The 144,179-nt window shown below is 43.1% G+C and overlaps 3 protein-coding genes across 5 annotated transcripts in view; 1 reads left to right on the top strand and 2 right to left on the bottom strand.

Moving 5' to 3' along the window:
- ankfn1a (ankyrin repeat and fibronectin type III domain containing 1a) overlaps positions 1 to 51,951 on the bottom strand; it is a gene marked incomplete in the record, with an annotated part of 232,233 nt that extends 180,282 nt beyond the window's left edge. The window contains 5 exon segments of the mRNA XM_029697427.1: positions 12,782 to 13,053; positions 46,205 to 46,389; positions 49,263 to 49,442; positions 49,706 to 49,830; positions 51,654 to 51,951. Coding sequence (XP_029553287.1) covers positions 12,782 to 13,053; positions 46,205 to 46,389; positions 49,263 to 49,442; positions 49,706 to 49,830; positions 51,654 to 51,713 — 822 coding nt within the window.
- Positions 51,952 to 69,508: 17,557 nt separating this feature from the next.
- On the top strand, positions 69,509 to 84,137 carry LOC115153495 (transmembrane protein 100-like). 2 transcript variants are annotated; one of them, XM_029698990.1, is made up of 2 exons: positions 69,509 to 69,925; positions 82,477 to 84,137. In XM_029698990.1, exon 2 carries the CDS (start codon positions 82,506 to 82,508, stop codon positions 82,977 to 82,979), a length of 474 nt encoding a protein of 157 aa, XP_029554850.1. In that variant the 5' UTR covers positions 69,509 to 69,925; positions 82,477 to 82,505; the 3' UTR covers positions 82,980 to 84,137. The 2 variants fall into 2 exon arrangements, with proteins under 2 accessions (XP_029554850.1, XP_029554849.1); XM_029698989.1 differs by having other exon boundaries at positions 69,511 to 70,056.
- Positions 84,138 to 106,735: 22,598 nt separating this feature from the next.
- hlfb (HLF transcription factor, PAR bZIP family member b) lies at positions 106,736 to 119,085 on the bottom strand. Of its 2 annotated transcripts, none has more exons than XM_029698987.1 (4): positions 118,522 to 119,085; positions 115,826 to 116,059; positions 111,279 to 111,490; positions 106,736 to 107,563 (listed from the first exon to the last, which is right to left on the bottom strand). In XM_029698987.1, exons 1-4 carry the CDS (start codon positions 118,652 to 118,654, stop codon positions 107,348 to 107,350), a joined length of 795 nt encoding a protein of 264 aa, XP_029554847.1. In that variant the 5' UTR covers positions 118,655 to 119,085; the 3' UTR covers positions 106,736 to 107,347. The 2 variants fall into 2 exon arrangements, with proteins under 2 accessions (XP_029554847.1, XP_029554846.1); XM_029698986.1 differs by having other exon boundaries at positions 115,700 to 116,059; positions 118,522 to 119,075.
- Positions 119,086 to 144,179: the final 25,094 nt, after the last annotated feature.

Below are 144,179 nucleotides of genomic sequence, written 5' to 3'. Positions count from 1 at the left end.
GACTAATGACATAAATAAGCTAAACATGAATGAGTAACACACATCTCCGTGTATGTGATGTGTAGTTACACTATCCACAGTTTTCTAATGTATTAGGACTGATGAAGATTACATCAATTACAAAGGGTAATTTTCCTGAGAAAATATAGTGTGCTTACTTCAGCTGTCCAAAATCATGTTGTATTTACAAGGGACATGCAGCAGCAGTGATGGAAAAAGTACCCAATTGTCAAAAGTAAAGATACTGTAACGGTTGTCGTCGGGAATAGAGGACCAAAACGCAGCAGGAATGTGGATGCTCATCTTGATATTTATTTTAAATAAACAAACAAAACAACAAAACAAAGAACGCACGACCAACAAAACAGTCTTGTCAGGCTCACACAGGCAAAACAAGAAACAATCTCCCACAAACACATAACCAAACACATACCCATATATAGGACTCTCAATCAGAGGCAACTATAGAAAACACCTGCCTCCAATTGAGAGTCCAACCCCAATAAACTAGACATAGAAATACAAAAGTAGAGACCACATAGAAATACAAACCTAGAACATAACCCCAAAACCCCAGAAATAATACATCAAACACCCTACTACATAAATCACCACCCCGAACCACATGAACAAAATACCCTCTTCCACATCCTGACCAAACTACAATAACAAATAACCCTTATACTGGTCAGGACGTGACAGATACCTTAATAGATAATGACTCAAGTAAAAGTGAAAGTCACCCAGTAAAATACTACTTCAGTACAAGTCTAAAAGTATTTGATTTAAAATATGCTTAAGTATCAAAAGTAAATGTAATTGCTAAAATATACTTAAGTATCAAAAGTAAAAGTATAAATCATCATAAATCCTTATATGACGCAAACCAGATGGCACCATTATTTTACGAATAGCCAGGGGCACACACCAACACTCAGACATCATTTACAAACTAAGCATGTGTGTTTAGTGAGTATGCCAGATCAGAGGCAGTAAGGATGACCAGGGATGTACTCTTGATAAGTGTATGAATTGGACCATTTTCCTGTCCTGCTAAGCATTCAAAATGTAACGTACTTTTGGGTGTCAGGGAAAATATATGTAATGAGTAAAAAGTACATTACTTTCTTTAGGAATGTAGTGGAGTAAAAGTAAAAGTTATCCCCAAAAAACGTATAGTAAAGTAAAGTACAGATACCCAAACAATCTACTTAAGTAGTACTTTAAAGTAATTTTACTTAAGTACTTTACAACACTGCTATACAGTAAGTTGGGCACCAGGGTTTTTGACATAAACCTGCAAGTGGCCATCTGTTTTCATATCATGAGTAGGACCCTGAGTTTTCCTGACCAAGTGAGAAGACTGTAGCTAGGACCCCAAGTTAATCCTGGCTGGGTCAAGAAAAACTCCTGTCCCTAGCCAACGGCTACGCACAATGTAACTCCTGCACCAGTAAGTTACTGTATACAGTGCTTTTTTCCCCTTTTTTTACATTACAGCCTTATTCTAAAATGTATCAAATATTTTTTCCCCTCATCAATCTACACACAACACCCCATAATAACAAAGCGAAAACAGGTTATTTGAAATGTTTTTTTTTAATTCAGACCCCCTTCACTATGAGACTCGAAATTGAGCTCAGGTGCATCCTGTTTCCATTGATTGGAGTCTACCTGTGGTAAATTAAATTGATTGGACATGACACACCTGTCTACATAAGGTCCCACTGTTGACAGTGCATGTCAGAGCAAAAACCAAGCCATGAGGTCGACGGAATTGTCTGCAGAGCTCCGAGACAGGATTATGTCGAGGCACAGATCTGAGGAAGGGTACCAAAACATTTATGCAGCATTGATGGCCAAGAACACAGTGGCCTCCATCATTCTTAAGTGGAAGATGTTTGGAACCAACAAGACTCTTCCTAGAGCTGGCCACCTTGCCAAACTGAGCAATCGGGGGAGAAGGGCCTTGGTCAAGGAGGTGACCAAGAACCAGATGGTCACTCGGTGGTAACGATGGTCACTCTGACAGAGCAACACAGGAGTGGCTTCGGGACAAGTCTCTGAATGTCCTTGAGTGGCCCAGCTAGAGCTCGGACTTGAACCCGATCGAATATCTCTGGAGAGACCTGAAAATAGCTATGCAGCAACACTCCCCATCCAACCAGACAGATCTTGAGAGGATTTGGGAGAAACTGATTGGACATGGTTCGCGCTTTCAGTTTTCGAGCAAAACACTGAATTTAACCATGGCAAGGAGAATATGGCAGAATACAAACAGAGTGGTCATTCCATCCGCGAGGCAATCAAACAGGCAAAACGTCAGCATAGAGACAGAGTGGAGTCGCAATTCAACGGCTCAGACACAAGATGTACGTGGCAGGGTCTACAGACAATCACGGACTACAAAAGGAAAACCAGCCACGTCGCAGACACTGACGTCTTGCTTCCGGACAAGCTGAACACTTTCTTTGCCCGCTTTGGAGGATAACACAGTGCCACCAACGCGGCCAGCTACCAAGGACTGTGGGCTTTCCTTCTCTGTGGCCGACGTGAGTAAAACATTTAAACGTGTTAACCCTCGCAAGGCTGCAGGCCAAGACGAATCCCTAGCCGCGTCCTCAGAGCATGCGCAGACAAGCTGGCTGGTGTGTTTACGGACATATTCAATCTCTCCCTATCCCAGTCTGCTGTCCCCACATGCTTCAAGGTGGTCACCATTGTTCCTGTACCCAAGAAAGCAAAGGTAACGGAACTAAATGACTATCGCCCCGTAAGACTCACTTCTGTCATCATAAAGTGCTTTGAGAGACTTGTCAAGAATCATATCACCTCCACCTTACCTGTCACCCGAGACACACTTCAATTTGCTTACCGCCCCAATAGGTCCATAGACGATGCAATCGCCATCACACTGCCCTATTCCATTTCGACAAGAGGAATACCTATGTAAGAATTCTGTTAATTGACTATAGCTCAGCATTCAACAACATAGTACATAGTATAGTAACATAGGAAGCTCATCATTAAGTGAGGCCCTGGGTCTGAACCCCGCCCTGTGCAATTGGGTCATGGACTTCCTGACAGGCCGCCCCCAGGTGGTGAAGGTAGGAAACAACACCTCCACTTCTCTGATCCTCAACACTGGGGTACCACAAGGGTGCATGCTCAGCCCCCTCCTGTACTCCCTGTTCACCCATGACTGCGTGGCCATGCACGCCTCCAAGTCAAGAGGCTGAAGAAATTTGGCTTGTCACATAAAACCCTCACAAACTTTTACAGACGCACAATTGAGAGCATCCTGTCGGGCTGTATCAACGCCTGGTATGGCAACTGCACCGCCAATAACCACAGGACTTTAATAATGTCACTTTAATCATGTTTACATATCTTGCATTACTCATCTCATACTGTATGTATATACTGTATTCTATACTATCTACTGTATCTTAGTCTATGCCACTCTGACATTGCTCGTCCATATATTTATACATTCTTAATTCCTTTACTTAGATTTGTGTTTATTAGGTATTTGCTGTGGAATTGTTATATAATACATGTTAGATATTGCTACACTGTCAGAACTAGAAGCACAAGCATTTCGCTACACCCACAATAACATCTGCTAAACACGTGTATGTGACCAATAAAATACAGGTGTGCCAAGCCTGTAGCGTCATACCCAAGAAGACTTGGGTAATCGCTGCCAAAGGTGCTTCAACAAAGTACTGAGTAAAGGGTCTGAATACTAATGTAAATGTGATATTTCCGGTTTCATGTTTAATAAATGTGCAAACATTTCCAAAAACCTGTTTTTGCTTTGTCATTATGGGGTATTGTGTGTAGATTGAAGAGACATTTTCTTTATATACATTTTAGAATAAGGCTATAAGGGATTTGAATACTTTCCGAATGCACTGTATATAATTCATACAGTAGCATAATTAACAGGTGAAGATTACAGCTGTAAGCAGGTGGCAAGGAGACACAGGAAAGACGTGTGTTTGCTGATTATTGTAGGCTTAACTCATTATACCAGTAGCGTGTGTACGTGCATGAAATTATACTGTAAGTACACCTGCTGTTATATCAACAGGACAATTGGGGTCGAACGTAACATCAGCATTCTACAACTCCCTCTTGACTTCATCAGCACACAAACACACACAAGATGATGTAGTTAGAGACATGTGCACCGGTACCTGTACCTGATAGTGTTTACAACAACATGTCTCTCTTGCAATACTACATGGATTGTACAGAAAAGCCCCAAACAAGCAATTTGATCAGTTACGTTTTGGGATGCTCCTGGATAAAAGCAGAGAGGCACTGAGAGTCTGGAAATGTACTCTGTTATATAGGAACTCAATGGCAGTCAGTCAAAGTGACACTGACAGAGACGAAAATAAACATTTGTTTATTGTTGTGCTAAACAGGGATCATCTGGAAAAGAAACCTCAGCATTGACTTGACTCTCTGTCATAATAAAGGGGGGGAAAACAGGGTGATTGGAAATATGGAGTTGGAGACTAAGGTAAATAGATAACCCCGTCACCTCAAAAGTAGTAGCAGAAGAAGAGGTCCAGAGTCAGAGAGGACAAGCTTGAGGACAAGTTGTCTTTGTCATAGCTTGATAATTGTGTAGTTTAGTAATTACCGAGGTTAGCTAGCCAGCTATTGCCGTCCCCCGCGACGCCATTTTTTCCAAACCCAGCCAACTAGTAACACTGTAGAAACTAAATACATTACAAAGGAACGTCTTGATTAGTGTTATGTTAGCTAGCTACAAAGTTGCTTTTGTATCATGACAAGGTGTAGTACTGAAACTATCGAGGTCACCTAGCCAGCTACACCTAGCCAGCTACACGGTCAAACAAAGTCAACAACGCAGCCACTGCTAGCTAGCCTACTCCACCAGCCAGCAGTACTGTATCATTTTCGTCATTTTAGTCAATAAGATTTTTTGCAACGTAAGCTTAACTTTCTGAACATTCGAGACGTGTAGTCCACTTGTCATTCCAATCTCCTTTGCATTAGCGTAGCCTCTTCTGTAGCTTGTCAACTATGTGTCTGTCTATCCCTGTTCTCTCCCCTCTGCACAGGCCATACAAACGCTTCACACCGCGTGGCCGCTGCCACTCTAACCTGGTGGTCCCAGCGCGCACGACCCACGTGGAGTTCCAGGTCTCCGGCAGCCTCTGGAACTGCCGGTCTGCGGCCAACAAGGCTGAGTTCATCTCAGCCTATGCTACCCTCCAGTCCCTAGACTTCCTGGCGCTGACGGAAACATGGATCACCACAGATAACACTGCTACTCCTACTGCTCTCTCCTCGTCTGCCCACGTGTTCTCGCATACCCCTAGAGCATCGAGCCAGCGGGGTGGTGGCACTGGAATCCTCATCTCTCCCAAGTGGACATTCTCTCTTTCTCCCCTGACCCATCTGTCTATCTCCTCATTTGAATTCCATGCTGTCACAGTTACCAGCCCTTTCAAGCTTAACATCCTCATAATTTATCGCCCTCCAGGTTCCCTTGGAGAGTTCATCAATGAGCTTGACGCCTTGATAAGTTCCTTCCCTGAGTTCCTTGATAAGTTCCTTCACCTCTCACAGTTCTGGGTGACTTTAACCTCCCCACGTCTACCTTCGACTCATTCCTCTCTGCCTCCTTCTTTCCACTCCTCTCCTCTTTTGACCTCACCCTCTCACCTTCCCCCCCTACTCACAAGGCAGGCAATACGCTTGACCTCATCTTTACTAGATACTGTTCTTCCACTAATCTCATTGCAACTCCTCTCCAAGTCTCCGACCACTACCTTGTATCCTTTTCCCTCTCGCTCTCATCAAAAACTTCTCACTCTGCCCCTACTCGGATGGTATTGCGCCGTCCCAACCTTCGCTCTCTCTCTCCTGCTACTCTCTCCTCTTCCATCCTATCATCTCTTCCCTCTGCTCAAACCTTCTCCAACCTATCTCCTGATTTTGCCTCCTCAACCCTCCTCTCCTCCCTCTCTGCATCCTTTGATTTTCTCTGTCCCCTATCCTCCAGGCCGGCTCGGTCCTCCCCTCCTGCTCCGTGGCTCGACGACTCACTGCGAGCTCACAGAACAGGGCTCCGGGCAGCCGAGCGGAAATGGAGGAAAACTCGCCTCCCTGCGGACCTCGCATCCTTTCACTCCCTCCTCTCTACATTTTCCTCTTCTGTATCTGCTGCTAAAGCCACTTTCTACCACTCTAAATTCCAAGCATTTGCCTCTAACCCTAGGAAGCTTTTTGCTACCTTCTCCTCCCTCCTGAATCCTCCTCCCCCTCCCCCCCTCCTCCCTCACTACGGATGACTTCGTCAACCATTTTGAAAAGAAGGTTGACGACATCCGATCCTCGTTTGCTAAGTCAAGCGACACCGCTGGTCCTGCTCACACTGCCCTACCCTGTGCTTTGACCTCTTTCTCCCCTCTCTCTCCAGATGAAATCTCGCGTCTTGTGACGGCCGGCCGCCCAACAACCTGCCCACTTGACCCTATCCCCTCCTCTCTTCTCCAGACCATTTCCGGAGACCTTCTCCCCTACCTCACCTCGCTCATCAACTCATCCTTGACCGCTGGCTACGTCCCTTCCGTCTTCAAGAGAGCGAGAGTTGCACCCCTTCTGAAAAAACCTACACTCGATCCCTCCGATGTCAACAACTACAGACCAGTATCCCTTCTTTCTTTTCTCTCCAAAACTCTTGAACGTGCCGTCCTTGGCCAGCTCTCCTGCTATCTCTCTCAGAACGACCTTCTTGATCCTTATCAGTCAGGTTTCAAGACTGGGCATTCAACTGAGACTGCTCTTCTCTGTGTCACGGAGGCTCTCCGCACTGCTAAAGCTAACTCTCTCTCCTCTGCTCTCATCCTTCTAGACCTATCTGCTGCCTTTGATACTGTGAACCATCAGATCCTCCTCTCCACCCTCTCCGAGCTGGGCATCTCCGGCGCGGCCCACGCTTGGATTGCGTCCTACCTGACAGGTCGCTCCTACCAGGTGGCGTGGCGAGAATCTGTCTCCGCACCACGTGCTCTCACCACTGGTGTCCCCCAGGGCTCTGTTCTAGGCCCTCTCCTATTCTCGCTATACACCAAGTCACTTGGCTCTGTCATATCCTCACACGGTCTCTCCTATCATTGCTATGCAGACGACAGACAATTAATCTTCTCCTTTCCCCCTTCTGACAACCAGGTGGCGAATCGCATCTCTGCATGTCTGGCAGACATATCAGTGTGGATGACGGATCACCACCTCAAGCTGAACCTCGGCAAGACGGAGCTGCTCTTCCTCTCGGGGAAGGACTGCCCGTTCCATGATCTCGCCATCACGGTTGACAACTCCCTTGTGTCCTCCTCCCAGAGTGCTAAGAACCTTGGCGTGATCCTGGACAACACCCTGTCGTTCTCCACTAACATCAAGGCGGTGACCCGATCCTGTAGGTTCATGCTCTACAACATTCGCAGAGTACGACCCTGCCTCACACAGGAAGCGGCGCAGGTCCTAATCCAGGCACTTGTCATCTCCCGTCTGGATTACTGCAACTCGCTGTTGGCTGGGCTCCCTGCCTGTGCCATCAAACCCCTACAACTCATCCAGAACGCCGCAGCCCGTCTGGTGTTCAACCTTCCCAAGTTCTCTCACATCACCCCGCTCCTCCGCTCTCTCCACTGGCTTCCAGTTGAAGCTCGCATCCGCTACAAGACCATGGTGCTTGCCTACGGAGCTGTGAGGGGAACGGCACCTCCGTACCTTCAGGCTCTGATCAGGCCCTACACCCAAACAAGGGCACTGCGTTCATCCACCTCTGGCCTGCTCGCCTCCCTACCTCTGAGGAAGCACAGTTCCCGCTCAGCCCAGTCAAAACTGTTCGCCGCTCTGGCACCCCAATGGTGGAACAAGCTCCCTCACGATGCCAGGACAGCGGAGTCAATCACCACCTTCCGGAGACACCTGAAACCCCACCTCTTTAAGGAATACCTGGGATAGGATAAAGTAATCCTTCTAACCCCCCCCCCCCCTTTAAAAGATTTAGATGCGCTATTGTAAAGTGGTTGTTCTACTGGATATTATAGGTGAATGCACCAATTTGTAAGTCGCTCTGGATAAGAGCGTCTGCTAAATGACTTAAATGTAAATGTAAGCTTGACCCCATTTTAGTCTTTAGGGGAAACACCCCCACTACACTACATTGAAAAAAAATCAACAGCTCAAACAAGGACCATTCCACATGGCAGCCTAATGAAAATATGTGCGTAGAATTAGTGAGATGTGTGTCTAGAGAAAATGAGTGTGAAAGTGTGTGTAGACTGTGTGTACAGTGTGTGGGGATTATTTGCCACTGAGCTGTGGGGACTGCGTTTCTGCGGTGTATAATGTGTGTGTGTGTGTGTTTTATGCTGTGGTGTTTGACTAATAGACAGGCTGAAGGTGGGTCTGGACTCCTGATGGCTGTGGCAGACACCGGGGAATACAGCCTGAGCATGAAAACAGGAGAGAAGGACAGGAGACGAGAAGAGGAGAGGAGAAGGAGAGGAGACGAGGAGAGGAGAAGGAGAGGAGACGAGAAAAAAAGGGGAATGGGGGGGTGCAGTTAATAACATTACAGAACAACAGTGTTACAAAAGAAACTACCCCTGCAGCTCCACGCTCAAATGATTATATTTACAAAGTAGAAAGACAGATCTTTTCCTCTTCACAACAGGCTTCAGTCAGACAGCATCAAGGCCATTTCAGCAGCCCGCCTGCCACCTGTCGTGCTGTGCTGTGCTGTGCTGCGCTGCGCTGCGCTGCACTGCGCTCCCCTCTCAGAACCGAGACAAACTTTCCACAAAAACAAAAGGCCGTTCCCGCTCGTCTTTTATGACACCCAAGGCAAATAGAGCTGTGGATTTTCCAACGGGAGCCTAAGTGACGGGCCTGGGAGAAAAACACTGGAATAGTTGTGTCACTAAGCGGTCTGTCTCTCTCCGTCTCTCTCTCCTACTTTAGAGACATTGGTTACATTTTTACCTGACTAACTCATCCGGAATGACAATTCTGCTGTGGCTAGAGGTCAAATACATTGGCCGTACCTCAAATAACACCATTCGTTTGGGATAGAGCCATTATTTCTTTGTATCTGGCTCTGGCTAAAAGTAGTGCACTACATAGGTAATAACTAGATGCCCTTATTCTAAGAATGAGTAAGGAGAAAGAGAAAAGGCCAAAAAAGGAAGTAGATGTGTTTTTATGACATCCTCTGTGAGTCAGCAGTCCCATAGCTCTACCCAGGATTCATAGGGACACTTGGACCTGATATTGACAGTTAGGGGTAACAATGGCTGACTTACTGGAAGATGATCCAGAAACAGAGGGGCTTATCAGCCAGTACATATGGAGATAATATCCAACTGACATGAGTGAAATTCAACTGTAATGAGACAAAGAGAAAATGCAGTAGAATGTTTGGCTAAAACATAGAATGAACATGCTTAGTGGGCTTGGAAGTGATCAGGCCTACTTATTACCTAACCATCAATGGTGGCAAAAACAAATGCCCCTAAAATTCGATCTCTCAAGGACATCCACTAGAGTTTCAATGTTACATCAGAGACGCTGGGACTTTCCTCCCACACACATTAGACCTGTTTCCTAATCAGCCACACAGTCAGTCAGGGACAACTTTGGGCCATAGTAATGTCAGAGGAGGATATTAGATCTGGCTATGATACAGTTGCTTAGCGACTGCTTCACACCGTTTCAGACTGACGTATGACTCTATATGTATTGCGATTCAATACTGTGATTTTATTAAGGTTCCATGGTCCAAACATATTGCTCACCATATGTCTGCTGTAGAGGGACAAGAGAGAGCCATGAGCAAATGATTTTGCTGAAAACAAATTGGCTCCTTATTTAAAAAGAAGACGGAGAACAAGAAATGAAGGAAAAACACTGGAGTTTTGGTGGAGGTAGAGCAAACTAAAGCAAAAATATTATTGCGATACTGTCAAAACGATACGACAGAGTATTTATTGTCAAAAATAATATTCAGTTATGTAACTGCATCGATTTTTTTCCCCCCAACACTAGGATTATTGTGGTATGTCAATACTGTAGCTGTTGATCAGTCTGAAAACCCAGCACCGAGCTTCTGCTTCACGGCAACCAAAAACACTTCATTGCACCAAAGCGATACATTGCTCTGTATAGCTCTTGCTCCATTAATCTTTCCTCGATTCCTCCCATCCTCTCTCCTCGCCTCCTTCTCAAAACTGAAGAAAGTCAGAGTGGAGGGACTTTGGTCCTTCTAATCAAATATGATTGAGAAGGAAGCAAAGAGAGAGGACGCAATGAAGTCCATAACCCCTCATCTTGAAGTGCAGAGACAATTCAGCAACTCTTGGAGGACAATGGAAGTGAATAAAAAAAGCTTATTTATTGGTCAAAGTTTCAGCTTTTCGCCACCTTCAGAGTTTTTTCTACAACTGCCATTGTCCTCCAAGAGTTGCTGAATCTCCTTTTTACTTCAGGTTGCTCCTCAATTCATGCACCTTGGTTGGAGAGGGTTACGCCAGTGCTCCCTTCCCATAACCACTCATCTTCACAGGGTCAGAAGGGGTCAACTCAAGAATACCTCCTCTAACCCCTCATCTTTAGGTCCTGTTGTCGACCAGGACAAAATCAAGGCCGTTCTCACTGCAATAAAGGTCGAGCTGTTTGAAAACCCACCACAGAGCAACTGCGCAGCAACCAAAAACACTTCAACGTGCCAAAGCACATTACTCTGTATGGCTCCTTCACAAGTTATCTTTACTTGATTCCTCCACTCTCCTTGCCTCCTTTTCAAAACCCATTGTAGAAGAAGGTAAAAGAGTGAAAGGCCCTTGAGTGAAGGGCTCTGGACCTTCTACTCCAAACTATGATTCAGAAGGATGCGAGGTGAGAGGATGCAATGATTCACAGAAAGACAACTCGAGAAAGAATCCTGTTCAATCTATTAATAAACATAATCTCCATGCAGAACACAGGAAACCAGCACAACCGGTCTCAGTCATTAATGTAACATAACGTCAACCTACATCCCGTTCACCGACTGACCTTTTAACCCCCTGGATTGCTTTTCAAAATATTTTCAATACTTCTGTGTACCCCATGTCCCACCAATACGTATGTATTTTGAGGAGGGCCCTCAAGATATTCCTACATTCTGACGACACAACGTACTCAGTGGCCTACCGAACCCTACAGATAAAACTGTTGCAGCAGAGACCTTAAATGTGCAGAGTTCAAGCGAATTCTCCAGCTGGCTGCCACCCTACAAGGGATCAGTGATGTGGAATATGGACAAGGCAGGGCAAGCAACTACGGGAGATCAGATGTAACACTGGATTCCAATACCGTCATTAGTTAGGTTTTTAAACAGACACTAAATATAGTTTTTGTTAATGTGTTTCTCATTTAATCATGTTCATGTATCTTATGTGAGCAGGACATTTTCTTCGTCGCAAACTCCCAAAGTGCTCCATTGGAATATGTATTTGTGTAAATAAAACCCACCGACTCTAATTTGGGTAAATGTTTTCAGATAGTCGTCCTCTCTTCCAGTGCCTCGTCAGAGGAAGGTTAAGAGGCAGGTCTGCTCTGCTCAGTGCTGTGCCAAGCCCAGACTGACTGAATGACTCACAGCAGTGTGGGAAGGCTACAGAATGTACTACTCAGGAAACAGTCATAACTAACATTTGAGGAGGTTTAGGTGAGGTTTTCAAGAGAAGTGTTTTGTACCGTGTTATATAAAAACACTTACCCTATAGGTATCTAAGTAATGCAGAAGAGGCATGGCATATTGTTTGATTGGCAGACGCCAAAAGGAATGGAGAAACTCTACAGACGTTATAAAATAGACTTGCATACGCCCTTACACTCTCTTTCTCTCTGACAGACACACTTACCCTGCTGCACAAAAAGTCTAAAACATGCCTTGGGGCTATAAGATTCTATCTGCACAAAGCATAGTTCTGAGATATTGAGCATCGAAGTTTTCACATCCCAGATCTCAGAACTGTTTTGTAGTGAATTCTTATTTCATAACCCATAAAGGTCCTCGTCTTAAAGGTACCTAACATGCAGAGTATCAAAATCTTGTGTATTTGTAAATCCGTTTTATTAGGTCTTATGGCTCTGAAATATCAATCTGGACCTGGCACTTCTGAATTAGACATGTTCAGTTTTTATGAAAACTGTAGCTATTTGAATACACAAATGATAGAATAACACTATTTTACCAAGATAGAGTCAGAACACATCATCAAATACTAAGATCAACAGACGAATTACTGTCATGACTGAACAACGACATGACATCATTTACTTTCAGATTTCTGACAGTGTTGTTGTTGTTTTCTTGCGTGACATTATTGCTGGCTAGATGAACCTAGACCATACTTCGAGGGAGATGGCAGAGACATGTGTTCCGAATGGTCCGTTTGTATTTGCTCAGGCTTGTGACTGGCTTGCAGATAGAACCTTATAGCGGCAAATTCAAATGGGTTTATGCAGAGAGAACTTTCTAAAATCTAACTTCATAGACATACGAAGAACCATCTAAAAATCATGTATATATGACTAACTTGTTTATGACAAAAATGTCAGATAGAACCTTATAGTCCAAAGGTCTCAAAACTCTTAGTCACACAACCACCACGACACACACACACACACACACACACACACACACACACACACACACTATATTTCTGCACAGTCCTGTACTCACATGTATGTTCCTGAGTTTCTTCTTGCCTCTCTCCAGCCTGCTGAGGAGTCTGTGGTGCTGCTGCTCTCTGGGCGCCGACTGCATCAGACGGTCGTCAACGGATACAGTCTTCCTCAGAGCCGCCCGCTCACCCGCTGTCTCTCCCTCACCCGCTGCTGTTGCTGTCTCACCCAGGGGGAGGCTTCTCACACCCGGGGCCGGTGCTGGGGTTGGGGCCTGGGCTGATGATATGGGAGATGGCTCTGTTCTGTCGAAGTCCCGCTGCACTGAGCCTGGACAACAGAAACCAGAGATGCACCACTGATAACCTACACCAGCATAGACAAAGAGAGAGATAGTATACAACGCCACACACACACACGCGTACACACACATGCATAAGCCTGCACACACACACACACATTCAGAAAGCAATGGCACACAAAAAGAAAATATATAGAGATCAATAGACAATTAGAGAGAAAGAGAAAAGGAGAGAACTAAAGGAATACAAGTGAACATATTGTGTGGGAGTGAATTGCTCCTTTGGCACCGTCTTAGATAGAACACCAGGATTAATAGTCTCACTTTGTCTGCAAACAAACAAAACTTAACTGGTCTCTGGTCACCTCAAAGATATGTGCAATCACAAGCAAACACCTCAAACACACACACACACATTTAATCTGCTGTCTTCCTCTCTTCCCAGCTGTCAGGTGAGGCGGTTTCATCTTTCTCTCTGCTCAGTGTCTCTGTCTGCTGTTGTGTGTGTGTGTGTGTGTGTGTGTGTGTGTGTGTGTGTGTGTGTGTGACACAAACAAGCACGCACACCTATACACACACACAGGAACAATATCAATTGCATACTCCTTGCGTCCTCTCTCCTTGTCTCCTCCTCAAAACCCATTGGATGAGAATGCCAGAGGTCCCTCCCCTCTGACCTTCTCCTCAAATATGGTATGAGGAGGCGGCGAGATGAGAGGATGCGAGGAGTACGCAAGTGAGGTCATCCCATACACACATATATGCTCAAAAACTCAGCAGACACTAGCACACTTTTAAGCTGGTGTACTCAGACAGAAAACATGATCAAAGTCAAGAGACTTCATACCAGACTAATAGAAAAATAATTATACTTTAGACATTATGAAGAGATGTCTAATCAGCACAAATCTGCTGTCCTTCTCTCTTCCCTCCTTCAACTTTCTCAGGTGAGGCGGTTTCATGTTTCACTCTGCTCACTGTGTTTGTCTGTCGGCTGTTGCGAGTGTGTGAGTATGTTTATGTGATAAATATGATAAACATACAGATACGGTTGTGTGTGTATGTATGTGTGTCTGTGTGCACGCGAGTGTGGGTGTGTGTGTGCACGTGAGCGTAAGCGTGTGTGTGTGTGTCTATGTGCACACGAGCGTGTGTGTGTCTGCAGTAGAATGTATCAGGCTCGTCTCATGGGCTAGCTCAACACCTGAGAGCAGCTCTGTACTGGCAGAATGACAGAAGCCCTAACCAGCCCATTAAATCTGCATGAAGGCCTCATTCAGCCTACACACCACCCTTTTATTATTAGAACTACCATTCAAAGCCAATATTAGCTCAGACTTAAGGATATCCCACATACGTCTGGCCAATATGTACAAAATATCATATCACAGTATTTTTCTCATTTTTGAAGGTAGGACGGTATTTGGCGTTTCTGAATAATAAAAGTTCTAAATATGCTTTATTGGTAGTTCATGGCAACAAATGAAAATCTAAGTGGTTTTAGTGGGCTTTCTCCATTCTGATTGCTTTATACTGTTCAACCAAACTTCAACCCAAAATAATAGGAGCACAAAACTGACAGTGAACTAGTCCTATTTGTAGAACATTACGTAGGCATCCAAATCCTATTTTGTAGCCTCAAACTCCGGTACTCGAGCAATGGTGTCCATTTGCATAGTTATTTGTTCACTTCAAGCATTCAATTGCAGCATTTTCAAACATTTCTTTATTTCCTGCACTAATTTGTTATTGTTTACCCACTGTCACGTTTCTTTTGTCTTTGTATGCCTCTATTTTGTAAAAATAATTGTACAAAATATATTTTATTAGAATAATTATCCTGACTGTTAATTTTTCGGCTTCAATTGCAGATCTTACATTCGCCACTAGGAGTAGTCGGCCGATTTCCAGGGGTCTATTTGGCAAGCTTGCCCTCCCGAAGTTGTTGACTTGTCATCCTAGAAAATGTCCAGCTGCAGATTATGCACGCTGAGGCTGGCTGTTCTGCAAACCTCAAAGCGCATGCGTATCAGATGGTACAGTATGTGCGCACATTTGTTGGTGGCCTGAGTCAGTAGCTTTGTTCCAGGGCATCAGCGTACTACGCACATACCAGTCGGCGCACTAGCTCTTGCCCAGGCCGTTATGTTAACCACTGTTGCCTGTGCAGCTAGCAAAGATTTTTATAAGTAAACCAAGATAGACCACAGCCTGTCGTTTCCAATGGGAACAAATTAGTCATAATGGGCAGAACAAGCAAGGAGGTGGGCAGAGCCAAGCACAAGCTAGCGAGATCCTATTTGCCTGTTATGACATGCATCTGCATATTTCCGTTCCCTATATTTCCATTGGGGAACGCCTACTCTGTGAAGTGCGCGTGTGCAATAACTCAATTCGCAATCCTTCTAAACAGTGCAATTTCTTACAACTTTGGCAAATGGGCAAAGTCTACAAAACTTAGTCCACTCTGCTCAAAACAGATTCTAGTTTTGGGAACAGAAAACTGTATTGAGATCAAAAGTTTCCTCGATGAGAAAAATTTGCTACCATATTTGGTAGTGAGTGGAAACGCTAAGCGGATGCTTCACATTTATACATCCGGTGAAATATCGGTCTCATTGTTCTATCTGTGTAGCTATTACACACTAGCTAGCTAGCACATTTACACTAGCTAGCTAGTACCCAAGCTAGTGCACATTAGCTATCTAGCAGCCTGGTACACACTAGCTGTAGTACACACTAACTGTAGTACACACTAGCTGTAGTACACACTAGCTAGTACCTAGCTTCTAATTCTAAATGTAATTTCAACACCAGTGCTGTTGGTGGTGGTAAGGCACCATTTGACCTGTCTGAGCTTTTATGTCTCACAGTGTCTGTATCCTGAGAATGTATCTGCTGGATCAATACTCAGCTGTTAGCAACTTCTTATTGGTGATAAAAATGGATTGATTGCTATAATTGTTTTAGTCATTAGTGAATTATTTAATGTAAAACATATATTAAATCATGAAAATACCGTTAAAGAATGTCAAGTAAAAACCCAAACCAGAGCTTGAATGAATACCGATATCTTTTTTTTAACGGTTTACCGCCCAACCAAATCCCACAGACACTCTGTTCATTGCAATATAGTGGGTATTACACACAATAATTCATATTTTATAGTAGTAAGATACAAAATAAAAATAAAACCCTATACAATTCCTATACTTAATAAATATACTTTGCTTAACTTTAAAATGGACACTTAACACCCAGTTTAGTCACACTTTATTTGGATAGTCTGGATTTTTCATCTGTATTTGCTCTACATATGGTCATAAAATCAACAAACTATTTCTTGATAAGCAACTGCTTGCTAACGTTACGGTAAGGTTTAGAATTACGGTTATAGGGTATGGGTCATGTTTAGGGCTAGGGTAAGGGTTAAGTTTAGGGTTAGGATAAGGGTTAAGGTTAGGGTTAGTGGAAATGTTACTGAGAGTCTACAGATGGACTATCCAAATAAAGTATCATCTGGCACTTGCAACGCCAGGGTTGTGGGATCAATTCCCGGGGGACCAGTACCAGAATGTATGCATTCACTCCTGTAAGTCGCTCTGGATAAGAGTGTCTGCTAAATTAGTGAAATGTAATGTAAACTCATTGTATATACTCAAGTGACTATCATGTGCTTTACACTAAAGTACAATAGAGGCTGTGAGAACTATAGTTAAAAGCAGTGGGTGGCGTTGACACCCCGCAGGTGATCGCTGACAGATTGCGGCCAACATCTCAAATCAAATCAAATTTTATTTGTCACATACACATGGTTAGCAGATGTTAATGCAAGTGTAGCGAAATGCTTGTGCTTCTAGTTCCGACCATGCAGTAATATCTAACAAGTAATCTAACCTAACAATTTCACAATAACTACCTTATACACACAAGTGTAAAGGAATGAATAACAATATGTACATAAAAATATATGAATGAGTGATGGCCGAACGACATAGGCAAGATGCAGTAGATGGTATAGAGTATAGCATATACATGAGATGAGAAGAGTAATGTAGGGTATGTAAACATTATATAAAGTGGCATTGTTTAAAGTGGCTAGTGATACATCTGCTTTTAGTCGTTAGTCTTTGCTGTGTGTTTTTTCCTATACATCTCTGGTTGGTATGTATACTGCTCTAGAGAGCTCTCCAGACAAATGTGTATGTGTGTGTGTGTGTGTGTGTGTGTGCGCTGTTGATGCAGAGAGCTCTCCAGAAGAGTGTGTGTGTGTGTGTGTATGTGTTTGTGTGTGTTGTTGCTATAGAGAGCTCTCCAGACGTGTGTGTGTGTGTGTGTGTGTGTGTTGTTGTTGCAGTAGAGAGTTCTACAGACCACACTGGTAGGCAACACTACTCATCAGAAGGCCCCTGTAATTCAAGACCATCCGTCATCATATGACAGTTAACAGGTGCTCTAGTCTTACATAAGGCTAGGTAGTTTCTAAAGTACAGTCTGGAGGGGCTGGGGGAACCAATACCTCATGACCAGTATCTTCTTCAGGGGTGCAGGCTTTTGTTCCAGCACAGCATTAACACAACTGATTTCACTAAATGAAATGCTTTTCAAGTCATTGGTTAGTTAATTGAATACCAGTCTGTAGCTTTTCAGAGGGGTATGGGAGAGTGGGGTATGTTGAGCAAAAGGGTAAATTGAGCTACCCTTTCTAGGAAACCATACACAAAATGTATAATTTGACCATATATTTAGGAAGAGGTCATCATTTAACCTGTTTGGGATAGGGGGCAGTATTTTCACGTTCGGATGAAAAGCATGCCCAGAGTAAACCGCCTGCTACTCAGGCCCAGAAGCTAAGATATGCATATTATTAGATTTGTATAGAAACCACTCTGACGTTTCTAAAACTGTTTGAATGGTGTCTGTGAGTATAACAGAACTCATATGGCAGGCGAAAACCTGAGAAAAATCCAAGCAGGAATTGAAAAGTCTGAGAATTGTAGTTCTTCTTTTGATTCTCTATCGAAACTACAGTGTCTGTGGGGTGACGTTGCACTTCCTAAGGCTTCCATTGGCTGTCTAAAGCCTTCAGAAAGTGGTTTGAGCCTTCCCCTGTCACTGGGCAGAGTATAGGAGCTCAGTTACTGAGTGGTCTGCCTGGCAACAAAGGGATTGGATATGCGCGGTCACGCGAGCACGCCGTTCCTTCTTTTTCTTCTTGAATGAATATGCTATTGTCCAGTTGGAATATTAGCGCAATTCTACGTTAAAAATACCATAAAGATTGATTTTAAACAGCGTTTGACATGCTTCTAAGTACGGTAATGGAACATTTTGACTTTTAGTCTCTCGTTCCGCGCTCGCGTGTTATGCCTTTGGATAAGTGATCTGTACGCACGAACAAAACGGAGGTATTTGTACATAAATATGGATTATTTCGAACAAAAACAACATTTCTTGTGGAAGCAGCAGTCCAGGGAGTGCATTCTGACAAAGATCAGCAAAGGTAAGAGAATTTTTCTAATACTAATTCTGAGTTTAGGTGGCCCCGAACTTGGCGGGTGTCTAAATAGCTCACCGTGATGGCTGAAGCTATTTTAAAATCTGACACAGCGGTTGCATCCAGGGGTAGTCTATCTATAATTCTTTAAATAATTGTTATATATTTTGTCAACGTTTATGATGAGTATTTTTGTAAATTGATGTGCACATTCACCGGACGTTTTGGTGGGAACACATTTTCTGAACATCACGCACCAATGTAAAATGCTGTTTTTGGATATAAATATGAATTTTATCGAACAAAACATAATGTCCAAGGAATGTCATCTGATGAAGATCGTCAAAGGTTAGTGCTTCATTTAGCTGTGTTTTGGGCTTTATTGACACATGTCCTTGCTTGGAAAATGGCTGTGTGATTATTTTTGTCTATGTACTCTCCTAACATAATCTAATGTTTTGCTTTCACTGTAAAGCCTTTTTGAAATCGGATAATGTGGTTACATCAAGGAGAAGTGTATTTTTAAAATGGTGTAAAATAGTTGTATGTTTGAGAAAGTTGAATTATGACATTTTGTTGTTTTTGAATTTGCCGCCCTGATATTTCACTGGCTGTGTCCCGCAGGTGGGACGCTAGCGTCCCACCTAGCCCATAGACGTTAACCAGCATGGCTACCACAGCATTCTGCAGCGATACGCCAGCCCATGTGGTTTGCGCTTAGTGGGACTATGATTTGTTTTTCAACAGTATCCAATGATCCAAAACACACCTCCAAGCTGTGTAAGGGCTATTTGACCAAGGAGAGTGATGGAGTGCTGTATCAGATGACCTCAACCCAATTGAGATGGTTTGGGATGATTTGGACAACAGAGTAAAGGAAAAGCAGCCAACAAGGGCTCAGCATATGTGGGAACTCCTTCAAGACTGTTAGAAAAGCATTCCTCATGAAGCTAGTTGAGAGAATGCCAAGAGTGTGCAAAGCTGTCATCAAGGCAAATGGTGGCTACTTTGAAGAATCTCAAATATAAAATATATTTGATTTGTTTAACACTTTTTTGGTTACTACATGATTCCATATGTGTTATTTCATAGTTTTGATGTCTTCACTATTATTCTAAAATGTAGAAAATAGTAAAAATAAAGAAAAACCATTGAATGAGTGGGTGTGTCCAAACATTTGACTGGTACTGTATTATTCTCACCCCTTTACTATGACACTCCAAACTGAGCTCAGGTGCATCCAATAGTACCTGTGGCTAGGGCGGTCACAATATTTAGTCAGCCAGTGATTGTCGAGCAAATAACTGTCGATCTTACTGTAATTTACCATTAATTAACAAACACATTCAGCATCTCTTGACTTTCACACATACTACAAGCCACTGATGCAGACCTTTGGAACATCTACATTTGAAAAAGTCGAATAAATCCATGTATTATTGCCTATACCTTCACAATAAATCCATTATTTATTTTAGACAGGTCTAAAGAAGCATGGTATGAAGAAAATGTAGTCTATTTCAGAAGCACAGAATAGCATACTGAGTTTTCCTCATGTTAGGTCCTAATGCGGCTATGCCAAATGGCTGTGGGCTACACTAGCTCATTTAGCAGGCAAGATTTGCTTAGAATTCCATGGCATTATTTTATAGTATGAAGAATACAATTGAACCAAGCTGAATAAAATATTAATATTTTCTTCAAATGATCTGAGGGAGTGAGCACATGCGGCTATTCTGTGATGAGCGGTTAACAAAGAAATAGTTATTCCTATATGCTTAATTTAGAGTTATTGATGTAACTTTAGTTGTTCTACAAACATTGGGCTATATGTTTAGATTTTTTATAGATTTTAAGGCTGCGTGATGCAACCAATGATGATTTGAAAAAAGTCACTTGAAAGGCATGAGCTCTGCTTTGTTTTTTTGCGCAGGCTGTACACACTTCATTAGTCTCTCATTCACAATTTGACAAGCACTTGATAATGCTTTGAATTTCAAGGCGGTATCCCCTTTTCGGCTGTAATGCACCCTAAAAAAAATCCATGCGTTTGTTGTGCCCTTCTCCCTGAGTGCTGCGCGCTCTCCATCATGTGATCGTTTTTTTCTCACAGGCTACAAGTAAAGACAGACACATCGGGGACGCAACTGCAACTTAATTCACAAGTGATAAGCTAATATTGTCACCCATCAGATTATTCTTGCTTTAATCTTGTCTTTACATGTACTAAATAATATATGTGTGACATTTGTATTGATTCATAATGGACCATTATCATGCACCTGTCTCGAAACAGGGGCAGTGGAAAAAAATACATGTCATCTATGCATTTAAATAGCGAATGGAGGGCGCTTTCTCGTGATTCCTTTTCGTGCTTAATATTAGGAAAGTTGAGAAATATATATAGTAGGCCTAGCCTATAGAAAGCTTATGGGATCCTACTCTTTTAATAGAGGCCATCACTCTGTTTTCTCCTGCAATTGCATAACCTATAGAAATGTTGCACAATATGAGCTCATGAGCTCTCATGAAGTGTTGGATTCGATTTTTGATTACATTTGCATTGATGTCAGAGTGATTAGAGGGACAGTAGGGTGCTGAGTACCAGGTAGTTAGCAAGTTTAGTAGGCATCTAATGACCAGTAGCAGCATCAGAGTTTGGAGAAGCCTAATTACCATAACTAAACGGTCACGTGGAATTTGACTGCCTTCATGACACATGACAGCAGGTGTGGCGGTAATACGGTAACCGCAACAGCCCTACCTGTGGCCAATTAAATCATTTGGAAATGATTTAAAAAGAAGCACACCTGTCTATATAAGTTCCCACAGTTGACAGTGCATGTCAGAGAGAAAACAACTAATCCAATTGAACATGCTTCAAACTAATGATGAGTGTTTGAAGTGGAGGGAGTACAGGGCTTAGCATGTCTCTCGAGGAGGCTAAAAATAGATTGTGGCATGGAAAAATGTAATATTTTTCAGAAGGAATCGGGTAATTGGTTAAGGGAGGAGGCTTGGAAGGAAAGAGAGAGGAGGTTGAAAAGAATGAGGGAGGCAGAAGATAGGTTTGAATCTGTTGAAGCTAGGAATAACAAGGGAGAGGGTATGTCGAGGAAGATTGGTGTCAAGTTCAAAAAGAGTGAGCCAGATGCCAGTTCGAATTCTGGAGGTGAAATGAAAGGGGTAGAAGGTGTTGTGAGGGGCTCGGAGCCCAAGCCTTGCATTGATGGACATGATTATGATAAAGATATGTTTGGCCCAGTAGGAATGAGAATTTTGAAGAGGGTGGAAGCAGGCCTTTTGGCTGATTCATGGGTATTTTCAAGTTGGGTGGAAAGGATGGTGGGTGCTGTTGAGTCGGTGAAGGTAACCCGAAGTGGACTTGTGAGGTTTGTTTGTTTCTTCAGATGAGAGCGAGCAGATGCTCTGTGCGACGCAACTTTGGTCAAGATCTGTTTCTTAGGAACTAGGCACCACTGAAAGGAGTGATTTCTGAGGTAGCATTAGGTGTGGAAGTGGAGCAATTGAAGTTGAAGATTCCTGGTGTTTGTGACACCAGCCGTTTGGTGCAACGCAGACCCGGTGGTGAGCGTGGTGAAACAGTCACTGTCAGTCCTTTTGCGCTTTGAGTCAGAGTCTCTACCTGACAAATTCATGGTAAGATATATGAGTTATCCTGTTAGAGCTTTTGTGCTGAACCCACTGCTGTATTTCAGGTGTCACGTTTATGGTCATGTTGTAGCAGTATGTAGGAGGGAGATTCCAAGATGTGGGAAGTGTGCAGAAAGGCATGGGATAGAGGATTGTGTCGTTTCTGTGGATAAGGTTGCTTGTGTCAACTGTAGGGGTACACATGTTGGTGGGGATCGGAAGTGTCTGGTGCGAGAGAGACAGGTTGAGGTGGCTAGAGTCAGAGTAGTGCGGAAGGTGTCGTATGCTGAGGCTGGTGAAGAAAGTAGAGGAGGATGGGTCAAGGGTCAGGGATTCTGAAAGGATCCCTGTGAATAGTAGATCAAGCACAGAGGAATAGGCCAATGAGTGATACATGCTTCAGTAAGGTTGGATTCTTAGCATTCATAGCAATGGTTATCAACTGTACAGCAGAAATGAAATGTAAATGACAGAAAATAGATGTGGTGGCAGCTGCAGAGAAGTACTTGGGTGTACAATAGCTGACTTCAGAAGGGTTACAGGGTTTGTGGAGTGGTAGTGTCCCGTCGTCTCAGGCCGTTGGCCTGGGGTAGGATCAGATAGGGCTAAAGTAGTGGAATAAGGTGCTGGGTTTTAATGAGTATAGGTTTAATTGGTAGGGTAATTAAAATATGTTTATTATTTTCAGTTCCCCTTTCCCATTTTGTATCACAAAGTGTAATGGATCTATACAATAGTTCAGTTGGAGGCGGTAATGCAACATATTGGATGCAAACCACCACTAAACCTCACTGAAGAAGAAGAAGAAGCATGCATGTCAGAAGTGCATGTCAGAGCAGAAACTATACCATGACGTCCCAGCTATCTGTCGATCTCCGAGATTGAATTGTGATGAGGCATATTTCTGGGGAAGTGCATAAAACAATTTATAGAGTGTTGAAAGCAACAGCACAGAGGTCTCCATCATTGGGAAGTGGAAAAATATGGAACTACCCAGAGCTGGCCGTCCAACCAAACTGAGCAACCGGGCAAGAAAGACCTTGGTCCGGGTCCAGCCAAAGCCCAGACTTGAATCCCATTGGAAATCTGTGGAAAGACTTGAAGATTGCTGTTCACTGCCACTCCACATGTAATTTAACAGAGCGAAAAAATCTGCAAGGAAAAATGGGAGAAAATCCCCAAATCCAGATGTCCAAAGCCGATACAGACATACCCAAGACGACTCAAATTTCAATCACTTTGCAAAATTGTTTTCATTTGTCATTTTGGGGTATTGTGTGTAGATGGATGATAGAAAAAAAAATATTTAATCCATTTGGAATTCAGGCTGTTACACAACAAAATGTGGAATTAGTCAAGGGGTATGAATACTTTCTGAAGGCACTGTAACTACATATTTACAAATGTCTTCACATTGTGATGTTCCTATTAGTTCAAAACACAAACAGTTTGTTCTTAACATTTGAAAAGGGCTTTCTTAAATTCATTGTCTGATTTTAATGCACTTATTTCTATAGGTAAATTATTCCAGTCATTTGGGCCTTTGTATCTGAAAGATCTTACTGATACAGTTGAAGTCGGAAGTTAACATACACCTTAGCTAAATACATGTAAACTCAGTTTTTCACAATTCCTGACATTATATCCAAGTAAAGAATTCCCTGTCTTAGGTCAGTTAGGTTCACCACTTCATTTTAAGAATGTGAAATGTCAGAATAATAGTAGAGAGAATATTTTATTTCAGATTTTATTTCTTTCATCACATTCCCAGTGGGTCAGAAGTTTACATGCACTCAATTAGTATTTGGTAGCATTACCTTTAAATTGTTTAACTTGGGTCAAACGTTTCGGGTAGCCTTCCACAAGCTTCCCACAATAAGTTGGGTGAATTTTGGCCCATTCCTCCTGACAGAGCTGGTGTAACTGAGTCAGGTTTGTAGGCTTCCTTGCCCGCACCCGCTTTTTCAGTTCTGCCCATACATTTTCTATACGATTGAGGTCAGGGCTCTGTGATGGCCACTCCAATACCTTGACTTTGTTGTCCTTAAGCCATTTTGCCAGAACTTTGGAAGTATGCTTGGGGGGTCATTGTCCATTTGGAAGACCCATTTGCGACCAAGCTTTAACTTCCTGACAGATGTCTTGAGATGTTGCTTCAATATATCTACTTAATTTTCCTCCCTCATGATGTCATCTATTTTGTGAAGTGCACGAGTCCCTCCTGCAGCAAAGTACCCCCACAACATGATGCTACCACCCCCGTGCTTCACGGTTGGGATGGTGTTCTTCGGCTTGCAAGCCTCCCCCTTTTCCCTCCAAACATAACAATGGTCATTATGGCCAAACAGTTCTATTTTTGTTTGATCAGACCAGTGGACATTTCTCCAAAAAGTATGATCTTTGTCCCAATGTGCAGTTGCAAACTGTAGTCTGGCTTTTTTATGGCGGTTTTGGAGCAGTGGCTTCTTCCTTGCTGAGCGGCCTTTCAGGTTGTGTCGAAATAGGACTCATTTTACTGTGGATACAGATCCTTTGTACTGGTTCCCTCCAGCATTTTCACAAGGTCCTTTGCTGTTGTTCTGGGATTGATTTGCACTTTTCGCACCGAAGTATGTTCATCTCTAGGAGACAGAACACGTCTCCTTCCTGAGCAGTATGACGGCTGTGAGGTCCCATGGTGTTTATACTTGCGTACTATTGTTTGTACAGAGGAACGTGGTACCTTCAGGCATTTGGAAATTGCTCCCAAGGATGAACCAGACTTGTGGAGGGCTACAGTTTTTCTCTGAGGTCTTGGTTGATTTCTTTTGATTTTCCCTGATATCAAGCAAAGAGGCACTGAGTTTGAAGGTAGGCCTTGAAATACATCCACAGATACACCTCCAATTGACTCAAATTATGTCAATTAGCATACCAGAAGCTTCTAAAGCCATGACATCATTTTCTGGAATTTTCCAAGCTGTTTAAAGGCACAGTCAACTTAGTGTATGTAAACTTCTGACCCACTGGAATTGTGACACAGTGAATTATAAGTGAAATAATCTGTCTGTAAACAATTGTTGGAAAAATTACTCGTGTCATGCACAAAGTAGATGTCCTAACCTACTTGCCAAAACTATAGTTTGTTAACAAGAAATTTGTGGAGTGGTTGAAAAAACAAGTTTTAATGACTCCAACATAAGTGTATGTAAACTTCCGACTTTAACTGTATGTGTGATGTGATATGTGGTTGTCTTACCTAGCTACCTTAAAGGACAATCCCACAAATTTTCAACCTCATGTTCATTATGTCCAGCAGAATACCAGTTTATACATGTGACAACGGCACATTTTTAAATCACAGTTTTTCTTACTTTTAATTCTACCCTGTGATGTCACAGAAGCCTTTTTTTTAGAACCTTCTTATCTTTTTAACCACAGATCATGGAAACGGGCCATTTTCACAAATGTAGACACCGGTATACTGAATGTGAGGTTGAAAAGTGGCAGAATTGCCCTTTAAGATGAATTCACTAAGTAAGTCACTCTGGATAAGATCATCTGCTTAATGACTAAAATTATTCTGAAAGTTCTGAAATGTAATTCATCCTTGAAATTATTCATAAATCATTCAGAACGTTCTGAAATTATTTCAATGCTTTCAAATCATGTATTAGCAAACAAAAACATTAAATACCAAATGTGTTCCTGGCAGTGGAACACTGAGGACAGCTCCAGAACACTAGAACACTTCATATGCTGCCGTATGATTAGGGGAAAACAGGAAGTAAAAACAATCAAACAAAACCTGACGCATGGTAATGAGCTAAGAGGATGGTTTCCATGACAACTGTTGCTACTCCAGAGCCATCACAGCTGGGGGTCTAGCAGGGGAGAGAGGGATGTGACCGACAAAGAAGAAAGGGAGCGAGGGGCGAAATTATCGAGGAAAGGGAGAAAAAAAGTAGAGGCAGCAAGGGGGAGAGAAAGAGAGGAAGAGATGCTGACAGAGACAAAGAGAATGAAAGATGTGGGTATAGAGTGAAGAGAGAGAGGGGAAAGGAAGATATTAACAAAAAAGAGCAAGAGAGAAGAGAGCAAATTAGAGATTCTGGAAGTGAAGAGAAACCGACAGGAAAGAGGAGATTCTGACAGGGAAGAAAAACCGACAGGAAAGAGGAGATTCTGACAGAGAAGAGAAACTGACAGGAAAGAAGAGATTCTGACAGAAGAGAAAGATAATGACAAAGTGTAACATGAGAGAATAGGAGCGCTAACTGAAAAGAGAGATGGGAAAAGCGAGATTGTCTGCGTAAAAAAAGTGACTCTCCAGTCTCCATCCATTTAGTTCTCCCCTCTCCCTACATCTCTTCTTCCTCGCCTCTCCCTCCATCTTTCTTCCTCTCCCTCCATGTCTGCCTCCTCTCTTCTCCCACCATCTCTTAGCATTCTCTACTCCCTCAATCCCTGCTATTCTCCCCCATCCTTCCTCTTCTCCTGCCATGCAGAGAGACAGACTGTAAAGTGCCAAAGCAGTCGCATCTAATGGGACTCAGGCTGTGCTTCAGCCATCAGCAGGGGAAGGATGGGAAGGAAGCTAACAGTCTAATCACTTGTTAATAGTGCAGAGCTTTTAGCTGGAACACTCACAGACATACAGCATGAAAAATAAAAGTGACAACATTAGCAAACTCCCTCACTCTCATACGTATAGTACACACAAAGTTGATACTGAAAAATAAGTAGAGTGACGATAAAGTGTCCACAGTATCTGAGCTACAGAACTCAACATCCACTTATATATTTACTTCATGGAATACAACAATTATCCACACAGTCTAAGTTCTGTTAAGTTGATATAAACATTCGTAAATTGCCGCTAGTGTGTGAGAATGCGTTGGGTCATTTGTAAATTCAAAAGCGTTATTAGACTGTCTGTGCGTAAATTAATGTGGTGTACACATCACCAACAAACTAGAATTGTCAAACACACCAAGACAGTCGTGAAGAGGGCACGACAAAACCTATTCCCCTTCAGGAAACTAAAAAGTTTTGGCATGGGTCCTGAGATCCTCAAAAGGTTCTACAGCTGCAACATCGAGAGCATCCTGACTGGTTGCATCACTGCCTGGTACGGCAACTGCTTGGCCTCCGACCGCAAGGCACTACAGACGGTAGTGCGTACGGCCCAGTACGTCACTGGGGCTAAGCTGCCTGCCTTCCAGGACCTCTACACCAGCCGGTGTCAGAGGAAGGCCCTAAAAATTGTTAAAGATCCCAGCCACCCCAGTCATAGACTGTTCTCCCTGCTACCGCATGGCAAGTGGTACCGGAGCACCAAGTCTAGGACCAAAAGGCTTATCAACAGTTTTATCCCCAAGCCAAAAGACTCCTGAACAGGTAATCAAATGGCTACCCGGACCATTTGCATTGTCCCCCCCAACCCCACTTTTACGCTGCTGCTACTCTCTGTTTATCATATATGCATAGTCACTTTAACTATACATTCACGCACATATTACCTCAATTAGCCTGACTAACCGGTGCCTGTCTGTTGTCAATTTGTTTACTGTAAAATAGCATTGTATCTGGTCAAACACAATTTTTTCCAAAGTTTACTAATGGTTGGTAACAGGCTGATTTGTCAGCTACTTGAGCCAGTTATCATGATCAAGCATTGTACACATATTATCCAAATACTGACTGCCTATAGCAGTACCCCAAAAGAAGAGGCTTTAGATGAGGCAGGTGAACTTGCAACCACAACACTTCAACAACATTTGACATGACATCCTCTCTAAGCTTTACAGGAAAATGGCTCTGAACATATACAGCAACACCTCCCCCATTGCATTCCTGTCTTTTCTGTAGATGTTATATCCCTGTATTGCTACTACTGTATCATCAAAGGAAATATCTAAGTGAGTTTCAGAGATGGCCAGTATATAAATGTTAGCAAGTTATTGATTTCATTAAGCTTATTTCTAAGGCTGCATATATTAATATGTGCAATTCTTAGCCCTTTCCTTGGTAGTTAATCAGCGATAGACAAAATATGGAGACAAAATAAATATGTGTATGTATATGTGTGTGTGATGTTGGGCTCAAGGTCCCAGACCTCTCTGGTCAGATCGTCCATTCTTTTGTTAGTTGAGTCCATCAGTATTTGGACAAAGTTCTTGAAGCTATTTTCCTGTTGTTGTAAAAACTGATTGTAGAACAATTTTGGTTTGTTTAAAAGATCCTCCACCTGTGATAGAGAAACACTGTCCTCTCCATGACTCCCAACTTAAGCTAACGCTGGTACTCCATACAGTTCCAGAGAGGGCAGGTCGCAGGGCAGATTTAAACAGCAACAAAGAGCAAGGAGTTAGACAGCCACAAGCCCGGGACAATCCGCAGTCACAGCTACAAGGGCGTTGTGAGCTGTGTTAAAAAAAAAAAAATTAAATTGACGTCCGAATTCGCTCCATTCATTAAAATCACAATTTAACCAACACCCATCTATTTTTGTGACTACCTGGACCTACCACTTGGTTTTGAAGTATTGAAACCAAACCATATGACTTGAATGAAAAGTATTTGAATAAACATGAAAAGAATGTAAGACGCAAACATAATTTCAACAAGGAACACAGACTGAGACCAAGGTCTCTTTTACAGCTGGGCCTTGCGTATACATGTTTACACATTAGAGGTCGCCCGATTAATCGTAATGGCCGATTTAATTAGGGCCGATTTCAAGATTTCGTAACAATCGGTAATCAGTATTTTTGGCCACCGATTTGCCGATTATTATTATTATTTTTTTTTAAACCTTTATTTAACTAGGCAAGTCAGATTAAGAACATATTCTTATTTTCAATGACGGCCTAGGAACGGGGGTTAACTGCCTTGTTCAGGGGGGATTCATTTTTGCAACCTTCCGGTTACTAGTCCAACGCTCTAACCACCTGCCTTACATTGCACTCCACGAGGAGCCTGCATGGCAGGCTGATTACCTGTTACGCGAGGGCAGCAAGAAGCCAAGGTAAGTTGCTAGCTAGCATTAAACTTATCTTATAAAAAACTATCAATCTTAACATAATCACTAGTTAACTACACATGGTTAATGATATTAGTAGTTTATCTAACGTGTCCTGCGTTGCATATAATCGATGCAGTGCCTGTTAATTTCTCATCAAATCACAGCCTACTTTGACAAATGGGTGATGATTTAACAAGCGCATTTGCAAAAAAAGCACTGTCATTGCACCAATGTACCTAACCATAAACATCAATGCCTTTCTTTAAAATCAATACACAAGTATATATTTTTAAACCTGCATATTTAGTTAATATTGCCTGCTAACATGTAATTGTGTCACATCTCTAGCGTTCATTGCATGCAGAATCAGGGTATATGCAACAGTTTGGGCCGCCTGGCTCGTTGAACTAATTTGCCAGAATTTTACGTAATTATGACAAAACATTGAAGGTTGTGCAATGTAACAGGAATATTTAGACTTAGGGATGCCACCCGTTAGATAAAAGACAGAAAGGTTCCGTATTTCACTGAAAGGAAAAAACGTTTTGTTTTCGAGATGATAGTTTCCGGATTCGACCATATTAATGACCTAAGGCTCGTATTTCTGTGTGTTTACCATAATTAAGTCTATGATTTGATAGAGCAGTCTGACTGAGCGGTGGTAGGCACCAGTAGGTTCATAAGCATTCATTCAAACAGCTCTTTGCGCTGTTTATGACTTCAAGCCTGTCAACTCCCAAGATGAGGCTGGTGTAACTATTGTGAAATGGCTAGCTAGTTAGCGGGTGCGTGCTAATAGCGTTTCAAACGTCACTCGCTCTGAGACTTGGAGTAGTTGTTCTTCCCCTTGCTCTGCATGGGTAACGCTGCTTCAAGGGTGGCTGTTGTCGATGTGTTCCTGGTTTGAGCCCAGGTAGGAGCGAGGAGAGGGACGGAAGCTATACTGTTACACTGGCAATACTAAAGTGCCTATAAGAACATCCAATAGTCAAAGGTATATGAAATACAAATCGTATAGAGAGAAATAGTCCTATAATTCCTATAATAACTACAACCTAAAACATCTTACCTGGGAATATTGAAGACTCATGTTAAAAGGAACCACCAGCTTTCATATGTTCCCATGTTCTGAGCAAGGTACTTAAACGTTAGCTTTCTTACATGGCACATATTGCACTTTTACTTTCTTCTCCAACACTTTGTTTTTGCATTATTTAAACCAAATTGAACATGTTTCATTATTTATTTGAGGCTAAATTGATTTTATTGATGTATTATATTAAGTTAAAATAAGTGTTCATTCAGTATTGTTGTAATTGTCATTATTACAAAAAATAATAATCGGCAGAGGCTTTTTTGGTCCTCCAATAATCGGTATCGGTGTTGAAAAATCATAATCGGTCGACCTCTATTACACATACAGTTTAGGTACAATGATTAAGAAACTACACAAGACAAACAAAACAATCACAGATAACAGATAAAAAAATATAGCAAAGAATTACATTTACACATAAGTTATTCTCCTAACAGCACAAGACATTGTATTACCCGAAACAGATACAAGCAATACAAAAATAAAAATCCTCCAATAAATATTTAAAATGGGCAAGGGGGACAAGAGTCTCAAGTTTAAGTTTAGTCTGCAGGCTATTCCATAGGCAAGGAGCGTAACAGGAAAAGGCAACCATACCCAACTCTGGAAATCGCATGGACCTCAAGTGTAATCCATGCATGAGACCTGGTTTTAGGAATTCTAATTCTAATATTGATGAGTGATGATAAATAAGAAGGTAGCTTATTCAGAAGTGCTTTATAGACAAACACGAGAGCATGTTGTTCTCGTCTCACGGACAGCGAAGTCCACTACACTCCCTCTCTTGCTCTTGGTCCTCATCTTTGTAAGTCACCTTGATTTTGCACCTGTGTGTTTTATCAGTTTCTTTAAGAAAATATTTAGCGAACTCCATGACAGTAGCTAAAGCAAGGGGCTATAGCAGCACACAAGTAGACTACAAATGCTTGCTGGGCCAGGCATGCGCTGAGCTCGTGAAGTGAGCGCTACTGGAGTGAAATTGGGGCGGGCGAGAAGGCCGACTTCCAGCCTTTGGGAATCTTGCTCCGTGCTCCAGTCAAATTGGGCACGCTCTGCTCCTTGCTCCACTCCAGCTCCTTTCACATACTCTGCCATGCACGCACACACGTAGCCACAAAGCTCCACACAGTCAAGTTCACTTTACAATAACCTCTGAACTGAAAAGTTGAGAGCCCTAGTTTCAGACACTTACAATAGTGAAAACATTCCATCTACGCAAAGCAAATATACAGGTAACTGCCAAAATAAAGGAAACACCAACACAAAGTGTCTTAGTAGGATGTTGGGCCACCATGAGCCAGAACAGCTTCAATGCACCTTGGCATAGATTCTACAAGAGTCTGGAACTCTATTGGAGGGATGTGACACCATTCTTCCACGAGAAATAATATCATTTGGTGTTTTGATGATGGGGGTGGAAAACACTGTCTCAGGCGCCGCTCCAGAATCTTCCATAAGGGTTCAATTGGGTTGAGATCTGGTGACTGAGACGGCCATGGCATATGGTTTACATCGTTTCCATGCTCATCAAACCATTCAGTGACCACCCCTTGCCCTCTGGATGGGGGCATTGTCATCCTATTGGGGCTTAGCTATGGAAGTCAAAATAATGGCCCAATATTTGCCTGCTCAGAATGTTTATACTTGACCTGATACATGATGGGATGTTAATTGCTTTATTAACTCAGGACCTACACCTGTGTGGAAGCACCTGCTTTATATATATTTTTTTTTTTTTCATCCCTCATTTACTGAAGAGTTTCCTTTATTCTGGCAGTTAATGTAGCTGCTGATATTAAGCATCCATTTTATCTTCTGGATAGTTCAAATTCTACTCAATAGCTTAGACAATGTATGCCAACAGAGCATAATAAGACGCTGACTGGTTATACACTGAGTGTACAAAACATTAAGGATACCTCCTCTTTCCATGACATAGACCGATCAGGTGAATCCAGGTGAAAGCTATGATCCCTTATTGATGTCTATTGTTAAATCCACTTCAAATAAGTGTAGATGAAGAGGAGGAGACAGGTTATAGAAGGATTTTCAAGCCTTGAGACATGGATTGTGTGTGTGCCATTCAGAGGGTGAATGGACAAGACAAAAGATTTAAGTGCCTTTGAACGGGGTATGGAAGTAGGTGCCAGGTGCAGCAGTTTGTGTCAGGAACTGCAACGCTGCTGGGTTTTTCACGCTCAACAGTTTCCTGTGTGTATCAAGAATGGGTGATGGACCAAAGGACATCCAGCCAACTTGACACAACTGTGGGAAGCATTAGAGTCAACATGGGCCAGCAACCCTGTGGAACGCTTTCGACACCTTGTAGAGTCCATGTCCTGATGAACTGAGGCTGTTCTGAGGGCAAAAGTAGGGGGTGCAACTCAATATTAGGAAGGGTTCAAATCAAATTTGATTTGTCACATGCGCTGAATACAACAGGTGAAATGCTTACTTACAAGCCCTTAACCAACAGTGCAGATTTAAGAAGTTGGCTACAAAAAAAGTAAGAGATAAGAATAACAAATAATTAAACAGCAGCAGTAAATAACAATAGCGGGGCTAAATACAGGGGGTACCGGTACAGAGTCAATGTCAATGTGCGGGGGCACCAATGTCGAGGTAATTGAGGTACTATGTACATGTAGGTAGAGTTATTAAAGTGAATATGCATAGATAATAACAAAGAGTAGCATCAGCGCTCCGGGGGGGCAATGCAAATAGCCCGGTTAGCCATTTGATTAGCTGTTCATGAGTCTTATGGCTTGGAGGTAGAAGCTTTTTAGGAGCCTCTTGGACCTAGACTTGGCGCTCCGGTAACGCTTGCTGAGTGGTAGCAGAGAGAACAGTCTATGACTAGGGTGGCTGGAGTCTGACAATTTTTAGGGCCATCCTCTGACACCGCCGGGTATTGAGGTCCTGGATGGCAGGAAGCTTGGCCCCAGTGATGTACTGGGCCGTGTGCACTACCCTCTGTAGTGCCTTGCGGTCGGAGGCCGAGCAGTTACCATACGAGGCAGTAATGCAACCCGTTAATGTTTTGTACACTCAGTGCAAATAACTTGCTATGACATTCATGCCAATGCCATTGTAAGCTATATCGACTAATCGACCTCAAAGTCAATATCATAATTCACATCTCCACATTAGCAAGGGAATCCAACTTGTCCAATTCTCTGGATCGCAACAGAATGAGAAGATTCATTCATTAATAATGTCACAAAGTAAATTTCAGAAGCAAAAATGACACTGAATGACATTTGACTATGTCATGATTCGAAGTACATGTTGTCATTGAACAGTGACTTCTGTCATCATGACACAGGAGGAGGAAAACCAGAGCATCGCGATTGCAGCACCAGGACAGTGGGTTCAATTCCTGAGACCGCCCATACGTACAAAATGTATGCATGCATGACTAAGTTGCTTTCGATAAAATCGTCTGCATACTGGCATATACTATTATTAACCAAGGAATATCAATATCTCATTTCCATATCTATTTCTATCATTTGCATTTCTTGAACTTCAAATATAGGCGTGGGATGAAGTTGCCCCTGATCTAAGGTCAGTTTGGTGTTTTTGCTCATAAAGGAAGTCTGAGAGATTCAAATAGATATTGACGTTCAAGTGTTGTGTTCGAGTCCACCTAAAGCAAGACCGATTCAAGGCCAAGACCAGAGCAAATCAAGTCAGAGTCAAGACCAAGACCGGAGTAGGGCGTGAGACTGAGTCAAGACCAAGACCGGAGTAGGGCGTGAGACTGAGTCAAGACCAAGACCGGAGTAGGGCGTGAGACTGAGTCAAGACCAAGACCGGAGTAGGGCGTGAGACTGAGTCAAGACCAAGACCGGAGTAGGGCGTGAGACTGAGTCAAGACCAAGACCGGAGTAGGGCGTGAGACTGAGTCAAGACCAAGACCGGAGTAGGGCGTGAGACTGAGTCAAGACCAAGACCGGAGTAGGGCGTGAGACTGAGTCAAGACCAAGACCGGAGTAGGGCGTGAGACTGAGTCAAGACCAAGACCGGAGTAGGGCGTGAGACTGAGTCAAGACCAAGACCGGAGTAGGGCGTGAGACTGAGTCAAGACCAAGACCGGAGTAGGGCGTGAGACTGAGTCAAGACCAAGACCGGAGTAGGGCGTGAGACAGAGTCAAGACCAAGACCGGAGTAGGGCGTGAGACAGAGTCAAGACCAAGACCGGAGTAGGGCGTGAGACAGAGTCAAGACCAAGACCGGAGTAGGGCGTGAGACAGAGTCAAGACCAAGACCGGAGTAGGGCGTGAGACTGAGTCAAGACCAAGACCGGAGTAGGGCGTGAGACTGAGTCAAGACCAAGACCGGAGTAGGGCGTGAGACTGAGTCAAGACCGAACAAGAAAAATGCATGTCCAATTCAAGACGATGACTGTAATTTTGTCAAATTGCCACCAAATAAGAGTTCCAAATGTTCAGTATTCTGTGTTCATTTTTCAGAAGTATATAGATTCTTTAGACATTCAAAATGGTGAAAAAAATACATGCTGAGGGCAAATAGAGAACCACTCCACAAATTATCACTAAAGCAAGTTTGCTGCAACTGTACACATTTTGCCATGGGCCAGAGCGAAGATTGAGCAATTTAAAACAAATACTTCATGCAATTCTACTCATTTTGCCATGGGAGGGAAATGTTTGCAGTTTTTAATATGATATATGAGCGAATGACTAACAAAATCAATGGGGCCCCCGAATGGTAATTCAACCATGATTACTACAAGTTGGCCGCTAAACTAACTTACTAGTAATCAAAAAAACATTTTCGCTGACATGGGCTAATTGAGTGACTGTCAGTGACTGACATAACAAGAGAAAAACTGCTGATGCATAAACACATTTCGAAATTACACCTTGTGTATTCTACTTTTCTAAATCTCAACAGTGAATTGAGACGCCAACAGAGTTCCTAAAATATATACTGTATACACACACACACACAGGGTTCCGAAATTACTGACACCATTGATAAAGATAAGCAATCATGTATATTGCTGTATAAAATACATCATTTAAATACTGAGCTATATTGCATGCTCAAACAAATGGATGCTACCATGACTACGCATAATCCTGAATAAATCGTGAAATAATGAGTGAGAAAGTTACAGAGGGTCAAAGAATATGCTAACCTCCCGTTATTTGGAATGGTGAGAAGTTAACATGTCTTGGGGGTATGATCTTTGACCCTCTGTAACTTTCTCACTCATAATTACAGCCATGTATGGGCCTGGGTGTTTTTCCCCACAAAAGGGCTTTATTACAGACAGAAATAAGCCTCATCATTGTCACTGACAGGGATGTACACACATTTGGGTACAACATTTGAGAGAAATAAGCTTTTTGTGTATATGGAAAACTTCTGGAATCTTTTATTTCAGCTTATGAAACATGGGATCAACACTTTACATGTTGGGTTTATAGTTTTGTTCGGTATAGTATAAAATAATATAATTTCCTCCTTTTTTTATTAACATAGCTCAGTATTTGAATTATTTATTTTATACTGTTATTAACGCTCATCTTTATCAAGCATGTCAAGAATTTCAGACCCCGCTGTGTGTGTGTGAGCGTGTATATATGGAATCATGTAGTAACCAAGAAAAGTGTTAAACAAATCAAAATAGATTTTATATTTGAGATTCTTCAAAGTAGCCACCCTTTGCCTTGATGGCAGCTTTGCACACTCTTGGCATTCTCTAACCAGCTTCACCTGGAATGCTTTTCCAACAGTCTTGAAGGAGTTCCCACATATGCTGAGCACTTGTTGGCTGCTTTTCCTTCACTCTGTGGTCCAACTCATCCCAAACCATCTCAATTGGGTTAAGGTTGGGTGATTGTGGAGGCCAGGTCATCTGATGCAGCACTCCATCACTACTCTGCTTGGTCAAATAGCCCTTACACAGCCTGGAGGTGTGTTTTGGGTCATTGTCCTGTTGAAATACAAATGATAATCCCACTAAGCGCAAACCAGATGGGATGGCGTATTGCTGCAGAATGCTGTGATAGTCATGCTGGTTAAGTGTGCCTTGAATTCTAAATAAATCACTGACATTGTCACTAGCAAAGCACCCCCACACCATCACACCTCCTCCTCCATGCTTCACAGTGGGAACCACACATGCGGAGATCCTCCGTTCACCTACTCGAGTAAATTTTGACTCAGACCACAAGGACAGATTTCCACCGGTCTAATGTCCATTGCTCGTGTTTCTTGGCCCAAGCAAGTCCCTTCTTCTTATTGGTGTCGTTTAGTAGTGGTTTCTTTGCAGAAATTTGACCATGAAGGCTTAATTCACACAGTCTCCTCTGAACAGTTGATGATGTGTCTGTTGAACTATGAAGCATTTATTTGGGCTGCAATTTGAGGTGCACTAAACTCTAATGAACTTGTCCTCTGCAGCAGAGGTAGCTCTGGGTCTTCCTTTCCTGTAGTGGTTCTCATGAGAGCCAGTTTCATCATAGCGCTTCATGGTTTTTGCGACTGCACCTGAAGAAACTTTCAAAGTTCTTGACAGCTTCTGGATTAACTGACCTTCATGTCTTAAAGTAATGATGGACTGTTGTTTCTCTTTGCTTATTTGAGCTGTTCTTACCATAATATGGACTTGGTCTTTTACCAAATAGGGCTATCTTCTGTATACAACCCCTGCCTTGTCACAACACAACTGATTGGCTCAAATTCATTAAGGAAGAAAATTCCATAAATTAACTTTTAACAAGGCACACCTGTTAATTAAAATGCATTCCAGGTGACTACCTCACGAAGCTGGTTGAGAGAATGCCAAGAATGTGCCGAGCTGTCATCAAGGCTACTTTGAAGAATCTCAAAAATATACATTTTGGGGGGGATTGATCCACAGACCTACATCCGCTGCCCCTCCCTGATGGAGGCTAATCTTTGTAGTTGCTGATATATGATAGAGTTGCTGAAAAAGAACACTACTACTTTGAATGCCTGTCTGCCTCCTGCTTAGCCAATGTTTGCAATGATGATGAAAAAAAATACATACAATTGCTAATTAGACTGTGTCTGTGTCTTGCTTGTGTTCGATATGCTGCCTAGATGGCTGCATGTAACTCCCCACTTGAGTTTTGCATTGGGAAAAAAAAATCTATCTGCAAGTTTGTCTTTTGTGTACAATATACTGTAAATAACTGCATGTAGCCTAACTCCCCTCCTGAAAAAGAACATGAAATCATGCTTGTGCTGAATAGGCATGGAATGCAACAGTTTAAACATGTACTTTGTGTACAACATGAAGTTTGTAGGCTACACATCAACAAAGGCTTTCATCGCTGATCAAGGAGGGGAAAGCAGCAGCGGAGCACTGTGCAGCAGCTACAGAAAGAAAAAATCCTTCACATGCGCAGAATTCTCTATCACTGCAAATCAGGTTTCCAGAAAATCCGGAACCGCAGCCAATCTTTTGATAAAAATACTAAATATGATACAACTTTCCCCGGTCTCCCCTTACTAATGGTGAGCGTGCAACTTTCAAACAATTTCCCCCACTCTTCCATACCAGCGTATGAAGGAAATTCTGATGAGCGCGACAAAGTTTGAGGATATTTTTCAACAAGAGTAAAGGACAGTAGGTAACTAATGTTATGAGAAAAGTAAGAAGCCCATGTTTCAATAGGCGATAAGATAGTAAAGTTTCATGAAAGGAGTGTGGAAATTGTGGCCTGGCGAAGCAGTTTTATTTTTATATTTCTTATTTACCCTTTATTTTTATTTCACCTTTATTTAACCAGGTAGGCAGTTGAGAACAAGTTCTCATTGAGAACTGCGAACTGGCCAAGATAAAGCAAAGCAGTGCGACAAAAACAACAACACAGAGTTACACATGGGATAAACAAACGTACAGTCAATAACACAATAGAAAAATATGTATACAGTGTGGCAAATTAAGTAAGGAGGTAAGGCAACAGAAGCTAGCCAGCTCAATAGCTACTAGCTAGTAGTCAGCTAACCACTGCTAGCGGTCATCAGCTAACCTTTAGCTCGGAAAGCTCTCGCCAGCTTGTACAACACGACTCAAACCAGAGCATACCGGACCTATTTTCTCTCCATATCCCCGGATTCCTACCGCAAGCTCTGAACCTTTTCACCTGAATCATCGCAGCTAGCTAGCTGCAATCCAAGTGATCTGAATAGATCTCCGGCGCGGCTCACTCTTGGATTGCGTCCTACCTGACAGGTCGCTCCTACCAGGTGGCGTGGCGAGAATCCGTCTCCGCACCACGTGCTCTCACCACTGGTGTCCCCCAGGGCTCAGTTCTAGGCCCTCTCCTATTCTCGCTATACACCAAGTCACTTGGCTCTGTCATATCCTCACATGGTCTCTCCTATCATTGCTATGCAGGCGACACACAATTAATCTTCTCCTTTCCCCCTTCTGATAACCAGGTGGCGAATCGCATCTCTGCATGTCTGGCAGACATATCAGTGTGGATGACGGATCACCACCTCAAGCTGAACCTCGGCAAGACGGAGCTGCTCTTCCTCCCGGGGAAGGACTGCCCTTTCCATGATCTCGCCATCACGGTGGACAACTCCATTGTGTCCTCCTCCCAGAGTGCTAAGAGCCTCGGCGTGACCCTGGACAACACCCTGACGTTCTCCGCTAACATCAAGGCGGTGACCCGATCCTGTAGGTTCATGCTATACAACATTCGCAGAGTACGACCCTGCCTTATACAGGAAGCGGCGCAGGTCCTAATCCAGGCACTTGTCATCTCCCGTCTGGATTACTGCAACTCCCTGTTGGCGGGGCTCCCTGCCTGTGCCATTAAACCCCTACAACTCATCCAGAACGCCGCAGCCCGTCTGATGTTCAACCTTCCCAAGTTCTCTCACGTCACCCCGCTCCTCCGCACACTCCACTGGCTTCCAGTTGAAGCTCGCATCTGCTACAAGACCATGGTGCTTGCCTACGGAGCTGTGAGGGGAACAGCACCTCCGTACCTTCAGGCTCTGATCAGGCCCTACACCCAAACAAGGGCACTGGGTTCATCCACCTCTGGCCTGTTGGCCCCCCTACCTCTGCGGAAGCACAGTTCCCGCTCAGCCCAGTCAAAACTGTTCGCTGCTCTGGCACCCCAATGGTGGAACAAGCTCCCTCACGACGCCAGGACAGCGGAGTCAATCACCACCTTCCGTAGACACCTGAAACCCCACCTCTTTAAGGAATACCTGGGATAGGATAAAGCAATCCTTCTAACCCCCCCCCAAAAAAAGATATAGATGCACTATTGTAAGTGGTTGTTACACTGGATATCATAAGGTGAATCCACCAATTTGTAAGTCGCTCTGGATAAGAGCGTCTGCTAAATGACGTAAATGTAAATGTAAAATGACCAATTAGCCTGGAGCTAGCCCATGCTAGGCCCATTCTCCCGGCAAGCTGAAGAGGCCCATCAGCCACTCCTGGGTTACAATACACGGACCCCTTCTACTGCCGGTACGGGGCACGGAACCCCGCTGATCCTTCACAACTGGACTACCGACGTAATCTGCTCGAGGGGGTACTCAACTGGCCCCTACGTCGCGACGTCCCCTGAATGCCCATCTGCTAGCCGCGGCCCGCTAGCTGTGGCCCGCTAGCTGTCTGTAGCATATTGGACACTTAGCTGAATAGATACATCAGCCAATTTCTTGGACCACTATACCTATTTTGCCAATTGGACTTGGACCCCACTGCTACTCGGAACCCTACTAATCCATCACGACTGGTCTATCGACGTCACCGCATGCGCCGGCTAAAAGAGACTTTCCTCCGACTTTCCTAAGGCCTTTCTGCTAGCTTGCTAGCCACGGCCTGCTAGTTGTCTGAATCGCTGTGTCTCCAGCCAGCCCAACCACTCACTGGACCCCTATGATCCCTCAGCTACGCATGCCTCTCCCTAATATTAATATGCCTTGTCCATTACTGTCCTGGTTAGTGAATATTGTCTTATTTCACTGTAGAGCCTCTAGCCCTGCTCAAAATGCCTTAACCAACCATTTAGTTCCACCTCCCACATACGCGGTGACATCACCTGGTTTAAACGTCTCTAGAGACAATATCTCTCTCATCATTACTCAATGCCTAGGTTTACCTCCAATGTACTCACGTCCTACCATACCTTATGCCTCGACGCCCAGAAATCTGCTCCTTTTACTCTCTGTTCCGAACGTACTAGACGACCAGTTCTGACAGCCTTTAGCCATACCCTTATCCTACTCCTCCTCTGGTGATGTAGAGGTTAATCCAGGCCCTGCAGTGCCTAGCTCCACTCCTACGCCCCAGGTGCTCTCATTTGTTGACTTCTGTAACCATAAAAGCCTTGGTATGATGTATGTTAACATTAGAAGCCTCCTCCCTATGTTTGTTTTATTCACTGCTTTAGCACACTCTGCTAAACCGGATGTCCTAGCCGTGTCTAAATCCTGGCTTAGGATAACCACCAAAAACCCTGAAATTTCCATCCCTAACTATAACATTTTCTGACAAGATAGAACTGCCAAAGGGGGCGGTGTTGCAATCTACTGCAGAGATAGCCTGCAGAGTTCTGTCTTACTATCCAGGTCTGTACCCAAACAATTTGAGCTTCTACTTTTAAAAATCCACCTTTCCAGAAACAAGTCTCTAACCATTGCCACTTTCTATAGACCACCCTCTGACCCCAGATGTGCCCTGGACACCATATGTGAATTGATTGCCCCTAATCTATCTTCAGAGCTCGTGCTGCTAGGTGACCTAAACTGGGACATGCTTAACACCCCACCCATCCTACAATCTAAGCTTGATTGCTAGGTGACCTAAACTGGGACATGCTTAACAACCCAGCCATCCTACAATCTAAGCTCGATGCCCCCAATCTCACACAAATTATCAATGAACCCACCAGGTACAAACCCAAATCCGTAAACACGGGAACCCTCATAGATATCATCCTAACCAACTTGCCCTCCAAATACACCTCTGCTGTTTTCAACCAAGATCTCAGCGATCACTGCCTCATTGCCTGCATCCGTAATGGATCTGCGGTCAAACGACCACCCCTCATCACTGTCTAACGCTCCCTAAAACACTTCAGCAAGCAGGCCTTTCTGATCGACCTGGCCCGGGTATCCTGGAAGGATACTGACCTCATCCCGTCAGTAGAGGATGCCTGGTTATTCTTCAAAAGTGCCTTCCTCACCATCTTAAATAAGCATGCCCCACTCAAAAAATTTTGAACCAGGAACAGATATAGCCCTTGGTTCTCTCCAGACCTGACTGCCCTTGACCAGCACAAAAACATCCTGTGGCGTTCTGCATTAGCATCGAATAGCCCCCATGATATGAAACTTTTCAGGGAAGTTAGGAACTAATATACACAAGCAGAAATTTGCATCCTGTAGCACAAACTCAAAAACGTTCTGAGACACTGTAAAGGCCATGGAGAATAAGAGCACCTCCTCCCAGCTGCCCACTGCACTGAGGCTAGGAAACACTGTCACCACCGATAAATCCACTATAAATGAGAATTTCAATAAGCATTTCTCTACGGCTGGCCATGCTTTCCACCTGGCTACCCCGATCAACAGCCCTGCACCCCCCACAGCAACTTGCCCAAGCCTCCCCCATTTCTCCTTCACCCAAATCCAGATAGCTGATGTTCTGAAAGAGCTGCAAAATCTGGACCCTTACAAATCAGCAGGGCTAGACAATCTGGACCCTCTAAAATGATCTGCAGAAATTATTGCAACCCCTATTACTAGCCTGTTCAACCTTTCTTTCGTATCGTCTGAGATTCCCAAAGATTGGAATGCTGTCGCGGTCATCCCCCTCTTCAAAGGGGGAGACACTTTAGACCCAAACTGCTACAGACCTATATCTATACTACCCTGCCTTTCTAAGGTCTTCAAAAGCCAAGTTAAACAGATTACCGACCATTTTGAATCCCACCGTACCTTCTCCGCTATGCAATCTGGTTTCAGAGCTGGTCACGGCTAGGACATCAGGGTTGGCGGAGTGTGCTAAAGCAGTGAATAAAACAAACTTAGGGAGGAGGCTTCTAATGTTAACATGCATGAAACCAAGGCTTTTACGGTTACAGAAGTCAACAAATGAGAGTACCTGGAAAGTAGGAGTGGAGCTAGGCACTGCAGGGCCTGGATTAACCTCTACATCACCAGAGGAACAGAGGAGGAGTAGGATGAGAGTACGGCTAAAGGCTATAAGAACTGGTTGTCTAGCGCTTTGGGAACAGAGAATAAAAGGAGCAGATTTCTGGGTGTCGTAGGATAGATTCAGGGCATTGTGTACAGACAAGGGTATGTTAGGGTGCGAGTACAGTGGGGGTAAACCTAGGCATTGAGTGACGATGAGAGAGGTTGCATCTCTGGAGGCGCCAGTTAAGCTAGGTGCGGTCTCCGCATGTGTGAGGGGTGGGACATGGTGGCTATCTGAGGCATGTTGAGCAGGAATAGGGGCTCCGCAGTAAAATAAAACAATGAGAGCTGCCCTAAACAACAGTATACAAGGCATATTGACATTAGAAAAAGGCAACTAGGCAAGTCAGTTAACAACAAATTCTTATTTACAATGAAGGCCTACCAAAAGGCAAAAGGCCTCCTGCGGGGACGGGGGCTAGGATTAAAAATCAATAAATAAAATATAAATATAGGGCAAAACACACATCACGACAAGAGAGACACAACACTACATTAAGAGAGACCTAAGACAACAACATAGCAAGGCAGCAACACATAACAACACAGCGTGGTAGCAACACAACATAACAATATGGTAGCAACATAACATGATAGCAGCACAAAACATGGTACAAACATTATTGGGCACAGACAACAGCACAAAGGAGAAGAAGGTAGAGACAACATCACACAAAGCAGCCACAACTGTCAGTAAGAGTGTCCATGATTGAGTCATTGAATGAAGTGAGAGATAAAACTGTCCAGTTTGAGTGTTTGTTGCAGCTCGTTCCAGTCGCTAGCTGCAGTGAACTGAAAAGAGGAGCGACCCAGGGATGTGTGTGCTTTGGGGACCTTTAATAGAATGTGACTGGCAGAACAGGTGTTGTATGTGGAGGATGAGGGCTACAGTATATATCTCAGATGGGGGGAGTGAGGCCTAAGAGGGTTTTATAAATAACCATCAACCAGTGGGTCTTGCGATGGGTATACAGAGATGACCAGTTTACAGAGGAGTATAGAGTGCAGTGATGTATCCTATAAGGAGCATTGGTGGCAAATCTGATGGCAGAATGGTAAAGAACATCTAGCCGCTCGAGAGCACTCTTACCTGACGATCTATAAATTATGTCTCCGTAATCTAGCATGGGTAGGATGGTCATCTGAATCAGGGTTAGTTTGACAGCTGGGCTGAAAGAGGAGCAATTAGGATAGAGGAAACCAGGTGTAGATTTAACTTTAGCCTGCAGCGTTGCTATGTGCTGAGAGAAGGACAGTGTACCGTCTAGTCATACTCACAAGTACTTGTATGAGGTGACTACCTCAAGCTCTAAACCCTCAGAGGTAGTAATCACACCTGTGGGGAGGGGCATTCTTCTTACCAAACCACATGACCTTTGTTTTGGAGGTGTTAAGAACAAGGTTAAGGGTAGAGAAAGCTTGTTGGACATTAAAAAAGCTTTGTTGTAGAGCATTTAACACAAAATGAAGGGGCCAGCTGAGTATAAGACCGTATCATCTGCATATAAATAAATGGATGAGAGAGCTTCCTACTGCCTGATCTATGTTGTTGATGTAAATTGAGAAGAGCGTGGGGCCTAGGATTGAGCCTTGTGGTACTCCCTTGGTGACAGGCAGTGGCTGAGACAGCAGATTTTCTGACTTTATACACTGCACTCTGAGAGAGGTAGTTAGCAAACCAGGCCAAAGACCCCTCAGAGACACCAATACTCCTCAGCCGGCCCACAAGAATGGAATGGTCTACCGTATCAAAATTGTTTAGAATCAAGGGCAATGGTGACATCATTGAGAACCTTTAAGGCTGCAGGGACACATTCAGAACTTGAGTGGAAACCAGATTGCATACCAGAGAGAACACTATAGACATCAAGAAAGCCAGTCAGTTGATTATTGACATGTTTTTCCAACACTTTTGATAAACAGGGCAAAATAGAAACAGGCCGATAACAGTTAGGATCAGCTTGATCTCCCCTTTAAATAAAGGACGAACCATGGCTGCCTTCCAAGCAATGGGAACCTCCCCAGAAAGGAGAGACAGGTTAAAAAGGTCAGAGATAGGCTTGGCGGTGATAGGGGCAGCAACCTTAAAGAAGAAAGGGTCTAAACCATCTGATCCAGATCATTTTTGGGGGTCAAGTTTCAGGAGCTACTTTAGCACCTCGGACTCAGTGACTGCCTGCAGGGAGAAACTTTGTAGCGGGGCAGGGGAAAAAGAGGGAAAAGCATCAGGGATAGTCACAGAAGGGGTGGGAGATGAGGAAATGTTGGACGGGCAAGGAGGCATGGCTGAGTCAAATAGGAATCCTGAATTAATGGTGATTAAAGAGCTCAGCCATGTGCTTCTTGTCAGTAACCACCACATCATCAACATTAAGGGACATGGGCAGCTGTGAGGAGTGTTTATTCTCCAGGTCTTTAACCGTTTTAAAGAACTTCTTGGGGTTAGACCCACAGAGAGAGAACTGCTTCTTATAGTAACTAACTTTGGCCTTCCGGATATCCTGAGTGCACTTATTTTTCATTTGCCTGAACGAGAGCCAGTCAGCCTGAGTATGCGTGTGCCGAGCCTTTCGCCAAATGCAATTCTTGAGGTAGAGTAACTCTGCAAGATAACAAAGGTTATAACCAGAAAGGTTAACATCAGTGTTCAAAACTCTCTTTCTTAACCACGTCTGTTATGACCAACCCATCTGGATTGGAGCTGTGAACCCACACTTTTAATTGATACATTTTAGGTAATAAGCTTCTAGTGTTAACGTGCAGAAAACCCAGGCTTTTACAGGAGCAGAAATCAGTGAAGCAGATATCTGAGTACAAGTCAGAATTGGGGCTAGCAACAGCAGATGGGCCAGGGTGTACATGCACATTTCCAGATAACAGTTTAATGCGCTGACGGAATGGAAGCTGATACTGTAATCACATAAACATTTATTCTACACTGAAACAAGACCGAGACACTCAATGTGTGGTCTCGAGACCGGACTCAACACTGACATTAACTCATTTTCTACCGAGAGTTGAGATATTGGAGTGGTATGATACTGTTGAGTTAGGTCCTACCCTGGCAGCACAGTGCTTGTATTAGACTAGAGCTCCCTCTAGTGGCGTAAAGGGAAAACTCCTAGTTCAAATACATCTGGTTAGACTTCTGACACCTAACAGCAGAGCGGGAGAGGAGATAGAGAGATTAAACACACATCTCCTAAAAGGAAGAAGTCTTTATCATTCCCCATAAGGGTGGAGCTGAGACACACACACACACACACTAATACAGGAAGAATGCCACTCCACAGCATAAACATGACCATCAGTGAAAAATCAACACAGATCTGAGGGAAGAGAATGTTCACCACTGAGAAGTGAAGGAGTTGTAAAATAAAACAAGAGGTTAATGAGGTCCTTGACTCACCCTACCCAACTTGACAAAGATAGAGAGAAGGAGGCTGACAGAGAAAGATAGATAGGAGGAGGCTGACAGAGAAAGAAAGATAGAGAAGAGGCTGACAGAGAAAGATAGAGAGAAGGAGACTGACAGAAAGATAGAGGAAGCTGACAGAGAAAGCAAACAGAGATAATAGTTATACAGTCTAGAGAAAGAGAAAAACCGAGCGTGAGACATAAGGAGGGAGACAGACAGAGAAAGAGAGATAGCTAGACTGACAGACAGATAATTAGGTCAGTGTGTACCTGTAGAGGTCCAGTGTAGTCCCCCGGGGCTGGCTGCCAATCTCCTGCGCTTCCTGACACTGACCCCGACTTGGGGGGTTATGTTGCACGGCGTAGAGGACAGGATGGGGGCTAAGGGTGTGGCCAGGAATGGGATTTCCCGCCCCAGTGCAGGGGTCAGGAACATGGCCTCCCTATCAAGAGGTCTACGACAGGCACAGGAAGTAGAAGACACAAGACAGGAAGTTAACACCTGTAGACCTCTGGATTGACCAAGTACAACTCGTCTTTTTCTGGACTGACCAATTAAAACGGGTCTATTTCTGTATTTAAAAATGTATTTTAGATATTTTTTCATCAATTTTGTTTTGGAGTGGAAAGGTTCCAAAAGCATGCTAGTGGTGGTCTAGCTTGTCTGGTCTGGCTGTACAATAAGCAGTATGGACAAAACCAGTAGGAATGTCATCACTATTAACCATAAAGGAATTTCAGTATATTGGTATGAATGAACAGTGTGTGCACTCCAAATGGCCCCCGTTTCCCTATATAGTGATCTTCTTTTGACCAGGGCCCAGAGGGCTCTATTAAAAGTAGTGCACTGTGTAGGAATTTAGGGTGCCATTACAATGATTTAGAAAACACTGCTTTTGAATTATACGAGCAGTTGACAAGCAATTACTATAGACTTAAATCCTGATACATGATCTTGCCCAAGATCATATAAAATAAATTGCAGACATTTCAGAACAAATTAGTCAGGATTATTCTTAAACTTCCAGCACTTACACATCTTGACTATTCCCACTTTGAAAGCCTTAGATGGCTCAAAGTGGAGGAGAGAGTCGCTCAGATTAAATTGTGTCTGGTACATCAGATTGTCCACAGTATGGTCTCCAGGTACCTATGTAACTACTTTAACTTGGTAACTATTCCACTAGGGGTGAAACTGACGCTGTTCCTCTTCGATTTAAAAGTGGTATGGGGAAAGAAACTTTTTTATACTCAGCTGCCATTCTTTGGAATAATTTTCAGAAGAATTTGAAACGTATAACCTCCATAGGTAGTTTCAAGTTTTCACTGAAAAAATTGCTAAATAGTAGCATGTCTCAAAAGTAAGTCGTATTAGTACGTGACTGAGAAGGAAATGCCTGGGATAGCATATGGTCTGCCTTTTGGTACCTGTTGTATATCATATTGTGATTGTCTTGTATATATTAGGGATTGATTGTTCTATATATTAAGGGTATGTGACAAAGGGGAGATGTACCTGTCCATAGTTGTTTATTAGGAAAGGGAATTGTACTAAATGATCTCATGTTATGAAACAAACAACAATTGTGTCTGTCGTTGTCTGTTGCCACTACAATTGCTGCCTAACCTTGTTGCATTCCCCCTTCGCCCTCCAAAAGAACCACAACGGAAATAAGCTTTTAAGCGTTATCCTTGATGATATTCTTAAATTGTTTGTGGCGGCGTCACCGGCTGGAGCACCGTTATGTATGTATTTAAAAACAATTGCCTAATAGGGAATAGGGTGCCATTGGGGACGATTATAACATTAGTTAGGGGAAGATGTGATACATTTAACTTTCTGGTTTTCTTTTCAGAGCTCTTGAGTGACACTAATAGTGCCTAATTTGCATCATGGCAGTTTGACACACACATGCATGCACCCACTTTCTCTCTCACACACACACACACACACACACAACTCAACTACCAGAAGCTAAAATATTCATGATACATCTCCTGAATGGAAAATCCACGAGATACATGTACAGTAGTCTATGAAACGTACAAAGCTAAATAATAAGTCAATCTGTTCTCTTCTCTTAACTATTCAGCCATCTATGACGATGCCAAAGGCAATTTTTTAAGTTCCGAAAATACAATATAAACATTGCACAAGATCTCAAATACCCATTATCCAGGTAAGTTGAATAGCCTTTCCCAAATCCTTAGGAAGCTTACATAACATCTTTGAGCATTAAGCATTAGTCCTAGCCCGAAGCATACTGATTATTCACAGCGGAGATCGTATAGCTTTGCTCTTTACATTGGAATTCGGAACTCTATGACTGTACTGCCAATACTTATAGCTGGCACACGACGATGCACAATTCTGCAATCTGCAGTCATAACATTCTGGCCCTCTGATGATAAGCAGCGGATATTACATATCTATAACCTAGTTTTGAATATATTCCTCTATAGTACCTGACTTCAGTGACGTTGTAACTGCGGCTTCTCCATGATCCTCTATGGGTTCCTCTCTTTCTCCTCCGCACGAAAAACTCCGCCAACTTCTCCCAACTCCACATAGCTCTTTACCGCAGTAACTCAACATCGACCAATTCTCAAAACATGTTCACTTCTCTATACATTTGGATCATTTTTTAATCCCTCAACTTTGGACGATTGCATTCGACTTCCATGGACATCAATGTCTGCCACTCACAGCAAGATACATATACCGTGAGAGTTTATGTCGGGGTGACCAGGGGGAGGGGGGAGCTGGGTAAGACTTGGCGACCACTCATTCAAAACTACACTGGCAACATAATCACACATCATGGCACTGAGCTTGTCCCCAGTCAAAAGCAGTGGTGTTCAAAGACCAATAAGTGTCTCAAATGACCAGTGTGTGTGTGTGTGTGTGTGTGTGGTAACAGCCACTCAGCAGCTAAATCTGGGGAATCAAGAGTCAAGTGCTTCAAGTGTCTCAGTAGTAACTCATGGAGAAAGGCTGGTGGATTGAGCCTTTGTAATGACTGAAAGACTAAACCACACAAGACCACACTGGGGCCTGTGGCTGTATGGGCTTTGAAACCTCCACAGACATTTGATAACACTAGAGAAAACTCAGCTCTTAAAGCGAAGTGCTTTAAATGGGACATTGTTGAAGCTTCTGCCTCTTTTACAATCTTTTAAATAATTGCAAACACTTTAGCTGTGTTTAATTGAGCTAGCCTGTTGCAATGGAAACAATAGAAAAGTCCCAAAAGCGCAAACCTCATCCAGCTGGCAGGCCAAAGCAAACGCTCAAAGTGTTTGACATTTGTACCTAGGTCTGGTGTACCTGTGTGGTGTGTCTGTCTCGCCAGTCTCACTGCAGGTGGAGAGGTGTGCTGTAGAGGTGGAGCCTGAGGAGGAGGAGGTAGAGCGGATGGACTCTAGGGCCCTGGGGAGCAGCGTGGAGGGCATGCACAGCCATGTCTCCAGGTCAGAGAACTTAGAATAGCTCAGCATCTCCAGAACACTGAAAAGGGAGATAGGAGAGAGGCACAAATACATTTCACCCAAACTGAAAAGATATGACGCGAATTTGGTGCGAACGCGAATGTAGGCCTATATGAGAGATAAAAGACAGAAAGAGAATGGAAAAAGAAAAAGTGATAGAGAGAGAGAGAGCGAGGGGAGAGAAGGAGAGAAAAGGGAAAGAAGAGAAAGAGAGAGAGAGCAAGAGAGAGACAAAGACACAGCGAGAGCAAGAGAGAGGAGGGACAGGGTTTTGGAGCGTACCTGTCCTCCCCCACCCCTGGTATGTCATCCTTCTCGTCTGCAGCCTGGAAGACACAGGAGGTCCTGGAGTCCCGGGACAGCAGCCCACACACCTTATCAGAGTCCAGAGACATCTTCAGCCATAGCTAGGGGGGAGACGAAAAGAAGTGAGCCAAGAGACATTCAGTTCTATTATCTAATTCAGCATTAAATGGATATCTGTCACTGTCTGGCTTCCCATTGAATGAACACACACACACACACACACGGCTTTTCAGAGGGATCAGACCAAGAGAGAAGGGATCAATAAAGGACTGAGAAAGACGTTGCCATCAAGTCATAATATGTAACTACTCAGCTTAGTCCTAATGAAGGTATAATGACTGAACAGTTCGGAAAGAAAACCATGAGCTTTAAACTCTCTTAGTGAATAGCTACTCTGTAACACACACCACTCACCTAACACACACCTAAGACTTACCGCAGTGTTTTACCAAAAAGTCTCCGACTTCTGTGTTTACACCTCCACGACCCGGCTCCAGTGTCTCTCTGGGCCATGGCCTCAGTGGACCTGCTCTGACTTGGGGCCAAGGCCAGGCCACTGCTACTTTTCAGCTGGCATTTACATAAAAATGACTAACTGAGAACAGTGGTTAACATCTTCCATGTCTAACGCCTTCTCACAGAGCAACTGTCTTGATGATGCAGAGGTTGTTGATTCTGCTCTTCACAAGTGTCACACTACTGATGGAAACACAGGTTCCAAAAAAGAACACTAGAGCTTACAATAATAATAATAATAGTTATTATTATTTGGTGAGTGCTTATATTTGTCCTATTTCACATATTTATTTATTTCACCTTTATTTAACCAGGTAGGCAAGTTGAGGACAAGTTCTCATTTACAACTGCGACCTGGCCAAGATAAAGCAAAGCGACAACACAGAGTTAGTTACACATGGAATAAACAAACGGAGAGTGGGGTCACAGCCAGGGTCTGTCATTATCATCAATTAGGGTTAAGTGCCTTGCTCAAGGGCACATAGGCATATGTTTCACCTTGTCGGCTCAGGGATTCGACCTTCCCTTCCGTACCCAGCGCTCTAACCGCTTAGGCTAACTGCCGCCTAAGCTTACAATAGCATAATCACCGGCGACACACTGCTGCTGCGTTGGCGAAAGGTCAACAGTAGAATGATGTGTGGCAGTAATAGTCCAAATCATTACCCCACTTTCCTCCACGTGGCCAATGTTTAGGCTTGTGAGTCAGCCTGTACAGTATGGGCAACTCCCTGGTCAGCATGGGAAAAATGGCAAAGTACATCACATCATTCGAAAAGGTATTGCTATGGCTTCCTCTTGTATGCAGAAGAAAACGTGCTAGGCTACTGCTACAATAACACACACCGTGTCCCCTGTTGTGATGATATTCCCGCATGCCATAAGAAAATCTTCTCTCTCCTTCATTTCACCCATCTTTAATTAGCCTACTGTACTTTCCTCCATGGAACACGACAACGGGAAATTCACTCCAGCTTTACATTCTTGCATGAAAAGCTTGCTAGTTGTCCCATTAATTCTACTTTGACAATGTCGCCGCGAAACTACAACGTTACAGCAAAACGTAGTCATTTCAAAAGCCCCCGGGCGATTTCAAAGCAAGCTGCGGATACATTAAAACTCTCTACTAAGTCTTACGTAGTCTAAAGTTTCCATCTTTGTTTCTTTCCCCCTGAAATCTCAGTTCAGGACAAAAACATATGCTCTCCCGAAGCATTCCTTCGTCGTTTAGTCCCCGTTACGTGTCTCTTTCTGTCTTTGTCTTGAGTTTGCTGCTGCCTGGCAATACAATAGCCTACATCCCTAAAACGCAGTAGCCTAGCCTTAAAAACCCAAGGCAGAGGGTAGGCCGGATGTAGGCTAGTTCATACTTTCAAAAAAGACTTAAAGATTTTTTAGGAGAACTTACCACGCAAATCCCCAGTTCGACATCATGGGGAGGTCGGACATCAGAGCGCTCGGTAGTCATCAGTTACTTAGCCTATCGTCCCGGACTGAGGATGGGGCAGCGGCATCGGATAGCGGACAGCCGGACACCAATCTATAGCCGAGGGAAATGGTCCACATACAAGTCCACGTCCTGCGGTAAACAGACTATATTTGGCCACCCCTTGGCTCGTACTTTAATGTCAAAAAAAAAGATTTGAGTCAGTTACTATGTGGAGACCTTCATCATCAGTTCAAAGCAGCCGTCTGAAGAAGGAAAAGATAACTCGGACAGGAAATATTTATGTCGTTAGGCTGTCCGCCCAAAATTGCGAAGACTGCAATTAGGCTCCATCGACGGAGCAATCTGGATAAACAACAGGCCCATCTCATCACACATCAACGTGACCACCACATACATGAACGAGCTACATGAAAATACACTTTGAAAAGGAGCTTGATGACTGTTGGGCCTAGGCTACTTGGAACATGGAATAGTTGTATGGAAATGATGATAAAAAAGATGTTTGATGGTATTGTTAACTACAACACCACAATAATCAGCCTCTTCATCATTCAAAACTACCACCATCATTATCAGCATCAGTAACCTCACTCACATAAATCAGTGGAAGGCTTATTCTATCACATGCTATCTAGCTGGATGACTTGGCAGATGTTGTCATTTCAACATGGGCCTTAGAAGGAGATTTGTCTTACACATTAAAAACAGTGTTTGCAATATACTCTACAAAAACAATCAATCAGCCTACATCGAATACATTTGGTTGCCTAATATTTCTCTGATGTACGTGAGACACATAACAGTGTTGTGTTGTGAATGTCGGGATTATAAAAATACATTCATCATTCAATAAGATTCATTTCAGGGATTTGATTTCACGGAGTCCCAAATTGTACCCTATTCCCAGGAAATATAAAGGCCTTTATAGTGCACTACTTTTGGCGAGGGCCCATATGGCTCTGGTCAAAATGGAGTTCACTATATAGGTAATAGGGTGCCACTTGGGACAAACCCAGGGTTTGGCCAAAGCTTTTAGACTCACTTAAGGATGAACACATTAGAGAAATAATATTATATTCTGGGAACCACACAGATGTTTTATATAATATCATACAGTTTCTTTTTTGGGCTCCATATGTTACAAAATCTATCATCTTTTGTTCTTTGTAATGATATTCTAAGTTATGTTTTATAGTCACTGTACGTATTATAGTCACTGTCCTTGTTCTCGTTATCACAACACAGCAGGTTGGTGGCTCCTTAATTGGGGAGGACGGGTCTTGGTAATGTCTGGAGTGGAATCAGTGGAATGGTATCAAATACATCAAACACGTGGTTTCCAGGTGTTTGATGCCATTCCATATGCACCGTTCCAGCCATTATTATGAGCCTTCCTCCCCTCAGCAGCCTCCACTGTATCACACGTTAGTCATTGGCCTCCCAAGTGGCGCAGCGGTCTAAGGCACTGCATTGCAGTGCTAGAGACGTCACTACAGACCCTGGTTCATTCCCAGGCTGTGTCACAACCGGCCGTGATCGGGAGTCCAATAAGGTCGGCGCGCAATTGGCCCAGCGTCGTCCGGGTTAAGGGAGGTTTTAGCCAGGGGGGGTAGGCCATCATTGTAAATAAGAATTTGTTCTTAACTGACTTGCCTAGTTAAATAACATTTTAAAAATGTAGCTGCGCATTTTAAAAACATATAGTTGGTAAACTATCTTGTATATTCTTCATCCATATTGTTATGAAGTAGATAGCTAAGTGTGGTTGGGCCACAGTCAGCACATTGCCATGATACACATCCCACCCCTAGGGGGCAGTGGCTGCCGTGGCCAGGTAAGGAAGCTCTGGTATGCATAAATCTGTGGTATTCACAGATGGGAGAGATTACCGCGCTAATCATCTGAACGAGTGTGATTTACCGGCCCGCAGGGCTTTTGATTTTTAAGGCCTTGGAATTTTCCGTATTATTTGTTGTTTGTCATCAACTGAACGACAATATTATAATTATCACAACTTTTTACTGTAGACCTCAGAGCTCATGTATAAAGCATTCCACTGTAGCTCATCCAAAGCTACAGTAGAGAAAGCTGTGTGTGTATACTGTACCCCAACACACTGTTAGTTGTATTCTCAGATATAAGCAATGCTGTACTGTAGGCACTGTACTCAAATTACCCCCCCCCCCTCCCCTCCTTAATACAGGAATACAACTCACTTCTTGAATTGAAATGTAATTGACCCTAACCCTGAATGTATGATCTGTATGTGTCCAGGAAACATCTGTTGGATGCTCCCATTCTTACACAGGTCCCACCATGTTTAATGTCAGCCAAGAGGTTAAGAGAGACATAGAGAGGTGGGTATGGAGAGAGAGAGGGGGGTGGAAAAGGATAAGAGAAAAAGAGATACGGTTCCTGTAGGTGTAAATTAACGATTGAAATAGAGAGAGAGTCAAGGTCCAAGGCAGAGGATGAAAAATAGGGAGTAATAAAACAAGGGAGAGACTAAATGAGGAAAAAGAGGGAAAGTTACAAGAGCTGCTCTGGTTTCACTGGTTAGCAGTGCCCTCAGAACTCTGAAGTGAAGACAGCAGAGGAAATGTCCCTATAATTCCCAGTTTCCATGGGGATTCAACCACAGCAACCAGGGATTACCTCATTTCCTGCCTCTGTAATGTAAATATACCATAGCCTGCAGCCTCGGAGAACAGACAGGAAGGAGTTCAGGGTCAAAGGTTACTGTGCCAAAGAGAAGCCAGTTAACAGAGGTAGACTCCTAGCCAGACCAGACCACACATTGGGTGTATCCCCAAATGGCACCCTCTTCCCTATAGTGCACTACTTTTGACCAGTGCCCTTTAGACCCAGGTCAAACGTTGTGCACTATATAGGGAAAATGTCACACGGAGCTGAACAGCTGAACCCAAGAGCAGACTCAGACAAGGAGACTGCGATGAGGTAACCAAGGTATTTATTGAAACACGGGGGGAAGATTGAGTGCAGGCCAGGGGAAGCTCGGGCGGGTTGCTGGAAACCAAGTGCAGAGGCTGAGGCTGGAGCGAGTGGTGTGGGGACAGGGTAAGCAGGTCCGGAGGGGAATCCAAGGGAGCGTAGAGTGGGGAATCCAGGACAGAGTAGCAGGACTGACAAGAAGTCGGACTGGAGACAGGTACCAGAGTCAGAGCGGGAAGAACTGTAGCGGAGAGGAAAACAGCATCAAGCAAGGGAAAACAGGCACAACAGGCTAGCAACATGGATTGACTGGGCAGAGATTACAATCTTATTTTTTTAATTTTATTTCACCTTTATTTAACCAGGTAGGCTAGTTGAGAACAAGTTCTCATTTACAACTGCGACCTGGCCAAGATAAAGCAAAGCAGTTCGACACAAACAACAACGCAGAGTTACCCATGGAATAAACAATCATACAGTCAATAAATAGGCAATAGTGGCAAAATAATTACAATTTAGCAATTAAACACTGGAGTGATAGATGTGCAGAAGATGCGTGTGCAAGTAGAGATACTGGGGTGGAAAGGAGCAAAAAAAGAAAATAAATAACAGTATGGGGATGAGGTAGGTAGATAGATGGGCTGTTTACAGATGGGCTATGTACAGGTGCAATGATCTGTGAGCTGCTCTGACAGCTGGTGCTTAAAGTTAGTGAGGGAGATATGAGTCTCCAGCTTCAGTGATTTTTGCAATTCGTTCCAGACATTGGCAGCAGAGAACTAGAAGGAAAGGCAGCCAAAGGAGGAATTGGCTTTGGGGGTGACCAGTGAAATATACCTGCTGGAGCATGTGCTACGGGTGGGTGCTGCTATGGTGACCAGTGAGCTGAGATAAGGCGGGGTTTTACCTAGCAAATTCAAAACTCAGATTCAAAACTCAAAAGGACTGACTATCTCCTGTTTCACTACGCTCGCCACCGGGTCTGCGTCACACCAAAGGGTGGGCGTTACAAACACCAGGAATATTCAACTTCAGTTGCTCCACCTCCACACTCAACGCTACCCCAGAAATCACTCCTTTAAATGGTGCCCTGTTCCTAAGAGCAAGCAATAAACAGATGGTGACCCACATGCATGGAAAAACAAAGTCCACTTCTTCAGCTTACCTTCACCAATTTAACAGTACCCAATGTCCTTTCCACCCAACCTGATACCACATATGGATCAGCTAAAAAGGTAAGGATCCACTTTCTCCAAAAAATCTCACTCACACTGAGCCAGAATCATCTTCATCATAATCCTCGGGATGAGACTGGGATCTTCACCACATCTGTCACCTCAGGTAATTCCCCCTCAACATCATCGACTTTACTATCTACCCTATCGGACCACCATTCAGAGGGCAAGGTGGAGCTACTACCAAATATGGTTGATAAATGAAGATGTTTTAAGCTTACCGTAGGCTTCCCAGTCGAAACAGTTCCCACATATATTAGGATGACATTTTCTGATGTTTTTGTTTGTTTTAATCTCTTAGGCAGGTTTTTTCTGTCTGTTTGTGCACACAAAAAAATGTGGACTGATAGATGAAATGCAGACAGTCTGAGCACTGATGGAGGAAATATGCGTTCGTGGTGTAACTCGGGCAGTTGTTGTTGCCATCCTGTACCTGTCCCACAGGTGTGATGTTCGGATGTACCGATCCGGTGCAGGTGTTGTTACACATGGTCTGCCACTGCGAGGGCAATCAGCTGTCCGTACTGTCTCCCTGTAGCGTTGTCTTAGGTGTCTCACAGTGCGGACATTGCAATTTATTGCCCTGGCCACATCTGCAGTCCTCTTGCCTCCTTGCAGCATACCTAAGGCACGTTCACGCAGATGAGCAGGGACCCTGGGCATCTTTCTTTTGGTGTTTTTCAGAGTCAGTAGAAAGGCCTCTTTAGTGTCCTAAGTTTTCATAACTGTGACCTTAATTGCCTACCGTCTTTAAGCTGTTAGTGTCTTAACGACCGTTCCACTGGTGCATGTTCAATAATTGTTTATGGTTCATTGAACAACAATGGGAAACAGTGTTTAAACCCTTTACAGTGAAGATCTGTGAAGTTATTTGGATTTTTACTAATTATCTTTGAAAGACAAATCCTGAAAAAGGGATGTTTCTTTTTATATTGTCACTGAAAAATACTGTTGGCTGCAACCGTGTTAAACCCGATTTAAACAGTGTACTGTAAATGTATATTTTGCAGTTGTGAAATTATTTTGATGTAATATGAAAGTAGAGGGCTCGTAATCTAACGGCAGAAGAGCTAAGTGTGTCGTTAGATGCTTTTTTGCCCTCCCACATCACTGTATATATACACAGAAGACCTCCGCTAAACATAGGATCACATGGTCTATCTGTCTCTCTGTGACCATGATAACTTCAGAACAAAGTTGACTACAAATACAAAGTTGCCAATGTCTTTGCAATTAATACAAACAACCAACGTATAAAAAGATGACTGCATTAAAATATAAATGCAGTAAGCTATAGGCCTATTTCAATCATATTGAAATACATTTCATGTTCAATAAATTGACTGTAATTTGTGTCAGTATATTAAATGATGTGTAGCCTAACGTGCGCAATGATGTGCAAAATCTGTGATTTAGTGCATTTTCATTGGATAACGCCTTAATCATACTGATTGCGTCATTGCAAAATAGTATGCAGCATCATCTGGACGTGTGCAACAAAAGTTCACCATTCACCTTCTGCCAAGCCGTCTACGCATACAGTTTGATGCATAGGTTCGATAAATCCAAGGTATGCACCACACAGAACGCACTGCAACTGCCTCTGCAACACAATGCTTCAAGGCATGTTTGATTTGATTTAGGTTCTCTCCAAAATGGCACCCTATTCCCAATATAGTGCACAGCTTTTGACCAGGGCCCATAGGGCTTTGGTCTAAAGTATTGCACTATGTAAGGAATAGGGCGTCATTTGGGATGTATCCTTAAACCGTTTTCAAAAGTTCAGAGGTTCTCGAGAAACAACAGGCCTACTGTTGTGTAAACTTGCGAAATTATCATATCTTGAGCGCTATGTCCGGAGGTCACACAGGACACTCGCCCAACAGATGCCTCTCTCCGAGCAATTTTCTCGTTGACCTCAACGTACCTACAGTATAAATGGTAATAGCAGAGCAATGTTTTTGAAACAGCTGGAATGTAAAGACATTTTCCTTATATTTGAAAGTTGTTTTATTGAAATTGCCACAATAACTGCCACCTGCCGGCTGCAATGAGCAATGCAAAACTATGGAAGCCCATTCCCGCCACCATAAAAAAAATGTTGATAGGCCTACTGGCTAAAAATGTTGAGATATGTAAGTCAAGTCATTTTGAGATACACAATTAAAACTACGTAGGCCTAAGTACACATTTTTAGATAGTAGATCATGAATATAGAATACTAATTTGTTGCCTTACAATCTGGAATTAAAATAGATTTTGGGGGGGTTGTATCATTTGATTTACACAACATGCCTACCACTTTGAAGATGCAAAATATGTTTTATTGTGAAACAAACAAGAAATAAGACAAAAAAACTGAAAACTTGAGCGTGCATAACTATTCACCCCCCAAAGGCAATACTTTGTAGAGCCACCTTTTGCAGCAATTACAGCTGCAAGTCTCTTGGGGTATGTCTCTATAAGCTTGGTACATCTAGCCACTGGGATTTTTGCCCATTATTCAAGGCAAAACTGCTCCAGCTCCTTCAAGTTGGATGGGTTCCACTGGTGTACAGCAATCTTTAAGTCATACCACAGATTCTCAATTGGATTGAGGTCTGGGCTTTGACTAGGCCATTCCAAGAGATTTAAATGTTTCCCCTTAAACCACTCAAGTGTTGCTTTAGCAGTATGCTTAGGGTCATTGTCCTGTTGAAAGGTGAACCTCCATCCCAGTCTCAAATCTCTGGAAGACTGAAACAGGTTTCCCTCAAGAATTTCCCTGTATTTAGCGCCATCCATCATTCCTTCAATTCTGACCAGTTTCCCAGGCCCTGCCGATGAAAAACATCCCCACAGCATGATGCTGCCACCACTATGCTTCACTTTGGGGATGGTGTTCTCGGGGTGATGGGAAGTGTTGGGTTTGCGCCAGACATAGCGTTTTCCTTAATGGCCAAAAGCTACATTTTAGTCTCATCTGACCAGAGTACCTTCTTCCATATGTTTGTGCAGTCTCCCACATGCCTTTTGGCGAACACCAAACATGTTTGCTTATTTTCTTCTTTAAGCAATGGCTTTTTTTCTGGCCACTCTTCCGTAAAGCCCAGCTCTGTGGAGTGTACGACTTAAAGTGGTCCTATGGACAGATACTTCAATCTCTGCTGTGGAACTTTGCAGCTCCTTCAGGGTTATCTTTGGTCTCTTTGTTGCCTCTCTGAATAATGCCCTCCTTGCCTGGTCTGTGAGTTTTGGTGGGCGGCCCTCTCTTGGCAGGTTTGTTGTGGTGCCATAGTCTTTCAATTTTCTTATAATAGATTTAATGGTGCTTCGTGAGATGTTCAAAGTTTCTGATATTTTTTTAGAACTCAACCCTGATCTGTACTTCTCCACAACCTTGTCCCTGACCTGTTTGGAGAGCTCCTTGGTCTTCATGGTGACGCTTGCTTGGTGGTGCCCCTTGCTTAGTGGTGTTGCAGACTCTGGGGCCTTTCAGAACAGGTGTATATATACTGAGATCATGTGACACTTAGATTGCACACAGGTGGACTTTATTTAACTAATTATGTGACTTCTGAAGGTAATTGGTTGCACCAGATCTTATTTAGGGGCTTCATAGCAAAGGGGGTGAATAGATATGCACGCAAAACTTTTACGTTTTTTAGAATTGTTTGGTACAAGTAATTTATTTAATTTCACTTCACCAATTTGGACTATTTTGTGTATGTCCATTACATGAAATCCAAATAAAAATCTATTTAAATTACAGGTTGTTATGCCACAAAATAGGAAAAACACCAAGGGGGATGAATACTTTTGCAAGGCACTGTATGTGATTTCAGAGTTGGCACCACAGGACCCAGAGTGGTGTAGGGAATTGTTTTCCTGGGGCCCAGAGTTTTTCCAGATCTGGTAGACTAACCTTACCAGGTAAAACTCTGTGTATGACATAGTAATAAATCATCTGTAAAAAAAAAAACGATTTTATGTGGGCTGTGATGGGACCAGATAATTTTTTTTATCAGGTCATATGGTTAAAAATAAACTCCTGGAAAAACTCTGGTCTTAGGGAGGATGCAAATGTTGAAATACAAAGTGCTGGTGCAAATGCCAGCTCTCCACACATTTGCCGACGGCCCTGCTGTTCTGATCTCTGCAACGTGGATAGATGGAAATCACCACACAATGTTACAAATGAAAAAGCATAACCTATTTGTATGATCTATATGTATTTTATTTTTGGAATGTGGGAATGGGCTTCCATATAAACAACTAAACATCTCAACTGCCTGGTGAATTATACAAACGTTTTGTCAGTGGAATTTTCTATCCCAATGATAATAATTAACAATCAGTAAGCCTTGACTAATCCCCAAGGTTTGTAAGACACTGGGTTAAGAATAATTAGGCAAGGACTCAGCTTTCTGCAAAAGGTCTGTACAGTTTATTCAGAGAACGTTCTGAAGTCCATTACACAAAGACATTCATTTTATGCTAACTCTCCACCTACGCACATACCTCCACTCAAACAGTAGGTGAGTTGTATCCCTCCCTGGAGTTCTCACCACTGTTAATCACTACCCAGTGCTGTCTGCCTTTCCCCCGAGATTAGAGAGACCTTGAGGGTCACTCCCTTTCTTCTCTAAGTTACTCAAAGTTCCTCACTAGGTCGGGTCAAACACAGTCTACTATTTTCTTAGGCACACTAATACACACACACACACACACACATTTCATTTTTGTCCCGGGCCTCTACTAGACCTTATGGGCCTTTCGATTAGTACTTTAATTATTCATTATACATGCTACATAACTACTAATTACTAATTGGTTATGTGACAGGGTTGGATTCTTTAATCATTTACCTTTGAACATATTATTCCCTCATCACGTTTTCAGTCACAATTTTATTTTAACACATGTAGCCTAATGATTTGCATGCTATTGATAAAAATGAAAAGTGTAGGTAAATACAGTATTATGTCAATTGTAATTTTGTCCCGATAACTCTGTTCATTGAGAATAAGCCCTTAGACTGTAGATTCCCACTACAAATGGAATATAGAGTCTTAGAAAAAAGAGTTCCAAAGGGTTCTACATGGAACCAAAAGGGTTCTACCTGGAACCAAATAAGGCTTTTCAAAGGATGCTCCTATGGGTACAGCCGAAGAACCCTTAAAGGTTCTAGATAGCACCTTTTTTTCTAAGAGTGTAAACAGACAGCAGGGTAAAGACAATAAACCCCACACCAACACACTGTTGGACCTGAATAACTCTCAGCACATGTCAAAGTCAAGCTGGACCATTCTTCTCGTGCTCTGCAGATCAGAGAAGTACCACCATTGAAAACAGGGGATTCCTATGAGGACACAGATTTTAGGTACAGCACAGAAGGTTAGGTTTGTGGACAAAGGGTGAAGCAATCTGGTATGTCCTCTCACTCACGAAGAGTAGTCTAGAAAATGCTTTGAGTGACAATGGTGGGAAAAATGAGAAGCCAGCCTATGCCTACTCCTGGCCTAAAAAGTGCCCTCATTGGAGAGTATTAATTTGAAAGTCCAGGGATACATTTGTACATTTTACATTTTAGTCATTTAGCAGACGCTCTTATCCAGAGCGACTTACAGTAGTGAATGCATACATTTCATACATTTTTTTTTTCTGTGCTGGCCCCCCGTGGGAATAGGCTTACTCTGGCTCTGGGGAAGTGTCCCAATATGTTTATAATCTTTATCAATAGTGTGTGTAATTGTAGAAAAAGTATGGAAAGTCAGTCAGAGATTACAGTAGTCTCTTACAAATTACTGCAACTGCAGGAAAATCCCTGTTGCAGCCATTACTTTACATTATACATTATGTCATTGGAGCAATGGAGCAATGACATTGTGCAACAATCGAGGGTAATAGTTCCTTGCATCCCTGTGTGGAAATATTGAGTGTCAGTTAGGAAAGCAGTGAATCCAGGAAGGAAAGGGGTCAGATCTACTCCCCATATCGAGGGTCCACTGACCATGTTGCCGAAATCAGTCCCCGAAACAAGGGGTTAAAATAATACAGAGCCATTACTTAAACACACTCACAGACACACACACATGCATGCACACAAACACACACATTTATTTTTTCATTGCGCCGTACAGGTAGCAATTGCTGATAGCTCGCGTAAATGTTGTTTGTTTTTAAGTGTTTTTTTGTATCAACATTTTTCGATCAGCTATTTGTTTTTTGATAGCTATTTTGAATCTGTTGTAATTGGTAATCTTGACCAACATTCAAGACTAATGTTGTCTTGTTTGGCTTAGCTAGCTAACAGATGTCTAGATATGGACTGTTTGGATTTGAATGCCCCAACACCATCTTGATGAGAAGCCTGAAATTCATCATTCATCCTTCCAGTCCATACCCAGCTAGAACATAACGTTCTGAGAACCATAGGTTTCTTAGAGCTTGGTGAGAGCGTGGTTGTCCTATGGTTATTTTACATGCAACCTTTCTGGGAATGGTGCAGGATAGTTGCTTGGCTTTGGAACATTCTCAGCACAAAAAAAAACCCATTATTTTCTTGGTATTTAATTACTTTACAGTTCAGTTCCTCCAGGATTCCGCGATTCTGCAATTACAAAATGTTAGGTGGTGCAAATTTATGTTTTTGCACCTCCACTTTTTATTCCAGGAAATTATCATAATCCATTGCATAATTCATCCATTTTCAAAAAAAAAATTAAGAATATATGTATGACCATAGGAATGGTATAATTGAGTAATATGATTACATTTTGCAACCCTGCTCCCCCGTCGAACCAAGATGAATGGTTTTGACCACTAAAGTCTTGCTTTACTACACGCTTCACTGCTTTGATTGGTGCAGCTAAACCACAAGGGTGTATCCTATAATGAACAGGTACCTGCAAAAAAAATCAAGGAACTTGTTTATCTATTTTGCTGTGCTAACATTAGCTAGCTAGATAAGGTCAGTAAGATAGCTAGCTACGGTTAGCATGCTATCTAGTTACACTGACAGCTGTCAGTTCCTTATTTGTTGATATTTCTTGATCTCTCCACATGGAAATCATTACAACGTTCTTTCCCACCCCAAATTCCTGAATATGTATAAGTAGCCTGCATCATTCTTCGGAGGTGGAACCTAAACAAACATTTCTGCTCTAGGACAGGAATTTCGTCAAAATAAGGGTGTCATTGCCCTCTGGTTGGCACCTTTAACATCAATTAGCTTTAAATTCCGTCCTCAGAACATGAGCAAAACTTTCCATAAAAACCACAAGAACATTTGTGACTCGGTTCAGGAAACTAGGCATATGAATAAAGTACGAATAAATGGTTAAATTGCGAGCCTAGTTGGTTTAGCCACGGAAAAAGTCAGGAACCTTCCTGCTAGCCATGATTGGCTGAGATAATGGATGGGCTGGACATGCCGAGAGATGAGTTTGGATTGGTCTGCCATGTAGCACACTTCTGTCTATAATGAGCTGCTAAGTATGTGTAGGTAATCCTTTCTGACGCAGAATTTTTTTTAAAGATAGCTCTCCACTTTCTGGAGGACCGAGTTTTGAAAGCAGTGGAAGCAGAGTATGATAGCTAAGGAGATGCCGAAAATGTAGGCGTATGATTGCAAATGCGGAGGGAGTCGAAAAGAGGACACAGAAGGCTGCTGTATAAAACATCTTCAAACTACGGGCAGCCATGGCATCCGTGACAGAGAGGGATAAGAAACCTCCAAATAACCGTTACATTTCGTTCTTAGAGCGTTAATAAAACCTCAGAGAAAAACTTTCAGGGAACCAGAGTAAATGTTCTCAGAACCTCCCTGCAATGTAAAATTAACCCCACAACAGGCTAAATTTCTCAGAATCTTTAAAAAATGTTTTACCTGTCGGGACACTTTGTTCCCACAACCAATGTGAAACCAAAAACATACGTTCACACAACTTCCAAGTAACCTAATGTGCTAGTGTAACCAATGTGAAATGGCTAGTTAGTTAGCGGTGGTGCGCGCTAATAGCGTTTCAATCAGTGACGTCACTCGCTCTGAGACTTGAAGTAGGGTTTCCCCTTGCGTTGCAAGGGCCGCGGCTTTTGTGGCGCGATGGGTAACGATGCTTCGTGGGGTGTCAGTTGTTGATGTGTGCAAGGGTCCCTGGATCGAGCCCAGGTTGGGGCGAAGAGAGGGACGGAACCTACACTGTTATACTAGTTGGGTAACTTCCATACTGTGTTACAATGTTATTGTTTTGTATTTGTTGTCATTTTTTATGTGCTTTTGTACATGCAAGTCAGATGTAAATGCCATGTATACAAAAATGTAAAAATAATAAACAAATAATAATAACACACACACACAGAGCCATTACGTGCTAGGGTTACCGGCCCCTATACAAACATTGTTTAAAGTAACTGTCCAGTGAAAATCTCCCTGTTAAAAGTTCATATTCTGTTAACTCATACCCAAATAATGTTGTTGACGCATACTATATTCGTATTTGTGGCTAAAGCTTTCAAAAACCCTACCTAGATTGTAAGATGGCGCGGGGATGCTTATGTTTTTGCACCTCTACTTGTTTACAGGAAAATGTACATAATCCATTAAATAATTTGTAAATACATTTTTTTTTAATTCTGGACATCAGAACAGCAATCACTCACCTCGATCTGGACGAAGACTTCTACTTCAATGAGTCTTCGGCACAGAACATACTGCTCACCTCGGACCAGGGACCATTGGCGAATGTGCAATCGCTGGAAAACAAACTGGACACGCCTCGTTTCGAGTCTATCCTATCAATGGTGCTGGGATACTTATGTTTTTGCACGTCTACTTTTTTACAGGAAAATGTACATAATCCATTGGATAATTAGTACATTTCCTATGACCTAGAAAAGTTTCTGAACATCAGAACAGAAATCACAAACCTCGATCTGGACGAAGACTTCTACTTCAATGAGTCTTCAATACAGGACATACTGCTCAGCTCGGACCAGAGGCCATTGGCGAATGTGCAATCGCTAGAAAACAAACTGGACACGCGTTGTTCGAGTCTATCCTATCAACGGGACATTAAGAACTGTAATATACTGTACAATGCTTTTCGGAGTAATGGCTGAACAAGGACATGGACAATATACAGTTAGCTGGGTTTTCCATGCATCTGCAGGGCAGAACAGAGGCTTCCGGTAAGATCTGTGAGGATGTGGTGTGTCTCTTTGTCAACAAAGACTGGTGCGCAATCTCTAACATTAAGGAAGTCTTCAAGGTTCTGCTCGTCTGAGTTGGAATACCTCATGATAAGCTGTAGACCATACTTACCAAGAGAGTTTATCTATATTTTTCATAGCTGTCTGTTTACCACCACAAACCAATGTTGGCACTAAGACCGCACTCAACAAGCTGTACAGGGCCATAAGCAAACAAAAAAATGACCATCCCGCGGCTAGTGATTTTAATGCAGGAAAACTGAAATCTGTTTTACCTCATTTCTACCAGCATGCAACTAGAGAAAAAAAGATCACCTTTACTCCACACACAAAGATGCATACAAAGCTCTTCCTCGCCCTCCATTTGGCAAATCTGACTATAACTCTATCCACCTGATTCCTGCTTACATTTAAAAAACTCAAACAGTGATGCCTCAATACGGAAGTGGTCTGATGAAGCGGATGCTAAACTACAGGACCGTTTCGCTAGCACAGACTGGAATATGTTCCAGAATTTATCCGATGACATTGAGGAGTTTACCACATCAGTTACCATCTTCATTAATAAGTGCCTTGACAACATCATCCCCACAGTGACAGTGCATGCATATCCCAACCAGAAGCTATGGATTACAGGCAACATCTGCACTGAGCTAAAGGCTAGAGCTGCCGCTTTCAAGGAGCACTGGCAGCATCATGCTGTGGGGATGTTTTTCAGCGGCAGGGACTGGGAGACTATTCAGGATCAAGTGAAATATGAATGGAGCAAAGTACAGAGAGTTTCTTGATGAAAACCTGCTCCAGAGCGCTCAGGACCTCAGACTGGGGCGTAGGTTCACCTTCCATCAGGACAACGACCCTAAGGACACAGACAGGACAAGGTGGGAGTGGCTTTGGGACAAGTCTCTGAATGTGTTTGAGTGGCCCAGCCAGACACCGGACTTGAACCCAATCGAACATCTCTGGAAAGATCTGAAAATAGCTGTGCAGCGACGCTCCCCATCCAACCTGACAGAGCTTGAGAGGATCTGCAGAGAAGAATGGGAGAAACTCTCCAAATACAGGTGTGCCAAGCTTGTAGCGTCATACCCAAGAAGACTTGAGGCTGTAATCGATGCCAAAGGTGCTTCAACAAAATACTGAGTAAAGAATCTGAATACTTACAATACCAGTCAAAAGTTTGGACACACCCACTCATTCAAGGATTTTCTTTATTTTTACTATTTTCCACATTGTAAAATAATAGGGAAGACATCAAAACTATGAAATAACACATATGGAATCATGTAGTTACCAAAAAAGTGTTAAATAAATAAAATATATGTTATATTTGAGATTCTTCAAATAGCCACCCTTTGCCTTGATGACAGCTTTGCACACTCTTGGCATTCTCTCAACCAGCTTCCTGAGGAATTCTTTTCCAACAGTTCTGAAGGAGTTCCCACATATGCTGAGCACTTGTTGGCTGCTTTTCCTTCACTCTGCTGTCCAACTCATCCCAAACCATCTCAATTGGGTCGAGGTTGGGGGATTGTGGAGGCCAGGTCATCTGATGCAGCACTCCATCACTCTCCTTGGTCAAATAGCCCTTACACAGCCTGGAGGTGTGTTTTGGGTCATTGTCTTGTTGAAATACAAATGATAGTCCCACTAAGCGCAAACCAGATGGGATGGCGTATCACTGCTGAATGCTGTGGTAGCCATGCTGGTTAAGTGTGCCTTGAATTCTAAATAAATCACAGACAGTGTCACCAGCAAAGCACCCACACACCAAAACACCTCCTCCTCCATGCTTCACAGTGGGAACCACACATGCAGAGATCATCCGTTCAACTACTCTTCATCTCAAAAGACAAGGCATTTGGAACCAGAAATCTCAGATTTGGACTCATCAGACCAAAGGACACATTTCCACCAGTCTAATGTCCATTGCTTGTGTTTCTTGGCCCAAGCAAGTCTCTTATTATTATTGGTGTCCTTTAGTAGTGGTTTCTTTGCAGCAATTCCACCATGAAGGCCTGATTCACACAGTCTCCTCTGAACAGTTGATGTTGAGATGTGTCTGTTACTTGAACTCTGTGAAGCATTTATTTGGGCTACAATCTGAGGTGCAGTAAACTCTAATGAACGTATCCTCTGCAGCAGAGGTAACTCTGGGTCTTCCTTTCCTGTGGCGGTCCTCATGAGAGCCAGTTTCATCATAGTGCTTGGTGGTTTTTGCGACTGCACATAAAGAAACTTTCAAAGGTCTTTGTTCCGCATTGACTGACCTTCATGTCTTAAAGTAATGATGGACCGTCATTTCTCTTTGCTTATTTGAGCTGTTCTTGCCATGAAATGGACTTGGTCTTTTACCAAATAGGGTTATCTTCTGTATACCACCCATACCTTGTCACAACACAACTGATTGGCTCAAACGCATTAAGAAGGAAAGAAATTCCACAAATTAACTTTTAACAAGGCACACCTGTTAATTGAAATGCATTCCAGGTGACTAACTCATGAAGCTGATTGAGAGAATGCCAAGATTGTGCAAAGCTGTCATCAAGGCAAAGGGTGGCTACTTAAATATATTTTGATTTGATTAACACTTTTTTTGGTTACTACATGATTCCATGTGTGTTATTTCATAGTTTTTAATGGCTTCACTATTATTCTACAAAATAGAAAATATTAAAAATAATAATAATAATAAACTGGAATGAGTAGGTGTGTCCAAACCAGTCATATTTCAGTTTTTTTTATTTTTAATACATATGCAAAAATATCTAAAAACGTGTTTTCGCTTCATCGTTATGGGGTATTGTGTGTATATTGATGAGGGGAACAAATTATGTAATCCATTTTTAAATAAGGCTGTAAAGTAACAAAATGTGGAAAAAGTCAAGGGGTCTGAATACTTTCTGAATGCACTGTATCTACAGTATGTCAATTTCCTTGTACCCCTACACATCGACTCGGTACTGGTACCCCATGTATATCGCCAAGCTATCATTGGTCATTGAGTATTTGTTCCTTGTGTTTCTCATGTTACAATTGTTTAAATATTATTATTATTATAATTGTTTTATTATATTCTGCAGTGTTGGGAAGTACGTAAGCATTTCTCTCTTAGTCTGCACCTGTTGTTTACAAAGCATGTGACAATTAACATTTGATTTGACCTCAAACTTGTATCTCTAACAGACCAATTAAAAAATGCTTGCTTTTTCCTCATAAAGGATGATGTAATCCTCCTGAGGATGAGCTGGCCAATCAGCGTCTACTGTATGAATATTTTTTATGACCTGTATAAGCCATTCTGTTGTTGGGGTATGCCCTAACCATTCCAACACAGAAAAGCTGCTTTCTAACATACTGATAAGAGAATTATCTAATAAAGGTAAATGAATCAATAAACCATGATGAATTATTAGTCATACAGCAGGTTTAATGAATAATCAATGTAATGGTCAATGTAGGGATCGATTGGTCTGATTAGTTCCGGAAAGTCCAGGAACCACTGGAGAGGGAAAGAAATGTGTGTATGCAATTACTATAGAGAGATAGAGAAGCAGATGGTCAAGGGAGTAAAACTTCAGCCTGTTCCTAACCTTGAAGGAAAGGAACAGGCTGAGCCAGAAGGTGATAAACAGTGTGAGAAGTTTATGGGGGTTGCAGGTCATCAACAGATTGTGTGTAAATGCATGTGCGTAAGTAAGAACTATATAATGACTGTTTTGTTATCCTAACGCCAGAACGTTCTCATGAATAAAGCTACAGAAACCTTTTGCAGAAAGCTGAGTCCTTGCCTAATTATTTTAACCCATTGTCTTACAAACCTTGGGCATTAGTCAAGGCGAATTGATTATTGATTATTATCATCAAGATATAAAATTCTTATAACACATACTTAATTACAATTTCTTGGAAGGAAAACTGCTAGTAGATACCATAGACTTCCAGTCATTGTGCTCATGCTAGTTAGCATTGGCTCGCAAAACTACCTCTAACTTATTTCATACTAGAGAAAGAGACATCTGACTGAGGAGGTAGATAAAGGGCCTCATTTCCAAAATCCCGAAGTATCCCTTTAATTATAGGTCATACATATTTAATAGAAATCTGGAAACACTGGACAGTTAGTTACTCTAAAGGCCATTCCTCATCAGTGACATAGGTACTCGTTGGCACCTTGAAACACTAGTAGAACTGAACAACATGGATAAGACAAAGTATTATGTCATAACAGTAGACAAGTGAATTTTGCAATTATGTTATTATATACACTACCGGTAAAATAATAAAAAACGAAATGAGTTTTTGTTTGAATACAGAATCAGATGTGACGCTATGGTCATAAAGACAATGCAATTGTGTTTGCTGTATACTTTAAAATAAGGGTTAAGGGTGGAAAGGGTTAAAAGTTTCCTTGCTCGTTCAATAGGTGAGGGGGAGAGGAAAGTCGTCTCACAGACACTCCCCTCTTTAGCTATTGATTTCCCCTGCGTGATTCTCCAAGACGATGTAGACCAGATCATTGCAAAGAGCCACAGCTTTCTAGACATGCCTGCACGATACATGGACAGTGTATAGAGACGATAGAAGTGAGTGGAATGAACGGTGGTAGGCTATATATCTCATTCTGGGGAAACCTCTGCGCATATAATACATTTTCATATGTTGGTGCTAAAGTTAAACAGGATAGTCGTATATTCTATCTGTATTTGGACAAAAAACACGAACTGATAATGGACAAAAAACGAATGGATGACATACAACTTCGAGCTTGAGATTGAACAGGCTGACGGTTGCATTCCCTTACCACAAAGACGCACTGTTTCAGAAGACTGAGAAGAGCTCCAGAATACAGTAAATTCAACTGATGTATTTTACCTTAATTGTGAAATTCACAGTTATTATTTGCACTGAATACTATATTCCTGAAACTACATTATATTCAGGGGTTCGCTGTAAAATATGGAATCAGTCAGCATTTTAAGGTGAGTAATTAGATTGTTTTTTTTCATTCAAAATGATCTCCATCACGCGCCTAGGCCAACGAATATCGCATCGCATACCAGTTGACATCGACAGAGAAGGGTTGATGACAGATCCCAGCTAGCACATAACGTTCTGAGAACCATAGGTTTCTTAGAGCTTGGTGAGAGCGTGGTTGTCCTATGGTTATATTACATACAACCTTTCTGGGAATGGTGCAGGATAGTTGCTTGGCTTTGGAACATTCTCAGCACAAAAAAACAACATAATTTTCTTGGTATTTAATTACTTTATAGTTCAGTTCCTCCAGGATTCTGAGATTCTGCAATTACAAAATGTTTAGCAAAATCAGCATTGCCCTGCATATTATGCGAGGGTGTGCAAATTTGACCAATCACCACACTATTTCCACATAAAACAGTCAAATAATCGCAATATTATCGCATAAAACTGACCCATCACAGCAATAGAAAAAGAGGGCTATGTTACAAACTGTACTACATTTAGTTACTTACTTTGAAGACATGGTTATTGAGTTTAAATAGGCTTTTGTCATTTGGTACTCTTCATTCAGTGTACTTGTCTTTAACAGCCATTTCCCAAAAGTCAGACTCTTCCCAACTCATTATTCTCAGCTTCAGAAGCATCTGCATTTACCACATTTTGTGTGGTTATCCTTAGATATATTCTCCAGATGTGGCCAGAGGGAATTGTTGATATGCTGTAAACATTTTATTTTACACTGATCAAAATTCTAAATGCAACATGTAAAATATTGGTCCCATGTTTCATGAGCTGAAATAAAAGATCCCAGAAATATTCCATATGCACAAAAAGCTTATTCCTGTCAAATTTTGTGCATAAATTTGTTTACATCGCTGTTAGTGAGCATTTATCGTTTGCAAAGGTAATCCATCCACCTGACAGGTGTGGCATATCAAGAAACTGATTAAACAGTGTGGTCATTACACAGGTGCAACTTGTGCTGGGGACAATAAAAGGCCACTCTAAAATATGCAATTTTGTCACACAATACAATACCACAGATGTCTCAAGTTTTGAGGGAGCATGCAATCGGCATGCTGATTGCAGGAATGTCCACCAGAGCTGTTGGCAGAGAATTTAATGTTAATTTCTCTAGCATAAGCTGCCTCCGATGTTGTTTTAGAGAATTTGGCACTACGTCCAACCGGCCTCACAACCGCAGACCATGTGTACGGCATTGTGTGGGCGAGCGGTTTGCTGATGTCAACATTGTTAACAGAGTGCCCCATGGAGGCAGTGGGGTTATGGTATGGGCAAGCATAAGTTACATACAAAGAAGACAATTGCATTTTATTGATTGACAATTTTGAATGCACAAAAAAACCACAATGAGACCCCCGAGGCCCATTGTGAGACAGATGCATATCTGTATTAATAGTCATGTGAAATCTATAGATTAGGCCTAATGAATGTATTTCAATTGACTGATTTACTCATATGAAATGTAACTCTGTAAAATCTTTTGACATTTTTGCATGCCTCCAACGCCTCCAACTCAATCATCAAGTTTACAGGCGACACAACAGGACTAAGCCTGATTATCAACAATGACAAGACGTGAGGGCCCTAGGTGAGTGATGCCAAGAAAATAACCTTTCCCGCAATGTCAACAAAACGAAGGAGCTGATCGTGGACTTCAGGAGACAGCAGAGGGAGCATGCTCCCATCCACATCGACGGGACCGCAGTGGAGAAGGTGAAAAGCTTCAAGTTCCTCTGCGTACACATCACTGACAATCAGAAATAGTTCACCCACACAGACAGTGTGGTGAAGAAGTCGCAACAGCGTCTCTTCAACTTCAGGAGGATGAAAAAATGTGTCTTGACCCCTAAAACCCTAACAAACTTTTACAGATGCACCATTGAGAGCATCCTGTTGGGCTGTATCACCGCCTGGTATTGCAACTGCAGCGCCCGCAACCGCAGGGCTCTCCAGAGGATTGTGCGGTCTGCCCAATGCATCATCGGGGACACATTGCCTGCCCTGCAGGACTCCTACAGCACCCAATGTCACAGGAATGCCAAAAAGATCATCAAGGACATCAACCACCCGAACCACGGCCTGTTCACCCCGCTATCATCCAGAAGGCGAGGTCAGAATAGGTGCATCAAACTTGGGACCAAGAGACTGAAAAACAGCTTCTATCTCAAGACCATCAGACTGTTAAATAGTCGTCACTACCCGGCCTCCACCCAGTACTCTGCCCTGAACTTAATTTGTGGAATTTCTTTCCTTCTTATTGCGTTTGAGCCAATCAGTTGTGTTGTGACAAGGTAGGGGTGGTATGCAGAAGATAGCCTTATATGGTAAAAGTCCATATGTGACCCATTTCAGGAAACTAGGCATATGTCGAAGGTCACTACTTCAGAGAGCCGTTTGAACGTAAACTTAAAAAAAAATCTAAATGCGTTTTTTTGTCAGAAATGCCTTCTCGAACATGTGAACTTTCATGTGCGTTAATAACAAACTTCTTTACCATCTGTAAATACAAATAAAATTGTTAAATTACGACCATAGTTGGTTTAGCCACAGAAAAAGCCAGCAACTTTCCCACTAGCCATGATTGGCAGAGATAATGAGTGGGCTGGACATGCCGAAAGATGAGTTTGGATTGGTCTACCATATAGCACGCTTCTGTCTATTTGAACTGGTCAGTATGTCTAGGTAATCCTGTCTAACGTGTTTTTTTTCTCCAATCAAATCAAATCAAATTGTATTAGTCACATGCGCCGAATACAACAGTGAAATGTTTACTTACGAGCCCCTAACCAACAATGCAGTTGAAAAAAATATATGGATAATAATAACAGATGAAAGTGACAAGAAATTAAAGAGCAGCAGTAAAATAACAATAGGGAGACTATATACATGGGGGTACCGATACAGAGTCAATGTGCGGGGGCACAGTTGAGGTAGTATGTACTGTACATGTAGGTAGAGTTATTAAAGTGACTATGCATAAAGGACAACAGAGAGTAGCAGTGGTGTAAAGAGGGGGGGGGGCAATGCAAATAGTCTGGGTAGCCATACGACTAGATGTTCAGGAGTCTTATGGCTTGGGGGTAGGGGCTATTTAGAAGCCTCTTGGACCAAAACTTGCCGCTCCGGTACCGCTTGCCGTGCGGTAGCAGAGAGAACAGTCTATGACTAGGGTGGCTGGAGTCTTTGACAATTTTTAGGGCCTTCCTCTGACACCGCCTGGTATAGAGGTCCTGGATTGCAGGAACCTGTAGTGCCTTGTGGTCGGAGGCCGAGCAGTTGGCATACCAGGCAGTGATGCAACCTGTCAGGATGCTCTTTTCAGTCTCCTGAAGGGGGAATAGGTTTTGTCATGCCCTCTTCACGACTGTCTTGGTGTGCTTGGACCATGTTAGTTTGTTGGTGATGTGGACACCAAGGAACTTAAAGCTCTCAACCTGCTCCACTGCAGCCCCGTTGATGAAAATGGGGGCGTGCTCGATCCTCTTTTTCCTGTAGTCCACAATCATCTCCTTTGTCTTGATCACGTAGAGGGAGAGGTTGTTGTCCTGGCACCACACGGCCAGGTCTCAGACCTCCTCCCTATAGGCTGTCTCGTGGTTGTCGGTGATCAGGCCTACCACTGTTGTGTCATCTGCAAATTTAGTGATGGTGTTGGAGTCGTGCCTGGCCATTCAGTCATGAGTGAACAGGGAGTACAGGAGGGGCCCCTGTGTTGAGGATCAGCGTGGCGGCTGTGTTGTTACCTACCCTTACCACCTGTTTGCGGCCCGTCAGGAAGTCCAGGATCCAGTTGCAGAGGGAGGTGTTTAGTCCCAAGGTCCTTAGCTTATTGATGAGCTTTGAGGGCACTATGGTGTTGAATGCTGAGCTGTAGTCAATGTATAGCATTATCACATAGGTGTTCCTTTTGTCCAGGTGGGAAAGGGCAGTGGGGAGTGCAATAGAGATTGCATCATCTGTGGATCTGTTTGGGCGGTATGCAAATTAGAGTGGGTCTATGGTTTCTGGGAATGGTGTTGATGTGAGCCATGACCAGTCTTTCAAAGCAATTCATGGCTACAGACGTGAGTGCTATGGGTCGGTAGTCACTTAGGCAGATTACCTTAGTGTTCTTAGGCACGGGCACTATGGTGGTCTGCTTAAAGCATGTTGGTATTACAGACTCGGACAGGGCGAGGTTGAAAATGTCAGTGAAGACACTTGCCAGCTGGTCAGCGCATGCTCGCAGTACACGTCCTGGTAATCCGTCTGGCCCCGCGGCCTTGTGAATGTTGACCTGTTTAAAGGTCTTACTCACATCGGCTGCGGAGAGTGTGATCACACAGTCTTCCGGAACAGCTGGTGCTCTCATGCATGTTTTAATGTTATATGCCTCGAAGCGAGCATAGAAGTAGTTTAGCTCGTCTGGTAGGCTCGTGTCACTGGGCAGCTATCGGCTGTGCTTCCCTTTGTTGTCTGTAATGGTTTGCAAGCCCTGCCACATCCGACGAGCGTCAGAGCCGGTGTAGTACGATTCAAGCTTAGTCCTGTATTGACGCTTTTCCTGTTTGATGGTTCATCGGAGGGCATAGCGGAATTTCTTAGAAGCTTCCGGGTTATAGTCCCACTCCTTGAAAGCGGCAGCTCTAGCCTTTAGCTCAGTGCGGATGTTGCCTGTAATCCATGGCTTCTGGTTGGGGTATGTACGTACGGTCACTGTGGGGACGACGTCATCGATGCACTTATTGATGAAGCCAATGACTGAGGTGGTGTACTCCTCAATGCCATCAGAGGAATCCCGGAACATATTCCAGTCTGTGCTAGAAAAACAGTCCTGTAGCTTAGCATCTGCTTCATCTGACCACTTTTTTATTGATCTAGTCACTGGTGCTTGCTGCTTAAATTTTTTGCTTGTAAGCAGTATTCAGGAGGCTAGAATTATTGTCAGATTTGCCAAATGGAGGGCGTGGGAGAGCTTTGTATGCGTCTCTGTGTGGAGTATAGGTGGTCCAGAGTTATTTTTCCTCTGGTTGCACATTTAACATGATGATAGAAATTTGGTCAAATGGATTTAAGTTTCCCTGCAATAAAGTTCCCGGCTACTAGGAGCGCCGCCTCTGGGTGAGCGTTTTCTTGTTTGCTTATGGCGGAATACAGCTCATTCAATGCTGTCTTAATGCCAGCCTCTGACTGCGGGGGTATGTAAACAGCTACAAAGAATACAGATGAAAACTCCCTCGGTAGATAGTGTGGTCTACAGCTTATCATGAGATACTCTACCTTAGGCTAGCAATAGCTCGAGACTTCCTTAGATATTGTGCACCAGCTGTTATGTACAAAAATACATAGTCCGCCGCCCCTTGTCTTACCGCCGCTGTTCTATGCTGCCGGTACATCGTATAACCAGCCAGCTGTATGTTGATATTTTCGTTGTTCAGCCGCGACTCCGTGAAACATAAAATGTTACAGTTTTTAATGTCTTGCTGGTAGTTTAATCTTCCGTGTAACTCGTCGATTTTATTCTCCAAGGACTGCACGTTTGCTAGCAGAATGTAGAGAAGTGGGGGTTTATTCGATCCCCTACAAATTGTCCTTCGGCCCCTCTTTCACCGCCTCCTCTTCACGCAGATCATGGGGATCGGGGCCTGTTCCCAAGGAAGCAGTATATCCTTCGCGTCTGGCTCATCACTCTGTGGTGAGTAATCGCAGTCCTGATGTCTAGAAGTTATTTTCGGTCATAAGAGACGATAGCAGAAACATTATGTACGAAATAAGTAAAAAAAATAAGTTACAAACAACGCAAATAAACAAACAAAAAAACACAGTCAGCTGGGAGCACGTAAAAAGTCTGCCTTCTTCTCCGGCGCCATCTTAAATGTATCGCATAGTAAAACTGCGTAAGCCGAATGTCAAGTTAAAGTGTACTGTTAGCTAGCTAACGTTAGCTGGCTGGCTCGCTAGCTAACGTTACATGTATGCTCTCCACTTTCTGGAGGACCGAGTTTTGAAATCAGTGGAATTCAAGTATAATAGCTAAGGAGATGGAGAAAACACCTGTCTCCGGATTACATCTTCAAACTAAGGGCAACCATGGCATCCGACAGTAGACGTGTCCATCCATGATGTATACGGGTAAGATAGCTTGCTACATTTTCAGATATTACACATTTCTGATTTTGACAAAGTATTTTCATTTCAAGTTAGTGTACTGTTAGCTAGCTAGCTAACATTAGCTGGCTGGCTCGCTAGCTAACGTTACGTGTATCATCGTATTATTCGTATCTCAGAGACACGAGTTATAGCCTAATGTTAACTAGCTAACATTGAACCTGGTTGGTTAGCTACCTGCAGATTAATGCAGGGTAGTAATGTCATGAGTTGTGATTAAGGCCCATTGTTTACCTACCTAGCTAGCTACATGTCTTCTCAAAATACTCTCGTCCGAGTGTGCCAGAGTGCAGAATACCTGATGAATTTCCGAACGCTCAACACTTGAATATGGCCGGTGTCAGTAAATGTCGGCAAAAAAAGCGTAATTAAATTGTTGCCAGCAGCACTGTTATAGTCACCAACGCTCTGGATAACATGAAAACAGCATAACCAGCTCTGCTAAGGTGAGAAAAATGGTCAGAGTGGGGTGTTCTCTCATTACGTGTCTGGAAGTAGCTAGCAAGCTAGCCAATGTTAGCCAGTTAGCTTGGGTGCTTGACTGCGTTTGTGAGGACAGAACATTAGGATCAACCCTAGTCATTGGCCAGAGCATCCTGTGTGCGCTCTGAATGCCCCGAGAACAAAACACTCTGAATTTACGAATGGACCATCTGACAGCACAGTTGCAGTCACCAACAGCCTAACAACAGCCTAACCAGCTCTGCTAGGGCGAATAATGTTCAGTGAGCTGTTCTCTCATTTGTGTCTGGAAGTAGCTAGCAAGTTAGCTTGGGTGCTTGACTGCTGTTGTTAGTACAGAATGCTCGGATCAACCCTTAGAGAGATGGGTGGGGCTAAAGCTTAAGAGGGTGTGAACGATGCTGAATGGGTATAGACAAAGAAGGGCTCTCCAGTAGTAGTACCAAAACATTCAAAGACCAACTTTCAAAGCAAAATTACTTTTGCATTGTTCTTCAACTGGAGTGTATGATATACAATTTTGTAGCTCTGAGTCTCTACTTTTATCCAATGTAAAAAACACAATTTCAAATTTTACTACATGAGACCGATTTGAGCCGGTCAATCACATATTATGGTAAGAACAGCTCAAATAAGCAAAGATAAATGACACTCAATCATTACTTTAAGACAGGAAGGTCAGTCAATGCGGAAAATTTCAAGAACTTTTAAGGTTTCTTCAAGTGCAGTCGCAAAAACCATCAAACGCTATGATGAAACTGGCTCTCATGAGGACCACCACAGGAAAGGAAAACCCAGAGTTAACTCTGCTGCAGAGAATAAGTTCATGAGAGTTATCAGCCTCAGAAATTGCAGCCCAAATAAACACATCTTAACATCAACTGTTCAGAGGAGACTGCGTGAATCGGGCCTTCGTGGTCACATTTCTACAAGGAAACCACTACTAAAGTACACCAATAAGAAGAAGAGACTTCCTTGGGCCAAGAAACACGAGCAACGGACATTAGACCGGTGGAAATCTGTCCTTTCGTCTGATGAGCCCAAATTTGAGATTTTTGGTTTCAACCGCTGTGTCTTTGTGAGACCCAGAGTAGGTGAACGGATGATCTCTGCATGTGTTGTTCCCACCGTGAAGCATGGAGGAGGAGGTGTGATGGTTTGGGGGCACTTTGCTCATGACACTGATGGTGATGTATTTAGAATTCAAGGCACACTTAACCAGCATGGCTACCACAGCATTCTGCAGCGATACGCCATCCAGTCTGGTTTGCGCTTAGTGGGACTATCATTTGTTTTTCAACAGGACAATGACCCAACACACCTCCAGGCTGTGTAATGGCTATTTGACCAAGAAGGAGCGTGATGGAGTGCTGCATCAGATAACCTGGCCTACACAATCACCGACCTCAACCCAATTGAGATGGTTTGGGATGAGTTGGACCACAGAGTGAAGGAAAAGCAGCCAACAAGTGCTCAGCATATGTGGGAACTCCTTCAAGACTGTTGGAAAAGCATTCCAGGTGAAGCTGGTTGAGAGAATGCCAAGAGTGAATGCCAAGAGTGTGCAAAGCTGTCATCAAGGCAATTTCTTTTATTTATTTAACCTTTATTTAACTAGGCAATTCAGTTAAGAACAAAGTCTTATTTACAATGACAGCCTACCCCGGCCAAACCATAACAACGCAGGGCCAATTGTGCCCCGCTCTTTGGGACTCCCAATCACGGGTGTGATACAGCCTGGAATCGAACGAGGGTCTGTAGTGACGCCTCTAGTACTGAGATGCAGTGTCTGCGTCACTCGGGAGCCCTCGACAAAGGGTAGCTAATTTGAAGAATCTCAAATATAAAATATATTTTGATTTGTTTAAAAAAAATTGGTTACTACATGATTCCATATGTGTTATTTCATAGTTTTGATGTCTTCACTATTATTCTACAATGCAGAAAATAGTACAAATAAGAAAATCCTTGAATGAGTAGGTGTGTCCAAACTTTTGACTGGTACTGTACATGTCTTTAGTATTTTACAAATATAAAGATAAACAAAGTATTTACCCACAATCTGCTCTGGAAAAGTCTGATCCTAGAGTGTCTTAACAACATTAAACCAACATATTTATGCTGACTTCATCTAGTATCCAGAAGTATATATTTGTGTAGTATGTAAATATGTGCATATATAATTCGATATCGCCTAATTTTCATGTTTTAATTAAATATTTCAGAAAAATTGTAATACAAAAAAGTATTTTATTGAAGTCTACATTCAACTTGTAAAAGTTGATTGTGATATGATTCTGATTTTAAAATGTATTTTAGGGTGTGCTCTGGCTGTAGGAGTGGGCAATTCCAGTCCTCCAGGGCCTGATTGGTGTCACAGTTTTGCCCCAGCCCCAGCTAATACACCTGACTCCAATAATCACCTAATCATGATCTTCAGTTTAGAATGCAATTTGATTAATCAGCTGTGTTTGTTAGAGATGGAGAAAAAGTGTGACACCAATCAGGCCCTCGAGGACTGGAGTTGCCCACCCGTGTGCCTGGCCTTAAAGTCCCATTCTCAAATTGTTCAGAGAACTTTAAGAAACAACGTTCTTCTGTGGGAATTTCAGTACTTCCACAGAACAAGTTCTACAGTGCCTTGCAAAGGTATTCTTTCCCCTTGGCGTTTTTGCTATTTTGTTGCATTACAACCTGTAATTTAAATTTATTTTTATTTGTATTGCATGTAATGAAAATACACAAAATAGTCAAAATTGGTGAAGTGAAATGAAAACAAAATTTATTTTAAAAAATAAAAACAAAAAACAATAAAAATGAAAGGTGGTACATGCATTCACCCCCTTTGCTATGAAGGCCCTAAATAAGATCTGGTGCAACCAATTACCTTCAGAAGTCACATACTTAGATTGCACACAGGTGGACTTTATTTAACTAAGTGTCACATGATCTGTCACATGATCTCAGTATATATACACCTGTTCTGAAAGGCCCCAGAGTATGCAACACCACTAAGCAAGGGGCACCACCAAGCAAGCACCACTATGAAGACAAAGGAGCTCTAAAAACAGGTCACAGACACATTTGTGGAGAAGTACAGATCAGGGATGGGTTATAAAAAATATCCAAAACTTTGAACATCCCACGGAGCACCATTAAATCCACTATTAAAATGGAAAGAATATAGCACTACAACAAACCTGCCAAGAGAGGGCCGCCCACCAAAACTTACGGACCAGGCAAGGGGGGCATTAATCAGAGAGGCAACAAAGAGACCAAAGATAACCCTGAAGGAGCTGCAAAGCCCCACATCGGAGATTGGAGTGTCTGTCCATAGGACTACTTTAAGCCATACACTCCATAGAGCTGGGCTTTACGGTAGAGTGGCCAGAAAAAAAGCCAAAAGGCATGTGGGAGACTCCCCAAACATATGGAATTAGGTACTCTGGTCAGATGAGACAAATTGAGCTTTTTTGCCATCAAGGAAAACACTATGTCTGGCGCAAACCCAACACCTCTCACCACCGCGAGAACACCATCCCCACAGTGAAGCATGGTGGTGGCAGCATCATGCTGTGGGGATGGTTTTCATCAGCAGAGACTGGGAAACTGGTCAGAATTGAAGGAATCATGGATGGCGCTAAATACAGGGAAAATTTTGAGGGAAACCTGTTTCAGTCTTCCAGAGATTTGAGACTGGGACGGAGGTTCACCTTCCAGCAGGACAATGACCCTAAGCATACTGCTAAAGCAACACTTGAGTGGTTTAAGGGGAAACATTTAAATGTCTTGGAATGGCCTAGTCAAAGCCAAGATCTCAATCCAATTGAGAATCTGTGGAATGACTTAAAGATTGCTGTACACCAGTGGAACCCATCCAACTTCAAGGAGCTGGAGCAGTTTTGCCTTGAAGAATGGGCAAAAATCCCAGTGGCTAGATGTACCAAGCTTATAGAGACATACCCCAAGAGAATTGCAGCTGTAATTGCTGCAAAAGGTGGCTCTAACAAAGTATTGACTTTGGGGGATGAATAGTTATGTATGCTCAAGTTTTCAGTTTTCTTGTCTTATTTCTTGTTTGTTTCACAATAAAAATTATTTTGCATCTTCAAAGTGGTAGGCATGTTGTGTAAATCAAATGATACAACCCAACCCCCCCCCAAAAAAAAAAAAAATATTTTAATTCCAGGTTGTAAGGCAACAAAATAGGAAAAATGCCTAGGGGGTGAATACTTTTGCAAGCCACTGTATTTAATGCCATATTTTTACTACATTCTGGGAACGTTCTAAATCCACACAATGACTATTGCGTTTTGCAGCATATGATGAGTCTTTGCTTCTTGAAAGTCCAATATCTGATAAACTTGACTGCTGACATGCAAAGCATTTTGGGACTGTATCAACAGTGGACTAATGGAAAAAAAGTTATATTTAAGCAATGTTTTCAGATCTTTCTGAGAATGTACAGTAAACTCTTTTATGCCAGTTCTTTGCAATAACGGAATGTTAAAAAAACATCCACATCAATTGTCTCTAAATTCCATTCTCAGAAAATAAAGAAAACTTTCCCTAAAAAAAAACACAAGAAAACTTTAGCAATGTTCAGAAAACGTTCTAAGATTGTTATTTAAAAACATAAATATTCTGTCCTCAGCATCAACAAAAATCTCTCTAGCCTCTATCTTGGTTAAATGTGTTCAGGTGTGTTGGCTGCGCTTACTATTTGGCCACACCTGATCTTATGGAGTGATCGTTTCCTTTGAAATGGGTTCTGTTTGAATAGACTAAAATGAACAGCTTTGTATGCGTAAAAAAACACAGCATCTTAACTCTATCCTGGTGGTGCAGTGGACAAATTCAGTAATAGAGAACAGGAGCGCACAGGTTCAAATCTCAATGATGCTGTATCAGAATAAAAAAAACTGTTTACATGTTTAATGCCTAAACAAATGAATGTCTTACCCAAAATAAGTATTATTGGAACATTCAGTGAAGGTTTTTAGAAAGTTATTCAAAAACCTCGAAATAACCTTTACATTTCGTTCTTAGAGTGTTAAGAAAACTTTCAATAATAACCATTACAAAACTTTAACAATATTTAGAAAATGTTATTAAATTACCTTCAAATAACCTATAATTTGCATTGTCAGAGCATTAATAAAACCTCCCAGTAAAACTTTCTTAGAACCTTCCAGAGTAAAACGTTCTCAGAACCTCCTTGCAACCTCCAAATACATTTTCACAGAGCAAGCGAAATGTTAAGTTTTACCAGTCAGGAAAGTTTGGCTTCATTCCCACAACCAAAATGAAACCAAAACCATACGTTCCCACAGCTTCCAAGGAACTAAATGTGCTAGCTGGGATGATACATCATAGCGTTTTTTTATAGCTTTAGACTACATTATTTATTTCATCATTAGAGCGGACTGTTTATCAAATTGGCTGGCTCCAGTTTCACGGAGGTGTCGTAATGTTAGCTGCCTTTCTCTGGGAAATTTGACAGTTATGTTGTGCACTGTCGACACCTCACGTCCAACTGCCAACAATGCATCTGGTGGAAATATTACTGCCAGGGCATAGACATTGGCACAGAGATCTTTCATTTCAATGGGAACAGGCTTCAATTTAGAGACATACCTCACCTCACTGTAATTCAGTAAATTGTGAACTGCTGACATCCTTTATTTTTGTGCTAATCCTTAAGGTGTAGTCAGGGTTTTCTCTGTTTTGTTTTCAATATAACTAAAATGTATTTTTCTCTCTCTGTACACCACACTGATTGACAGACTCAACAAGTTGACCACTGGAAGTTAAGATGGCCCACCTTTTCCTAGCTAACAAAATCTCTATGCCAGACGACGCCATCAGCAGAAACTCACCAAAAGTCCCCAAAAGCGCCATGAAAATGCCAACATCAACCTCCGAGAAAGTCCCCACAGAGAAATCCAACAACAAGAAGGACCGTAGCGTCGTCGTGACGACTGTCCCGTTAATCAATGAGATGCAGCTGACAGCGGCCACAGGTGGGGCAGAGATGTCGTGCTACCGGTGCACAGTGCCGTTCGGCGTGGTGGTCCTCATTGCCGGTATTGTGGTAACTGCTGTGGCGTACATGTTCAACTCACACGGCTCCACCATCTCAGTGCTGGGGCTGGTTCTGCTGTCGTCCGGGCTGGCTCTGCTGGGGTCCAGTGCCGTCTGTTGGAGGGTCCGGCTGGGGCGGAAGAAGGACCGGAGGAGAGAGAGTCAAACGGCCCTCATGTCCAACCATGGACTCTGTGTGGTCTGAGCCCTGAGGGAGGTAGGGACTGTTAAATAGAAGTCTGAACAATTTGAAGTTTGAATGAAGAGGTAATGAACAGAGACTACTAGAGAGAGATGAGGGATGTCAAAGGTGGTTGGGTATGAAGGACTCACACATTGTCCAAACAGATGCTTAGCTGAAGGACTAGAATGGCCTAGAAAGACAATCTGTACTGTAGGTAAGATCCTATCTGCAAGGACTAGAGTGGCCTACAAAGACTGGCAGGTAGCCTAGCAGTTAAAAGAGTGTTGAGCCAGTAACCAAAAGGTTGCGGGTTTGAATCCCTGAGCTGACTAGATGAAAAAATCTGTTGCTGTACCCTTTAGCAAAACAAGTACAACCCTATTTACTCTGGATAAGAGTGTCTGCTAAATTACAAAAAATGTAAAGTCTGATTTGTTCTCCCTGGTCATTTGGGAAGATCAGGACTGATCATGAAGATGGAAAAACCTAATTATTGGAGAGGAAGGATGGAGTAGGGTGAATTTTCCCCTAGATTCTGATCTTCAGGCATGTTTGCATTTTCCTCACTAATAGTTAAGGTTAGTATTGAGGTAGAGGAAGATCTGTACTTTCACCCCGAAGCAGAAAGGATAGTTGCACGGTGGACCATGATTCTCCATTCTACTATACTCATGCATGTCATGTGATGCATCTGTGACTCTATGGCTGCTCTATTGATGTTTCAAGTGAACATTTCATAGGTACTTAATGTTATGTTTTAGATATGTAGACAGTAGATGATTTTACAGGGTCAAATCACCCTTTATTACTGCGTAAAGTGAACCTAGGAAGTGATTGCCTAAATGAAGTCAATGTATCTCTCAAGTTCGATATGCATGATTTTTTTATGCTTCCAATGTACTTTTGTAACTGCCTATTATGCACAATATTGATTAACTTGATACAGTTTGTGCCAAATGTACAGTTTTTCATTGTTAGTATAGTACAAGACCATAGATGTGGCAAAGCAAGTTGTGGTTTCATATGTATCATTGTACTCTGGTAAAGTTGTATTTTCATGATATTTATGACATATCTATTGATATATATTTGGAATATTTGTGCCACTAAACTTAAGATGTTAAATCCATGTGCCAATAAATCTGTCAATCAACCAATAAATCAATCAACCAATCAAATTACATTTTATTCGTATATATCCCTATTAACAAAAACATCAGTAACTAAGACTTTCACTTTGCTCTCTGCATATTGTATTTCTAAATCAAGTTTGGGGAGTTTGAGGGGGCTGGACAGTGGGGGTGGGGTGGGTCGTGGGGGGTAGTTGTATTTATAGTGTGTGTTTACGTTGCTTAGCATCCTTCCAACGCCAACGGAGATAATCAAATCATTGGGTTGCGTCACTGTGGGGCTACCGGCTACAACACGTTGTCGCTTCCAAGGCTCTAACTTTATCTCCACTGGAATGGAGCATGCAGGGAATGCTATGGGAAGAGAGGGGGGCAGAGAGCGGGGGGCAGAGTGAGCAAGGAAGAGAGAGAGGCAGAGAGGGGGAGGAAGAGAGAGAGTGTTGCATCATGACTTAATATAGAGCACTGCTTTTATGTATTTATATTAAGTCCTGGTGCCTATGGACATCATGACTTAATGTTCTACTACTGTATCATTGCACATTTCATCGCCTACGTCTATTTTATCCTCCACAGTTACGTCAAGTACTGGGACTCTGTGTGTGTGTGTTTATGTGGATTGTAAGATAATACTCCCTTGTGTATTTATTGAGAACTCTCAAAGTGATGACTGTTGGATCTACAGCTCCGGTGTCAGGGTGAGGGGGGGGGGCATTTCGGACGCACACTAACCCCAATAGTGCAATAGTTAGATAGAACCCTATATAATCCTGTTAGAACAAACAGGCTGGCACTCAGGCTATCATCCCAACTCCCAATGACAGCAATGGAGTACACAAGAGCACAGACAGATCTGGGCTAAAACCCTGCTGATTTCCTAGAGAAGATAAGGACAGTGAAAGGACAGCCAAGACACACACAACTTGACCCGCTCTTCAGAAGTACGCATGTCAAAAGCAAAGGGATCTCAATCCATCCAGTTTGTCAGAGCACATGGTCAGGAAAAACTCCTGGCCCAACTCCCAGACGAATGGTGTGAAGTTCCTCGATATGAGTGGCAGATTTACTGTCTGACTTGACTTGAGCTGTGAATTTTGATTGTCTTTTTGACTGTGTTGGAGAGCCTGGAGTGTATGTGTGTGTGTGTGGGGTGGGGGGTGTGGGGGGGGTCCCTGTTCCACTCAGTCCCTCCCTTCCTGAGAACATTGTTGGTGTCGGATTAAGGAACCAGAGGTGTGGCAGCAGTGTCCCCCACCCCTATCTCGCACACACACACACACACACACCTTGTTCCCTGGGAAAGGGCCTGGCACGCTACCACAGGGAAATGGAAAAGGGACTAACTATTAAAAGGGCTAAGGGATCAGAGAGAGAACAGGAAGTAGGTTAGTGAGACTGTGAGACTACACACCCTTTACTAAAACTTTGAACAATGCCCCTCCACTCCGCCCCAAGGCCCCCAGATGCCAATTGTCATCGCTGGGCACTGCACTCTGTTTATTTAAGTGAATATGTGCCAATTGTCATCGCTGGGCACCGCGCTCTGTTTATTTAAGTGAATATGATCCTTAATAAATCGCTTCACACCTCTGCAATGGGCTTTAAAATAACCCTGTTCTCAGTCAGCATTGGTTATATAAGGATACTGAAGTTATATCAGGAAAGTTGCGATGAGGACCATGGTACAATGCTATTCGCAATTTGACGTTTGCTGCAATGCAATTTGACAAATGTCTAGAATCTAGAGTCAACGGGGAGTTTGTGAGATGATGCAGTAATAGGGTTTTATAACGTTTTCTGTTAGTTACATGTTTGCAATATTACACTGAAAACCTGATTCTGTGGTTCCAAGATTTCACATTGCTTGTCTCCGGCAGGTGTACTTGCTATGAAGTAGGAACATTGCTAGCCAATGACAGTCAGTCCCTTTATTGGTGTAATGGGGCTAATTTCCTACCTGCTCCTCTCCTCTGCCCGGGTCAAGGCAACCATGTTGCTATGACAAAAGGAACAACGTGTCTGGCCAATTAACTGTGTGTGTATGTGTGTGTGTATGCATGCGTTGGTGTGTGTGAGACAGTGGCTCAATGTAATGGCTGCTGATGGTAATCCATCCTATCACAGGGAATCAGTGTGTGTGTGGGGTGGGGGGGGGGGCATCCTGAGAAGTCAAAAGTCATTCTCATTAACTTCCTGTTCATGTTTTCAGACTTCAGTCAGCATGGCAATACAGACCCCTTACATTACGCCACGATCACATGATTCATTTAGTGGTGATTTGGAATAGAACAATTAAGTTAACTTAGGACTTCTGTTCCTAAAATGCATTAGTACTTTTGACGTAAACACACTCTACCCACATTATGGGTACTTGAAAGCATAAGAGTACTATTAACGGCTGTCCCAAAATCTCCTTTTAACTTTTGAGATTTCCCCACATCTGCACTTGAGCTGCAACCTTGTTGGTGGGTTTCATTTCAAAAGCCTTTTATTTGGGGCCGAGTTGGGAGGGATGTAGGCGTTGCTGGATCTCCAAGAGGGAGGAGGACTGTGAGAGGAGGTCTGTGGTTGCGTCACAAATGGCGCCCTTTTCCCCATAAGGCTTTGGTCAAAATTAGTGCACTATATAGGGATTAGGGGGCCATTTGTGATGCCGACCAAGTTTGTGAGTTCAGCTGTGACCTCTAGCATCAAATTTGTATTTGATTTATTTAACCTTTATTTAGCCAGATGAGTCCGTCTCAGTTAAGAACAGTCTTGAAAGAAGATCGCTCGTTAATGTTTGGGACAGCCAGGGTTCAAACCGAAAGGTCCATCTTTTGATTAAAACATAATGCGCAGACTATTTCCACAAGGCTTATCTTTTTCAGAACAACTAAACAGGCATGATTCTTTAGGCATGATTCTTTAGGGACCAGAGACAGTATTCATAAAGATTTCAAAGTAGGAGTGCTGATCCAGGATCAGATCCCCTCTGTTAATATAATGTTATACATTATTATCTAAAATCCCCTCCTACTCTGACACTCTTTGTGAATACGGGCCCAGATGCTTAGCTTCCTAGCCTTTTACTACAGTAGAGCCTTCACAGGGGGTATTTAAAGTATGTCCAGTTCCAGCGATTCACATAGCCTTTGCTCATCGGTTCGGTTCCACATCGGCCCCAAGGCAGGTGGCTTCAAGGACAGCCCTCACTTCGCCTGAAATAAGCCCACTCTTTTGGATCGGCTGCTTGTTACATTGTATCAGAAATGTAACAAAGTTGTTACTATCATATACACTGAGTGTACAAAACATTAGGAATAGAAACGGAATAGAGCTAAGCACAGGCAACATCCTAGAGTAAAACCTGGTTCAGTCTGCTTTCCAACAGACACTGGGAGACAAATTCACCTTTCAGCAGGACAATAACCTAAAACACAGGGCCAAATATACAGTTGAGTTGTTTAACAAGACAACCTTAAATGTTCCTGAGTAGCCAAGTTGCAGTTTTGACTTAAATTGGCATGAAAATCTATGGCAAGACTTGAATATTATAGGTGAATGCACCAATTTGTAAGTCGCTCTGGATAAGAGCGTCTGCTAAATGACTTAAATGTAATGTAAATGTAAAATGACTGTTTAGCAATGATCAACAACCAACTCCCGTCTACCTCCTCTGCTTCAGCCAACTTCTATGTTGATGTCCTGCCAAAGAACACAACAGTTTTATTCATTTGTATATTTATCATGGACCATATATAAAGTATTGGCCAACATAAGTATTTAAACAGTAGAGCATCTTCCCATCTGTTGCCCCTAAAGGTGGACATTACATTAAATGAAGAAACAGGCCATGGCAGTCATGCTAGCACCTTGTAAATTCAAGGTTTACAGGGCAGCAATTTCATGCATTACTAGTATACTAATGTTCAGGGTTGGGTTTACCTGTGTGAACTGAAACTGTAGGTTGGTGGCACCTTAATTGGGGAGGATGGGCTCGTGGTAATGGCTGGAGCAGCGTAAGTAGAATAGTGTCATATTCATCAAACACATAGTTTGATGCCATTCCATTTGCTCCGTTCCAGCCATTATTATTAGCCGTCCTCCCCTCAGCAGCCTCCACCGTGTTAAACCATTGTTTACGCTTGCCAATAGGTTGAGATCGCACATGTCAATTCGTCCCAGTCTGATATTGACATGCAAGCAGTAGGTCACTTTCTGAAATATTGCATTCTATTTTCATATTTACAATGTGTATGAGTTCACTATGTACAGTACATGTCCTGATGTGTGTACAGTGCATTGGGAAAGTATTCAAACCCCTTGACTTTTTCCACATTTTGTTACGTTACAGCATTATTCTAAAATGTATTAAATCGTTTTTTTTCCCTCATCAATCTACACACAATACCCCATAATGACAAAGCAAAAACAGGTATTTTTAAATGTTTGCTAATTTATAAAATAAAAAATAAAAAAAATGAAATATCACATTTACATAAGTATTCAGACCCTTTACTCAGTACTTTGTTGAAGCACATTTGGCAGCGATTACAGCATAGAGTCTTCTTGGATATGACGCTACAAGCTTGGCACACCTGTATTTGGGGAGTTTCTCCCAGTCTTCTCTGCAGACCCTCTCAAGCTCTGTCAGGTTGGATGGGGAATGTTGCTGCACAGCTTTTTTTCAGGTCTCCCCAGAGATGTTCAATCAGGTTCAAGTCCGGTCTCTGGCTGGGCCACTCAAGGACATTCAGAGACTTGTCCGAAGCCACTCCTGCTTTGTCTTGGCTGTGTGCTTAGGGTCGTTGTCCTGTTGGAAGGGGAACCTTCGCCCTAGTCTTAGGTCCTGATACGCTCTGGAGCAGGTTTTCATCAAGGATCTCTCTGTACTTTGCTCCGTTCATCTTTGCCTTGATCCTGACTAGTCTCCCAGTCCCTGCCTCTGAAATGCATCCCCACAGCATGATGCTGCCACCACCATGGCGCCAGGTTTCCTCCAGACGTGACGCTTGGTATTCAGGCCAAAGAGTTCAATCTTGGTTTCATCAGACCACAGAATCTTGTTTCTCATGATCTGAGAGTCTTTAGGTGCCTTTTGGCAAACTCCAAGCGGGCTGTCATGTGCTTTTTACTGAGGAGTGGCTTCTGCCTAGCCACTCTAACATTAAGGCCTGATTGGTAGAGTGCTGCAGACATGATTGTCCTTCTGGAAGGTTCTCCCATCTCCACAGAGGAACTCTAGAGCTCTATCAGAGTGACCATCTGGTTCTTGGTCACCTCCCTGACCAAGGCCCTTCTCCCCGGATTGCTCAGTTATGTTACTGATAACAACCAGGGCCGGCCCTAGCCTTTAGGGAGCCCTAAGCAGGCTGATGTGGGATTTCGCGGGCAAAACGTTTAAGTGACCCCCCTCTTGACAGCAGAGAGATTCATTCTACCTTCTTGCCCTTTGTGCTGTTGTCTGTGCCCAGTAATGTTTGTACCATGTTTTGTGCTTCTACCATGTTGTGCTGCTACCATGTTGTTATCATGTTGTGTTGCTACCATGCTGTATTGTCATGTGTTGCTGCCATGGTATTTTGTTGTCTTAGGTCTCTCTTTATGTAGTGTTGTGTTGTCTCTCTTGTCAGGATGTGTGTTTTGTCCCATATATACACTGCTCAAAAAAATGAAGGGAACACTAAAATAACACATCCTAGATCTGAATGAATGAAATAATCTTATTAAATACTTTTTTCTTTACATAGTTGAATGTGCTGACAACAAAATCACACAAAAATAATTAATGGAAATCCAATTTATCAACCCATGGAGGTCTGGATTTGGAGTCACACTCAAAATTAAAGTGGAAAACCACACTACAGGCTGATCCAAATTTGATGTAATGTCCTTAAAACAAGTCAAAATGAGGCTCAGTAGTGTGTGTGGCCTCCACGTGCCTGTATGACCTCCTTACAACGCCTGGGCATGCTCCTGATGAGGTGGCGGATGGTCTCCTGAGGGATCTCCTCCCAGACCTGGACTAAAGCATCCGCCAACTCCTGGACAGTCTGTGGTGCAACGTGGCGTTGGTGGATGGAGCGAGACATGATGTCCCAGATGTGCTCAATTGGATTCAGGTCTGGGGAACGGGCGGGCCAGTCCATAGCATCAATGCTTTCCTCTTGCAGGAACTGCTGACACACTCCAGCCACATGAGGTCTAGCATTGTCTTGCATTAGGAGGAATCCAGGGCCAACCGCACCAGCATATGGTCTCACAAGGGGTCTAAGGATCTCATCTCGGTACCTAATGGCAGTCAGGCTACCTCTGGCGAGCACATGGAGGGCTGTGCGGCCCCCCAAAGAAATGCCACCCCACACCATGACTGACCCACCGCCAAACCGGTCATGCTGGAGGACGTTGCAGGCAGCAGAACGTTCTCCACGGCGTCTCCAGACTCTCATGTGTCACGTCTGTCACATGTGCTCAGTGTGATCCTGCTTCATCTGTGAAGAGCACAGGGCACCAGTGGCGATTTTTCCAATCTTGGTGTTCTCTGGCAAATGCCAAACGTCCTGCACGGTGTTGGGCTGTAAGCACAACCCCCACCTGTGGACGTCGGGTCCTCAGTCCACCCTCATGTAGTCTGTTTCTGACCGTTTGAGCAGACACATGCACATTTGTGGCCTGCTGGAGGTCATTTTGCAGGGCTCTGGCAGTGCTCCTCCTGCTCCTCCTTGCACAAAGGCGGAGGTAGCGGTCCTGCAGCTGGGTTGTTGCCCTCCTACGGCCTCCTCCACGTCTCCTGATGTACTGGCCTGTCTCCTGGTAGCGCCTCCATGCTCTGGACACTACGCTGACAGACACAGCAAACCTTCTTGCCACAGCTCGCATTGATGTGCCATCCTGGATGAGCTGCACTACCTGAGCCACTTGTGTGGGTTGTAGACTCCGTCTCATGCTACCCCTAGAGTGAAAGCACCGCCAGCATTCAAAAGTGACCAAAACATCAGCCAGGAAGCATAGGAACTGAGAAGTGGTCTGTGGTCACCACCTACAGAACCACTCCTTTATTGGGGGTGTCTTGCTAATTGCCTATAATTTCCCCCTGTTGTCTATTCCATTTGCACAACAGCATGTGAAATTTATTGTTAATCAGTGTTGCTTCCTAAGTGGACAGTTTGATTTCACAGAAGTGTGATTGACTTGGAGTTACATTGTGTTGTTTAAGTGTTCCCTTTATTTTTTTGAGCAGTATATATATATATATATTTCTTTTTATCCCAGGCCCCATCCCAACATGAGGCTTTTTGCATTGTAAATAAGAATTTGTTCTTAACTGACTTGCCTAGTTAAATAAAGATTTAAAAAAAATAAATAAGATTTGTACTTTTAGAGTAAATATGCTACAATTCTACTAATTTTGCTATGGGGCAGATTTTTTTGTTTGTTGCCATTTTACACCTAATTTCCTGCAAGTCTACATGTTTTGCCACATGGTGGAGATACATTTTTGCAGTTATGAAGTGAAGGTCACTTGTGGCTCAGTTGGTAGCGCATGGTGTTTGAAACGCCAGGTTTGTGGGTTCATTTCCCACGGGGGACCAGTATGATAAAAAAAAGAAATGTTTGCATTCACTACTGTAAGTTGCTCTGGATAAGAGTGTCTGCCACATTACTCAAATGTCAATGTAATTTTCTGCATTTACAAATGTTTCCATTTGCCAAATGTTTCCATTTGCCACATGCCAAGTTAATACAATATCTGAGTGAGAGTGACTAGAAAATAAATGGGGGCCCCCCTGAAGGTTAGGGCCCATGGGCATGTGCCCAGTCAGTAATTAGACCATGATTACTACATGTTTAGAATCTAAAACATTTTAGCTGACATGGGCTAATTAAGTGACTGCAGTGACTGACATAACAAGACAACAACTGCTGATGCACAACCAAAGTTTAAAATTGCACCTTGTGTACTAGTCTAACTTCTTCTTCTTCGATGAGGTTTAACAGCGGTTGGCATCCAATATGTTGCATTACCGCCACCTACTAGACTGGAGTACAACTCCTTTATACTTTGCTTTAATAAATAAACAAATACCACTAACACTACACTCACAAAAAAATCTAAAAATAACACCACCCTACTCCACTATTTAAATGTATTTAGTCCTACCTCAGGCCAACAACCTGAAAGGATGGGACACCACCACTCAACACACCCTGTAACTCTTCTGACGTCAAGTCTCGCACACCCAAATACCTTTCTGCAGCTTCCACCACAACCTCAATTCTCTGCGACTTACGTTCCATCCCTGCAGAAAAGTTGATAACCATTGCTATAAATGCTAAAAATCCAATCTTACTGAAGCATATAGAGTGAGGGAAAAAAGTATTTGATCCCCTGCTGATTTTGTACGTTTGCCCACTGACAAAGAAATGATCAGTCTATAATTTTAATGGTAAGTTTATTTGAACAGTGAGAGACGGAATAACAACAAAATGTTATAAATTGATTTGCATTTTAATGAGTGAAATAAGTATTTGACCCCTCTGCAAAACATGACTTAGTACTTGGTGGCAAAACCCTTGGTTGGCAATCACAGAGGTCAGACGTTTCTTGTAGTTGGCCACCAGGTTTGCACACATCTCAGGAGGGATTTTGTCCCACTCCTCTTTGCAGATCTTCTCCAAGTCATTAAGGTTTCGAGGCTGACGTTTGGCAACTCGAACCTTCTGCTCCCTCCACAGATTTTCTATGGGATTAAGGTCTGGAGACTGGCTAGGCCACTCCAGGACCTTAATGTGCTTCTTCTTGAGCCACTCCTTTGTTGCCTTGGCCGTGTGTTTTGGGTCATTGTCATGCTGGAATACCCATCCACGACCCATTTTCAATGCCCTGACTGAGGGAAGGAGGTTCTCACCCAAGATTTGACGGTACATGGCCCCATCCATTGTCCCTTTGATGCGGTGAAGTTGTCCTGTCCCCTTAGCAGAAAAACACCCCCAAAGCATAATGTTTCCACCTCCATGTTTGACGGTGGGGATAGTATTCTTGGGGTCATAGGCAGCATTCCTCCTCCTCCAAACACGGCGAGTTGATTTGATGCCAAAGAGCTCCATTTTGGTCTCATCTGACCACAACACTTTCACCCAGTTGTCCTCTGAATCATTCAGATGTTCATTGGTAAACTTCAGACGGGCATGTACATGTGCTTTCTTGAGAAGGGGGACCTTGCGGGCGCTGCAGGATTTCAGTCCTTCACGGCGTAGTGTGTTACCAATTGTTTTCTTAGTGACTATGGTCCCAGCTGCCTTGAGATCATTGACAAGATCCTCCCGTGTAGTTCTGGGCTGATTCCTCACCGTTCTCATGATCATTGCAACTCCACGAGGTGAGCTCTTGCATGGAGCCCCAGGCCAAGGGAGATTGACAGTTCTTTTGTGTTTCTTCCATTTGCGAATAATCGCACCAACTGTTGTCACCTTCTCACCAAGCTGCTTGGCGATGGTCTTTTAGCCCATTCCAGCCTTGTGTAGGTCTACAATCTTGTCCCTGATATCCTTGGAGAGCTCTTTGGTCTTGGCCGTGGTGGAGAGTTTGGAATCTGATTGATTGATTGCTTCTGTGGACAGGTGTCTTTTATACAGGTAACAAACTGAGATTAGGAGCACTCCCTTTAAGAGTGTGTTTCTAATCTCAGCTCGTTACCTGTATAAAAGACACCTGGGAGCCAGAAATCTTTCTGATTGAGAGGGGGTCAAATACTTTTTTCCCTCACTGTATCACTTCTTGGCCGATCCCTCTGTACTGGTACAGATCTACTACTCACACCACTCCTTTCAGGATCCCTGCCCTTGCCCCCTTGCCCCCTTGCCCCCTTGCCCCATCGTCCTCTACTTGTTCACTGCCTCAGCATATGACAACTTCTGCACCACTCTAACCCTGGAAACCTCAACCTGCCTCTTTCGCACTGAACATTTCTAATCCCCAGCCCCATGGGCACCCCTACAATTAACACATACCACTACTTTCCCCAATGCTACCTATTCCTTTCTCTTATGCCCTTCTGAACACTTCTCACACCTAGGAACCTCACTCCTACACACTGTTACCAAATGTGCATAAGCTTGACACCTGTAACAACTGATTTCACCCACCCTGAAACCACAAATGGATCAGCCAAAAGGCAAGGGTCCACTATTTCCAAAAACTTCACTCCTACTGTCACAGACTCATCTTTATCCTGACCCTCAGTGCAAGCCTCGGGCTCCATGAACACCACACCTACCACCTCCGATACTTCGCCCTCATTCACTTCAGCTCACTATGTCTTCAGCTCACTATGTCTTCAGCTCACTATGCTTACACTTTCTTCCATTCATCTTTAACAAACCATCTCCCTTTTTGTCTGCCATTTTTAACCGACTCAAGCTCACCGTCTTCCTCCCTCTCCCTTAGACCTCCTCTGCCTCTCTTTTTCCCTCCATTCCTCCTCCGTATTCCAAATATATGTCTCCTTAGGATAATACTGCACTTTTCCTGTCATACATCTTGTTCTTGCATTCTCAAGGGACGCCATTTAACCGGCTGTCACAATCTCCGTCTAATCAGCACGAACCCCTCGGGATGTAACGCTCAACAGTGCCTTCCACTTGTAATGCGCTGCTTTGTCTTGATGTTATTTCTTTATTAAAAGCTACCGCAACGCTTTTCCATTTCAAACAAGCGCGTTCTTCCAGCCAACATCCCGTGTTGATAGCTCACCATGTGATTCTGCCTGCCTTCTCTGTGAAAATGAATCCTGCTGATGGAACAAGACCGTATTATTCTAACCTTCAACAGTAAGTTGAGACCCCCGACTGGTCGCCTATGTCGCTTATGGCTAGGGCCGGCTCTGCAGGTAACTAGTATCTGCACTGTAAAACCAGAAGTTCTGGCTGCTCAAACATTTTGATGAAACCGATTACCTCAAAAACATTCAGTTAAGAAACTGAAATAGCTGAAGTGAGCAGTACTACCTTCATATGAGTAATACAAGTGCAGTTTGTTTGAGTACAGTATACTTACATTTAACACCCCCAGTAAGCCACGCCTCCAATCATTTCCCAGTGTGCCTTGGCTCTTCAAATGAATTGTAGAGTTACCAACCATGACTGTATTTGCTGGTGACAGAGACATGGTTGTTGAATTCATTTTTTTATCAGTGTAGTGAGTGAGTTCCTAGGTGAACATTATCATTGAACCATTTTATATATTATAAGGCCTTATGCAGTGGCCTGAAACTCATAGTATGAAGGTCACATCAGGCCTGCAAGAAGTGTTGCAAAATTCCATAAACTTTCCAGTGATCTTTCAACCAGGAGTTCTGGGAAATTTACCAGAATTTTGCCACCCTAAATCTAATTGGAATCTAGCCAGTGTTACGCTAACCAACAGTTGAAATTTGAATTCACCCACAACCCACATACAGTTGAAGTCAGAGGTTTGCATACACCTTAGCCAAATACATTTAAACTCAGTTTTTCAGTTTTGAGTCAGTACCATATTTAAGTAATAATGACCTTTCATTGACTTTAATTACAACTTACTAGAAGTATTTGAGTTAAAAATGCCTTGGGGTTTACAGTGTGCAACAAATTATATTTAAGAAAGTAACCTACCCAAACCTGCTAATGTTTATCATCTCAATTGTTGCTCTTAATTTGCTGTCCAATAGGTGGTGACACATTTTGTTCTAGTAACCCTACCACTGAGGCTTTATGATCCAGCAGTGACTTCCATCAAAAGTGACACTTATAAAAAACAGCTTTTGGTACTTTCTGTCCCCAACAGGCATCCTTCCGTTGATCTCGTCATGTCCTTGCAGACATGATTTCTGTTCTATAATCCCTTGTGGTCACCGGTCAAAACCACAGAATGTTTTAGCCTGGTGGTCCAGTCCACCATGCACACAGTCCCTAAAATGAATGCCCTTAAACTTTGTGTCCTTCTTACGCAAGATACTATGTTCTCATACACAAAGCACTTTACCAAACTATTACAGTGAGTGGGGTATGTTGAGCCATTTTTTACATTCAGCATCACTACATTAAGTGGAATATAGTATTCTTTATAACAAAGAGATATTTATTTCAGGATGTTGTGTATCCCTGGAAATAATCTGAATTCATGTAAACATATTAGTTTAGAAAACTGCATTTGAGTGTGTGTGTTATGTTGACAGTCCTTCAATAATTATGTCCTCCATTTAACTTGTGTATAATTTGGCTTCCAGCAAGGCTACTGTGCAGTTGACGAAATTAAAATGGTGGCTTAAGTTATTAAACTGAGCTATTTTAATAATTGTCAGGAATTCAAGGTTGTCGGAGAGGCGTGGATTAACACGATGCACAAAGCCTTCATATCCACTCTGATCTGATCCCTCACTCTCTATCATTTGCCCCCCCCCCCAAGGCTCTGGCTCCTCTGGACGGTGCCCTGTCGTTTCTTCCTTGTGCGACAGCGGGATATGAAGTATCACCATGGGTTTCATGGAATTCTACCTTGAGATTGACCCCGTGACCCTGAACCTAATCATCCTGGTGGCCAGCTACGTCATCCTCCTTCTCGTTTTCCTCATCTCCTGCATCCTGTACGACTGCCAGGGGAAGGACCCCACCAAGGAGTATGCCCCCACGCCCCCTGTGCCCCCTGCGCTACCCAGCCAGTCGCCCATACGCCTGGTGATCATGCAGAACTCTCCTACCTCGTCTCGCTGTGAGCGGCAGAGCAGCCAGAGTCAGACCCAGAACCAGAACAACCCGGCTCCTCCAGAACCCAGCAGGAACCACTACGAGCCACCAGCGCTGACGCCCGCCCCCGACCTGGGGAGGGAGAAGAGAAGCACCCTGGTCTGACAAGGAGAGGGGAATGAGGTGGTGGGTCCATGACTGAAGAGAAGATAGATACTAAGTACTGGAATTAGACAATGAGGAGGAGAGGAGAGATTTTGTTGTATAGACAAGGACTGCACTGGACTGGATGTCATTAATTGCTGCTGTTTTGTACTTTCTTTTTGATATCGCTGAGGGGAAAGCTAAGAAGGTAAGCAGGCAGTTGTTGTTGGTGTGTTTGCCCTCAGAACAACCTCGATTTGTCGGGCATGGACTACAAGGTGTTGAAAGCGTTCCACAGGGATGCTGGCCCATGTTGACTCCAATGCTTTCCATAGTTGTGTCAAGTTGACTGGATGTCCTTTGAGTGGTGGACCATTCTTGATACACATGGGAAACTGTTGAGAATGAAAAACACAGCAGTGTTGCAGTTTTTGACACACTCTAACCAGTGCGCCTGGCACCTACTACCATACCCTGTTCAAAGGCACTTAAATCTTTTGTCTTGCCCATTCATGCTCTGAATGTTACACATACACAATCCATGTCTCAATTGTCTCAAGGCTTAAAAATCCTTCTTAAACCTGTCTCCTCCCCTTTATCTACAGTGATTGAACTGACATCAGTAAGGGATCATAGCTTTCACCTGGACTCACCTGGTCAGTCTATGTCATGGAAAGCGCAGGTGTTGTTCCTAATGTTTTTTACACTCAGTGTCGTTCAAACTTGGCATTGGTGAATGCAAGTAACCCCAAAAAAGAAGTCAATCCCTAATGCAGATGTTTTACACTGGGTTCCCCGGTCAAATCAATCAATATATCCAGGCTGTTACCGCAGTGTGTGAGTCATCAATGTGATTGGTTAATTGAACACATTTGTTTAATGGAAGGGCACTTGCATGGAAACATTAGCCCAATTCCTTTTGTGGGATGTTTGGAAGAACATGCAAATACAACAGTGATACGAGACAGTAAAGTGCTTTTAACCTTAAGTCTTGCATGCAGGTGTGACCTGGCATGTAGGGAAGCTGCAGTAAGGGAATCCCCCACCCACATGTATGCTCGCAGACACGGAGACAGATAAACAGACAAACAAACTCACACACACACACACACACTCACACACACACAATTTGGCATGCAACATTTTCGAAATGATGAATGATCGGATAGACACATGATGAATGCATTAAAGCAATCCAAGGACAGGCAGACGGTGAGACACTGGGGGACCACTCCCCTATGACAAGAACATTCAGTGACCACCAGACCCTACTATCATCCCCAACCCCCACTACTATAACAAGTCTCAGTCTCTAAGCCCTCTGCTTCTGTTGAAACCTGTCTATCCTTGGCCCTCCAAATCCTGCTTTATCCCGCAGGCACAAACCCCATCAGCAAAATGAATGAGGCCTGAGAGCACAAAGCCTCCGAGTCAATGAATGAATGCATGTCTGGCTTCACTCTGTCAATGATTGACGTATATTAGGTTTTAACATATGAGCGTAAAAGCACTGTGAAACATTGGCTATTGTAAAAGAGTTAAAGCCAGACGCACACTTTCATCCAGAGTGACTCATGATAAGTGCATTCATATAAGGAGGCTAAAAAACAGACACACAGGATGTGTCCCAAATGGCACCCTATTCCCCACATAGTGCACTACCTTTGACCAGAGCTCTGCGCTATATATTGAATAGGGTACAGCTCTGATCAAAAGTAGTGCACTATATATGGAATATGGTGCATTGAGACACATACGCAGTTAAGGTAAACATTTTTATGATGGGCTTTCCAAAAAGGCAACCTTGCAAATTTAAAAGCATCTGTTTTAGTGATCAAAGAAGTGAACATATTTCACAGAGGAGCACTTTGAAAGCCTCAGTTCTGTTACAATTGTGTCATGTTGAATTTTACGTTTCCTCCATGTTATGTCCCTAAGACATCAGCAGTAAAGTCTGGTGCCCGCTGGGACAGATGTGGACACTTTTAGCATATAGATAGTTTTACTTACACAAATGCATGTGCCACAATGGAGCCCTATGGCAGTTTCAAATAAAGACGCAGTGTGGATTACATAAGATAAAGAGCATGAACATGACTAGAAGAGAGACACATTAATAAAAACCTTTCAATTTAAACTACTACACCATCTAGTGTCCGTTTAAAAGCCTAACATTGGGCTTTTCTTGTAGTGTCCAGTGTTACATCTGATCTCCCGTAGTTGCTTGCCCTGCCTTGTCCATATTCCACATCACTGATCCCTTGTAGGGTGGCAGCCAGCTGGAGAATTCGCTTGAACCCTGCAGCTTGTCAGAGCTCAACTTAGCCAATAGCCATCATATTTGCCTTAACTGCTACAGGTGTAGGATCTTAATTTGATCACCCTGTTAAGCAGGAAATGTAAACTTGTAGTGTATTCAAGATTTTAAAAGGCTTCTAAGTTTGTAATGTCCACTTAAAAATGTCAGTCTTGATTTGCCCTAACTAAATATCTATCAATTCCTACAAAAACCCACTACAAAAATGCAATTCTGCAGCTTAGCAAAATGTTGGACTAATTACACTATAGCACTTGCATTGTAGCCTGTTTTGAAATTTGTATTATGAAATTGCCCTTACCCAGCCTACATGCTTGTAAATACCCTTTGCTATGTTGTTTTTTAATATGTGATCTTGTCTGAATGTTTTATGACTGCTGCAAAATGTTATTGCCTCTTTGAGGTCATTAATGTTTCCTGAATCTGAAAAATCTCCTTTACTTATAATCCACCCAATAATACACATTTCCTGTTGCTGCGGGATTATTTTCCTGCTGTGAGAAATTGCTCAAATGAAGATCCTACACCTGTAGTTACAGTAGCTAACATGCATAAAGTAAAATTAGGGATAGTGTTGGGGTTAGGGTCAAGGTTATGGGTTAGGGCTAGGGTTGAGCAAGGGTTAGGGTTTGTGCTAGGTTTAGGGGTAGTGTTTGGGTTAGCTCGATAGTTAGCTCGATGCTGTAATAGCTTGCTATATCATCTCTGCTAATGAATCAACTGAAGCTATGCATCAGTTGAAGGTAATGTCTCCTCTCGCTGTCTTTCCCCAAGGGCAGCAGACCAGTGTGCAGCCATCACCACTCAGAAACCATGAGACCTCTGACATTATGGAATCACTCTTTTCTCTCCTGTTCACCCCATCGCTACACCGTTGGGCATGAATATGCCAAAGGGCCAGACAACGACGCCCTGCCACACCTCACTAAGAAGGAACCACCTTGAGATCAGAATCTACAGTACACGTATAATGAAGGAACTATGAACTCACAGAGAACTGCAATACCTACAATACCGTTCTCTGCTGTAATTCTTGAAAACAAATGATAGTGTCTAGCTTCTTGGACGAAACAGTGTCTACATTGAAATTGATATGCTGCACTTGAATGACAGTGATTGTTATGGACTAGGTGTACAACTCTTTCAATGAATGTCCCCAATGACTGTCTGTTGTTGTAAATGCTCATCTCATTCTGGTCTGTTGAAACCTTGTCAGGCCCCTTGGCAGCTAGCTACTGTACTAAATGGAAATTTAGCTGACACTTTAATCCAAAACAGATTACAGTTAACATATTCAGAATATGTGGTCCACTGTTGGAATCAAATCGTCAACTCAAACCAATCAACCGACGAACCAACTAACGAAACAATCAACTGACTAACCAACCAACCAATCAACCGACCAACTAACTAACTAACTAACTACTAACTAAACTAACTAACCAAACATCAGAACCATTCAATGGGCTCGTTCAACATTGCAGCTGACAGTGCAGGTGACTGCCGACTGATTGATCTACAAACCACCTTGCATCACAAATAAATACTCATTAGAATTTGTAGATCAGTCGGACAATTACAATTTATCCAGGATACATTATGGTTTTGCAAAGATTGTCTATTATATTCACATGATAGTCGATTGACCGCTCTAACAATAGAAATACATTTCCTCAAAGATGAAAGGCAGGCGGGAGGAAGCGAGATAAGGTGGGACCATTCTGGCCAATGAGAGGGCAGATATGCGTGTGAACAACAGGCCATAGAGCTAGATAGAGGAATCATATTTGTATCTGTGGCATTATAGCGTCTGTGACAGCATGGGCAGCACCATTGAAACTATGTCCATTTCAAGGTAGTTTATTTTCTTCTTCATCGGCTGATTGCTCCCAACTCATAGGAATCCCCACATAGTTGACAACTTTAAAATGGTGGAAGCCCTCAATGGGTTATAATCATCATGAGCCCTCCATCTATCTCTATCACAACAGGCACAACTCCGAAATAAAGTTGTTTTTTTCAAAGTTGTAGAAATGCCAGTTGCGTCCACTTATATCAGTGTATTTGTAACAATTGAACCATTACGAAACTTCTATTAGATCAAATAAGCCTCAGGTAGAAAATGAACAATTAAATTCGACACTCTCATTGACCTCCATAAAAAAAATCCTAAATTCGTGGCCTTATTTTTCGTAGACAGCTTCGCCTCTTCCTCTCTGGCCATTGTCACTACATGACTATCCTCCTCTGCTGGGCCACAACAAGCCTCAGTCATGTCAAGTCATTTGCTCTGCCATGACTTTGAGCCACAATGTTACAACAGATTCATTGTATTGCAGCTACTTCATAGAAACTGGAGGAGAGGGGTAGAAATTTCCCATGGAGATAGTTAGAGACCTCATATTTGTATCTGTCCTGTTATGGCACCTGTGACAGTACTGGCAACGATATTCAGGCTATCTCCATTTTGAAGTAGTACATTTTCTTTTGTGTTTGAAATAAGTGTAAAGCTGATATTGGTGATTTACCACCACCTGCAGTGCTCAAGTCCTAAACCATCTTGTGTCATTCATTTATTGTGGCCGCTAGATGGCGGCAATATAGCTTAGCGGCATTTACAAACCATAGCACCCAATTTGAAGAAGACAATGCTCTGATCATTGGCTGATCGCTCCCACCCAGTTGACTACTTTAAAATTGTGGAAGCCATCAATGGCAATGTCCATGCTAAAACATGCTATATCCGTGATGAGTTCTCTATCGCTATGAGATTGCCACAACTTGGAGTCGCAACAGCTTCCATGTAGTCCAGCTACTTTATGGAATCTGGGGGAGTCTTCGAGCCACAATGGTACATGAGTTTCCGGTTAGATCAGCTACTTCATTAAAACTGGTGGAGAGGGATATAGAGACTGACATTGATTGGAGCAGGATGTCGTGTGACTGTCCTCCGCTCAGACACATCAAAACTCAGTCACGTCAAGTCATCCACTCTGCCACGACTTTGAAACGAACCAACAGGCAGAGAGTCCTGTCACCGAGGGACTCGACAGGATGAAGCCTCTTATGTAAAACTTTTTTTTTTAAATACTATGGCCTGCTCAGCTCGGTTCCCATCGAGACCAACCAATGACTTGACCAATCACAGCACCCCATTTGCAATGTGAATTGCAGCAAATTATATTTCCCACAGGTTTGAGGAATTATTCAGACCTAACTCCACAGAGTATTATAAAGCGAGGGTTATGTATTCCTTCTGATATCTGCTCTGCTTTGGTCCTCTCTGCAGGGTTACAAACATTTACTCTTCTAAACAGACCAATTTGTTTTGGTCATATTATGGGCTTGACATCAGTGGTAGTGGTACTAATAAGGAGTGGACATCAGTTAAGTGACTTAGTCTTGTACGGGAAATATGTGTGGCACACGAGGGAGGATTTAAAATCAAATTTGACTTGAGCCGATGTTCAAGTGAACTTGGTAGCCTGGGTCGTATTCATTTGGTATGAAATGGAAGCAAACAGGGAGGGACTACCTGGACTTTTTCAATAAGAAACGGTATTTGCTACATGTACACTAATGAATAAAACCCAGGTTTTGGGAAGGCGTTATATATATATATCATGTAAATGACTAACTGTTGCTCTCAAAATACAGAATATAATTTATCAAATGTCATTTTTGTGGTACATTATTACTATAGTGCATGAATGTATATAGCACATTAAATAAAAGTATCACAATAGTATGACTCATCCAAGACCCTCTAAATAATATTGTGTAAAAAAAGCGAAGAACTAAACTAGCTCCTGTGTTTGTGTGTAGGCTACATGTACACATAACAGAGAGAAAAAGTGAGACATTCTACTGCGTCAGAATTTCAAAATGACGATACCAAACCAGCATGATACAGTACAAAAAACACACACATGGGAGTGGAACCAGGCTGTTGAAGTTCAGCCATGGATGGAGAGCATCCTCCAGTGGTTACTTTTGGAAACAGTATGTCATCTGATACAAGATCAGCTTTAGAGACATTTCTTTCTATGTTTTTTCTCACTGGATGCCATAATGTGAAACCACCAAATTGAACCAAGAGGTCGTAGATTGGTTCCAAATCGGACTCCCCTTTTTTCATCACCCAAAGGAACACAACTAGCAGATGATATCAACTGTTTTATTGTGATCATGAGAAACATAATCAAAAGACAGCATGTAAGTGCCCTGGGGAACCCATCATCTGGGGAAAAAAATGCACACAAAAAAAATAATCACACAAAAGGAACAAATGAACATGAGATTTAACATGCAGTACAAGTCAAAAGTTTAGTCACACCTACTCATTAAAGGGTTTTTCTTATTTTTTTACTATATTCTACATTGTAGAATAATAGTAAAGACATCAACACTATGAAATAACACACATGGAATCATGCAGTAACCAAAAAAGTGTTAAACAAATTATTCAAAGTAAAGTAGCCACCCTTTGCCTTGATGACAACTTTGCACACTCTTGGCATTCTCTCAACCAGCTTCACCTTGAATGCTTTTCCAACAGTCTTGAAGGAGTTCCCACATATGTTGAGCACTTGTTGGGTGCTTTTCCTTCCCTCTGTGGTCCAACTCATCCCAAACCATCTCAATTGGGTTGAGGTCTGGGGGTTGTGGAGGCCAGGTCAGCTGATGCAGCACTCCATCACTCTCCTTCTTGGTAAAATAGCCCTTACACAGCCTGGAGGTGTGTTCTGAGTCATTGTCCTGTTGAAAAACAAATGATTGTCCCACTAAGCTCATACCAGATTGGATGATGTATTGCTGCAGAATGCTGTGGTAGCCATGCTGGTTAAGTGTGCCTTGAATTCTAAATAAATCACTGACAGTGTCACCAGCAAAGCACCCCCACACCATCACACCTCTTCCTCCATGCTTCACGGTGGGAACCACACATGGCAGAGATCATCCATTCACCTACATTGCGTCTCACAAAGACACAACGGTTGGAACCAAAAATCTCATCAGACCAAAGGACAGATTTCCACCTGTCTAATGCCCGTGTTCTTGGCCCAAGTAAGTCTCTTCTTCTTATTGGTGTTCTTTAGTAGTGGTTTCTTTTCAGCAATGCAACCATGAAGGCCTGATTCACACAGTCTCCTCTGAATAGTTGATGTTGAGATGTGTCTGTTACTTGTTCTCTGTGAAGCATTTATTTGGGCTGCAATTTCTGAGGTGCAGTTAACTCTAATTAACTTATCCTATGCAGCAGAGGTAACTCTGGGTCTTCCTTTCCTGTGGCGGTCCTCATGAGATCCAGTTTTTATTTAACTAGGCAAGTCAGTTAAGAACAAATTTTACAATGACAGCCTACCCCAGCCAAACCCTAACCCGGCAACGACGCTGGGTCAATTGTGTGCCGCCCTCTGGGACTCACGATCATGGCCGGTTGTGCTACAGCCCGGGATCAAACCAGGGTCTGTAGTGATGCCTCTAGCACTGAGAAGCAGTGCCTTAGACCGCTGCGCCACCCAAGAGCCCCAGTTTCATCATAGCGCTTGTTGGTTTTTGTGACAATGTAGAAAATAGTAAAAAAAAAAAAAAACTCTGGAATGAGTAGGTGTATCCAAACTTTTGACTGGTACTGTAAGTGTTTGTCTTTGGGACATTACATTATTCTATATCAAAACTACATACAAGTAAGAATTTAAAGAAATCCAGATATCAATATTTTTCTTAGACTACAGCATCTGCTTCTGCAAAGCAAATGAACAATCCAACAAAACATACAAGACAAAATGGCCTGTCGGTTTCATTTGTAATGTGGTCTTTAGTAATGTCCAGGCAAAGTATCTAAAAAACAGATTTTGTTAAAAGTGAACAAGTTCTTAATATACAAAGTTCATTTTTAAAATACACAAGAAATATATATGTTGGGAAAAATACTGTACAAAAACATGAATATCTTTGTATAAACAATAAAACCTTTAATATATCAATATATCCTTTGTATACTGAAATGTTTTGGTCTGTAGTAAAGATATAAAGTGATTAGGGTACATTCCACCGTACTGTATAGGCAACGCCATTCATTCGCCCAAAGTACTGCGTGATTGTTATCAGAGGAGGCTGCTGAGGGGAGAACGGCTCATAATAATGGCCGGAACGGAGCAAATGGAATGGCATCAAACACCTGGAATACATGTGTTTGATACCATTCCACTGATTCTGCTCCAGTCATTACCGTGAGCCCGTTCTCCCCAATTAAGGTGCCACCAACCTCCTGTGTTTGTTATATGCAGTAGTACATCTGTTACATTCATCTCGTTGGGTCACAGAGAGCATCTGTACAGTGTCCATACTAGGACAGTCTCAGCGGGACCTCTTTCAATCTGAGCAGGACTGAGAGGCTGTCTTAATACGGACACTGACAGAGAAAAGTCATGCTCGGGAAGAGTGAAAGAAAATGATAAAGTCTATTGTCTATTGCATGGATGCTGATAATGTTCAAATTTGAATGCTTGAAGAGGAAATAAAAACATGCCAGATTATATGTAAATAATACAAGTAATTAAATAAAGAGGGTAGTTTCATGCGTGTCTGTGACAGTAAGCTTGGTAGATAGGAGAACAAGACCCTACTGCTTTATGGGCTTATTGCTTTAGCTTCTGACAGTTCTTCTGTACAACACGGTAAAACAATGATCTGGTGACAGGTAACTTGAAACAACCTGTGTTAACAAAGTTATAAATAACACTGTCATAACCTACAAGCTCTCACAGTCTTACGTCACAATAAGACGTTCATCCATGTTTCTCAATCGTCATATCTCTAAGTTGTTCCAAACGTCAAATTTCAAAGTGTTTAAGGTTAAGTTCAGGCATTAACTCTGAATTCTTAAGGTTAAGCATTAACTCTGAATGGTTAAGGTTAGGGATAGGCTTAAAACAAAAATAGAAAACATCTTTCTATCACTGGATTCAAACATGCAACCTTTGGAATCAGAGGCAGATGCTTACACCCATCCGCAACATCTTGGCAAAACCAAAACCTACTCGAAAGTAACAGGGCTCACTGTTGCCCCTTGTGGCTGTTTTCCACATCATCTCCCGACGTCCTCAGACACGGATAGACGTCGAATACTGACTTGTATCACCGGTAACCTGCCTGGTCATAACACTGCCATACGAACGAAATTAACAAATGACAAAGCTGACATCATAGAATGCTAGCCTGGATGCCAGTCTGTCTCTGCGTTAGCTAACATGCTGTTGCCTCACTCAGGCAACGATGTAGCGTTACTTACTGCAGAAACAGTTGGGTACCCAGGCTAGCTGTATGTAGGCATTAGAGAGGTTTCAAAGTGTGAGCAATGCAGTGATTCTTTACATCAAGATTCTACACCACAAACAGCTTATATCTGACAGCATAAGAAAGGGGGGGCATTAAAAAGAAAGCTGGATGAAGTAGGACAGGTAACGTCAACGGAGACATTTCAGCTGACATAACCTACATTTACAGTATGGAAACCATAGAAAACCACGGCAACCACAGACACAAGATCATCAACAGACGATAACAGATGTTATGGATCAAGAGGGAGTTGGAGGAGGGTAGGTAACATAACATTCAACATACATATTCATTAAAAAAATGAAATGCCACAGTAAACGCCGTGGACAATATGTACAAACCACCGTGTAAGGAAAATAACACATAAAATACATTAGCTATGTGTGGATAGATATACAAGAAAGAAAATAATAAAATGAAAACACACATAGCCCAGAAATAAAGGAAACACATTCCGTTTCATACTCATACTTTACACAACGTTATCCGCTTTCACTCTAAAGTGCCAATCAGAGACAGACATGGGTGAGATAAACGGGGGGATTGATTGGGTGGTTGTCTCAGACAGCTGTAAGCTCAGCCTCATATTTGTGTGTGTGTGTTTGTGTTTTTCTTTGTGTGTGTGTGTGTGTGTGTGTGTGTGTGTGTGTGTGTGTGTGTGTGTGTGTGTGTGTGTGTGTGTGTGTGTGTGTGTGTGTGTGTGTGTGTGTATAGTCGCCATCTGTGTGTGAGTGCATTCTGTCTCAGTCCCATTACAGAGGTCCGTGTGTGGCCTGGTACTTGACCACTATGTTTTTGGTGCGCCCCAGCTCTCTCCTCAGGTCGCCCACCTCCATCCTCAGCGCTGAATTCTCTTTCTCCAGGAAACCCGCTCGGATGGCGATCTGGTTCTCTTTGAGCCGACGGGCGTCCCGTGACCTCTTGGCAGCCACGTTGTTCTTCTTACGCCTCACCCAATACCTGTCATCCTGCTCGAGAGGTGCAAGGGAAGAGAGCGGGGAGTTAAAAGAGGGGAAATGTCCCACTGGGCAAAAACTGATTGAATCAATGTTGTTTCCATGTAATTTCAACCCAAAAAGTTGAATCAACATGGAAAACTAATTGGATTTGCAAAAAGTCATCAACTTATTAAGGGCATTTCGTCTTTTTTCACCCAACTTTTAACCTAAATCCAATGACGGTGAATTGTTTTGTTGATTTTACGTTTAATGTGAATTTGTTGACAACTCAACCAAATGTAAATCAAAACTAGATATCGAACGGACTTCCGTGCTAGCTGGCACAGTTAATTATAAACTCCTGAGACCTAATTTATAAACGTTGCGTATGTACAAAATATACCCCAAAACATTAGTGTACCAGTTTTCACAAAAAAGTTGGCATTTATACAAACTGAACTTGAAGTGAGAATGTGCTTAGCTTCCCGCAAACTTTAGAACATGCACAGTTTTTAGTGGTTGCATTTCAAGCACGCAAGAAGCCTGGTATTTTGTGCAAATGTGGGATATGATGACACGCTTATTCATAACAAAAAAATTCTAACAAGATTCAATAATTTACCGCTAGTGAGAACAGCGAAGATACATTTTTTGCATCTTTGCATTCTAAAATAGTTAGAAACAGGCATCTATAGTACATTTGGAAAGTATTCAGACCCCTTCACTTTTTCAACGTTTTGTTACGTTACAGCCTAATTTAAAATTCATTAAAAAAAAGGTTTCTCATTAATCTACACACAATACCCCATAATGACAAAGCATTTTTAGACATTTTTGAAAATGTATTAAAAATAAAAAACAGAAATACCTTATTTACATAAGTATTCAGACTGCTATGAGACTCGCCATTTTGCTCAGGTGCATCCAGTTGCCATTGATCATCCTTGAGATGTTTCTACAACTTGATTGGTGTACATCTGTGGTAAATTCAATTGATTGGACATGATTTGGAAAGGCACAGAACCTGGCTACATAAGGTCCCACAGTTGGCAGTTCATGTCAGAGCAAAGATTAAGCCATGAGAATTGTCCGTAGAGCTCCGAGACAGGATTGTGTCGAGGCAAAGATCTGAGGAAGGGTACCAAATAATTTCTGCAGCATTGAAAGTCCCCAAGAACACAGTGGCCTCCATCATTCTTAAATGGAAGAAGTTTGTAAGCACCAACACTTCTCCTTGAGCTGGCCGCCCGGCCAAACTGTGCAATCGGGGAAGAAGGGCCTTGGTCAGGGAGGTGACCAAGAAGGATCTTCATTTTTTTATACATTTGCATTGTGTGTAGATTGATGAGGGAAAAATAACTATTGAATCCATTTTATAATAAGGCTGTAACGTAACAAAATGTTGAAAATGTCAAGGGGTCTGAATACTTTCCCAATGCACTGTATTTCCTTTCTATGATCATTGCAGAATAAATTCCTCACCTTTTCTGACTATGATGGGTTCATACTTGCCAAGTAGCTTATAGGCCTAGAACGTCCCATCTCTCATTTAATTGGACCCACTTTAACATAGTAAATAGAATAAATTCCTCACCACATTTTCTGGCCATGATGGGTTCATATTCTTGAAGAAGCTTTAACCTACAACAAATGACCATGGCATCTCTCATTTCATTTCACCTATTACACTATAATTTCAAGTATTTTGCTCTATGCATCCAAAAGGGAGCGCAGTTGATAATATACAGTAGAATTTAACAGACAGTTGATATTTTGCTTTGAAGTGCGTAGGCTACCACAGTAGGTTTTTTTTCTCTTTTCGAGTAGACGTACTAGAAAATGTATAAAAATTTGCGGCCAGCGCAGTATATTTAGGTTTGGGAAAAAGTTAACGCAAAACATTGCTGATTTCAAATTATCTGTTTACAGTTCCACAGCAATTTCCAATTGTTTTTCTCTTTCAGCAACTGTCAGATACAGCAAATGTTACTGTAAAAGTTTAAAACATTCTACCAACACCTCCAGAGACATTTGATCAAGTTTACCATTGCTATTTCCTTTAGAAACTAACTTGGCCTAATTCCAATCATTCCAAAGGATACAGTAAATAAGGGCATTACTGTCACCATAAAAGGTGGAGTTTTAATGCTCATTCACGCGTGCATAGTTTCAGCACCGGTCTGATTTTGAATGGGTAACGTGTATGTACGGTATGTGCTAAGTTTATAAATATCAATATTTGTGTACGTGTGCAGTCTTTTTAGAAATGGCACAGGCAGATATTTAGTGTGAAATGTACGCAACGGTTATACACAAGGCCCCAGATGACCAATATTATAATTTTAAAAAACTCACATATTTCATATAAGCGGGTTAACTGGATTGGTAGCTTTAGCCAACTTTTCATTGGCTTGTTGCTGTGTACCAAAACAGTTGCCTAAGCAACACTGTAAAGGGGTTGCCATGAATTTGGCATTATCTTACAGGCAGTTCCTGGTGAGTAAAATGCTCTAATATAAATATGGTATCAAAGCAAGTACTGGGCAATGACACACAGTACAATACCGTAAAATGTAACAATGAAAAAAGGCAGTGGAACTGACTTTGAGGTCCAGAGTTGAGTTTGAGGGGCCTTTAAATTATATTTTAAATGCATTCTTTAGGCTATTTACCTGGAGCCAAAACAGGTCAAACACTGTAAAGGGGTTACATTTGGCAGTAGCTTACAGGCAGCTCGTAGCAAGTACAATTATGTATTTCATATTATAGTACACCTACTGTAATATAAAGTACAATACCATAAAATTGGCTGTATTATACTGTAAAAAAATAAAAATGCCACTGTAATCAGAATAAATTATGAATGGATGAATGAATTAAATTAATTGAGGGGAGGGGTTTGTATTTTACAATATTTTACTATAATTACAAGGGATTGGTGCAAGCAGGCTGGCTGCTTGATAAAGTGTTTACACATTACAGAATATTACTGAATATTTTGTGTTATATCACTTGACCTTCTAGGGGCCTTAACAAAGGCTTCCAAACTGGCAGTGACTAGAAGGCAAAACACAGCAAAATGCTGAACAATTTAAGGTTTAATACTTCCTGCCACTCTAATCTGTCATCTATACATTTTCAATAGAGGGAGCATTATAACAACATGTGTGCTAAATTGGTACAGCATTCTCACTCACGGGTGCAACAATTATAACCTCTTACAAGGCACACCTCAAAATATGTTAATGAGCCAGAAACAACAATACCATGCACCCACTATTGGTCAAAAGGTCTTTGGCGCTCTAAAGATACAGTACGTTCACTCTGTGAAATGAAACACATCCATTTGCTAACTGTCAGAGACAGACCTCTCCCATTAGAAAATGACCCCTCCTTTCTAGCAGCTAGTGGAGTTTTCCCATAACCTTTGTATGGCTGCACAATCAACTTTCAGTCAATTCATTAATGTACTAAAACCCTGCATGGATCCACCTTTATGTGAACAAACTTAAAAAGGCAAATCCCCTAAGTCTCTCACACTCACACACCTTGTTTTCATTGGCTTTAGTGTTGTGGTGAAACCAGACTATAATCAGTGTTAATGGCTCGCTGTCTTCATGCCGTTCATTCACTGTGATTATTATCTCTAAATAATAGATGAGTCAGCGTTATGACCAAATCTACCTTTTACATAATAGGGATAACACAGCGCTAAGTAATCTGATAGATTAGATGACACACACACCTTCATGTCATCAGGGAATAACACCTTGCGGGCCTTCTTGAACATGGGCTGTGGTTTGAGCTCCTCGGGGGCGAACTTGCATTTGCGGGGGTCAAACATCTCCTGTCCCGGTACACTGGACAGGGCCAGGTCAGCAGGGTCGGGCTCATAACTCATCGGCACCTGGATGGACTCTGGGTCGATGGGGCTGGGAGTGTTTCTGGATGGTAGGGCTGGAGAGGGGGAGGAAGACAACAACAGGATGTTAGAGACATGGAAATAGGCAAGAGAAATGTATTTGATAGAATTATAGAAATTTCCTCTGCATACTTTTTGGTTTGGTGTGTCGGTGCACTATTTTCAAGACATTCATGATAAAAGTGACAAATTGAAAGTAATGCGTTTTATTCCCAGCACCACAAACAATTGTACAGTTACTATAATGTATCAAGTAGTAGTGACAAACAGTGGCCACCATGGGGCACAAGACACAAAGCTAACACACAACCTACACCAAAATGTACCATTGTGTGAAACATACCAGTGTGAGTACCTACAGTTCCCCTCTTCCCCCTCCAATTCCCATCCAAAATAAACTCTGAACCAACTACTGGACATCGGTTATAAAATGGGTATGCGGACAGGGCTCATATTATAAATCTCTATCCACTTGTCTCTTACACAAACATTATGCATGTATAACCTCTACCTCAGGCTCAACTGCTACCAGAGAGAGAGTCGGCTGGTGGATGAGATGAATCACACTGATTCGGTCTGAGATTTACAGTATAGATAGATCTATACCTAGCTCAGCACAGCTACACAGAGATGTACAGAGACAGATTTGACCTCCAGTGCAGATGAAGATTTCACTTCAATCAAGAGAAGACAACATATGCTTCTTAGAAGTGAGTAAAGCACCTGCTAATCAGAAGTGCCTGAGACGAGTGACTAAGGAACAGAACATTACACTAATTAGCTAAAGGGATGCACTGAGAGAGATTTGACCTCCAGGTGAAGATTTCACTTCAATCAAGAGAAGGCAATCTGCTTCTCAGAAAAGTGTCTTAGGCTGTGTTTACACACGTAGCCCAATTCAGATCTTTTATTTGCATACCTGATATTTAAAAAAACAAAACATGAAATCAGATCTTATTACTTATGATTTATACCACATCCATATGTGGATCTGAATACTCATACAAACCTGACCCTCCATGTGACCTCTTTCTAGACGCTCAGATCAAATTTCTTTGCTCTGAAGTAAAAAAAAATGTGCACATGACCTGCTGTGAACTTGACAAATACCCCAACATTTTAAGGAATTGTTTACACAGCCACCCTAAGAACCCAATTGAGGTTTTTCTTCATATCAAATATTTGTTTTCTGACTGTCAACACTCAGTTTTACATGTGACCAATATCAGATTTGCGCATTCACACTGATGTAGCCCCTGAAGTAGCATACAGATGCAATGCTCATTTCCTGTCATTGTCCTTTAAAATTCTAGGGTGGTTGTCATGGCAATGGAAGGTAATGTGCAAAACAAACACTTCAGAGTAAAAATATCTTACCTGAGAATCACACTGAAATCAGGACGAGAGCCACATAGGCTGCGTTTACACAGGCAGCCCAATTCTGATCTTTTTTCACTAATTGGTCAGATCAGGTCAGGTCTTTACCCAATAATTGGGCAAAATATCAAAAGTGGGCTGCCTGTGTAAACACAGCCATATAGATGTGGTATAACACCTGCCCTTCAGAAGAAAAGTACTTCAAATGAGTGACTTACAAACAGAACATTGCACTAATTAATCAAGTTAATTAAGCCTTGTTCAAACTGCAGGCCTTAATGCTCAAATCAGTTTTGTTTTTCAAATCCGTGTTGGAATACTGACTGTTCAAACAGCAAGTTACAAGTGACCACATCGGATCTGTGTGTGTTCAGACAGCAGTCATTTGCTGACATGGCTACACTTGTTGTCATAGTAATGTCGGGTGTGTGCGTAGTGGTGTAGGCTGATTGGTGGTGCTGCTGAAGGTGACAACAATGTCTGCTTTGAATGTTCAAAATCATAGTGTAAGAACACTTTTAAAGCCTTGAAGGATAAGATAATCCAACTTTTAAAACAAGTAATTTTTGGCTAGCCACAGCAGTCAACTATCTATCTAGGTGGCTGTTGAGCTTTCTAGCACATTCCCTCATTTGTTTGTAAACAATTAACACGCTAGTTAGCTACCACATGTTCTTGTCAAACTGTCAGAGTAGCTAGCAAGCAACAAGATATGCTAAATAACAATCTAAAAACCATTCGAGGTCAAATAAATCAGATTTGACCTCTCAGACACAAGTCGCATGGCCGGGAATCAGAATTGTATCTGATATCAAACCCCCACCCCCAAACATCTTCCCGCTGTAGTGGTAGGGGTTGGAAGAGAGTAGTCTGACTGGCCTACATGCTATTTACATTGTGTGTTTTGGGTGTGGTTGGTTATTGTTGGTCCATATGTCGTATAGGTTAAATCAGTGGTTCCAAACTCCGGTCCTCGAGTACCCCCAACAGTACACATTTGTATTGTAACCCTGGTCCTCGAGTACCCCCAACAGTACACATTTGTATTGTAACCCTGGTCCTCGAGTTCCCCCAAGAGTACACATTTGTATTGTAACCCTGGTCCTCGAGTACCCCCAACAGTACACATTTGTATTGCAACTCTGGTTCTCGAGTACCCCCAACAGTACACATTTGTATTGTAACTCTGGTCCTCGAGTACCCCCAACAGTACACATTTGTATTGTAACCCTGGTCCTCGAGTACCCCAACAGTACACATTTGTATTGTAACTCTGGTCCTCGAGTACCCCCAACAGTACACATTTGTATTGTAAGCCTGGTCCTCGAGTACCCCCAACAGTACACATTTGTATTGTAACTCTGGTCCTCGAGTACCCCAACAGAACACATTTGTATTGTAACTCTGGTCCTCGAGTACCCCCAACAGTACACATTTGTATTGTAACCCTGGTCCTCGAGTACCCCCAACAGTACACATTTTTATTGTAACCCTGGTCCTCGAGTACCCCCAACAGTACACATTTGTATTGTAACTCTTGTCCTCGAGTACCCCCAACAGTACACATTTGTATTGTAACCCTGGTCCTCGAGTACCCCCAACAGTACACATTTTTATTGTAACCCTGGTCCTCGAGTACCCCCAACAGTACACATTTGTATTGTAACTCTGGTCCTCGAGTACCCCCAACAGTACACATTTTTATTGTAACCCTGGTCCTCGAGTACCCCCAACAGTACACATTTGTATTGTAACCCTGGTCCTCGAGTACCCCCAGCAGTACACATTTTTATTGTAACTCTGGTCCTCGAGTACCCCCAACAGTACACATTTGTATTGTAACCCTGGTCCTCGAGTACCCCCAACAGTACACATTTGTATTGTAACTCTGGTCCTCGAGTACCCCCAACAGTACACATTTGTATTGTAGCCCCAGACAAGCACACCTGATTGAACTTGTCAACTGATCATCAGGCCCTCAATGAGTTGAATCAGGTTTGTTTGTCTGGGGCTACAACCGAAATGTATGCTGTTGGGGGAACTGGAGGACTGGAGTAGGGAACCACTGCATTAGATTCTACATTGTGTGTTAGCTGGGCTCAGGTGAGGTACCCCTGATCCTACTTCTGATTATGTCCCAGTTCAGGTAAGTACAGCACAGTATATACCTAAAACACAGATATTACGCAGAGACAAGTCCAAGTACAGGCAGCCTGAAGCTGTGTGTCTGCATTCTGTGTGCAACACACTTACGGGTCACACCATCTGTTGAATTTCACACCTTTTCCATTCTGGGTTTGTGGCCTCTTCTAAGAAACCTAATAAAGCAGTCCTACACTCTATTCTTACTGGGCCTGCATTTTAATGGGGGAACAGACACTAAGGACTGTGACGGATACATGGTTCATCTTTTTCCTTCTCGTCTATTTTTATGTTGACAGAATTTGTTCTGTATTCTGACACCCTCAGAATGCCTTGGTTGGCTCATCCCAACCCAAGGCCAAGTGTGAAATGAACAGACTACACTGCATCTATTGATTTACTCATCGATTACGAGGTGACAATAAAATATGCTGCTGGACCCCTCGAGATGACAGTTCTAAACCTTATTAATTGCAATAGCAACTCTCATAAAAGTGGCCCTCTGCGATTCCCATGGGGGACCAGTGTGAACATGAAAATGGATCCACTCACTACTAAGTTGCTCTGGATAAGAGCGTCTGCTAAAAATGTAAAAATAGTGTACATCTAACACCTTACTAATAAACATGGTGACTAGCAGGTGTATTGTGTATCAGGTGTATCCTCCTTGTTTCCCTGTGTGTTTTGGTATGTATGAGAGGTGTGCGTGTGTGTGTTTTACACACCTGTTCTGGTGAGACTACGGAGACAGTTCTGTGCGCCCATGCTTGTGTGTATCAACGTCGATGCGCTGGCATGGTTGCTAAGGTCAATCACCGAGGGCGACGGTGTGGGCGGGGCTTGTGACCTACTTGTCGTCTGGTGCTGGGACTGTGATTGGTGCTGGTCGCGGTGGACGGCGGTGGCGAGATCAGACGGAATGCCATTTTCCGACAGGAACTCGTCCAGATCCATGTACTCCAGCTGGAAGTTGTCCTCATCGTAGGGGAGAGTCTTGTTCCACAGCGTGGGGCCAAGGAAGGCTGACTGTGGGGCACTCCTCTCCTCATCCAAATTCTTCTCCTTCTCTCGCTCCTTCTCAAACCCTAGAGAGAACATTGGGGGGTCCACTGTTAGTACCATGACATTATATATATATATATTTAAACAATGCTGCTCTATCACAAGGCTTGTATTATGATATTGAATATGCAGCATATTTATTTCAGTTTATTGTATCTGTAATTTAGGAGAATAAAGTATCCTCTATGGCAGGGCTATTCAACTCTTACCTTATGAGGTCTGGAACCTTCTGGTTTTCTGTTCTACCTGATAATTAATTGCACACACCTGGTGTCCCAGATCTAAATCAGTCCCTGATTAGAGGGGAACAATGAAAAAAAAGCTGAAAGGCAGTGGAACTGGCTTTGGAGTCCAGAGTTGAGTTTTTGAGGGCTCTATGGTATCCACCAGCTCATTTTCAGGGTTAGCTGGTTTGGATAACTGTTTTTGATGAGCAAAAAAGCTAGTATCTGGAAGTGAATCCCTGTACCTGCTTTAATAATGTTACTTCATAACAATATCTATCACCCAAAGTATCATGCTTGCAATCAATGAATCCATTGTACCAACATACATCACTGACAGCCACTGTGTTAGCGATATGAATAAATACATTCATTTAGGAGTAATAAAGTGAAGGGATAGTTAATTGCTAGCTAATGAACTTGTCAAGTGTTTGTCAGCTGACTAATATCTGAAAACATAGCTACTGTACTGGTGGGGATGGTTTGGCCAAATACAGATATGCAGACACACACGCAAACACCTTGGAATTCCTCAGAAAATGATTCCAAGTATATACTGACGTTTTATGAACTTATCCATACGCCTTTATTTGACCAGGTAAGGACAATGAAGTAAATCATTATCAATTTGATCAAACATGTCTAAAATCTATGTATAGCCTAGGGCAGGGGTATTCAACTCTTACCCTATGAGGTCTGGAGCCTGCTGGTTTTCTGTTCTACCTGATAGTTAATTGCACCCACCTGGTGTCCCAGGTCTAAATCAGTCCCTGATTAGAGGGGGACAATGAAAAAAGGCAGTGGAACTGGCTTTGAGGTCCAGAGTTGAGTTTGAGGGACCTTTAAAGTATATTTTAAATGCATTCTTTGGGCTATTTACCTGGAGCCAAAACAGGTCAAACACTGTAAAGGGGTTACTGTGTGAATTTGCCAGTAGCAAGTAAAATTATGTATTTCATATTACAGTACACCTACTGTAATATAAATAAATCAGATTTTATTGGTCACATACATGTTTAACAGATGTGTAGCGAAATTCTAGAAATACGGTATCAAAGCAAGTACTGTGTAATGACATACAGTACAATACTGTAAAATAGGCTATATTATACTATAAAAAGGTCAATGCTACCGTAATCGGAATTCATAAATGGATGAATGAATTAAATTCATTGAGGGGAGGGATTGTTTGTATTTCACAGTATTTTATTGTAATTACATGGGATAGGTGCAAGCAGGTTGACTGCTAGGTAAAGTATTTACCCATTACAGTAGGTATATTAATGAATATTTGGTGTTTATATCATTTGTACTTCTAGAGACCTTAAAGGCTTCCAAACTGTGACTAAAGGGCAAAACAGACCAAAAGGGCATAGCAAAAATGCTCAACCATTTGAGGGTTAAAACTATATGCCACTCCAATCTGTCTCCTAGACAAATGTACAGAGCACTATAACCACATTGCACACTCATCTTCTGCACATCTATCACTTCAGTGTTTAATTGCTATATTGTAATTATTTCGCCACTATGGCCTATTTATTGCCTTACCACTCTTATCCTACCTCATTTGCACTCACTGTATATAGACTTAAAAAAAATGTTTTATTGATTGTATGATTGTTTATTCCATGTGTAACTCTGCGTTGTTGTTTGTGTCGCACTGCTTTGCTTTATCTTGGCCAGGTCGCAGTTCTCAATGAGAACTTGTTCTCAACTACCCTACCTGGTTAAATAAAGGTGAATTAAAAAAAATACAAAAAAAATAGGTGTTAAAATTGTACAGCATTCTCCCACACAGGTGCAACAGATATGGCCTCTTACAAGGCATGCCTCAAAATATGTTAATGAGCCAGAAACAACAACACCATGCACCCAATAGTAGTTAACAGGTTTTTGGCACTCCAAAAATACTGTTCTGTATTCTGTGTGGTGGAATTACAGTACCATTCGAAATACAGCAATTCTTTGCCCAGGCCACAAAATTTTCTCACAATGAACCATCATTTACAGTATGCTGCAGTAAAAAGTTTGAGTATTTTACTGTTGACAATACCCCAAATTACCGTATAATTTACAGTGTTCTGTTACAGTGTAGATACAAGTAGCTTATCCTATAAATAAACAACACAATAATACATAAAGAAACAATGGAATTTAAAAGAAAAGTATATTTCTATACAAATTAGAATAATTTCAATCTAAGATAAGTTGTTCTATAGACTTGGAAAATAATATAATAAAAAAGACGTATTTCTTACCTTCATTTTGGTGTTCATGTTTGAGGAAGGGTAGTTTCATGGGGTTCTCCAATAGAGACTTCAGTACGCAGTGATTCGACGCAGGTAGAAAACTTGGATTCACCGTGAGGTGTCTGGACATTATTTTATCCATCACTTCTTCCTTTAGCTGTAAAAAAAAATGCACTAAACCTGGTCCTGGGGTATTATTACGCAGATAGGCTAATACAAAATATTAAACAAAACAAATCAATCTAAATCACAAGAATAGGTCGACTTAACCTGTTCAATTAGCCTAACCGGAGAGAAAAATGAACTCAGTGGGCAGATTGCGTGCAAAGCTGGTTCCAGTGCCACCGGCTATTCCAATATCGGCTGTCGTCTGCAGCAGAAGACAGATAGCGTCCACCCATTCCATTCATACCATATGTGAGAACCGAGGTGTGTGACGTCAAACCCTGAGAGATACCGCCCCTCTTTTCTCGTGTGTGTGTGTGTGTGTGTGTGTATGTGTGTGTGTGTGTGTGTTTCCCGACCAATTCATCATTACAATGAATGAGGCCAGTATCTAAAAGTGATTAAACGCCACTCAGAAGTCAATTCCGGTCTTTATTCGGTCTGTCGTGAAAGTGACATATGTAGGCTACTACAGTATATTATAATAGACCCAGTCGTATGCCCTATGGCCTATCATTTATCTCAATGTTTATCAGGGTTCAAAGAAGCAGACATTGCAGGGCTATTCATCACCTGAATGCGCACAGAGAGTAATAGGCCTATTGGCATAATATCCGAGTTTGTGTGTAGAAAATCTAATTAAACTGTTATAACATTATGTAGACATAAATTGGCCCTTGTTTCATAATAGGTGCAAGGTGCCATCCGTTTTGAATCCCTTGTTCTCTATGAGAAACGCATCCTCATATGTGAAACACATGACAGATTCACTTTAAATTAGGCTATCATTTGTTCCCACGTACATACATACATACAATAACAAATGCATATTGAGACTATTTAAAAGCGCTTTCTTCATGTTTCAAACGAGGAACCGTGAGAGCGCATTTTTTTTATAGAGCGCTTTTTTCGTCGGTCACGCTTTGAACGCACGAAACAAACCCTGTTCACCCTAGAACAAGGGGTAATGACTGGTCACGTGCGTGGGCGCGGTTGACCTACTTTTGTCCAATAGCAGAGCGAGATATCCTGCGCTCGCTGCTCAACCCCTCCCTAGCCAGTTCTCACATTGAACCCCTCATGTGCCTTTGCCCGGGGAGAAAAACAACTCAATCTCACACTGTACTGGGGAAGAAAAAAGGGCCCGTACTCCTTGAAATAAGTCGTTTAGGCCTACAAATGAACAACTGCAGGATCCTCAACCTGAGTGCTGCCTTCCGCTGCCAGAATCCTCAACCACACCAGATCAACTGATCACAGCAGTAGGGGTGCATGGGTAAAATTACTGAGGAAACCAAGCCAGAAAAAAAGCCATATTACAAACTGTTTTGTGATAATTGCTTGTTTGCTCTATAACCTGGTAATTCATATGCCTAGTACTGAATAAGGATTGCTGAGAAAATTAGAAGACACAGTGTCAGAATGAATTCAACCACACCTTTGTTTCAAAACAAAAGGGGAGAGCAACTGCCCCATGAAGTCCACAAAACATATTGCATGTAACAAACAGTTACATGACCTACAGCATGGTCAAGTAAGTTACTGTTTCCGACATCTTCAGACTACTAAACAACCATTGATTTAGAACCACGGAGAGTTACCAGATATTGCAAAGAAAACAGGAGCTGCTTCCATTATTCCAGCACCATTTCAACATCATCAAATCACCTATGTCTAGTCTAATACAGTGACAACTAAAATATATTTTAAAAAACAATGTAGTCCAATCAACGTAAGCTAAATATGATGTGGCTGTTCATGGTACTGATTTCTGTCTGTCTGTGTGTGTGTTCGTGCAAGTAGAAAAAACATGTTGACACCCTACTTGTAGAGAAATGCCAATGCCATCCGCCTCTCTTCCATGTTGACGAAACGATCTATGAATCTGTTATACACTACATGCTTTTATGTTTTGTTGTCCTAGGCTAGCTGGCTAAAAATCTTGCTCGCTAGCCTAACTTCCTTTCATGGGCAATGTTGGCTAGTTAACATGAGTCTTCTACATCTAGCTACAGTACATATTGAACTTCCATCCTCTCAGGCCAGGGGAACAGTGTATGAATGTATGGTTAGATCAGAATCGGCGTTATAATCATTGGCCAGTACGGAGAATGAAGTAAAACAACAATTCCGAATCCCTATCTCCATCCATGGGAATTTAGGAAAGAGCCAATTTTAGCTAGCTAGCTATCCACCGGAGGAGATGCAACAATTCAAGTTGTTTCTGTCAAATCCGTATTGCTCTTGATATGATGTGATATGATTGGAGTGAAGCCAAGTCCAAACTGGCTTCCCTTGACACTTTTTTTTGGTGCTCCAGGACCATTCACAGATGAGCTCACTAAGTTTAGCTCAAATCTGATTGGCTATTATTTTATACTTTTTTATCAAGGGAGGCCAAATGCTGGCAAGCTTCGCTTGCAATCAATGCTACGGGCACTGTTTTGTTCGCTTGGATGCTTTCTCAAGTGAAATACATTCAGACTCTCGTGAATTGAAGGAACATTATAAAACACAGAGAGACGATAGATAAATGACTTTTTATTGGCCCATTTTTGGGGGAAGTCTTGCTTCCCTTGCCATCCATGAATACACCCTACTGCATCACAGCAATCCTTATTCCTGGTGGAATTACACTTAGGCAGAAGAGGCAATTGTCTCAGTCCTGAACATAATGCAAATAATAAATACAAAAATTCTGCATGAGGCCCATGCTCCGCTCGAAGCATAATAAGTAAATAACTACAAAGATCCCCATCAAAATCTGTCTGTTTAAAGCAGCAATCAGCAGTAGAAACAATAACAAAGCGGGCTTCCCGCTCCTGGTTCAGTAAAAAGATGAGGGATGGGGAAACATAACCACTGAAATTCATAGACAAAGCTATGGATGCAAGGACTAACCATCCATGATATCAACATTATAGTTTTAACCATGTTGAGGCTATATAGTGTTTGTTTACATTGACTTTGTTTTTCAAACATTGGAGAAAAACAAGCTTATATTTTGGATACTGTGGGGTACGAGAGTTGAACAAAGCTCATAAGGCATTTCTAAGTTATATTCTTCAAGAATCAATGGGTGCATATCATTAACAACAATGTATGTAGCAACTGCTGATTGCTCTTTTAAGCTAGAGATGTCAGTTTGTTTGCATGGATCTACATTTTTTTGCATGACTCTAAATCCACCGCAGCTGCCAATGTCGGCCTTGTTATTTGTCAGACCAGGAGACATCCTGAAAATCGGTCTTCTCATGAAGACCCCTTTATGGAAATATGAGACTCTCACGAACACGATGGTGTTCTCCGTGTCACGGGACTCTTCTGAAGGTCACCTGGAAAATGAATGTTAGTGAATAGAGAATTTCCAGGTAAAAAAAGGTATACAGGCAATTCCACGATAATTAAAAAATATAAATAATTCTCTTAGATATAGGACAGACACTTCCAAACATACTTCCTTTTGATAAAATGTTGGACTATCTGTTGTTCCATGTATGAATCTGGTAATACAATACATATTTATTTTGTAAAAAGACAGGTGCTACTGATAATACCATAGTTGCTGAGGCAGAGGACATGTATGTGTAGCCCATGTATCTCATGCTATCTGGCCAAAAAGATGATGGCATGTCATACTTCTTTTGGCCAGGCAGCATCAGATACATGGGCTACATACTTTACACTGAGGGTACAAAACATTAGGAACACCTTCCTAATATTGAGTTGCACCCCCTTTTGCCCTCAGAACAGCCTCAATTCATCAGGGCATGGACTCTACAAGGTGTCGAAAGCGTTCCACAGAGATGCTGGCCCATGCTGATTCCAATGCTTCCCACAGTTGTGTCAAGTTGGCTGGATGTCCTTTGGGTGGTGGACCATTCTTCATACACACGGGAAACTGTTGAGCGTGAAAATCCCAGCAGCTTTGCAGTTATTGACACACTCAAGCCGGTGCGCCTGGCACCTACTACCATACCCTGTTCAAAGGCACTTAAATCTTTTGTCTTGCCTATTTACCCTCTGAATGGCACACATACACAATCCATGTCTCAATTGTCTCAAGCCTTAAAAATCCTTCTTTAACCTGTCTCCTCCCCTTCATCTACACTGATTGAACTGACATCAGTAAGGGATCATAGCTTTCACCTGGATTCTCTTCTGGTCAGGCTATGTCATGGAAAGAGTTTTGCACACTCAGTGTATATATAGTAAGACAGAGGGGCGGTGTTGCAGTTTGCGCTTAGTGGCAATATAATTTGTTTTACGAAAGGACAGTGACCCAGCACACCTCCAGGCTGTGTAAGGGCTATTTGACCAAGAAGGAGAGTGATGAAGTGCAGCATCAAATGACCTGGCCTCCACAATCACCTGATCTCAACCCAATTGAGATGGTTTGGGATGAGTTGGACCGCAGAGTGAAGGAAAAGCAGCCAACAAGTGCTCAGTATATGTGGGAACTCCTTCAAGACTGTTGGAAAAACATTCCTCATGAAGCTGGTTGAGAGAATGCCAAGTGTGTGAAAAGCTGTCATCAAGGCAAAGGGTGGCTACTTTGAATAATCTAAAATCTATTTTGGTTACTACATGATTCCATATGTGTTATTTCATAGTTTTGATGTCTTCACTATTATTCTATAATGTAGAAAATAGTAAAAATAAAGAAAAACCCTTGAATGAGTAGGTGTGTCCAAATGTTTGACTGGTACTGTACAGTATATACACATAGTTAAAATAAGGCTAAAAGTAAAACAAATTGACCTGCAGATGTTTTTCAAATCCTGATATATACTATATTTATTTTCAGTTCATAGCAACTACACATTTTCTTATTGTGCAAGCTATGGTCCTCTAATGGAACACTTGCAGGCACATGCAAAGATAGGGTTCAACCAGTGCTTGAGATCTTGCCAGTGATGTCAATCAAATTTCTCTGTAACGAGTCATTGTCACTACTCTTGCTTAAAATGTGTGACAAGTGTTCGTTATAGGTCTATCGCCTGTTCCAAAAAATAATTCACTACAGATGCAGTTGAAATATTATAAGGAATTGAATTTTAAAAAATTGTGTGGGTGGGGGGGTCATTTTGTAGCACCTTCCCCTCACAAAGATCTTTGCATTGCGCTGAACACTTGAAACAGGGAGTGGGCGATTCACTGCAAGTAGAATATTCCCTTGAGCACACTCACTCACTCACTCACTCACTCACTCACTCCCTCACTCACTCACTCAAATTCAGAGAGTTGGTCAGATGTCATTTTTAAGCAGACTAGAAATAATTTCAGACAGAGAGAGAGCCCTTTCACATGACTTTGTTTTAATCAATCAAGAAGTGCAATCTATTAGGAATGTCCTATATATCCTTAAGGTCAAAACGGTCTTGTTTTTATGGTAGTATCTTCCTAGTACACACACTCTAATCCACTATATTGTGCCTGTACCAATAACAGATTGAAAATAAGATTAGCATGATAAAACAGAATGGCCTAAATCAGCCAGTTTGTTATGTACTCCAAGATCTTGATCCTACTTTGCCCAGCACACACACACTTTAGGCCCCTTAAACTCATCTCTGGAATCGACGCCAGTCCCACTGCATTTTGTCATTGTTCCCCGCTAATCAGGGACTGATTTAGATCTGGGACACCAGATGGGTGCAATTAATTACCAGGTAGAACAGAAAACCATCAGTCTCCGGACCTTGTAAGGTCAGAGTTCAATAGCCCTGCTCTAGGCTATCTGATAACCCTTTGTTGTGCAATGAAATTAACTGAAAACACCGATTGTGGTTTGACACAGATTTGGCTTCTTTATTTGACAATAAAACATAGCTGGCTGAAGGCCAGCTCTCAAACTACATTTGGTTCTGAGATGCCGAGATTAATTTAGTTTTAAAGTTATTTTTACCTACCTTCTCTGTCTCTGAGGAAATTAATTGACCTCTGCCTTCATTCACTGCTATTTATGTTTCATTTTTTAATAACAGCAACTTTGTCAAGAGAATGAAAATGTTGTGCCAGTAATATAACAAAAGGCTGAAACAGCAGCAGTCTGGCTTGAAATGTGTCCCAAATGGCACTCAGGTTCCTTTATAGTCCACTACTTCTGCCCAGGCCCCGTAGGGTGACATTCTCACCAGGCCCCGTAAGGTGACATTCTGACCAGGCCCCGTAGAGTGACATTCTGACCAGGCCCCGTAAGGTCACATTCTGACCAGGCCCCGTAGAGTGACATTCTGACCAGGCCCCGTAGAGTGACATTCTGACCAGGACCCGTAGGGTGACATTCTGACCAGGCCCCGTAGAGTGACATTCTGACCAGGCCCCGTAAGGTGACATTCTGACCAGGCCCCGTAGAGTGACATTCTGACCAGGCCCCGTAAGGTGACATTCTGACCAGGCCCCGTAGAGTGACATTCTGACCAGGCCCCGTAGGGTGACATTCTGACCAGGCCCGTAGGGTGACATTCTGACCAGGCCCCGTAAGGTGACATTCTGACCAGGCCCCGTAGAGTGACATTCTGACCAGGCCCCGTAGAGTGACATTCTGACCAGGCCCCATAGGGTGACATTCTGACCAGGCCTCGTAAGGTGACATTCTGACCAGGCCCCGTAGGGTGACATTCTGACCAGGCCCCGTAGGGTGACATTCTGACCAGGACCCGTAGAGTGACATTCTGACCAGGCCCCGTAAGGTGACATTCTGACCAGGCCCCAGAAGGTGACATTCTGACCAGGCCCCGTAGAGTGACATTCTGACCAGGCCCCGTAAGGTGACATTCTGACCAGGCCCCGTAAGTGACATTCTGACCAGGCCCCGTAGGGTGACATTCTGACCAGGCCCCGTAGAGTGACATTCTGACCAGGCCCCGTAAGGTGACATTCTGACCAGGCCCCGTAGAGTGACATTCTGACCAGGTCCCGTAGAGTGACATTCTGACCAGGCCCCGTAGGGTGACATTTTGACCAGGCCCCGTAGAGTGACATTCTGACCAGGCCCCGTAAGGTGACATTCTGACCAGGCCCCGTAGAGTGACATTCTGACCAGGCCCCGTAAGGTGACATTCTGACCAGGCCCCATAGAGTGACATTCTGACCAGGCCCCGTAGGGTGACATTCTGACCAGGCCCGTAGGGTGACATTCTGACCAGGCCCCGTAAGGTGACATTCTGACCAGGCCCCGTAGAGTGACATTCTGACCAGGCCCCGTAGAGTGACATTCTGACCAGGCCCCGTAGGGTGACATTCTGACCAGGCCCCGTAAGGTGACATTCTGACCAGGCCCCGTAGGGTGACATTCTGACCAGGCCCCGTAGGGTGACATTCTGACCAGGCCCCGTAGAGTGACATTCTGACCAGGCCCCGTAAGGTGACATTCTGACCAGGCCCCGTAAGGTGACATTACGACCAGGCCCCGTAGAGTGACATTCTGACCAGGCCCCGTAAGGTGACATTCTGACCAGGCCCCGTAAGTGACATTCTGACCAGGCCCCGTAGGGTGACATTCTGACCAGGCCCCGTAGAGTGACATTCTGACCAGGCCCCGTAAGGTGACATTCTGACCAGGCCCCGTAGAGTGACATTCTGACCAGGTCCCGTAGAGTGACATTCTGACCAGGCCCCGTAGGGTGACATTCTGACCAGGCCCCGTAGAGTGACATTCTGACCAGGCCCCGTAAGGTGACATTCTGACCAGGCCCCGTAGAGTGACATTCTGACCAGGCCCCGTAAGGTGACATTCTGACCAGGCCCCATAGAGTGACATTCTGACCAGGCCCCGTAAGGTGACATTCTGACCAGGCCCCGTAGAGTGACATTCTGACCAGGCCCCGTAGAGTGACATTCTGACCAGGCCCCGTAGGGTGACATTCTGACCAGGCCCCGTAAGGTGACATTCTGACCAGGCCCCGTAGGGTGACATTCTGACCAGGCCCCGTAGGGTGACATTCTGACCAGGCCCCGTAGAGTGACATTCTGACCAGGCCTCGTAAGGTGACATTCTGACCAGGCCCCGTAAGGTGACATTCTGACCAGGCCCCGTAGAGTGACATTCTGACCAGGCCCCGTAAGGTGACATTCTGACCAGGCCCCGTAAGTGACATTCTGACCAGGCCCCGTAGGGTGACATTCTGACCAGGCCCCGTAGAGTGACATTCTGACCAGGCCCCGTAAGGTGACATTCTGACCAGGCCCCGTAGAGTGACATTCTGACCAGGCCCCGTAAGGTGACATTCTGACCAGGCCCCGTAGAGTGACATTCTGACCAGGCCCCGTAGAGTGACATTCTGACCAGGCCCCGTAGGGTGACATTCTGACCAGGCCCCGTAGAGTGACATTCTGACCAGGCCCCGTAAGGTGACATTCTGACCAGGCCCCGTAGAGTGACATTCTGACCAGGCCCCGTAAGGTGACATTCTGACCAGGCCCCATAGAGTGACATTCTGACCAGGCCCCGTAGGGTGACATTCTGACCAGGCCCGTAGGGTGACATTCTGACCAGGCCCCGTAAGGTGACATTCTGACCAGGCCCCGTAGAGTGACATTCTGACCAGGCCCCGTAGAGTGACATTCTGACCAGGCCCCGTAGGGTGACATTCTGACCAGGCCCCGTAAGGTGACATTCTGACCAGGCCCCGTAGGGTGACATTCTGACCAGGCCCCGTAGGGTGACATTCTGACCAGGCCCCGTAGAGTGACATTCTGACCAGGCCCCGTAAGGTGACATTCTGACCAGGCCCCGTAAGGTGACATTCTGACCAGGCCCCGTAGAGTGACATTCTGACCAGGCCCCGTAAGGTGACATTCTGACCAGGCCCCGTAAGTGACATTCTGACCAGGCCCCGTAGGGTGACATTCTGACCAGGCCCCGTAGAGTGACATTCTGACCAGGCCCCGTAAGGTGACATTCTGACCACGCCCCGTAGAGTGACATTCTGACCAGGTCCCGTAGAGTGACATTCTGACCAGGCCCCGTAGGGTGACATTCTGACCAGGCCCCGTAGAGTGACATTCTGACCAGGCCCCGTAAGGTGACATTCTGACCAGGCCCCGTAGAGTGACATTCTGACCAGGCCCCGTAAGGTGACATTCTGACCAGGCCCCATAGAGTGACATTCTGACCAGGCCCCGTAAGGTGACATTCTGACCAGGCCCCGTAGAGTGACATTCTGACCAGGCCCCGTAGAGTGACATTCTGACCAGGCCCCGTAGGGTGACATTCTGACCAGGCCTCGTAAGGTGACATTCTGACCAGGCCCCGTAGGGTGACATTCTGACCAGGCCCCGTAGGGTGACATTCTGACCAGGCCCCGTAGAGTGACATTCTGACCAGGCCTCGTAAGGTGACATTCTGACCAGGCCCCGTAAGGTGACATTCTGACCAGGCCCCGTAAGTGACATTCTGACCAGGCCCCGTAGGGTGACATTCTGACCAGGCCCCGTAGAGTGACATTCTGACCAGGCCCCGTAGGGTGACATTCTGACCAGGCCCCGTAGAGTGACATTCTGACCAGGCCCCGTAGAGTGACATTCTGACCAGGCCCCGTAGGGTGACATTCTGACCAGGCCCCGTAGAGTGACATTCTGACCAGGCCCCGTAAGGTGACATTCTGACCAGGCCCCGTAGAGTGACATTCTGACCAGGCCCCGTAAGGTGACATTCTGACCAGGCCCCATAGAGTGACATTCTGACCAGGCCCCGTAGGGTGACATTCTGACCAGGCCCGTAGGGTGACATTCTGACCAGGCCCCGTAAGGTGACATTCTGACCAGGCCCCGTAGAGTGACATTCTGACCAGGCCCCGCAGAGTGACATTCTGACCAGGCCCCGTAGGGTGACATTCTGACCAGGCCTCGTAAGGTGACATTCTGACCAGGCCCCGTAGGGTGACATTCTGACCAGGCCCCGTAGGGTGACATTCTGACCAGGCCCCGTAGAGTGACATTCTGACCAGGCCCCGTAAGGTGACATTCTGACCAGGCCCCGTAAGGTGACATTACGACCAGGCCCCGTAGAGTGACATTCTGACCAGGCCCCGTAAGGTGACATTCTGACCAGGCCCCGTAAGTGACATTCTGACCAGGCCCCGTAGGGTGACATTCTGACCAGGCCCCGTAGAGTGACATTCTGACCAGGCCCCGTAAGGTGACATTCTGACCAGGCCCCGTAGAGTGACATTCTGACCAGGTCCCGTAGAGTGACATTCTGACCAGGCCCCGTAGGGTGACATTCTGACCAGGCCCCGTAGAGTGACATTCTGACCAGGCCCCGTAAGGTGACATTCTGACCAGGCCCCGTAGAGTGACATTCTGACCAGGCCCCGTAAGGTGACATTCTGACCAGGCCCCATAGAGTGACATTCTGACCAGGCCCCGTAAGGTGACATTCTGACCAGGCCCCGTAGAGTGACATTCTGACCAGGCCCCGTAGAGTGACATTCTGACCAGGCCCCGTAAGGTGACATTCTGACCAGGCCTCGTAAGGTGACATTCTGACCAGGCCCCGTAGGGTGACATTCTGACCAGGCCCCGTAGGGTGACATTCTGACCAGGCCCCGTAGAGTGACATTCTGACCAGGCCTCGTAAGGTGACATTCTGACCAGGCCCCGTAAGGTGACATTCTGACCAGGCCCCGTAGAGTGACATTCTGACCAGGCCCCGTAAGGTGACATTCTGACCAGGCCCCGTAAGTGACATTCTGACCAGGCCCCGTAGGGTGACATTCTGACCAGGCCCCGTAGAGTGACATTCTGACCAGGCCCCGTAAGGTGACATTCTGACCAGGCCCCGTAGAGTGACATTCTGACCAGGCCCCGTAAGGTGACATTCTGACCAGGCCCCGTAGAGTGACATTCTGACCAGGTCCCGTAGAGTGACATTCTGACCAGGCCCCGTAGGGTGACATTCTGACCAGGCCCCGTAGAGTGACATTCTGACCAGGCCCCGTAAGGTGACATTCTGACCAGGCCCCGTAGAGTGACATTCTGACCAGGCCCCGTAAGGTGACATTCTGACCAGGCCCCATAGAGTGACATTCTGACCAGGCCCCGTAGGGTGACATTCTGACCAGGCCCGTAGGGTGACATTCTGACCAGGCCCCGTAAGGTGACATTCTGACCAGGCCCCGTAGAGTGACATTCTGACCAGGCCCCGTAGAGTGACATTCTGACCAGGCCCCGTAGGGTGACATTCTGACCAGGCCCCGTAAGGTGACATTCTGACCAGGCCCCGTAGGGTGACATTCTGACCAGGCCCCGTAGGGTGACATTCTGACCAGGCCCCGTAGAGTGACATTCTGACCAGGCCCCGTAAGGTGACATTCTGACCAGGCCCCGTAAGGTGACATTCTGACCAGGCCCCGTAGAGTGACATTCTGACCAGGCCCCGTAAGGTGACATTCTGACCAGGCCCCGTAAGTGACATTCTGACCAGGCCCCGTAGGGTGACATTCTGACCAGGCCCCGTAGAGTGACATTCTGACCAGGCCCCGTAAGGTGACATTCTGACCAGGCCCCGTAGAGTGACATTCTGACCAGGTCCCGTAGAGTGACATTCTGACCAGGCCCCGTAGGGTGACATTCTGACCAGGCCCCGTAGAGTGACATTCTGACCAGGCCCCGTAAGGTGACATTCTGACCAGGCCCCGTAGAGTGACATTCTGACCAGGCCCCGTAAGGTGACATTCTGACCAGGCCCCATAGAGTGACATTCTGACCAGGCCCCGTAAGGTGACATTCTGACCAGGCCCCGTAGAGTGACATTCTGACCAGGCCCCGTAGAGTGACATTCTGACCAGGCCCCGTAGGGTGACATTCTGACCAGGCCTCGTAAGGTGACATTCTGACCAGGCCCCGTAGGGTGACATTCTGACCAGGCCCCGTAGGGTGACATTCTGACCAGGCCCCGTAGAGTGACATTCTGACCAGGCCTCGTAAGGTGACATTCTGACCAGGCCCCGTAAGGTGACATTCTGACCAGGCCCCGTAGAGTGACATTCTGACCAGGCCCCGTAAGGTGACATTCTGACCAGGCCCCGTAAGTGACATTCTGACCAGGCCCCGTAGGGTGACATTCTGACCAGGCCCCGTAGAGTGACATTCTGACCAGGCCCCGTAAGGTGACATTCTGACCAGGCCCCGTAGAGTGACATTCTGACCAGGTCCCGTAGAGTGACATTCTGACCAGGCCCCGTAGGGTGACATTCTGACCAGGCCCCGTAGAGTGACATTCTGACCAGGCCCCGTAAGGTGACATTCTGACCAGGCCCCGTAAGGTGACATTCTGACCAGGCCCCGTAGAGTGACATTGTGACCAGGCCCGTAGAGTGACATTCTGACCAGGCCCCGTAGGGTGACATTCTGACCAGGCCCCGTAAGGTGACATTCTGACCAGGCCCCGTAGGGTGACATTCTGACCAGGCCCCGTAAGGTGACATTCTGACCAGGCCCCGTAAGGTGACATTCTGACCAGGCCCCGTAAGGTGACATTCTGACCAGGCCCCGTAGAGTGACATTCTGACCAGGCCCCGTAGAGTGACATTCTGACCAGGACCCGTAAGGTGACATTCTGACCAGGCCCCGTAGAGTGACATTCTGACCAGGCCCCGTAAGGTGACATTCTGACCAGGCCCCGTAGAGTGACATTCTGACCAGGCCCCGTAGAGTGACATTCTGACCAGGCCCCATAGGGTGACATTCTGACCAGGCCCCGTAAGGTGACATTCTGACCAGGCCCCGTAGGGTGACATTCTGACCAGGCCCCGTAAGGTGACACTCTGACCAGGCCCCGTAGGGTGACATTCTGACCAGGCCCCGTAAGGTGACATTCTGACCAGGCCCCGTAGGGTGACATTCTGACCAGGCCCCGTAAGGTGACATTCTGACCAGGCCCCGTAAGGTGACATTCTGACCAGGCCCCGTAAGGTGACATTCTGACCAGGCCCCGTAGGGTTTCATTCTGACCAGGCCCCGTAAGGTGACATTCTGACTAGGCCCCGTAGGGTTTCATTCTGAACAGGCCCCGTAAGGTGACATTCTGACCAGGCCCCGTAGGGTTTCATTCTGACCAGGCCCCGTAAGGTGACATTCTGACTAGGCCCCGTAGGGTTTCATTCTGAACAGGCCCCGTAAGGTGACATTCTGACCAGGCCCCATAGGGTGACATTTGGGAGGCAACTCTGACTCTGGGTTTTAGTGGAATCTCTAGTAAAGGAAGACCAGATGTGTCTCCTCCCAACTAAAGCAGTCAGTCATCAGTCAGTCAGTCAGTCAGTCAGTCAGTAGCCCGAACACTCTCACTGTAGAATTATGGCGCTGTCGGAAGACTGATCACAGGTAGCACACACTTATACACACACACACACTTGTTTTTTCTATCCTCGTGGGAACCTAACATTTATTTCCTATTTTCCCTAAACATAATCTTAACCCGTAACCCTAAACCTAAACCTTAACCACTTACCCTAAATCTAGCCCTAACCCTAATTCTAACCCTAACCCTAAACCTACGTTTAAAATAGCCTTTGTCCTCGTGGGACCGTGGGAAAGGGATAATTTTCCTTCTTTTACTATCCTTGTGGGGACTTTTGGGGATTTTAGGTCCCCACAAGGATAAAAGAACAAGACCACACACACACACACGTTCTCTCTCTCTCTTTCTCACTCATTCAAAGTTCTGTGTTGCATAGAGCCGTGACGAGGAGTAATTCTTCGTTTTATTTTATTAACTTAAATTACAAAAGTCACCTAGACAACAAACAAACAACAATTGCCTTAAAGTCCCAGTTAAATGTGGATGATCATTGGAAAGATCTGTATCTACTATGAAGTTAGAGATGTTTAGGCCACAGTTAGCACACAGAATGACAAGTAATGATATGCAGAACACTGGTAATGGTTGGTTAGACATGAACACAACACACTTGGGGCTCCCAAGTGGCGCAGCGGTTTAAGGCACAGCATCTCCGTGCTAGAGGCGTCACTACAGAACCTGGTTTGATTCCAGGCTGTATCACAACCAGCCGTGATTGGGAGTCCCATAGGGCGGCGCACAATTGGCCCAGCATCGTTAAGGTTTGGCTGGGGTAGGCCGTCATTGTAAATAAGAATTTGTTCTTAACTGACTTGCCGAAGTTTAATAAAGGTTAAATAAAAACTAAAAATTAGGCTGCATTTACACAGGCAGCCCGATGATGATATTTTGCCTAATTATTGGCAAAAGATCTGATCTGATTGGTCAAAAGACAAATTAGTGGCAAAAGATCAGAATTAGGCTGCCAGTGTAAACACAGCCTTAAAGATCTTTAAAATACTGTTTTATTGATTGCATAATGAGTTGGAAGCAATACAGGACTCTGAATGGACATGGTATTGCAGTATTTTGAGCAACTGGATAAAGATAGCAATGCTGGGCTCAATTAGTGAGTACTGGTTAAAGAACAGGTTAACTAACAACAGCAAATTTGATGATGTTCGATAACTACCCTTGCTATTATATGCTTTCGTTTCTTAATTCTTATTAAAACATGAGTTAGGCTGAGCTTTCAACAGTAAACTCTGGTCTATTGTGACTCAGAAGACAATTCTGAGTTCGGAATGTGGACCTCTCGGAATGGCATTTAAAGGTGCAGCTCAAGGAGCAAACAGAAAGAAAAAGAAAATATCCAGACGACAGCAAAGATAAAGTCACTTCACCAACCAACATTTTCTGCTTTGGAAAACAAAAATACTAATTCTGAACCTGGTTTCAAAGGATGAAAAAGGGTTGTGTCACGTCCTGGCCAGTATAAGGTTAATTGTTTTGTAGTTTGGTCAGGACGTGGCAGAGGGTATTTGTTTTATGTGGTTCAGGGTGGTGTGTTTTGTTAAAAGGGTGTTTGATTTAGTAATTACGGGTTTTGGTTTATGTTTAGGTATTTCTATGTGGAGTCTAGTGAGTGTATGTCTATGTTTGGTTAATTGGGGTTGGGACTCTCAGTTGAAGGCAGGTGTTGTCTATCTGCCTTTGATTGAGAGTCCCATATAGTAGGGTGTGTTTGTGTTTGGTATTTGTGGGTGATTGTTCTGTGTTTCACCTTGTGCCTTACCAGACTGTTTTTGTTGATCGTTCGTGTTTTTTGTTATTTTTTGTACGTTCACTTTGTAGTTAATAAAAGTCAAGATGAGCCTGCACATACCTGCTGCGTTTTGGTCCTCCCTCACCGACGACAACCGTGACAGAATCACCCACCAATCACACCAGGACCAAGCAGCAGAGGAAAGAGGAGGAAGGATGGACGTGGGCAGAGCTCAGGAGGAGCGTTTCCAGGGCGATGGAGGAGTTTAGGGAGACCGAGAGGCATCCCCAAGAATTTTTTAAGGGGGGGCACAAGGGCTGTTTGACGGGGCAGGATCTGCCCGCCAGTCAACAGTCACCAGAGCTGCCCGCCAGTCAACAGTCACCAGAGCTGCCCGCCAGTCAACAGTCGTCAGAGCTGCCCGCCAGTCAACAGTCGTCAGAGCTGCCCGCCAGTCAACAGTCGTCGGAGCTGCTCGCCAGTCAACAGTCGTCGGAGCTGCCCGCCAGTCAACAGTCGTCGGAGCTGCCCGCCAGTCAACAGTCGCCGGAGTGGCCAGACTGCGCTGAACTGCCGGAGTGGCCAGACTGCGCTGAACTGCCGGAGTGGCCAGACTGCGCTGAACTGCCGGAGTGGCCAGACTGCGCTGAACTGCCGGAGTGGCCAGACTGCCCTGAACTGCCGGAGTGGCCAGACTGCCCTGAACTGCCGGAGTGGCCAGACTGCCCTGAACTGCCGGAGTGGCCAGACTGTCCCGAGTGGCCAGACTGCCCAGACTGTCCCGAGTTGCCAGACTGCCCAGACTGTCCCGAGTTGCCAGACTGCCCAGACTGTCCCGAGTTGCCAGACTGCCCAGACTGTCCCGAGCTGCCAGGCTGCCCAGACAGCCTGGAACGGCCTGAGCCGGAGCCACCTCCAGAAATAGGTGGGTTGGGGAGGGGGGGTGTAGCACAGTGCCGTCGTTGACGGCAGCCACCCTCCCTTCCCTCCCTTTAGAAAAGGGGAATTTTTCTTTTGGTGTTGCTTGGGGTTATTTTTTGTTAAGGTGCTTCCGGGGTAGCACCTTTAAGGGGGGGGGGTACTGTCACGTCCTGGCCAGTATAAGGTTAATTGTTTTGTAGTTTGGTCAGGACGTGGCAGAGGGTATTTGTTTTATGTGGTTCAGGGTGGTGTGTTTTGTTAAAAGGGTGTTTGATTTAGTAATTCCGGGTTTTGGTTTATGTTTAGGTATTTCTATGTGGAGTCTAGTGAGTGTATGTCTATGTTTGGTTAATTGGGGTTGGGACTCTCAGTTGAAGGCAGGTGTTGTCTATCTGCCTTTGATTGAGAGTCCCATATAGTAGGGTGTGTTTGTGTTTGGTATTTGTGGGTGATTGTTCTGTGTTTCGCCTTGTGCCTTACCAGACTGTTTTTGTTGATCGTTCGTGTTTTTTTGTTATTTTTTGTACGTTCACTTTGTAGTTAATAAAAGTCAAGATGAGCCTGCACATACCTGCTGCGTTTTGGTCCTCCCTCACCGACGACAACCGTGACAGGTTGTGACATTGTTTGAGTTCTTTGAAAAGATGGATGGTGGAGGTGGAAAGAGAGATGGAGAGAGTCATTGTTCCTAAAAGAGTTAATAGGAAAAGAAAGAAGAACATAAATAATAGAGAGGAAGGAGGAGAGGCAATTCCAGTAACCCCATAAAAAAACACAGAGTGAGATAATAAAGAGTCATCATTCAAATCCATTGAACCGGGAAGCTAGCCTTGTGCAATTAATTTGAACATAATTCACTTACGGCTAGTTTCGCTGTAAAGAAAATTACGTTTCCAACCGCATATTCACCAGAACAGCTAATGTAATGCCATTTAATGAAACACTATGTATAGCTAGTTATATGATTTTAAGGACACAAGGTGTTTGTTGGGGCACCTAAAGGGTTCCAGCTAGTTGTCTCTGTATCCACCTCTATGGTTCTTCAGAGTCTCCATTTGTACAGGAGGACAGGCTGAATGTCAGGTATTTCACATCTGCTTGAGGGGTAAACTACGAAGCAGGTTTGAGGAGTTAGCGAGGTAACTTTGTTCAACTCTAAGTCTTGATCTTGCTGGGGTTGGGAATGGGGGTGGCTGTGTTGTCTGTCTGTCCCTTGGCTGACCCCCCCCCCCCTCCCCCTCCTCCTTTTCTCTCAGGCATCCTCATAACCAGGCTGCAGGTCATTGGATGGGTCCACGATGTTGTCTGCGCCACATAACTGGCACAAGGCAAAAATAGGGCACTAAGCAACACATCACTCTCAGGTCATCACCCCTGAGCCCTGTTCTATTGAAGGGATCAACCTGCTTAACGTCTACAACCTTCAAACCCTAAATAACATCAGTTTAGTGGGTGTTAGTGTGCACTGCTCATGTGGGCTGTGTAATGTTGTGGGTTAGATACTGTAGGTACGGGTTGTTTGACATGGACAAACAGAAGGACACATTCAGAATTACAGAATGCATAGGTGTCATTGAACAATGGTAAAAATACACAGGTGTCATTGGACAATGTTAATTAAAAGTGTTGGTTAGACATAATAATGGTGCTCACAAGCCTGTGCACCTGACAGTTCCTGTAATCAACAAAGCAACTGTATATCCCTATTAGGCAAGACAACAACAAGTAGACTAAAGCGGAAACAGACTGGCATCCAGTGTTACCCATAACGGCGTAAAGTAATCGTGTTGCCCGCGCTGGCGCAGCAGGCAGATATAGCCGCTAATACAGGACTACTTTTGTGAATAATTGATTTTTTAACCACCCCAAAAAAATGATCGTTTTTTTTTCTTCTGATTTTTCAAGGGGTGGTGCAGTACCCTCAGCACCCCTACTTCCCTGTTCAATAGTGTGCTAAGGAAACGACCCAATCTCCAGGGCATGTCCTACCTGTGATACCCACATTACTCCCTAGTCTTTCATTTAGTCATCAAGCACATTACGACACATACCGCAATTCCCTGCATGTTTTCATGCACAGCCAGCAGGGCTAAGAGTGTGCGTAAGACTGAGATTAAAGCAGATCTATGTTTGGGTGAGTATATTCTATGGTTTACTGGAGTTGCCGCTCTACGGCAGCAGTTGAATGCTTCTGTCGGTAATAATAGAAGTTCCCATTAATGGAATAGAAAAGGGGTGTGACTTTGTGGAACCTTGTCACAACATTGATAGGCATTGATTGATTCTGTAGCTGGGGTTCAATGGATTCTTTGATGATGTATGTTTCTTTGTTGTTAACCCTCAAGCTACCAACATAATTGACATACATTGATTACCAACTGGGGTCATTTTGACCCAATAAGAAACTATTGGAAAAAGCAACAATCATAGCAAAATATATATGTCTTATCAAAACATCCTTAAACATGATTAATTTTAAGTAAATAAAAAAATTACCAAAACACTGTTATTTTGTCAAAATTACCATTCATTTGCATATTCTTTCAAACGAAAATATGAAGAAATAGAATGCAAGGTTATTTAGCATTTGGTACATGATCATCAGAATCACCTTTATTCTCTGGACCCAGTTATAACCATAGGTGAATACATAAGGTGCTCCATCTCTGCAGATGATCTGTCTATCTGGTCAAAATCATTAATACAGGTCCCCCGCCACCGTCTGATGATATGTACTGTACAACTTCATATTGTGACTCCAGAGAAAGCTGTTTTCAAACTAAGAGTTTTTTAGATTTGCCCTAGAATAACTACTTTTTTGAGAATACACACCAATACAGCCCTCTTTATAGATTCAGAGCCTATCTGAGCGAAAGTAATTTCGAACACAGTCATACAATACGTGGTATTGAATGTAAAATCTTAGGCAAGCACATGGGGAGCTATATCTCTGCAGATGATCTGTCTATTTGGTCAAAATAACTGAGACAGGTCCCCCTGCACCCTATTGTGGTATGGATAACTTGTAATTATGTCTCCAGAGAAACCTGGATTCAAATAAAGGTCTTATTTCTCAAAGTACTATAGGCAGAGGGTTTTTTTTTAGGTCAAAATGAATTTTTTAAAATATTATATATTATATAACATATTGATACAGAAACACTAAACAGTTATTAAGATTTGTTAAGAACAAGTTGATTGACAAAATCATTAAAAATGGGAAGAACTGAATGAAGTACCTTTGGGCTACGATCAGAAATATGCCTCTGGGGTCAAAATGACCCGTCGGTAGCTTGAGGGTTAATAGGAACATGAGCCTAGAGCGTTTAGAAAATGATCCCTGTAGTTGTATTGACTTACTTGATGAAGTATTTGACTCCTGCTGTGGTAGCCTTTTCCCATCCATACGGTATACCTAGAAAGAGAGAGAGAAAGAGAGAATGTTTATTAATAAGGGGCGCAACTTTCCTGGGGACATTCTGAAATTGCATTTTTGTCCCCCCCCCAGTTTTATCATTGGAATGTGATACAAAAGATGGCAACAGGATGCTTTAGGACCATGCGGACGCCTCCGAGCGGTCGGGTAGGCTGTTTGGAGTGTTTGTCCGACTGGATAAAAATAAATAAATAATAATCCCCCCACTTCTAAAATCAAAGTTGCGCCCCTATTATAAATACAGTATGTTCTTTGTCAAAGCTAGTCAATGATGGCGATCAAGGTCTTTTGGGGGATTTCTAAGCTTGTTTTTTTTTCAGAAGATGAAAATCCTTCACACCGCTAACTTGCAAAGTTTCAGTTTATCAAACTTCGTCAGAGTTTTAGTGAAACTTGCTGTGCAGGTGTGGTTTCTGTTACAGTGCATCTGTAACAGTCTGTAACTAGATGTAAGTTTCTAGGAAAACCATTTTCCCAGAATGGGTAATATTATTCCCTGTTCTACTGCAGTCCAATTTGGGTCATTTGGTAACCCTGTAGCGTTATTTTGGCCCAGGCAGTTGGATTGTGTGAATAACCCAACATGTTGGGTTGTTGGGATTCCCCAAACATGGGTTCATTTGAACATTTGTTGGGCGCTTTTTAATCTCATGCCGGGTTGACATAGCAGCTGGGTATTTTTGAAAGTAATAATTAGGTGACTTATTACAGGCGTGACTTTCAGCTAGATCTTATTGGCCACCCATGAGAGTAAATGTTATTTCTGTTCATCATGTTAATTTTACATACTGCAAATATATATATATATATATTTTTTATATTATTTGACGATATTAAGATAATTTATTACATATAATAAGGTATATCACCTAGATGTATCCCAAGAATGGGATTTACATAGAGAAGTGTATGAGTTCCCTAAAAGCCTATGTTCCATTTAAACTACAAAATGTCTATGTTCAAACATACCATGTGATAACTAAAGAATACATTAACAGGAATGACATTTACTCTCATAGGCGGCTAAAAATATCTATCTGAATGCCACGCCCCTACTAAACTACGTCTCCAGTCTTCTGATCTGACCCGCTGGGAATAATCTCTAGCACCCATGAGAGTAAATGTCATCTGTTCTGTTGTATAGTAATCTCATGTTAACTTTGAACATAGATGTTTCCAAGTCTCTGAGCCAGGTTGCAATAGTTCGCATTACGCATAAACGTTTCTAGGCCTTGCATTGTCCCACCCAGGTCAACTGCATATCCCTGGAAAGCTTATCTCATTTGTTACAAGACTGTCAAGGTGCCATAGTAGCCAATCCCCTGTGTAATGGATGCCTACAGTGCGTAAACAGGCAACATCATATTTGATGAGCAAAGATATAGTCACTCGGTGGACATTCAATGTTGTTATTAAGTCATACATCATCAGATTGTCATCAACATTGTCAATAGGCTAGATTTGTTCCTACTTACTTAAGGATTCATTTGATATCCTCCATGTAGCTATAGCTCAAACACAAAATAAATCAAAGCTTACCTTGTAAAATAAACATTTTGACTCTCAGGGCTGGTGATCAATAACGGTAAGTCACAGGCAGACAAATAAGATATCCTTATGATCCAGGGAGTCCCGGCTTTCGGTGTATATCAACGTATTCCGTGTTTATTTTGTTTATGCTTCAAAACGCTAACCGGAATGTTGGTACCAGCCATCTTGAAATGAGGTCATCGGCTCGGCCTGCCCTTATACATTCGTATGACCATATAAGGTAGTAAGTTACACGAAAGAGTTGAAGGCACCAATCAATAGCCAAAGATACAGCTTTCCACAGACACCCTGCTTTTGCAGATAGGGGCTACCGTTCTAATACCAAATGGAATTGAATAAAATCAAATCAAATATGGGGACTTTAGATTTAAGAGGTTAAAAGCCTATGCAAATCCTAATTTCGGGATACATACCAATTTATTATAATATGTAATAAGCAATTGTAATATTCTATAAGAATGTGTAAAATGCTAAACATTTCAAGGAAACATTTCATTTGCAGTATGTAAACTTAAGGCCCCCATGCGGTCTTTGTCATTTTATTTTAAATCATCACTGTATGTCTAATACGTTTTTATTTAAAGCTCGTGAACAGTTAAAATCAAATGTTCATGAAATTGGATTATATTTGGATGAAACCAGATCAAAGTATGATGACCAAAGTATGAAAAATGACTGTTGTTTCAACACTGATAAAGTTTGATCATAAAGTTACTGGTCCCCTCTCCCATTTCACAGTTGGATTCAGGAGGCGGGATTATTAAGGGTTTAGGGTGACATCACCTTAACTCTCATTTTAATACACCAATGATAACATGACATTCTCTTACCTAATTTAAATAAGTACCGCCTTGTAAAGAACATCGGAGAAGGCTTGTTTGTGGAGGGGAGTGGTTTCGCTACTGTTATTTTCACTCATTTTACAGGATTTTTTATTTATTTACTTATCTATTGTTTACCTAATACCTATTTTTTACTTAAAAATTGCACTCTTGGTTAGGGCTTCTTAAGTAAGCATTTCACTGTAAGGTCTACACCTGTTGTATTCAGCGCACGTGACAAATACACTTTGATTTGTCATGGAAAGAGCAGGTGATCCTAATGTTTTGTACACTCAGTATACGTCTCCCCTTTAATCTGTGTCTGGTTTCTGCTAGTTACTGGCTAGGTAGGTCTTCAGCCAGCATGGAACAAAAGGGGGGGACGGGTCATTCAAAACTCTGACGCCGTTGTCATGTCAACACATCCGTCAGTGTTGCTGTGAACCACATCATAAGAGACATGTCAAATGGGAGACAAAAAACCTTGACTTCGATATTATTTGAGTTGCTTTGTGTATCACCAAATGTGCTTGCAATTATGTTATTGCAACGCTGCCCACTGCATCCAAGTTTCTTGACATAGGTGTTGCAAAATAAATTTGAAGATATGGTCTACAGCCCACCCCCTTGCCCAGATGAACAGTCACTGGTCTATGATAATCAGATCACATCATGATGTGGGCCAAAAGTTCCATCCCACCTGAACAGGCTGACATTTCACGAATAATTGATCCACAAAAAGGGTATTACACAATATTAGAGTACCCCTTTAAGATGATGAACAGGAATGACATTTACTTTCATGGGTGGCCAATAAGATATATCTGAAAGCCACACCTCCAATAAGCCACGCCTCCTGAAAAGTAAAAAATAACCAACTGAAGGTTTAATTAACCCATGTTTCGGTAATCCCGACAAGTTAGGTTATTCACACAACCCAACTGGTTTGGTCAAAATAACTCATATTTACCCAGTACTGGGTTACCAAATAACCCAAATTGGGTGGATTTTAACTAAGCATTTTTTTTTGTGGGGACACTGGTGGCCATGTTGGATGTACCATTTGCAATGTTTAATCAATTGATGGTTCTGACATTCTCACTTGGAATTCAGTGTCTCTCTCAACGTTCAACACCTGAAATTATGACTGGATTGTGAGAAATCCAATTAATCTTTGGAGCCGTGTCCAAATATATTGGTTTTGATTCTATGGTTACAGTCGCCTCTCACCGAATATAATCCTGTAACTTTTGCTGTAAACAGGAAGTGTCACTGTACTATACGCATCACAATCACACAATGCACATACTGTACACGGCAACGACGCACCCTCGGAACAAAGAAACATCCCACTGGGCGCACACTGGTTGAATCAACGTTGCTTCCACGTCATTTATACTGAACAAAAATATAAACACAACGTGCAACAATTTCATTGATTTTACTGAGTTACAGTTTATATAAGGAAATCAGTCAATTGAAATAAATTCATTAGGCCCTAATCTATGGATTTCACATGACTGGGAATACAGATATGCATCTGTTGGTCACAGATACCTTAAAAAAAAATGGGCCTCACAATGGGCCTCAGGATCTCGTTGCGGTATTTTTGTGCATTGAAATTGCCATCGATAAAATGCAATTGTGTTCGTTGTCCGTAGCTTATACCTGCACATACCATAACTCCATCGCAATCATGAGGCACTCAGCAAACTGTTTGCCCACATGACGCCATACACGTGGTCTGCAGTTGTGAGGCCGGTTGGACGTACTGCCAAATTCTCTAAAACGTTAAAGGCGGCTTATGGTAGAGAAGTGAACATTAAATTCTTTGGCAACAGCTCTGGTGGACATTCCTGCAGTCAGCATGCCAATTGCACTCTCCCTCAAAACTTGAGACATCTGTGGCATTGTGTTGTGTGACAAAACAGAACTTTTTAGAGTGGCCTTTAGAGTGGCCTTTATTGTCCCCAGCACAAGGTGCACCTGTGTGATGATCATGCTGTTTAGTCAGCTTCTTATTATATCACACCTGTCAGGTGGATGGATTATCTTGGCAAAGGATAAATGCTCACTAACAGGGATGTAAACAAATTTGTGCACAAAATCTCAGAGAAATACTTTTTTTTGTGCAGATGGAACATTTCTGGGATCTTTTATTTCAACTCATGAAACATGGGACCAACACTTTACATGTTGCGTTTATATACGTTAAATCAACGTGGAATAGACACTGAATTGATTTACCAGCACAACCAGCACTACGACCAGGAATACAACGTTTCCAAAGCGGATCCTTTGTCTGCACCTCCCATGGCATTTGAACTTATTCCAAAGGCGGACCCAAAATCAAATCAAATCAAATGTATTTATAAAGCCCTTCTTACATCAACTGATGTCTCAAAGTGCTGTACAGAAACCCAGCCTAAAACCCTAAAACACAAAATAAATCAAAGCTTACCTTGTAAAATAAACATTTTGACTCTCAGGGCTGGTGATCAATAACGGTAAGTCACAGGCAGACAAATAAGATATCCTTATGATCCAGGGAGTCCCGGCTTTCGGTGTATATCAACGTATTCCGTGTTTATTTTGTTTATGCTTCACAACGCTAACCGGAATGTTGGTACCAGCCATCTTGAAATGAGGTCATCGGCTCGGCCTGCCCTTATACATTCGTATGACCATATAAGGTAGTAAGTTACACGAAAGAGTTGAAGGCACCAATCAATAGCCAAGATACAGCTTTCCACAGACACCCTGCTTTTGCAGATAGGGGCTACCGTTCTAATACCAAATGGAATTGAATAAAATCAAATCAAATATGGGGACTTTAGATTTAAGAGGTTAAAAGCCTATGCAAATCCTAATTTCGGGATAGATACCAATTTATTATAATATGTAATAAGCAATTGTAATATTCTATAAGAATGTGTAAAATGCTAAACATTTCAAGGAAACATTTCATTTGCAGTATGTAAACTTAAGGCCCCCATGCGGTCTTTGTCATTTTATTTTAAATCATCACTGTATGTCTAATACGTTTTTATTTAAAGCTCGTGAACAGTTAAAATCAAATGTTCATGAAATTGGATTATATTTGGATGAAACCAGATCAAAGTATGATGACCAAAGTATGAAAAATGACTGTTGTTTCAACACTGATAAAGTTTGATCATAAAGTTACTGGTCCCCTCTCCCATTTCACAGTTGGATTCAGGAGGCGGGATTATTAAGGGTTTAGGGTGACATCACCTTAACTCTCATTTTAATACACCAATGATAACATGACATTCTCTTACCTAATTTAAATAAGTACCGCCTTGTAAAGAACATCGGAGAAGGCTTGTTTGTGGAGGGGAGTGGTTTCGCTACTGTTATTTTCACTCATTTTACAGTTTTTTTTATTTATTTACTTATCTATTGTTTACCTAATACCTATTTTTTACTTAAAAATTGCACTCTTGGTTAGGGCTTCTTAAGTAAGCATTTCACTGTAAGGTCTACACCTGTTGTATTCAGCGCACGTGACAAATACACTTTGATTTGTCATGGAAAGAGCAGGTGATCCTAATGTTTTGTACACTCAGTGTACGTCTCCCCTTTAATCTGTGTCTGGTTTCTGCTAGTTACTGGCTAGGTAGGTCTTCAGCCAGCATGGAACAAAAGGGGGGGACGGGTCATTCAAAACTCTGACGCCGTTGTCATGTCAACACATCC

The sequence above is a fragment of the Salmo trutta genome, chromosome 18, assembly GCF_901001165.1.
Source record: "Salmo trutta chromosome 18, fSalTru1.1, whole genome shotgun sequence".
NCBI classification, from domain to species: domain Eukaryota; kingdom Metazoa; phylum Chordata; class Actinopteri; order Salmoniformes; family Salmonidae; genus Salmo; species Salmo trutta.
The sequence above is the reverse complement of the archived record's forward strand: the minus strand, read 5'-3'. Positions and strand labels throughout refer to the sequence as shown.

Bases quoted from the DNA above. Each gene is read 5' to 3' on its own strand.
- hlfb (XM_029698986.1), bottom strand. From the start codon at position 118,654: ATGGATAAAATAATGTCCAGACACCTCACGGTGAATCCAAGTTTTCTA. The intron at 111,491-115,699 runs GTGTGTAAAACA...CCCCCTCTCCAG, and splicing joins CCGTAGTCTCACCAGAACAG to CCCTACCATCCAGAAACACT. The intron at 107,564-111,278 runs GTGTGTGTGTCA...CCTCTCGAGCAG, and splicing joins TATTCCCTGATGACATGAAG to GATGACAGGTATTGGGTGAG.
- LOC115153495 (XM_029698990.1), top strand. From the start codon at position 82,506: ATGGCCCACCTTTTCCTAGCTAACAAAATCTCTATGCCAGACGACGCC.